The sequence below is a fragment of the Oryctolagus cuniculus genome, chromosome Y (genome assembly GCF_051225735.1).
Source record: "Oryctolagus cuniculus isolate XC-2025 breed Fujian yellow rabbit chromosome Y, ASM5122573v1, whole genome shotgun sequence".
Lineage (NCBI taxonomy): Eukaryota > Metazoa > Chordata > Mammalia > Lagomorpha > Leporidae > Oryctolagus > Oryctolagus cuniculus.
Window position 1 is genome coordinate 10,519,111 of NC_142889.1, and position 144,179 is coordinate 10,663,289.

General features: G+C 39.0%; 4 pseudogenes across 1 annotated transcript; 3 read left to right on the forward strand and 1 right to left on the reverse strand.

Annotated features, from left to right (window-relative positions):
- Positions 1-35,462: 35,462 nt before the first annotated feature.
- LOC100355093 (hsc70-interacting protein pseudogene) lies at positions 35,463-37,162 on the reverse strand (annotated as a pseudogene). The gene has a single exon (XR_016228740.1). The product of XR_016228740.1 is annotated as a hsc70-interacting protein pseudogene (transcript).
- Positions 37,093-62,787, forward strand: LOC149119218 (uncharacterized; annotated as a pseudogene).
- Positions 62,788-76,213: 13,426 nt separating this feature from the next.
- On the forward strand, positions 76,214-77,854 carry LOC149119219 (SRSF protein kinase 2 pseudogene; annotated as a pseudogene).
- A 233-nt stretch (positions 77,855-78,087) lies between these two features.
- On the forward strand, positions 78,088-81,868 carry LOC149119220 (poly(A) RNA polymerase GLD2 pseudogene; annotated as a pseudogene).
- The last annotated feature ends 62,311 nt before the right edge of the window (positions 81,869-144,179 follow it).

Genomic DNA, 144,179 nt, shown 5'->3' on the forward strand with positions numbered 1-144,179 from the left:
AGCTTAGCAGTTGCATTTACCTCACTTCCTTTTTGCATGACATGTGGTCTCCTTGGTTGGTTTATTGTTGTGATTATGTAAATGTTTTGTGATTTTCAGCAGTTAGCTTTGATTGTGGTCTGTTTTCAAATAGTATCATACTTCTTCATATATAATATGTTACTTTTATAGTATCATAGTTTTAGTTATTTCTTTTGATGTTCTATGTCATGTTTAAAATACATTTGACCTCTGCATATTATAAGCTCCTCATCCATTTTTATTGCATTGTTTGAGATGTTCAATGATTTATTAAATAGTTTAAAAAAAAAGAGTGAAGGGACCATCATTGTGATCTCACAAGTAAAACCTCACCTGTGAGGCTGGCACTGCCTATCAGTACTGGTTCATGAATGTACCAGCTGCTTCACAAATCCAGGTCTCTGCTAATGTGCTTAGGAAAGCAAGTGTTGGGCTCTTCACCCATATGGGAGATCCAGAGGAAACTCCTGACTCCTGGCTTCAACATGACCCAACCTCAGCCACTGTGGCTGTTTGGGGAGTAAATCAGCAGATGGGAGATCTCTTGGTCTCTTCTTCTGGGTAACCATGACTTCCAAATCAATCTTTTAAATACAAGAGTAAAAAATGTTCCATTCCCAAATTTATCATTTCCAGTGTTTGTATCTACGTAGATGCCTGGTATTTTTTGTGTTTTTGAGTTTTTGGAATATTGATCACAGTAAACCATGATATAATTATCATTTCCTTTTTTGCTGTGTGAAATTAGAGTATCTCCAGTGTCATGATTATTCTGATACTAAGTGTATTCTCAGATCCCTAACCTTACTCTCACGTCCAGTGATGTCAAAGAAAATTATAGAATTCAGAAAATGCTTCATACTCACCTTCCAATTGACTACTATAAAAGAAACCACTAAAATGAACCAAGGAATTTGGTACATAAGGCAGGGCCATGATGTGTTTAGCAGAAGCTTCTAATTGTTTTTTTTCCCACCATGCAGTCCTATTGTCATTACACAGTTCTTCTATTTACAATACTCAGAAGACCTTGGCAGTCCTCTGTACATGTGTTTAGAGTTCTTTATGAAGTTTGGTCTCATAGACATGATTGAGCAACTGTATCCTGCCTTTAGTCTCCAGCATAGCCAGATTGAGCTGATAACCCATGACCAAAAACTTGTCACTAAAACATTGGAAGAGCAGCCTATGCAGGATGTACAAACTTCAAGATAAATGAGGATGTTTATATGAGGTGAGACTTTCTAAGTGTTAAAAGAAAAACCTCCAGGGTCTGGGTAAATGCCAACCTTCCTTTAGGAAATACTCATTGTTTCCTATATGTGCTGTGATTTGCAGCCTGAGCATCTTTGATCAGTAGGATTATAATTAAATCAGGTTTTGGTTTTCATTTCTTTAAATACTTTTCTGACCCCACACCCAGTGAGATCTGCAGTTACCTGTGTGTCTTATCACCTGATACTATCCACACATTGCAGAATATCCAGTCCTTCACCAGAAACATCATACAAATGGGGTCCCTTCCCCTGGCAAATGTTGGTATGATTGAGAAAATTAGAAGGGATGTGTTTTACTTTTTTTTTTTTTGGCTTTGGATTTAAACTACACAGCACATCTTCAGAATCTGACAGATGTCATGACAGGAAAAATGTGTTGAATTTCCTCAAGTTTCTAATTTTGTCATTCCTTCTCCATATAACTACTATACAGTCTTCTAGATTTTATATCCTTATCAACTTTCCCAAGAAAGACTTGAAGTTGGAAATTAAGATATTTTTGTAGTCACTAAGGTAAAAGTTATGGTGGTTTATAAAGAGTAGCTACAATTGTACTGATAAGGATTGGTCCAATATGAGATATGTTTTGAGAACATATCCATTAAATGCATCCCGTTTACATGTTTTATTACAAAGCAAGGTATAAAACTGTCATATATTAAGTGAAACAATGTATTACAGCACAATTTTAATTTGTATTTTTCAGTGTTTTTACAATTTATTCATATTGAAACACTATTTGGAGAACAGAGTGCAAGTTATAATCTTCGCCCATTTTCCCTTTTGATACCAATTCTTTTCATAGTTTATCATATGAATGTCAGGTAACTTTTATTATTAGGAAGATAAGTTTTCTATGGTGTGACTTTAATTTTTCTTTTATCATGTTTTGAGCTTCTTCAATTATTGTCATTAGAAGTTTTGATGTATGAATAATTAGATTTCTCCTCTTGGGCTCATGTAGCTTTTGTATAGTGTGTTTCATTAAGAATTGGCTTTTCTAATGACAAGTTTAATAAATCAAACACTTCATTTAGTTTTCAAGCTGTTAAGCACTGCATGTGAATGGTGGAATCACTTTTTACTTTATTCTATATCTGTTTTCAAAGCTATTTATTATTGTAGGGCTACCACATATACTTACAGTGGCTTCTACCTAGGAAGATGAACCACTCTAACAAGTGCTTACTGGTTTTCTTACTCTCTCAGAATCTCAGGGACAGTGAATTTGGTTATGATTAGGCAAAAAGTAACTCCCAGCCTCTATAAGGCTTCAGAACTCAAGAAGTATTTAAGGCTCCTATTTTCCTCAGTCTAGTAGAATGGCCTTTAGAAGAACATTTTCTGTCTATATCTGGAAGTAAAAGAGGGCATTGAACCAAATAGTGCTCTTCCCAGAACTGATGCAATTCATTTCTGCTGACATCTCCTTTGCCAGACCCTCTGGCCTGCATGGGGTTTTCTGAACTGGAAGAAGCTATATGCTCCTCCCATAACAAATTATAGTGAATAGGAGTGGACACTGGTTACTACAGAGTAGGATTCCTCTTCTCCCATCTGTCTCTTAACTTTACCCAATCTTCAGAGGGCAATCATGAAGCTTCATCTGTTCATCATTTTGCACTCAAAACCAAGATTTATGAATGATACCAGCAGTTTATTCCATGTCCAGATTTGGTACCTCTTAAAGGATAGATCTGTGTCCTACATCAGACAAGGTATCTGACTTGCCTTTATCCAATGCAAATGGATCCTTTTTGAAAAGGAAATAATTATGGAATATGGAAGATAGGAGCATCATTGCATGACAATCTATTCATCATTGGAGAAGGTGCTATGAGTGGCCTCTAATGTTTAGATGGTACACACTCTCTAAATGCCTTGATTCTGTACTCTATTAGCCCCTCAGTCTTTTTCTTTCCAAGGCTGTACTGTATGTTTTTGAAATGCCCTCATTTTCTTTCTTTTTTAAAGATTTATTTATTTATTTGAAAGGCTGAGATACAAAAGGAGAATGAAAGAAAGGATAAGATATATAGCTCCCTTCCACTGGTTCACTTCCCAAATTGCTGCTGCAGCTGGTCCAGGTTGAAGCCAAGAGCCAGGAACTTCTTCTGGTTTCCCATATGGGTGCAGAGGCCCACGTACTTCAGCCATCTTCCACTGCTTTCCTGGGTGCATTATCAGGGATCTGGATCAGAAGTGAAGCAACCAAAACTTGAACTGGCATCCTTATGGAATGCCAGCACTGTAGGTGGAGGCTTAACCTTCTATGCCACAGAACTGGCCCCATGCTTTTCTTTTCTGCATCAAGAAACCCAAGCAGGCTTGGAAGGAGCTGTGTCTACAAGAGAAAGCTGGTGTTGATTGCTGACCAAACTCTTCCTTCCACAGTTCAATGCTGAGATTGCATGCATATTTAGAAGAGTATGGCTATTGCAACAGCATTCATGGGTCCAGGAAAGAATAGAAATAAGGAGTGTACAATGGGATCCATGATAGAAACATAATAGTGAATGGAGATATAGTTGGGGCATACTGATGGGCAGAGAGGTTACTTATTCCATATCACACAGATTTCTCAATAGCAGGAGAAGCATGCCAGAGTACCCTTTTCCTGTCCCTTTGCACTCTTTTGATTTCTTCATAATATCTGTTTTGCTAATAGTTTTCCCAGATTTGTCTGCTTGCCTAAGTTAAAAGATTTCCTTATTTATTTCTAATATGTCTTCTTTTAAAAATATATTTGAGGGCTAACATTGTGGCATAGCAGGCTAAGCTACCACTTGCAATGCCAGTATCCCATATGAGTGCTGGTTCCAGACTTGGATGCTCCACTACTGATCCATCCCCCTGCTAAAGTGTGTAAGAAACCAGTGGAAGTTGACCCATGTGCTTTTTCCCATGCATTCATGTAGAAAACTTTGAAGAAGCTCTGGACTCATAGCTTTGTCCTAGATCAGCCCAGGCCATTACAGGCATCTGGGGGAGTGAACCAATGGGCAGATAATCTCTCTCTCTCTTTCTAGCTCTCTCAAAAGAAATAAACCTTTAAAAATATATTTGTAGCTCTTTGTTTACATCTCTCTCATTTTAGATACATGAGTTTTTTAATATTGTATCTTCATTGTTCTAATTTCTGTTGTGATTTATTGTATAACCTACTGGTCGAAGTATGTTACTTGTTTTATGTATTGCTTTAACTTCTCATATATTCTGTGTTTTGATTTCAGAGGTTTTTTTTTAAGATGTACTGATTTATTTATGTGAAAATCAGAGACAAAGGAGGAAGGGGGAGGGGAGGAGGGAGGGAGGGAGAGAATGAATTATACCATCCCTTGAATCACTCCCCAGATGGACATAATAGCCAGAGCTGGGTCAAGCCAAAGCCAGGAGCTAGGAGCTTCATCCAGGTCTACCACTTGAATAAATGGGGAAGATGTCCTTGGTCCATTTTGTGCTACTTTTCCCAGGCTGTTATTAGGAAATTGAATTGCCAATGGAGCAGCTAGTATTTGAGTTGTTGTCCATATCAGATGCCAGCTTCACATGCCACAGCTTTACCCTCTATGCCACAATGCTGGTCATAGTTTTTAGTTCTGTATTTCTTTTTTATTTGAGAACCAGAGAGATTACTCCTCTGTTGGGGTTCCCCTCCTCCCCCCCAATACCCACAAAAGTTGGAACTGGGTCAACCAAGAGATGGAAACTAGAAAGTCAAGAGAAAGTGAGAGATTCACAGAGTGAAAACTAGCATTTTATCCACTGATTCACCCTGCAAATGACTATAACAGAGAGAAGACAGGACCAGAAACTTAATATTGGGCTCCCAGATGAGTGGAAGCAATCCAGTTATCTGTGCTAGCCCTGCTGCTTGCCAGAGCTTTCTTTTATGGGAATTGGAGTCCAGAGTCACAGTCAGATATCATATCCAGACATTCTAACATGGGGCAGGAGTCAGGTATTTTAACTATTTAGCCAAACACAAACCAGTTTTTACCAATTTTTAAACGATCATCCTATATGGCCAAAATAAAAAATATTAGTATTTTATATTTCAGAAAATGGAATTGAAAGATGTTTATTTGGATGGAAAATTCTCTGATATGCATTCAAAAAATTTTTATAATTTACATTTTAAGTAAACTTTTTTGAAGAATTTCATTATGCTATGCTTTTTCTAGGGACATATGTCAACCATGTGAATTTTAAGATGTGGTTGTACATATCTCTCTTACATCATGGCAGTACTTCAAATGCTTTGTTACTCTATAATCACATAAGCATTTCCATTTTACTTTTTTTTTTTTTTGACAGGCAGAGTGGACAGTGAGAGAGAGAGACAGAGAGAAAGGTCTTCCTTTGCCGTTGGTTCACCCTCCAATGGCCGCCGCGGCTGGCACGCTGTGGCCGGTGCACCGCGCTGATCCGATGGCAGGAGCCAGGAGCCAGGTGCTTTTCCTGGTCTCCATGGAGTGCAAGCACCTGGGCCATCCTCCACTGCACTCCCTGGCCACAGCTCTGGGCCAGCACCTGGGCCCATCCTCCACTGCACTCCCTGGCCACAGCAGAGGGCTGGCCTGGAAGAGGGGCAACCGGGACAGAATCCGGTGCCCCAACTGGGACTAGAACCCGGTGTGCCGGCGCTGCAAGGCGGAGGATTAGCCTAGTGAGAGGTGGCGCCAGCTATTTTACTTTTTAAAATTTTAAGATTAAATTTAATGATTTATTTATTTATTCATAGAAAGGACAGGTTAGAAAGAGGGAAAGGCAGAAGTATGGTTCACTCCCTAAATGGCTAAAATGGCCAGGTTGGGCCAGGCTGAAGCCACGATATCCATCTGGGTCTCCCACAGTGGTGCAGGGGCCCAAGTACTTGGGCCATCTTCTGTTGCTTTACTGGGCATATTAGCAAGGAGGTGGATTGGAAGTGGAGCTGTAGGGACTCAAACCATTGCTCATATAGTATTCACATTCTGCAGGCATTGGCGTAACACACTGCACAGAGCCCTGGCCCCTTAATTTTAATTTTTAAAAAAGAGACATGTCATAACATTTTGGATTTTTACTATAGTATTAAATATTTCCATTAAATAAAAATTTAAAATCATAATATTCCAGATATAAATATTTATGTTTATAATGAAAGTATATCTTATGTCCAAATGTTGATGTGTGTGATTTAAGAATTTGATTCATGTATTTTTTAAAAGTTTTTTATTCATTTATTTGACAGGTAGAGTTACAGACAGAGGGAGGGAGAGACAGAAATGTCTTCTTCCATTGGTTCACTCCCCAAATGGCCACTATGGCCAGCACGCTGTGCTGATCTGAAGCCAGGAGCCAGGCACTTCTTCCTGTTCTCCCATGTAGGTGCAGGGCCCAAGCACTTGGGCCATCCTGCACTGCCCTCCCAGGCCACAGCAGAGAGCTGGACTGGAAGAGGAGCAACCAGGACTAGAACCTGGTGCTCATATGGGATGCCTGAGCTGCAGGTGGAGGATTAGCTGAGTGACCCATGGAGCCAGGGCCTGGATTCATGTATTTTAAGAATTGAATTTAAAAGTTGAATATCATGTTTTCCCATCTCTACTACATACTTAATATTACTGTGGTCCTCATTATTTATTATATCCAATTAGATACTTAACAAACATTTATCTTTTTTATATATTCTTTTCCTGAGTATGGCCATTTCTTAATCCAATTATATTTATCTAGATTTGTCTTCTAATTCCTCTAGTATCTCAACTCATATATGTCACATCCTGATGACATTAACATTATTGCAAATTGGCCTTAATGAAAAGTATTTTTCATGATGTAACCCAACTGCTTATAGAGTTGACTGCAATTTAATGATGGGGAAGTTTCATTCTTCAATAGCTCATGTCTTTTATTGATTGGCTCTGACTTTGCCACTTATCATTCTGTCCCTTTTCTCTTGTTGTTTTAGCACATGACTTTGGTAGCCGTCCATTACCCTGTTGTTTATCAGCTCATATTTTCCCTCATGCTTCTCTTTTTAGAATGGCTTTCTCAAACTCCCTTTACACTTGGCCTAAATTTCAAAATTTCTGAATTACATTGCAGCATTTTCAGGGCTCCACAGATTAATATACTGTTCTCTCCCCCATCTGTAATTTATTCGCTTCATTTCTAGAGCTGTGACTTCACTGCTCTGACATATTTATATATATCTCCACCTTCACTTAAAGAAAGGAGAAACTCTATATTTTTGAATTCTCTTAGGATTAGACATGTAAATAAATGTATTCTGGAGTTATCTTTATATTTTTTAAAAGCAGAGTTATTTATTTATATGAAAGGCAAAGTTAGGGTCAAAGAGAGAGACTAAGAGATGTGGTTCATCCCCCAAATGCCTGAGATGGCTGAGGCTTAACCATCCCAAAGGACGGAGCCTGGAACTCTTTCTAGGTCTCCATACAGGTAGCAGAATCACAAAAATTTGGGACATCTGCTGCTGCTTTCCTAGGCATTTTAGCAGTTAGCTAGTTCAGAAGCAGAGCTGCTAGGACTTGAATTGGTGCTTATATGCAATGCCAGCATTGCACTGGGTGGTCTAACTTGCTGCACCATGATGCCAGCATCTGTTATTTTCTTTTTATAGAAAGTAGTGGTACAACTAGTAATAAAAATAATGATATTGCTGTTACTGAAAGTGCTGCCCAAGAGTAAATATACTGACATATTGTCTTTTGTTAATGGAGTTCATAAAAACCATGAAAGGAGAAAGTTTGTGTATAAATTGAGATAGTTATCTATGCTTTAATGTTGGAAAAGCTGCAATAGGTACATTTAAATCTTTTTTTAAAAGATTTATTATTTGAAAGGTTGGGGGGGATACCTTCCATTTTCTGTTCACTGTCCAAATGTTTACAATGGCCATGGCTGGGGCAGGCTGAATCAAGAAGCTTCTGGGTCTCCCACCCCACATGGATGGCAGAGGCCCAAGGACTTGAGCCATTTCAGCTTCCCAAAGCTAATTTACAGGGTGCTGTTCAACAAGGAAGGGAACCAGAGCCCATGTGGGATGCCAGAGTCCCAGGCAGCAGCTTAACCTGCCACAGCACAATGTCAGCTCCCAAATAGATCCAAATCTTATATCTATTTCTCTCTGATGTTCTTTTGATATCTTTCTTCATAACACTAATTTTACTATTTTCCCCCAAAATATTTATTTATTTACTTATTTACTTTAAAGGATGAGTTGGAAGAGAGAGAGAAAGTGAAGAGTTCTTCCTTGTAGTGGTTCACTTCCCAAATGGCCAGGCCAAAACCAGTAATCTAGAACTCCAGCCACATGTTCTAAGTGAGTGGCAGTGGCCCAAGTATTTGAGCCATTATCTGCTGATTCCCAACATGTATTAGCAGGGAGATGGATCAGAAGCAGAGCAGCCAGGATTTGAATCACCACTTCACCAATGTGGGAGACTTGGAAGAAGCTCCTGACTCCTTGTTTCAGAGCAGCATAGCTCCAGCCATTGCAGCCAATTGGGGAGTGAACCATCCATGGAAGACCTCTCTCTGTCTACCTCTCCTCTCTCTGTGTAACTCTTGACTTTAAATAAATATTTAAACCTTTTAAAAAAATCTGGACTGCAGAGATGGAGGAGGTCCTTAGAATCCCCATTTAAGACCTTCATCTTAATGAGCTGTACTATGAGAATTAACTGCAAAACTTGTTTTCAAGCTGTACTCTATATGTTTGTGTGGGGGGGGTGCAAACTCTTAAAATTTGTACTTAACATAGAGTTGGTACTCTGTATATAAAATTAAACTAAAAATGAACCATAATGAAGAAGGGGATGGGAGAGGGAGTAGGAGATGAGATGAGAGTGTGGGAGGGTGGGTATGAGGGAAGAATCACTATATTTCTAAAGTTGTACCTATGAAAAATGCATTAATTAAATAAAAGCTTTAAAAATGAAAAATAATAATTTTACATACAAACTATATTAAATCTGTTAATAACAATTTTAAAAATCTGGATGGCATTGTCACAAAAGACGTGGAATAAGTAAGTAATCATTCTTGATAGAGAGATGAAAGTGGCCATAATGGAATAAGTTGAGACACAAATCAGAGTTTATCTTTTGGATCATTGATGGGAACCTCCTCAGGAGAAGAGAAGAAAGTTCCCAAATTATCTGAGTTTATAATCTACTGCAATCCTACACATACATAGGCAGGTACCATGAAGCAGAATACAGTGCCATAAAGGAAATGCCAAATGATTAGGATAGTTCAGGAGAGTTATGAATCATATGTAATAGAGATGTATGTGTGTGTGCTTTTAATCTCATGTCCTAGTAAAGCTTATTTATAACTGAATTGTATATCTGTAAAAAAATAATATGATATATTAAGCTTGTAGACACCTGATTTCCCAATTAGGAGAATACACATCACTGAAATTCCTCAACTGTCAAAGATTCACACAGGATGCCAAAGACACTAGCAGTCTGGGAGAGCAGACATCACTCCAGCACAGACAGGAGAGAGAAATAGAAGCATTGCACGGGAAGCCCCATGTGATATTCCTAGCATCTGTAACTTCTTTCTGCATGACCTTTCCTTATTCAGAACACGTTTCAGTGGCCTCAGAAGGCCTGACTCCTATGCTCCAATGGCAAACCATTTCTTTAATAGAGAACAGGAAAGAGAAAAATAACATGCTGTTGGTCTCTGCTGTAGGTAAAAATATCCTTTTTTCCTACAAATATACCTCTAGGATAAACCAATGACAAGAAATGCACCCTGGGTCCAACATTGTGGTTGCAGTGGGTTGAGTCACAGCACAGTGTCAGCATCAACTATGGGTATCAGTTTGAGTCCTGACTGCACCCTGCTAATACACCTGGTAGGTCAGCAGAGGATGCCCCAAGTGCTTGCACTCCTCCACCCATGTGGGAGACCTGGATGCATGGACTGTCTCCAGGCCATGGCCTGGCACAGTCCCACCACTGTGTTCATTTGTGGGAGGAAACTAGTGGATGAAAGATCTCTCTCTTTGTGTGTGTGTGTGTCTCACACTCTATAATTCTGTGTTTGTGTGTGTCTGTCTCACACTCTTAACTCTGTGTGTGTGTGTGTGTGTGTCACACTCTATAACTCTTTCAAATACAAATTAATGGAACCATTTAAAGAAGGAAATTAGCCCAGTATTCTTTGAATGGGTCTTGTTCCTCCCTGTCTCCCAAGCACCCAGTGTTCGGAGTCTTCCCCTTTGCTTACATTGAAAGCTGTTTCCACAGCAACAGATTTATGAAGCCCAATGCTATAGCCTTACATGGCAGTCATAGTCCTGGAGCCAAACATACCCAAGGCATCCACACTACAAGACCTTCACAGCTGTTCCCAATTATGCTCTCAAAGCAAACACTACACAGTGTAAGATCATAGTGCACATGCCTACCTTCTGCTGTTTCATGCTTCCAGAAGGATTAATTTATAATGTGAAATATCTTTGATGCTAATTGGTCACAAAGGAAAATAAGCTAACAGAATTCCTTTCCTCAAACAAAAATGTACTTATTTAGGTTATCTAGTGCTGTTTAACAAATTATCCAATATTGTTATTTAAAATGTATAAGCTAGTTATTATGGTTTATAGATTTTTTGAGTTGTGAATTTGGAAGTGGATTGGCTTTGTGGTGTGCAATTCTGTAGTTGAAGTCATCTGACAGCTCGACTGTGACTGGTGAACTCACTTGAAGGTCACTCACATGAAGGACAAGTTGCATTGGACTTTTGTTACAGCCCAATTTCCGTATATATATGCTTGTCCATAGGGTTTTCTGCGTGTTCTTTTAGCATGAGGGTTTCTTCCATGAGAATCATAGATGTCAATGGCAGTGGTCTTTTTAACTGATTCTTAGAAATCATACACAGCTCTTCCATGACATACTACTGTTTGTTCAGAGCTGTCTCTGATTCAGTGTGTGGGTTAAGTGTGTGAATAGTGGTAAGTATCACTGCGGTGCCATCTTCAGGTTTGACTGCAATAGCACTTCTTAAAAGAATAAGAAGCATAACAAGAGAATAGAGATGGATGGAAATGAGAGGGAGCATAGGACAGGAGGAAATATTTTTGACTCCCTCAAGCTGAGAGCAGAGGGAAACAATGGACCCAGTTCTTCCCTCAAACCTCTGATACCCACCTTGAGATCTCCTCAACCTACCATGGCTAAAGCTTGTCAGAATTCTAAGACAGAGACTCCAGATGAGTCACAGAAAGCTAAGATTCCATGCAAAATCTCCTCTGTGTCACAGGAAGCAAGGCTGCCCTCTCCCTCCTGGCCCACCCCACCATTGCTGAAGCTATCCTGTGACAGCTGAGGATAAATCTATGGCTTGGAAACAATGTCCTAAAAATCCAGCACTAAAAAGTGGTGATGCTTCTGGGGAGGAAAGGATGCTATTGTCACCATAAATGTGCCAAAGCCATGGTCCTCCATGGAATACCACAGGGAGAAAATAAATGGGAACCTAGTACTTTCCTTGCTCTTCAAATTAAATGTGTGGGGCTGGTGCTGTGGCATGGTAGGCTAAGCTTCCTCCTGCAGCCCAATTTCATGTCCTAGCTGCTTCTCTCTGATTATGGCCTGGGAAATCAGTGGGAAATGTCCCAAATCCCTGGTCCCCTGCACTTATGTGGGAAACCCAGAAGAATCTCCTGGCTCCTGGCCTTGGATTGGCCCAGCCCTGGCCATTGTGGTCATTTAGGGAGTAACCAGTAGTTGGAAGACCTCTCTCTCTGTCTCTTTTTCTCTCTCTCTTTACCTTTGCCTCTTTAATAAATAAATAAGTCTTTAAAAAAGGGAAGTAATGCAAGGAAAAAGAGATGTTCCAGTCTGTAAATATGGGAGAATTTAACATTCAGAAGCAAGTAAAATTGAGGAAAGAAAAATTAAGATAATAAAAAGCCTTGCTACTCCCCTTCCTGCAGTATCCAATAGATCCCTGTTCTAATAAATTTTTGGCAATGTCCATGCAACACCTGACTCTCCTGTGCCTTTGACCCCTTCTTCTGAACCATAGCACTCTTTACTGAAGTTCAAGACCCTCATATCAATAAATTTCCACTCACTGGTATTCCAGACATTGTTTACCCTTCTCAAATAAAGTCCCCAGCCTTCCCAGTAGCAGTGTCCCACTACCTTTCTATCCTCTGGAATCTTAGGGATTTCTGTTTTCTACTGATGTCTTTAGACTCTAGTCATAAGCTCATAGAATACAAGTCTATAGTTTATAACATCAACTGGGACTTTGTGTATCTAGTTGAAAAGAAGAACTGAAAAACAGTTGTATTTTTGTCTATGTGAACCATCTTTAATTTTTAAAAGATTTTATTTAACTTACAAAAGTTTCATGTATTTCATATATACAGATTTGGGAACACAGTGATAATTCCCATCCTAACCTTCCTCCCGCCCATGCTCCAACCCTTCTTCCTCCTCCCTCTCCAATTGCCACTCAATTTATACAAAGATCTCTTTTCAGTTCACTTAATTATTGTGAAGTTAACCCTATAGTAAGTAAAAGATTTCAACGAACAGTATGAAGAAGAAAACAAAACAAAACAAAACAAAATCATTCCTCAACAGAAGATACAAGGGCTGTAAAAAATCACTGAATTTCAAAAATGTCCATTTCCCTCCAATTAATTACATTTTAGGTAATCTATTAGTTTCCCTGGATCAGAGATGTTATCTTATACATCTTTGAGACTGGCTTATTTCAATAAGTCTAATGGTTTCCAGTTCTGTCCATATTGTTTCAAAAGGCAGAATTAATTTTTATAGCTTTATAGTACTCATAATATATATATAACATATATATAATTTCTTTATCTATATTATATATTATCCATATATCAATATATATTGGCTATAATATATATTATATATTATTATATGTTATCTATATATCTATATATATTATTCATAATATATATATATCATATATATATATATAATTTCTTTATCTAGTCAGTAGTTGATTGACATCAGGGTCGATTCCATATCTTATCTATTGTGAATTGTGCTTCAGGGAATATGAGGGTACAGAGAACACTTTCATATGGTGATTTCTTTTGGTTTGTATAAATTCCCAGGAGCAGAATGGTTGGATCACATGGTAGGTCTATATTCTGATTTATGAGACATTTCCATACTGCTTTCCACCAGGGCTGTTTAAGTTTGCAATCCCATGTGTGAACCACCTTTCTAGAGACCAAGGTCCATATATATATATATTTTTTTTACAGACAGAGTGGACAGTGCGAGAGAGAGAGACAGAGAGAAAGGTCTTCCTTTTTGCCGTTGGTTCACCCTCCAAAGGCTGCTGCAGCCAGCGCGCTGTGGCTAGTGCACCACGCTGATCTGAAGGCAGGAGCCAAGTTCTTATCCTGTTCTCCCATGGAGTGCAGGGCCCAAGGACTTGGGCCATCCTCCACTGCACTACAGGGCCATAGCAGAGAGCTGGCCTGGAAGAGGGGCAACCAGGACAGAATCTGGCACCCTGACCGGGACTAGAACCTGGTGGGCCAGCACTGCTAGGTGGAGGATTAGCCTAGTGAGCCGCGGCACTGGCTGGTTCATATATTTTAATTCTCAGTTGTACTATTCCTAGGAAATTAGAATGTAGTGAGTAGCCTATGGAATAGGAGAGAATGCATGATTCTCTTCTTGAAAGAAAGAGGCCAGTCCCCTAGTGAAGACAGGAGGGGTGAGTTAAGACACTCAAAGGGCCAACTGATTTGGAGAAAGAGGTCTGTGCCACAGCTCCTGTGCAGAGCACTTACAAAATGGACATCTGTGGCTCCTTGGCAGGCACTACTTTCTCTCAAATAAGACATGTGTTAAACCACATTCGTAAGAGAACTAATATGCCTTTATGAAACACTCAATATTATTTACATCTAACAGCATCAAATCACCAGATTAGTGGAACCACATAGGGGTTGTTCTGCTTTATTGGACCAAGAGATAATTGATAGGCCTGCACTGTGGCTCACTTGGCTAATCCTCTGCCTGTTGTGCTGGCACCCCAGGTTCTAGTCCCAGTTGGGGCATCGGATTCTGTCCCGATTGCTCTTTTTCCAGGCCAGCTCTCTGCTGTGGCCCAGGAAGGCAGCAAAGTATGGGCCAAGGGCTTGGGCCCTGCACCCACATGGGAGACCAGCAGGAAGTACCTGGCTCCTGGCTTTGGATCAGCACCGGGTGCCTGCTGTAGCAGCCATTTTGGGGGTGAACCAATGGAAAAGTAAGACCTTTCTTTCTGTCTGTCTGTCTGTCTGTCTGTCTGTCTCTCTCTCTCTCTCACTGTCTAACTCTGCCTGTTAAAAAAAAAGAGAGAGAAACAATTGATAGCCTCCATTTCTGGAGGGAGGAAGGAAGCATACTCTGTTAATACATACAGAGGGCAAGGGAGACTCAGGGTTGGGGAAAGAAGAGAATCCCATCATAAAACATGTGTTCTGCTGCCCCTCCATGCTCCCAAGGAGATAGATTTGGAATCTCTGGGATGGCTTGAGTTTATGGGAGGGTACTTCCAAAACCTCTTTTTTTTGTTTCAAAATTCTCATTTTCATTACCATTTTTTGAATTTTCATTCATGGATTTCAAAAGCATTGCAGGAAAATAGATTATTTCAAGTGCACTGTCCCACAACTGTTTGAAGTACCTTCTTACTATCTCTGCATTCAACCCATACCTTTGAAAGCCAGCTGGGAAGGCAAGGACACATTTCATAGAAACTCAAAGGGATCAGCACCCGAGATCACTACTGCTGTAACTTTCTCAGTTTCCAATCTTAGGAAAAGTCCCAATGTTGATTTGATGTGTAGTTTTACAAGTGCCAGGCATCTGAGTCAGAGAAACAACTGACACAGATATACCTACCTGGATCTCAGCCTCAGGCTTTGTCGTAAACAGGTAACAACACCCTGCAGAAATATAAATTTTATGCTATCAAAAATCATCATCATTCCATCTGATGCATCCTTTCTGACAGAGTATTTTCTCTGGAATCACACAGTCAAAGGTGAAATAAAATCTAAAAGGTAATTGCCTAGTCAGGCCAGGAAACTGAGGCTCAGGAAGAGAAGAGCAATGCCCAAAGTTCCCATGGTGAGCCAGAAGGATTATAACCCAGGGCCCTGCTCCAAGATAGCACTAGTGAGAGCTTTTTCAACAGCAGAAGCAGTGGCAAGCCCCAAACTACTCACACAGCTGGGATTGTTCAAGCCCCTCAGAGACACTAAATTCTGATGGCAACATACTGAGCCACAGCAGGCTGGCTTTTGCCTTCATCTGATTTGTTTTAGTAGCTCAAGGTAGCACCTAAAAAGGCATTATTTTCTTGCTGTTTGCTAAACTATCAGCTATGTCCAGAAGCAAGAGTAAACTCCTAAGGAGAAAAGCTGGAAGACACCACTTTTCTACATCCTACAAGTTAGTGGTGATCCCACTGCACATGAGAACTGGCAAAGTCTGATTTCTACAATACAATAAGCAGGCTAGAGATCAAGGGACATCTGATTATGGTATCTTTGTTGCTCTAAACACAGAATCTGTAGAAGAGAGGTATCCAGAATTGTTCAAGGGCCATTTGTAATACTTCCAAGATAGAGACCTGGTAAAGAAACAAGAAGCCCTATATCTAACTTTTATGACATCATTAATGGATATACCTGAATATCTATATCTGAGTACCATATATCTAGCTGTTAAGACAATTTTATTAGATAAAAGTCCTGAATACTGTGCATACTTTTTCTAATAATGTTAATAATACATGTGTCTTTGGGGTTCAACCATGCAATGTATGAAATATTTTTGCACAATGGCAGATGCCCAATAAAGGGGCATTAATATTGTTTTTCTTTTTGACAGGCAGAGTGGACAGTGAGAAGAGACAAGGAGAAAGGTCTTCTTTTCCATTGGTTCACCCTCCAATGGCCGCTGCAGCCAGCGCACTGTGGCCAGCACACTGCACTGATCCGAAACCAGGAGCCAGGTGCTTATCCTGGTCTCCCATGGGGTGCAGGGCCCAAGCACTTGGGCCATCCTCCACTGCACTCCCTGGCCACAGCAGAGAGCTGGCCTGGAAGAGGGGCAACCGGGACAGAATCTGGTGCCCTGACTGGGACTAGAACCCAGTGTGCCAGTGCAGCAGGTGGAGGATTAGCCTGTTGAGCCGCAGCGCTGGCCAATATTGTTAATATATGACAAAGAGGAAAGGAAAATTCCATTTTCTGAAAAGCTCCTGTAAAGCAGTTTATGGCAGCTCTGTATTGGTGATTTACATATTTCATCTCAAATAATCCTCCCCAATATGCACAATGTGTAACAGTGTTTCAATTTTGCACATGAGGAAATGAAGGGTCAGAGGCACTCACCTCCAGGGTGCTTGATCTCCCTCCACCGTGTTTGATGGTCCAATTTTCTTGCTTGATTGATTCCCCTATCAACCATGGGGATAAAGATATACATCCACTGCCAGTTTTCTTTTGAGGTTAGATGTGTCTTTTGCAAAAAGGAAATCAATCTTAAGCCTTGGATGAAAACATTGATAGCTCAAAGCCTCTTGTGAAACAATACCAGAACAGCAAGGCTTCCCATTTAACAGGTTAGAAAATCTGGCAGAAAAAAGGACTACAATCAATTCTTGCTGTTGTCCCAAATGTTAGGTTGTCTTTCCCAACTCTACACCTTGTCAAGTGATCTCCCTCTTCTGTGCACCTCCATTGTTCACCTGGTAAATTATCATCATTTCCTCAAACTTCAGCTCAGGTTTATTCCTTTGTAGTAGCTTTTGCTGATGGCTCCATTATAGTAATGGTTCAAATGTGATTTATTGCTAATTCATAGAGAAATCTACCCAAAGAATATTGCCTGATATAGCAAATACTAGTGTGAAGTGAACAGTTAAAAATTTAAGCATTCCTAATCCAACAACTCTAATCCCATGAACTATAATTGACAGAAGTAATCATAGAATTCCAACTCATCCACTTATCCATTTGCGTTTCTATTTAAAGTACAAACAAAACACATATACCCAAGGGCAAATAATATTTATATGCTATCTTTTTTTCTTTTTTTCTTTTTTTTAACTTTTATTTAATTAATATAAATTTCCAAAGTACAGATTGTGGATTACAATGGCTTCCCCCCCTCATAACTTCCCTCCCACCCGCAACCTTCCCCTTTCCCCTCTCCCTCCCCCCTTCCATTCACATCAAGATTCATTTTCAATTCTCTTTATATCCAGATCAGTTTAGCATATATTAAGTAAAGATTTCAACAGTTTGCACCCAGATCAAAACACAAAGTGAAAAATACTGTTTGAGTACTAGTTATAGCATTAAATCACAATGTACAGCACATTAAGGACAGAGATCCTACATGAGGCGTAAGTGCACAGTGACTCCTGTTGTTGACTTAACAATTGACACTCTTGTTTATGGCCTCAGTAATCACCGTAGGCTCTTGTCATGAGTTGCCAAGGCTATGGAAGCCCCCTGAGTTCACCAACTCTGATCATATTTAGACAAGGTCATAGTCAAAGTGGAAGTTCTCTCCTCCCTTCAGAGAAAGGTACCTCCTTCTTTGATGACCTGTTCTTTTCACTGGGATCTTACTCATGGAGATCTTTCATGTAGGGTTTTTGTTTGTTTGTTTGTTTTTTTCTGTTTTTTTTTTTGTGTGTGTATGTGTGTGTGTGTGTGTGTGTGTGTGTGTGTTTTGTCAGAGTGTTTTGGCTTTCCATGCCTGAAATACTCTCATGGGCTTTTCAGCCAAATCTGCGTGCCTTAAGGGCTGATTTTTAGGCCAGAATGCTGTTTAGGACATCTGCCATTCTATGGGTCTGCTGTGTATCTTGCTTCCCATGTTGGATCATTCTCTCCCTTTTTGATTCTATCAGCTAGCATTTGCAGACACTAGTCTTGTTTATGAGCTCCCTTTGGCTCTTAGTCCTATTATTATGATCAACTGTGAACAGAAATTGACCACTGGGACTGGTGAGATGGCATTGGTACATGCCACCTTGATGGGATTGAATTGGAATCCCCTGGCATGTTTCTAACTCTACTGTTTGAGGTAAGTCAGCTTGAGCATGTCCCAAATTGCACATCTCTTCTCTCTCTTATTCCCACTCTTATATTTAACAGCAATCACTTTTCAGTTAAGTTTCAACACTTGAGAGTAACTGTGTATTGATTACAGTATTCAACCAAAAGTATTAAGTAGAACAAATAAACAAAAAAAAATACTAAGAGGGATAATGTATTAAGTTGTTCATTAACAGTCAGGGATATGCTGATCAAGTCAAAGTTTCTCATAGTGTTCATTTCACTTTAACAGATTCCTTTTTTGGTGCTCAGTTAGTTGTCACCGATCAGGGAGAACATATGGTATTTGTCCCTTTGGGACTGGTTTATTTCACTAGCATAATGCTTTCCAGATTCCTAAGAGGGATCACTTTTCAGTTAAAATTTAAACACCTAAGAAAAATTGTGTGTTAATTACAGAGTTCAACCAATAATCTTGATATTAAACATAAGAAAAATGACATTGGAATAATGGCAATTTTGAATCTCCTTCCCTTTTTAGAAAAAGTGTAATCCTGTGTGGTTCTCTACAGTGTAGATTATTATTGTTGGTGCTCTTTCTCTTTCTCATTTCTTTTCCAGATGAGAAATCTGAGATTCTTGAAACTGAGACAAAGACAAAAGAATGATTTCTTAAACCAGTATAAGATTTTGGTTGGACTTCAAGCTAATGATATTTCCATGGGAAAATTACTAAAGACTTTTCACCTCAGTTTTCTCTTTGTAAACTCCTGACAATACTATCTCCATGACCAGCTCCATGGCTCACTAGGCTAATCCTCCACCTTGTAGTGCTGGCACACCAGGTTCTAGTCACGGTCAGCGTGCCAGATTCTGTCCCAATTGCCCCTCTTCCAGGCCAGCTCTCTGCTGTGGCCAAGGAGTGCAGTGGAGGATGGCCCAAGTGCTTGTGCCCTGCACCCCATGGGAGTCCAGAAGAAGCACCTGGCTTCTGGTTTAGGATCAGCATGGTGTGCCAGCAGCGGCGGCCATTGGAAGGTGAACCAATGGCAAAAGAAAGACCTTTTTCTCTGTCTCTTTTACTCTCACTGTCCACTCTGCCTGTCAAAAAAAAAAACTATCTCCATAATAAACTCAAGATTTAATTAATAGAGTACTAAAAATTTAATGTACTGAAATGAAGTTAACATTTTGAGAATCAATGATTATTTACAGCTATTGTCTCTACTATTGGCAATCAGTGTTTTTTTTTTTTCTTTATACAATTTGTTTGAGCATTTTACTTATTGTAGGGTTAATCTTATGAATATAAGTAAACTGAAAATCGATCTTTATAAAAATTGAGAGTGGAGATAGACGAGGGAGGAGGAAGTAGGGTGGTAGCATGGGCAATAGGAAGGACAGAGTAGGAAGTGTTACTAATTTCTAAATCTATACATATTAAAATAATGGAATTTGTATACCTCAAATATAATTTAAAAAGGTGATATGATGTAAGACTTTTAGTCCCTTAACATGGCTCCTAGGAAATACTCAGCAATGTTCCCCTTTTTATCCTTCTGTAATTGTGAATTAAATTATGGGGTATGATTATTTGAAAAGCAATATAAACACTAGTAAAACACAAATAAAAATCGTACTCCTGGGGCCTTCACTGTGGCTCACGTGGTTGGTGTTCCACCTGCGGTACTGGCATCCCATGTGGGTGCCAGTTCTGGTCCCGGTTGCTCCTCTTCCAGTCCAGCTTGAGGGCAGTCGAGGATGACCCAGGTGCTTGGGCCCCTGCACCCACATGGGAGACCAGGAAGAAGCACCTGGCTCCTGGCTTCACATCTGCACAGCGCTGGCCATGGTGGCCATTTGGGGAGTGAACCAATCAAAGGAAAACTTTATCTCTGTCTCTCTCACTGTCTGTAACCCTATCATATAAAAAAAGAGAGAGAGAGAGAGATGGGAACTTTTAAAAAAACTGTACTCTCAAATCTGAATGCCAACTTATGCTCTGTACACCCCTGATAAAAGTTAAATTGCATTTAAAGCCATTTATTATTATTTGATGGAAGCCTTCCAAGAGCAAAATAACAAGCAAGAATTTTCTTGAAGACAGAATTTATGTAGGAGCCAGGGTTTGGGGATCAGTTAGCAGCTGTGAATGTTAGTGCTTTTCATTCAGGAAACCAAGAACACCAACTGATTCTTGAGATTTTGGGGTGGGAAGGAAGGGAAGGAGGAACAAATGTAAATGCGCCCTGGTTTCCCACCGGTCTCCACTGTCCCCAGACTGCAGCCCTTGGGGAGGGCCAGCTGGGCTCTATAGGAATGCCATGACCTGGGCTCCATTTCCCAGAGTCTCCAGGTGCCTGGACGTGTTCCATATTCCTATGGACATGTGTGTGTGTGTACCTGCCCTTGTGACTCTGAGTAGGGGACAGAGGGAAGTTCATTCAGTTTGACTTTAGAGGCCATGCTACTCCATCTCTGGCATTCACCATGTGGATTGCTCTGCATGTGCAACCCCAGGCAGTTTTCAAGAACACCTGCAGCCTGCAACCCTCTCCTACTTTGCCTCTGCATCTCTGGCCTTTAGGTCTCACTCTGGGATTTGAGGCCATGGTAAGGTAGCTGATGATTTATTTAGCTGCTTTGTAGTTTCTGTCTTAAATTCTCCTGTTAGCAAGGATGCCAACTGTTATCACCTGCTACTGATACCTTTGCAAAGTGAGACGTGAAGTTAATGCAAGTATGCTGAATTGTTCAATAACTATAGCTATTTTAATCTGGATTTGCATAAAGTGGAGAACTCTAAAAACATACATACAGAAAAGTAAATTTTTTAAAAGATTTATTTATTTATTTATTTGAAAAGCAGGGTTACAGAGAGGCAAGCTAGAGAAAGAGAGTGCTTCCATCCATTGGTTTAACTCCCCAGTTGGCCACAGTGGCTGGAGGTGGGCCAATCTAAACCCAGGAAAATCTTCCTCACCTCCCATATGGGTGCAGAGGCCTAAGAACTTGGGCCATCTTCCACTGCTTTCCCAGGCCATAGAGAGTTGGATTAGAGGTGAAGTAGCCGAGACTTGAACTAGTTTCCATATGGGATGCTGGCACTGCAGACTGCAGCTTTACTCACTAGGTCACAGCACTGGTCCCAGAATGTAATATTATCATTCTGCCCAGTTTTTTACAGCCACTCAATGCTTCAAGTTGATTATCTTACAGTACATACTATTGTAACTAAGAGGGCCAATTATTTGTCTTATATTGGGTTCTGTGTTTAAGCCCATGACATTTTTGGTGTGAGAGGATAGAAGTTAATAGATTTTCATAATTACTGTGATTTGTGGAAGCCTCTATACAAGTTGTTAGTGTGAGGAGCGGTAAGAAAGTAAAGCAAAAATGAAAATATAGCCCCTCCCCTTCAAAGATTTGTCCCCATAATGGAGTAGATGATGTGGCCTTGAAAACTATGACTTTCAGTATAATGGATTTTTCACATGTATAACTGTGAGTCACACGTTCTGTCAGAGTGGTGTTGCCACTCTGACAGTTTGTGAATGGACAAGAAGTTTTGTATTTCTGCTAGGAAACACTGCTTCAGACCCATGAAAACTGTAAGACCACTTTCTGAGCAGCTATGTTGAAACATCAAAGAATAGGATTCCTAGACTTGTCAGGCTTACCTGGCTGTCTGGCACATCATTGTACACTGCTATAAGTTTTTGGTAAGTTATTTTAAAATTTCAGCCAGGTAGAAACTAAGAGCTAGAAGCCTCTTCCTGGTGTCCCGCTTCAGTGCAAGGGCCCAAGCACTCAGGCCATTTTCTGTTGCTTTTCCTTGTGCATTAGCAGGGATGTGGATTGAAAATTGAGCAGCCAGGCTTCAAACCAGTACCCACAGAGGATGCCGGCACTATAAGAGTCTGCTTAACCCACTATGCCAGCCCCAGGTGGGGTTCTATTCAAAGAGGGGTAATTTTTTTTCTGAAATGACACTCAATGTAAAGAATATAATTTGTAGTAGATAATTCTTTCGTTATTATTTGAGTTTCATTAAATTTCTATTTAGTGAATATTTTTGAAGTTAATATATATTATATGTATATATTTGAAGCTAATGTGTATATGTATATATATATATTTGAAGTTAATGAGTCTTAGTAGTCTTCTTACATAATTCTTGCTTTGATAAATAAACTTTCTCCCATCTCCCATTTAAAATATTTTTAAAATTTATTTTCTATATTTGAAAGGCAAAGTAGTACACACAGAGAAAGTGACAGAGAGAGAAAGAGAGAGAGAGAGAGAGAGAGAGAGAGAGAGAGAGAGAGAGAGAGAGAGAGAGGTTTCACTCTCTAAATGGCTGCAATCCCAGAGCAGGGTCAAACTGAAGCCATAAACCTGCAACTTCATTTGGTATTCTGATATGGGTGCCTGGGACCCAAGTGTTGGACCATCTTCTGCTGCATTACTCAGGCATATTGATAGGGAAGTGGATTGGGAGTGGAGCAGCTGGCACTTAACCTGTACTCATATGGGATGCTGGCATTGCAGGTGGTACCTTAACCCAGTGTGCCATAATGCTAGCCTATCAATAGATATCTTGAAGTGGAATCAGTGGCTATGAAAATGCACAATCTAAAGTCACAAGGAAAATACAAAGATATTTCTTCTAACTCCTGTTGGTTCCAGGGGTCCTGATGGAACATCAGTTCTGACTGGATCAATAAGCAATGTAAAAGAAATCATAACTTCAGTCAGCATTTTGCTCTAAATCAAGAGTGGAGGAATCCAGCTTGTGGGCCATATTAGGTCCATGGAATCATTTGTTCTGGTTCTCCCAAGGTAAGTGCAGGTGGGGATGGATAATCTACAACATGCTGATTTTTAGTTGCTAGCTTTGTATGGTCCGTGAATGAAATAAATATGTAAATGGTCTTGAGAGAAAGAACATTCCTACTCCTGCAAAATTATAACACCAAATCTAAGGCAGTTTACAAATATGTTTAACAGTGAATGAATAACAATTTACCATCTTGTGAAAGACAGACACTTCTAGACAGCACATACCAAAGACACCAATTATGATTCTGGAAAAAATGACTTTATTCTTTCTCTGAAAACAGAAATGGGAATCTCGTGTTATGAATGAGGCATATGCATCAAAAATAATGTTGCTGCTCTTGGATCATGGAAAGCTTTTCTTAGAAATGGTTTTAAATGGCATGTTGAGATGTATATGTATGGCTACTGTGCATGATGTATCCATGTGTACAATTTGTAACAGCTCATATGTGCAGATGTTCTTTTATAGATGTGCATGACATGGGCATTCTTCAGTGTCTGGTCCTCTTTGGGGGAGTTGAAGAGAAGATGCATCTGTGGGGGAAGTGCATAGCTCAAAACTGATCTCTAAATAGGTCTGCCATGAGTGATGCTTCTTGAAAATATAGATTCCTACCTACTCCTGTGTGATTTGGCTTTACAAAGTTCATTTCCAAGGGCATATTGTATTTGGAGGTTTTTATAAGTCTTTTTCTTTGCTTGACTCAGGTGTATTTCAACTGGAATGTGTACAGACCAAAGTCAGCTAAGTATAGACCACAGGAAGCTGTCGATTTTTCTGAGTTACCATGGTGTGCAGCTGCTGCCAAGTGGCTCATAAAGCATGTGGTGGCTCTTGTCTGAGCATCTGAAAGCCAGGAAGTTGGAGTCTCCACCACTTGTTTCCATTTTTTTCCCTCCTGACTTTCTTCTTCCCCTTTTCTCTTTGTTGTTTCTGCTGGTCTGCAAAGGGGATGATTGCCCAGGAATAATCACTCCATTGATCCTATATGCCACTTGGCCTTTCTGCTTGGTAAGACTGCTTCTTGTGTGACACTGACCATTGAAAGAGACTTTAATGAACTCACATTGGCTGCCTTCAGAGTGGACAACTTGTTCTGCCTTCCAGCCCATTGGCAGTGGAGTGAATGCCACTATATTAGCAGGGGAGGGTTCCTTGGGAATTTGGTGGAGGAGAAGGGCTGAAGAAACTCATCCTTCTCTCATTACATTGCTTTTCTCATTATGTTTTTCTGGTCGTGGTATTATTTTATAGCTTTTATAGTGATTCATATCCTGTAGATAGTGTTTGTGTTTTATAACTCAGGCCTGTCCACATCAGGCTATTTATCAGAGAAGGACAAAGTTATTAGTCACCATAAAGCATTTCAAGTGGCTATGTTTTCCTTGTGACTGTAAGACTGCAAAGCTGATTTCTCTTGGGACTTAACACATTTGCTGGATGCATATTCTGGGGTTTTCACTGAGAAGTAGATGTAGCTGTCCTGTATGACTGCTTTATATTTCATGTTCCTTCTTGTGGAAAAGCTTTTCTCAGGTTCTCTGAGTGCCTGATTGGGCTATACCTGCCCATGTTGGGAAGTGAATCTTTATTTGGCACTTGTAGATTCAGAGAACCAAGTCCTTCAATCCTTTACATGAATTTAACCAAAAAATGCGTTTTGAGACATTTGGGCTGTGGGTAGACACCGCAGTTTTCCTGAATCCTAGTGAGAATTGATGAATTGATAGTGATTTTCTGCCCCATTATGTTCTGAGATTTAGTTCATTTTATTTTCTAATGAAAACATATCTAAGCTTTTCTCACCCCTCTCTGGAATTTTAATGAAAACATATCTGAGCTTCTCTCACCCTTCTCTGGAATTTTAGTGAAAACATATCTGAGCTTTTCTCACCCCTCTCTGGAATTTTAATGTTATCATCCACAGACTTGGGTACACTTTTTTCCTTCTCTTTATGATGCTGCTAAGAGTGATGGAGACATTAAAGCTCTCTCCCCTGTCAGCACATCTTCCTCAGGCTGTCTTGTTGAACTTTGCATTGGATTAACTTGGCTGCACTAAAACATCTGCCTAAACTCTGTGTAATTTCTCAATAAAAGTCATGATAAAACCAACCTGCCTTCTAAACCTTTCATCTTTTATTTTGAAATATGTTGTGAAGTCTTTTATGTCAGTGTCTGTAAGCTGGAGACTTCCTATTTAAGGTAGAAGGCTGTTGGGACAGCACAACTGTAGCCTTGCTCATTTATATGGGTGTAGCTCCTCTTTCACTCTTTACTTTTTTTGGTAATATTTAAAAGTTTTATTTTAAAGGTAAACTTATGGAGAAAGAAGAAGAGACAGAAGGATAAGGATCTTGAATCAGCTGAATCACCTCTCAAATGGCCACAATGGACAGGGCTGGGTGATGATTCATGTCCCTGTTGCTCCACTTATGATCCAGTTCCCTGCTAATGCCCTGGGAAAAACAACAGAGGATGGCTGAAGTTTTTAGTCCCTGCCACCCATGTGGGAGACCTGGATAAATTCCTTGGCTCCTGATTTATGCCTGCCTAAGCCGTGGCTGTTGTGCCCATCTAGGGTATGAAGTAACAGATGGAAGATTCCCTCTTTCTTTCTCTGTCTGTCTCTCTGTGTCAAGATACATTTATTCATTTGCATGGCAGAGTTACAGAGAGAGAGAGAGGGAGAGAGAAAGAGAGAGAGAGGAGAGAGAGAGGGGGAGGGAGAGATAGAGAGCAGAGAGAGATCTTCCATCCACTGGTTCACTCTCCAGATTTCTTCAATAGCCAGAGCTGGGTCCAGCCATGGCTAGGCCTACACCAGGAGCCAAGAGCTTCATCCATGCTTCACATGTGTATGACAAATGTCCAACTACTTGGATCATCTTCTGTTGTTCCAAGGCCATTATCAGGATGCTGGATCAGAAATGGAGCAGCTGGAACATCCAACAGGTGCCTATGTGGGATACCAGCATTGCAGGTGGTAGCTTTACCTGCTAGGCTACAACACTGTCACTTTTCTGTCTTTCCTCCTCTCTCTGTTATGCCAACTTTCAAAGAAATAAATCTCAAACTGGCACACATTGCAAGTGGCAGCTTTACCTACTATGCCACAGCACCAGCCCTCAAAGAATCTTTTATTTAAGGAATACAGACTTCATGCATTTCATAAGTACAATGTTAGGAATATAGTGATTCTTCCCACCATAACCCACCCTTCTACTGACTCTCCCACCCATCCTCCTCCCTCTTCCATTCCCAGTCCTATTCCCCTCTTAGATCCATTTTCAATTCATTTATACATAGAAGACCAACTTTATATTAAGTAAAGAGTTCAACAATTTGCACAGTAAAAAAATCAAAAAACAAAACAAAAAATACAAAAAACACAAGGGCTGTTCAATGTCATTGCATTTTGAAGTTAACTTTAACAAAGCACCCAAGAATGATACATCTTTTGAGAGCACATAGACAGTTATAATAGAACTCTTTGAGAATAGAGAACCTGCATTGGAAGTTAGTATACAGTACTTTTTAATTTTTCAGTTAACACTCATGTATGACATCAGTGATCATCTGAGGTTCAAGGGGGCCCAGAACTGCCCATGACTGACTCTGTTTTCTTGTTCACCAGAGATACTCTTTTCTTTTTTTGACAGGCAGAGTGGACAGTGAGAGAGAGAGAGAGAGAGAAAGGTCTTCCTTTGCCATTGGTTCAGCCTCCAATGGCTGCCATGGCTGGCACACTGCAGCCGGTGCACCATGCTGATCCAATGGCAAGAGCCAGGTACTTCTCCTGGTCTCCCATGGGGTGCAGGGCCCAAGTACTTGGGCCATCCTTCACTGCACTCCCTGGCCACAGCAGAGAGCTGGCCTGGAAGAGGGGCAACCAGGACAGAATCCTGCACCCCAACTGGGACTAGAACCCAGTGTGCCAGCTCTGCAAGGTGGAGGATTAGCCTAGTGAGCCATGGCGCTACCCTGAGATAGACTCTTGAAACCTGTGGGCTGACAGCAGCCTCTGGAATGTTTTACTCTCAACTTCGATATATTTGAGAGTTTTCTTTCAAGTCCCAAAAGCCCTGAGCAGTTGATGTTATTTTGTATTGAGACATTCTTTATAAAGGCAGGCATCACTGAGAACTGTGTATCTTCAGAATCAGTTGAACTTTCCCAGGCCTGGATGGAGTTCCAGGATGCTGGCTTCAGGCTGGCACATGCCCAGCTGTTGTGAGCATTTGTGGATGTACCAGCAAATGAAAGAAATCCTTCTACTTTTCCCTCTCTGTCTCTGACTTTCAAATGAAATAAAAATTAAATAAATAAAAATTGAAGGGGCTGGATCTGTGTGTAACAAGTTAAAGTCCCTGCCTGCAATGTGGCATCACATAGGGGTGCTTGTTCTGGCTCCATTCACCCCATTTCCAACCCAGTTCCCTGCTTGTGTGTGTGGGAAAGCAGTGGAGATTGGCCCAAGTCATTGTACCCTTGAACCCTCATGGGAGACCTGGAGGACATTTCTGACTCCTGGCTTTAAATCGGTTCAGCTCCAGCCATTGTGGCCATTATGAGAAGTGAACTAGCAAATAGAAGAACTCTCTGTGTGTCTACCTCTGTCTGTAACTACATCTTTCAAATAAACAAATAATTTTTTAAAAACATCAAAAAAGCATGTGTTTTTCCTTGTGTCTTTTTTTCCCCTTTTCCACTCCCTCTCCCTTTTCATTCACATCATGATTCATTTTCAATTCTCTTTATATACAGAAGATCAGTTTAGCATACATTAAGTAAAGATTTCAACAGTTTGCTCCCATACAGAAACATAAAGTGAAAAATACTGTTTGAGTACTAGTTATAGCATTAAATCAAAATGTACAGCACACTAAGGACAAAGATCCTATATGAGAGGTAAGTGCACAGTGACTCCTGTTGTTGACTTAACAATTGACACTCTTGTTTATGGCCTCAGTAATCACCGTAGGCTCTTGTCATGAGCTGCCAAGGCTATGGAAGCCCCCTGAGTTCACCGATTCTGATCATATTTAGACAAGGCCATGGTCAAAGTGGAAGTTCTCTCCTCCCTTCAGAGAAAGGTACCTCCTTCTTTGATGACCTGTTCTTTTCACTGGGATCTTACTCGCAGAGATCTTTCATTTAGTTTTTTTTTTTTTTTTTTTCCCAGAGTGTCATGGCTTTCCATGCCTGAAATACTCTCATGGGCTTTTCAGCCAGATCTGAATGCCTTAAGGGCTGATTCTGAGGCCAGAGAGCTGTTTAGGATATCTGCCATTCTATGGGTCTGCTGTGTATCTTGCTTCCCATGTTGGATCGTTCTCTCCCTTTTCTATTCTATCAGCTAGTATTTGCAGACACTAGTCTTGTTTATGTGCTCCCTTTGGTTCTTAGTCCTATCATTATGATCACTTTTGAACAGAAATTGATCACTGGGACTAGTGAGATGGCATTGGTACATGCCACCTTGATGGGATTGAATTGGAATCCCCTGGCATGTTTCTAACTCTACTGTTTGAGGTAACTCAGCTTGAGCCTGTTCCGAACTGCACATCTCTTCCCTCTCTTATCCCCACTCTTGTATTTAACAGCAATCACTTTTCAGTTAAGTTTCAGCACTTAAGAAGAATTGTGTAATGATTACAGTATTCAACCAAAAGTATGAAGTGGAACAAATAAAAAAAAAATACTAAGAGGGATAACATATTAAGTTGCTCATCAACAGTCAGGGCCAAGGCTAATCAAGTCAAAGTTTCTCCTAGTGTTCATTTCACTTTAACAGGTTCCCTTTTTGGTGCTCAGTCAGTTGTCACCTATCAGGGAGAACAAGTGATATGTGTCCCTTTGGGATTGGCTTATTTCACTCAACATAATGTTTTCCAAAATCCTAACAGGGATCACTTTTCAGTTAAAATTCAAACACCTAAGAATAATTGTGTGTTAATTACAGAGTTCAATGGTAATAGAACAAAAATTACTAAAATGGATACAGTATTACATTGTACATCAACCATCAGGAAAAGAGCTGATCAAGTCACTGTTTTCTCATAGTGTCCATTTCACTTCAACAAGTTTCCCCTTTGGTGCTCAGTTAGTTGTCGCTGATCGGGGAGAACATATGATATTTGTCCCTTTGGGACTGGCTTAATTCACTCAGCATGATGTTTTCCAAATATCACCATCTTGTTGCAAATGACCTGGTTTCTTTGTTTTTGACTGCTGTATAGTATTTTATAGACTATATGTCCCATAATTTCTTTATCCAGTCTACCGTTGATGGGCATTTGGGTTGGTTCTAGGTCTTAGCTATTGTGAATTGAGCTGAAATAAACATTAATGTTCAGACAGCTTGTTTGTTTGCCAATTTAAATTCCTTTGGGTAAATTCCAAGGAGTGGGATGGCTGGGTTGAACGGTAGGGTTATATTCAGGTTTCTCAGGAATCTCCAGACTGACTTCCACAGTGGATTAACCAATTTGCATTCCCACCAAAAGTGGGCTAGTGTCCCTTTTTCCCCACATCCTCTCCAGCACATGTTCTCCTTTCCCCACATCCTCTCCTATTGTTGGTAGATTTCTGCATGTGAGCCATTCTAACCGGGGTGAGGTGAAACCTCATTGTGGTTTTGATTTGCATTTCCCTGGTTGCTAGTGATCTTGAACATTTTTTCATGTGCCTGTTGGCCATTTGGATTTCCTCCTTTGAAAAATGTCTATTGAGTTCCTTGGCCCATCTCTTAAGTGGGTTGTTTGTTTTGTTTTTGTGGAGTTTCTTGATGTCTTTGTAGATTCTGGTTATTAACCCTTTATCTGTTGCATAGTTTGCAAATATGTTTTCCCATTCTGTAGGTTGTCCCTTCACTCCTGTTTCTTTTGCAGTACAGAAATTTCTCAATTTGATGCAATCCCAAATGTTAATTTTGGCTTTGACTGCCTGTGCTTCTGGGGTGTTTTCCAAGAAGTCATTGCCAGTACCTATATCTTGGAGGGTTTTTTCAATGCTCTCTAATAATTTGATGGTGTCAGGTCGTAGATTCAAGTCTTTAATCCATGTTTAGTGGATTTTTCTGTAAGGTGAAAGGTAGGGGTCTTTCTTCATGATTCTGCACGTGGAAATCCAGTTTTCACAGCACCATTTATTGAATAGACTGTCCTTACTCCAGCGATTGGTTTTGGATCCTTGGTCAAATATAAGTTGGCTGTAGATGTTTGGATTGATTTTTGGTGTTTTAATTCTGTTCCATTGGTTTATCCATCTGTTTCTGTACCAGTACCATGCTGTTTTGATTACAACTGCCCAGTAGTATGTCCTGCAATCTGGTATTGTGATGCCTCCAGCTTTGTTTTTGTTGTATAAGATTGCTTTAGCTATTTGAGTTCTCCTGTGTCTCCATATGAACTTCTGCACAATTATTCCAGATCTGAGAAGAAGGTCTTTGGTATCTTGCTTGGTATTGCATTGAATCTATATATATTGCTTTTGGGAGAATGGACATTTTGATGATATTCTTATAATCCATGAGCATGGAAGATTTTTCTATTTCTTAGTATCCTCTTCTATTTCTTTCTTTAAGGTTTTGTAATTTTCATCGTAGAGATCTTTAACGTCCTTGGTTAAATTTATTCCAAGGTATTTGTTTTTGTAGCTATTGTGAATGGGATTGATCTTAGCAGTTCTTCCTCAGCTGTGGCATTGCTTGTGTATAGAAAGGCTGTTGATTTTTGTGCATTGATTTTATACCCTGCTACTTTGCCAAAATCTTCTATGAGTTCCATTAGTCTCTTAGTAGAGTTCTTTGGGTCCCCTAAGTAAAGAATCATATCATCTGCTTTACTCACTATGTTGGGCCTAGATTTCAGTTTAACAGTCAATATAGAATTCTTCTAGAAGACTTTTCCTCATGGCTATACAAATAGGAATTTCTTTGTTTTTATTTGACAGATAGAGTTTGTGAGAGAGAGAGAGAGAGAGAGAGAGAGAGAGAGAGAGAGAGAGAAAGTTCTTCCTACCATTGGTTCACCCCCAAAGTGGCCACTACGGCCAGAGCTACACTGATGCAAAACCAGGAGCCAGGTGCTTCCACCTGGTGTACCATGAGGGTGCAAGGGGCCATCCTCCACTGCCTTCCTGGGTCAGAGAGCTGGACTGGAAGAGAAGCAACCAGGACTTCCTCCACTGCTTTCCTGAGCTACAGAGACCTGGACGGGAAGAGGAGCAACAAGGACTAGAATCCAGCACCCTTTTGGGATGTTGGTGCCGCAGGTGGAGGATTAACCAAGTGAGCCACAGCTCTGGCCCAGGGATTTATTTCTTATAATGTAACCCAAATTAACTATTTCCATGTTTCTTGATTATCATTCTCTGTTGGTTCAGGAGACTGACAAATTGGGAGACCAATGGTAGAGCATCTGTTTTCTGTTCAGTTGTGCTGAACTGCAGGGAAGTTATAATGCAAGTTTCAGACCAGGAAAATGAGGTTGTAGGTGTGAGGGAGGACAATATAGGGCAAGTATAAAAATAATAAGTGCAGGACAATTGTCACAGAGAAGTGAAAAGAAGAAAAGAAAACTTGAAGATAGAAGTAGGGCAAAATGGGAAATTGGAAGCATCTAAATGAATTCTGGCTGTGATCATGCATACTTGTTGAAGGTGTGGGGAAACAATCTCTAGCACTCATTGGTAGGAGTGTAATGCAGAGGAGACTTTTTGGAGGATAATTTGATAGATCTCTACAAAATGCAAATGTCCCTTGGTTGGATGCAACTGAGGATTTTACTTTACATAAATTTCATCTAATGCACAAAGACTATGTAAGTTATTTGTAATATTGTTTATTATGGAAATAAAGCAAGCAACCTAATTGTATACTGATAGGGAATTGGTAAAATACATTATGGTGTATCTGTACAATCAAATACAAAATATGTTGTGGTCTGAAAAGTGATTTAGAGATAGGGTGCTTATACATAAAATAAAGCACAGGAAAAATGCCCCTTTGTAAAGCAAAAAATGCATGCATATATGTCACTTTTTCTCATTTTATTTACTTATTTTCATTTCATTCATAAGGCAGAGAGAGTTTTTACATCTGCTGATTCATTCCCCAAATAGATGCAGTGCCAGGCTGAAGCAAGAGCCAAAAGTTTTATCTAGGTCTCCATGTTGATGTAAGAGCCAATGACTTTGACCATCTTTCACTGTTTTCCTAGACACATTAGCAGGAAGTTGGAGCAGAAGCAGAACAGCCAGGATGTGAACTGTTGCCAGTAAGGGATACCAGCATCAGAGGTGTTGGCTTAATTCACTGTGCCACAATGCCAGCCCCATGCATAAATATTCTTATGAAGGCATTTCAAAAGGCTTATGGGAAATGAAGTTAAAAGTAACATCATTTTGGTGTAAAAATTGAAATTCAATAATTTTTTCATAATGCACACTACACAAATGTTTTTAGAACCTTCTTGTATGCATGCCTTTCAAAATTTATTACAATGAAACAGACAATCATTTAATAACAGTTTTTCATTTTGTATATATACATATAGAAGTCTCAGATGATAAGGCAAAAAACTTTTCAGAGTAGTTTATTCAGGGAAGTAGGACTAGTTTAGAAAGAAGGGAGTAATGCTTTTTTTTTTTTTTTACAGGCAGAGTGCACAGAGAGAGAGAGAGAGAAAGGTCTTCCTTTGCCATTGGTTCACCCTCCAATGGCCACCATGGCTGGCGCACTGTGCTGGTCTCCCATGGGGTACAGGGCCCAAGCACTTGGGCCATCCTCCACTGCACTCCCGGGTCATAGCAGAGAGCTGTCCTGGAAGAGGGGCAACCAGGACAGAATCCAACGCCCCGACTGGGACTAGAACCCGGTGTTCCGGCACCGCTAGGTGGAGGATTAGCCTATTGAGCTGCGGCGCTGGCCAAAAGCATTTTTAAAGGTACACTGAGAGAGAGTCAGAGGGAGAGAGAGAGAGAGATCTCCATCTACTGTTTTATTTCCCAAATGGCTGAAATATCTAGGGTGAGCCAGAATGAAGCCAGAAACCAGGAACCCCACCTGGACTCCCACATAGGGTTCCAGGCACATGGGTCATCTTCCTCTGCCTTTCCAGGTGCATTACAAGGAGCCTGAATATCAGGAAGCTGGAGTAGAAGAGCATCCATGACTTATATTAGGCTGTTATGGGATGCTGGCACTCCAAGCAACAGCTTAACCTATAGAACCACAACACTGCCTACCCCATGTATTATTATAATACAAAGATTTATATTCTGATATTCTGATTTTAAAATGATAATTTAGAGTTAGTAGAACAGAAAAAAGGATATTATGTAATAACTGAGGAAATGCAAATAAAATTTAGTCTTTAGTTGATGATGTATCAGTGTCAAGGCCAGTGTTGTGACACAGTGGGTTAAGCTACTGCTTACAATGTAAGAAATCCCACATGGGTGTTGGTTGAAATCCCAGCTGCTCCACTTCCAATCCAGGTCACTGCTATTGCACCTCATAAAGTAGCATAATGTGACCTAATGTTTGGGTCCCTGCCACTCATGTGGGAATCCAGATAGAGTTTTGGGCTGTTGGCTTTGGCTTGTGACAGCCACACTCATTGATTTGTGGAGTGTGCTAATGGATGCAAGGGCTCTCCATCCCTTCCTCTAAGTAAATCCACCTATCAAATTAAAATAAACCTTTAAAAAAGAAAATAGTATGTAAATAGTACCACATTAGTTGGGATAAGTATATCATGTTAATATGAGAAGGTAGTAAGAGTGGAGAGAGATAGAGAGATATCTTCCATATGTTGTTCTATCTCCAGATGGCTACAACAGTTCAGGCTGGGATACATTGAAGTCAGGAGTCAGGAGCTTCATCTGGGTCTCCCATGTGAGTGACAGGGGCCCAAAAAAATTGAGCCTTTTTCTTTTCTTTTCTCAGTCCATTGTCAGTCAGAGAGATGGATTGGAAGTGGAGAAGCTGGGGCACAAATCTGCACCCATATGGGATGCTGCCATTGCTTATTATGGCTTTACTCATGGCACCATTATGTTGGTCCTTCTATAATTTCTTTTAGCTATTGGAAGCTATAACTATCCAGTTCATTTTTTTGCTTTTATAAAAACTACAAGACATAATAAAAATGCCATAATGTCAGATGGTTTCTTTTTCTTGGCAGAAAAAAATTATATGGATACTTTTTTTTTTCATTTTTCATTCCTCTATGTCCAGAGTTGTAGGTAGGTTATATTATAAGGTCTATCACATCTTCTGAACTAGAAAAACGCCTATGCCATTTTTCTTCTAGCTGTAGCAACAAAGAAAACAGTCTCATGTGCTATGTAAGAGTTCACAAAAGATGATGAAGTAATTTATAAGACAGCAGCAACAGCCTCCCATTTAGGGAGGTGAATAGAATTCGCTGGACACAAAACTTTTGCATTCTTCCAGCATCTTTTAAACTAAATCCAAGCATTCATTTACAGGGTTAGCCACTGCACAACCTGGTCCTTCCTTAGGAAAATGAAAACACATTTTAAAAAACCAAATGTCAACACTTTTGAGAAAAAAAGTCAACAACTTTCTTTTCTTTCTTTTTTTTTTTTTTGAGAGGTAGAGTTAGACTGTGAGAGAGAGAGAGACAGAGAAAAAGGTCTTCCTTCCATTGGTTCACCCCCCAATGGCCACTATAGCTGGCGTGCTGTGCTGATCTGAAGCCAGGAGCCAGGTGCTTCCTCTTAGTCTTCCATGTGGGTGGATCATCCTCCACTGCCTTCCTGGGCCACAGAGAGAGTCGGACTTGAAGAGGAGCAACCAGGACTAATACCTGGTGCCCCAGCTGTGTCTAGAACCTGGAGTACCAGTGCCACAGTGGAGGATTAGCCTAGTGAGCTGTGGCGCCAGCCAACTTTCTTTTACAGGAGAAATACCCCCCTTTTTATCCAAAAGCATGGATTTACACATGTAAAAATGTGTAATTGAAAAGAAACTGTGGTGGTTTATTCACACATAAAATGAACCTTGTAATCCTCTCTTTGTTTCTTTAACAGCAAAATCTATGTCACAGGATGAGCCAGGATTCAAATATATAAATATGTGTCACTTTTTAACATCTCTTTTCATTTCAAATTAGAATGCAGATTTGGGATATACCATCACAGTCTCAAATGGGCTTAACATGTAGTGGCTGAATCTGCAAGACAATTTTATTTTTCTATTGAAATAAATCACTTTATTTTTGAAAAATAAAGCATTTAAGGACAAATCAAAATGCCTCAGTAACCATATATCCAACTAAACCTTCATCTATTTAAATGAGTTATATATGCTGCCAACTACTAACCTTTATTTCACTCACACTAGAGCAATAAATCTTCTGTACTTATGTATCTTCCTCACCCAATTATTCAAAGGAAAAAAACTCAAAATGATTAGCAAAGAAAAATGGAGGAATTAACACCCTTTTTAATTTGTTTTAAACATTTTTAAGGTTTAAAAAGTTTAAAGTTTGTAATTCCTAGTAGTAAAACATTATCTGAATGAATACCCTAATGACAAACCACTGTCAAATGCTTCAGCTGCATTTGGTGCAGATGGGTAGGGATTATCTTCAAAGCACCCCAGCTCTCTGATGAGAAGGTCAGAGGTACACTGGTTTGTATTATTGCGACATCCATTAGGTGATCTGGGCTGCTTTTCCTTCAGCAAGGGCTTTGTCAGAAGGGCATTATGCTTGACCTCCGAATTTGGCTGACCATTTACTGATAAGATTCATAACCTTGGGGTTACTCTGGTATTTCAACATATTTGCAGGGTTCTGGGCCACATCCTGGAAAGCCACCATAACTTCTGGATCCTGCATGGCTGCAATAACCTCTGGCTCACTAAGGATTTCATTGAGGCCAGGCATTCCTGCCATTCCAGGCATGGGCCCTCCCATTCCAGGCATTCCTCCAGGAAAATTTCCAGGCATCCCCCCAGGAAAGCCACCTGGAAAAGGGCCATACTGAGCTCCTGATTGTCGTCTGGCTTCTTCCTCCCTCTGGGCGCGCTCATGCTCTTCTCAAGCCTTCTTGACTCTTTCCATTCTTTCTTTGATCTCTCGTTCTTCACGTTTTCACTCATACTTTCTCCGATGTTCTGCAATTTTCTGGGCCCTGGGTTGAACTTCCTTCAGCACTGCACTGGCATCTTCACCATAATCCAGTTTGCAGGCAAGGGCCAGATCATGGGCGACTTCTTCCCAGTGGCCCAGAAGTCTGTGTGCTTTCCCTCGCCACTTGTAAGGCTTAGCTGAATCAGGATTTATGTCAATGGCTCTGTCACAGTTTCGGATGGCGGCATTTGGCTTCTGTAATTTGACGGAGACACTTGCTCTCTTGGCGTACAGAATGGCCAAACAAGGATTTAGCTTGATGGCATCTGTGAACAGGTCTATGGCTTTCTGCAGTTCACCATCATTTAGGGCTTCAATGGCAGCCCCTTTCTTCTCATTTGCCTGGTCCATCATCTCCTCAGTTATCTCTACGTTTTCATCTCCCATTTCCTGAGGCACATCAGTGTTGGTTCAATTACATCTTCATTGTCAATTTCTAGATCACTTTCCTCACTTGACGGCTTGTCTGTCTGTATGGTCTCCTCCGCCTTCTTACTATCTGTTTTTTCTTCCTTGATATTTTCTTCTGATTTAGCTTTATGGGTAGCAGGTGGTACTTTACCCCCCATGCTCTCCACCCACTCTTTCAGGAAGCGCATCTCTTCCGTGTGCAGGACGCTCGGGTCCTGCTTACATAACTTCACGAAGGCCCGGAGCTCGTTCACTTTGCGGGGATCCATGGTCGGCGGGCGGCGGCTGGTGGCCCCGATTCCAGGCCCGGGCGCTGGCTCAAAGTGACCGCATTAGTAGGGGCTGCAAGACAATTTTAAAAGCCCTTCAGTCACCCATACTTGTATGTAGTCTTTTTGTTTGGAACAAACAAAGCACCTGTTTGAAATTAAACATCAACCTTCAGTGTGTAAAGTAATTTCTTTATAATTAGGCAAACTGCAACAGAAGATTCCTATCAGTTGCTTCTTTATTTCTGGGGAAGTCAGCAGGCCAGCTGAATGCCAAGGGATTCTCTGTTGAATCAAAGAGGTGAAACAAAAGAAAAGCAGTCTTTTCTATCCCAAATCATGAAGGTAATGTACAAAGAAATATCCATACTTCAAGAATGGGGAAAGTGACTGGACAAAGGAAGCAGGACTACCCACTCTAGGAGTCAACACAGAAGCATTTGCCAAATCCCGAGTTCAGCACCTTGTTTTTTATATGAATAAAAAGCACCTAAATGTCAAGGAAAATGTTCTTCCTGTGATAAGGAACTGCCTGCTCGCCCCTTATTATCATCTTTCTTCCCTCCCCTTACAGGACCCAACTGCTATACTTCGCCTCCTGGAGGCCATGTACCTCCAGCCCAGAGGCCATCAAGCCACAGTGTGCCTCACTCCCATCTTTGCTCTCCAGGTCATTTTATTTTATCATTTTGAATAAACGTTTATGCACTAGATTAGGAGAAAACACAGTAAATATTTTATTTTACTTTCATTTAACTCTTATCACATTCCATTTTGTGACCTGCCATCTAAATATGTTTCTTTTTCTTTGATAAATTCCTTTCTTGTTAATTTGTCTAAGAGACAAAGTATTCCTGTCCACTGATTTACTACCCAAATGCCCACAGATGCCATGGTAAGAACCATGGCAAAAGCTGGTTGTTGAAAACTCCATACCAGTTTTCCATGTGAATTTCATGAACCCAATCACTTGGGCCATCATCACTGTTTGCCAGAATCTGAATTAACAGGAAGCTGGAGTCAGAAATAATATTTATCCAGGAATGAAGCTCAGATACTCCAATAAGGGATACAGGCTTTTTTACTCTTAGGCAAAATGACCTATATTTTAAGTGAGACACAGATACAAAGTTGATGAAGCTGTATATAATTTGATAGCAGTATTTGTTAGATTTGGAATAGCTCAGGGTCTGTCCTTTCTTACTGCCAGAAAGGAGAGATGGGAAAAGGAGATAGAGGCCAATGTTAACAGAGACGATTTGCTTTATTGAAGCAAAGAGGTGATGACAGTCTCCAGAGATGGCACCGTAGGATGGACACAGGTCTGGGCTTTTATCTGTTCTGGTTGTTGAAGAAACTTGGCACCAGGAGCTCTCCAGAAGCCTTCAAGACCTTTCATTTACCTAGTTTTGTGAGCCATTTTGCCAATGACTAGAGAGACCATGAGCAGATCTCCCACCATGTATGGGGGGAGAGAAAGTAGGGAAAGGGCAACATGTCCTTTATTCTGGCTTTTGTAATTTCATTGATTATTCTCCAGAGCGAAGTCAATGCATGTTCCCTAGAGCAAGACAGGGTTGACCAGATGTCTGGTTGTTGAGTAAAGAAAGCTTAGGTGAAGTTATCCAGAGATCTTCCTAAAGGACCGTGAGAAAGATGTAGAGTTGGGTTTGAGTAAAGGCCATTAGGGTGGAAGGTGGCTGTGAGGCAGGTCCTGCTCAAGTAGGGTGGTTAATTTCGTTAGTCTGAGTGAGGTGAGACCGTTGGGGTGGCCATATGTCATGAGTGGGTTAGCACTGGAGTAGGCATTGTGGGAGGGGCTTTTTAAGTCTGGACAGGTGGACCCAAATGGGGCCATTATCTAGTTTAGCTGTGGGGGGAATAAGGAAGAGAACCTTGTGAGGTCCCATCAACTTTGAAGTTAGTGGGGAGTGGGATGGGTCTGAGAAGTAGACCATATCTCCTATAGCCAAAGCTGGCAGGAGGGCACTGTCAGTATATTGCCATAGGCACTATCTGAAAGCTAAAAGGAGGGGAAAGGGCAAATTTGAGGGAAGGGGGGAGAGAGGAAGCTCAAGTCCTGGGACAGCAATGGGTCTGCCAAACATAACTTCAAGGGGACTGAGCTGTAGGGTTTTTTGTTTGTTTGTTTTTTTGTTTGTTTTTTGTTTGTTTGTTTGGCAGAGTTCTAAGCTTTAGGAGGGCGAAGGATAAAAGTTTTGTCCAATCTAAATGAAGTTTAATACAGAGTTTGGAGAGGGTTTCTTTTAAGGCTCTATTGGTCTTTCAACATTTCCTAATGATAAAGACTATAAGAAATATGAAATTTCCAAGGTGACCTGTTGAGACACCTAGGTGTCTCAAGTCACTGTTGAGTGATTTGTTGGGACACCTGGGTGGTGAATTTGGGTCCATTGAGGTAAGCCAAAATTGATAGCAGTAACAGTGAATAGACAGGTATAAGGATCCTTCCATCTGAGATCAATTCAATTTCCTACCAGTGGCATTTTCAGAATACCAGTTAAATCTGGTTGTAAATCAGGTACAGGTTGATCAGAAAGTTCAAGTGGAAAGACCATCTTGATTTATTCATTGTTGGGCTGTGTATTTCATTAATCACTGACAGTGCTGGAGGATTTTGTTTCCTTTTTCTTTTTTTTAAAGATTTATTTACTTATTTGAAAGTCAGAGTTACACAGAAAGAGGAGAAGCAGAGAGAGAGAGAGGTCTTCCACCTGATGGTTCACTCCCGAGATGGCCACAATGGCTGGAACTGTGCCGATCTGAAGCCAGGAGCCAGGAGCCAGGAGCCTCTTCCCAGTCTCCCACATGGTTACAGGGGCCCAAGAACTCGGGCCATCTTCTACTGCTTTCCTGGGCAATAGCAGAGAGCTGGACAGGAAGTGGAGCAGCCAGGTCTTGAACGAGCACCCATATGAGATGCCGGCACTTCAGGCCAGGGCTTTAACCCACTGTGCCACAGTGCCAGCCCCAAGGATATTGTTTTCTAGCTGGTTTTTATGCTGTTACACATGGAAGTGTTTTTCTAATTTCATTTTTAAATAGTTCATTATTAGCATATATATGTGCTTCTGATTTTTAAAATTATTTTAAAATAATTTTTGATTAATGTATACCAGTCATGCATTATTTTGGGTATAGTACAATGTTTGAACACATGTACGCAGTAGAAGCTGATTAAACTAGACAACTAATGTTTCCATTTTCTCTTCATGATTTGAGCCTACCAGTTCCTCTCCTCCAGTTCTTTACATAGTACCTGACATGGTCCACTGTAGTTATCAAACTCTATTATGGAGCAGCAGAAGTTACTTCTGTCTCCCTGTCTTTTTGTAACTGTTATCCAATACTCCTTTATTCCTAGCCTCCTTCCTTCTCAGCCTCTAATAATCACAATTCTATGTTCGGATCCATTATTTTTGTTCACTTCCATATATGACAAGGAATATGTGACATTTATGTCTCTGTTCCTGGCTTATTTCAATTGATTTAATAATTTTGCAGGACATAACAATATTTTAATTTTTTATCTAAATGATGTTTCCTTGTCCACTGTTTCATTGACAGCTAGATTGGTTCCAAATCATGGCTGCTGTTGAACTGTGTGGTAGTGACTATAGGAAATTTGCTCTTTGATATTCTGATTTCATTTCCTTTTACTATATCACCAGGAGTAAGATAACTATGTCATGTACATACTATTTTCCATAACATATGCACTAATTTACATTTTCACCTGTAGTGTATGAGTGTTTTCTTTTCCTACAACTTCTCTAGAATTTATTTTTTTTATTTTTTGGTGTAAGATGATTAATATTGTGTCTTTTGTGTTTTTTTCTTTCTCTGTTTGTTTATTAAATATTTGTAAATCTTTGTTTATTTGAAAGACAGAATTATTGAGAGAGGGATAGGCAAAGAGATCTTTCATCAGTTGGCTTGCTGCCCAAAGAGTTGCAATAGCTGGGGCTGGGCCAGCCTGAAGTCAGGAGCTTCATGCAGGTTGCTCACATTACAAGAAGTGTCCCAAGTCCTTGGTCCATCTTATGCTGCATTTTGAGGTGCATTATCAGGTTGCTGAATTGGAAGTGGAGTAACCCAGACTCAAACTGGCACTCATATGGGATGCTGGCATCACAGGTGGCAGCTTAAGTCACTGTGCCACAGTGCCAACCCCTCTTCCTATCAGTTATATTCCTCAATAAAGTCATTAATGTTGGCATCCACTTAATTTAATTTTATTATTCAGTATATTGAAGTTTTTTTATTCCCACTATTCCTCTCATATTGCTCTTCCCAAAGTCATTAGTGATCAATGTGTTGCAATTTATGCTTTGAATTCCTCATTTAACAGTACATGCCATTCACATAGCACTTCATTAAAGTTCAACTGTGTGCCAAACCCTCTTCTAGGCACAGAATATAGGCCCTTTTTTCTTCATAGTTAATATGACAACATGCAAATAAGAAGATATGAAATACAATTTCATTAAGAACAAATTGTATTATGGAAGTGAACCATAGTAATGGGATAGAGAACTAGTGAGAGCAAAGAAGCACATTAGAAAGAAGCCTCTGACACATTTCCTAGCTCCCTCCTCAAGCACTACCTCCCTCAGCACACATCAATTCTCATCTCCTTGGCTTTCCTCTGAACTTCTGATTACTCCTTTTCAGTTCACTTTCAGCCTCTTCTGAAATATTGATATTACTCAGATATTTACCATTGCAGTGGTTGTCTTCACACTTTACAAATATGTGTAGTGCCTGGGTAAAGTCGTCTACTCATGACTTCACACTTATTAAATAAAGTTGCATTTCTCCTGAGCGTAGAACTCATATATGCAACTCTGATCTTTACAGGTTCCTCAAAATCAATATGAGCAAAATTAAAAGTAAAACTTGATTCCCTTTGATAAGCTTTATCTCAGAGTATGTCACTAACATTCACCCTCCTACAAAATGCAAATATTTGGGAGTAATCAGTTCTTTACATTTTTCATTCACTTATCTATCACCAGATGATCCTATGCCTTATCTGTCTTCATATATCTTCATTTTACCTTCCAACTCCCTGGTCCCACCTTGCTTATATCTGCTTTCTCCTACACATATGAAATTGCAATAGTTATCGAATGTGGCTCCCACTCTTGCTCTCAGCTTCAATTGATTCCCCAAGCAGAGTAAAAAACACAATAGCTGTCACCTGATTTCATCTTCACACCTTCACCTAAGCCATTTGACTCCTCCACATCCCGTGTCTGCCTACTTCTCTATCTTCACCTTTGTCAGTGGCTCCTGACCCCTACTCTGCTTTAACCACTGTGAACTTTGCTCAATTTTTGGCCTATGACTTTGCCCTGGCTCATGAAAACCAGACTGCATAAATGAATGAAGCTTCTGAGGTCATGATTCCTTGGAGGAATATAATAAAAGACAGAAGGAATAAAACCAAACCAAACAAAAAAATCCTCAGTATATATCAGGTATACTATTTTTGCAAGCCACAGAGAAGTGACTAAATAGCAGTTTAGCAGAAGGAAAGTAGTGAGACCTACAAGTTTGTGACAAGCTAACAGGCACTGGTCACGATTCTAACAAACCTATTAGAAAGAGTGAGATTTTCTTTTTTTTTTTTTTTTTTTTTTTTGACAGGCAGAGTGGACAGTGAGAGAGAGAGACAGAGAGAGAAAGGTCTTCCTTTGCCGTTGGTTCACCCTCCAATGGCCGCCGCTGCAGCCGGCGCACCGCACTGATCCTGGCAGGAGCCAGGAGCCAGGTGCTTTTCCTGGTCTCCCATGGGGTGCAGGGCCCAAGCACCTGGGCCATCCTCCACTGCACTCCCTGGCCATAGCAGAGAGCTGGCCTGGAAGAGGGGCAACCGGGACAGAATCCGGCGCCCCAACCGGGACTAGAACCCGGTGTGCCGGCGCCGCAAGGTGGAGGATTAGCCTATTGAGCCACGGCGCCGGCTGAAAGAGTGAGATTTTCTTTAACTCCATGTCGACTCTTCTCTCTGGAGGTGAACAGGGTCTTCTAAACCCACTTGTTGCAACATTAAAAACCTGACCATTGTGTTCTCTCACAGGTTTTGGTACCTCATATTGTGGTTGGATTCACATTTTCCTAATGGCTTGTGACATTCAGCATATACACATATGTTTTGATCATTTATGTTTCTTCTTCTGAGAAATGTCTATTCTAACTTTTTGCCCATTTCTTAACTGTAGTATTTTTTTTCTGAAGTTTCTCCAGTCTATATATATTCTGGATATCAATCTTTTGTTATATTCTTAGTTTTTAAATGTTTTTTGCCATTCTGTTCATTGTATCTTAACTCTGATGAATACTTTGCTTTAATGAAGTGTCTTAGCTTAATAACATCAAATTTGTTTTTATATTTGTCACTTGTGATTTTGGAATCTTATCCAAAAACTGTTGCCTATTCCAATGTTTTATAGTTTGCCTGTGTTTACTTAGTTTTTGGTCTTTATGATTTTTGATAAACTGTGAGTTGACTTGTACATAGTGTGAGAAGTGTTGGGGTTTGTTTTCAGTCTTCTACATATGGATAATCAATTTCCTCTGGACCATTTGATAAAGAGGTAATTTTCCTGTGTGTTTTGGTTTCTTTGTGAAAGATGAATTGCTTGTGGAAATGTGGGATTCTTTCTGGGCTGTCTTCTGTTCCGTTGAACTATGTGTCTGTTTTTATGTCAGTGCTTACACTGTTTTTGTAATATGTTTTGAAATCAGGTATTGTGTTGCCTTTAAATTTGTTATATTTCTCATGATGGCTTTGACTATTTGGGAGTTTTCTGATGTCAAATAACTTTTAGTTGTTTTTTTTTTTTTTTGTAGTCCTGTGAAGAATTTGTTTTCTCTTGAAGAAGATTTATTTATTTGAAAGGCAAAGTAACAGAGTGAGTCAGAGAGTGAAAGAGCTTTGTCAACTATTGGTTCACTTCTCCAGTGGCAAAAACAGTTGGACTGAGCCAAGTCAAATCCAGAGTCTGGAACACCATCTAGATCTCTCACATTGGTGACAATGATGCAGGAACGTGCATCTTCTGCTTTCCCAAAAAAACTAGCAGGGAACTGGATCAAAAGTAGAGCTATCAAGACTTGTACAATTGTCCTGAAATGGGTTACAGGCATTGTAGGTGGCAACTTAGCCAGTTTTTCCACAGTGCTATTTTCTCTGTAAAGAATTCCATTGGTGTTTTGATGCAAATGGCATTAAATGTGCACATTACTTTGGACTATATATAAATTTCAATTATATAAATTATTTCAATCTAAGACCATGAGACATCTTCCCAATTTTTGTATATTTAATTTCTTTCATCATTTTTATGTGTTTTTATTGTAGAGGGCTTTCATATCCTGGGATAAACTTATTGCATGGTATCTGATTTTCTTATGACAATTGTAAATATCTTTGTTATACTTTGTTTCCCACTGAGTTCATTATATACAAAAGTGCTACTTATTTCATTTTGTAGTTTCAATTTTACTAAGTTCATTTGTCAGTTCCATATTTCTCATGATGATGTTCTTGGGTTTATTTACATATAGAACCATGTTATCTGCAAACAGAAATATTAATTTGAGTTTTTACTTTCTTATTTGAACATATATATTATTTCTTATCTTCTTTGATTGCATTCATTTGAATCATTTCCTCTTTTTCTTAGTCTAGCTAGAAAATTATTTTTCACAAAGAATCTGCTCTTCATTTTATTAATTTGAATATTGTTTAAGATTCTTTCTTATTTATTCTGCTGTGATCTTATTTTTTAACTTTTATTTAATGAATATAAATTTCCAAAGTACGACTTATGGATTACAATGGCTTCCCCCCCATACCGTCCCTCCCACCCACAACCCTCCCCTTTCCCACTCCCTCTCCCCTTCGATTCACATCAAGATTCATTTTCAATTATCTTAATATACAGAAAATCAGCTTAGTATACATTAAGTAAGGATTTCAACACTTTGCTCCCACACAGAAACATAAAGTGAAAAATAATAGATGATTTTTTTAAATGATGATGAAATCAGATCAGACCTATTGTCATTTTTAATCCCAGTGAGAGTCAAGTTGGGAATTGATAATTTCTTTTTTTTTTTACAGTAGATCAGTTTAGTATACATTAAGTAAAGATTTCAACAGTTTGCACCCCCATAGAAACTCAAAGTGAAATATACTGTTTGAATACTCGTTATAGCATTAAATCTCAATGTACAGCACATTAAGGACAGAGATCCTACATGAGGAGTAAGTGCACAGTGACTCCTGTTGTTGACTTTACCAATTGACACTCCTGTCTATGGCATCAGTAATCTCCCTATGCACCAGTCATGAGTTTCCAAGGCTATGGACCCCTCTGAGTTCTCCGACTCTTATCATGTTTAGACAAGGTCATAGTCAACGTGGAGGTTCTCTCCTCCCTTCAGAGAAAGGTACCTCCTTCTTTGAAGACCTATTCTTTCCACTGGGATCTCACTCACAGAGATTTTTTTGCCAGAGTGTCTTGGCTTTCCATGCCTGAAATACTCTCATGGGCTTTTCAGCCAGATCCGAATGGCTTTAGGGCTGATTCTGAGGCCAGAGTGCTATTTAGGACATCTACCATTCTATGAGTCTGCTGAGTATCTCGCTTCCCATGTTGGATCACTCTCGCCTTTATTTATTCTATCAGTTAGTGTTAGCAGGTACTAGACTTGTTTATGTGCTCCCTTTGACTCTTAGTCCTTTCACTATGATCAATTGTGAACTGAAATTGATCACTTGGACTAGCGATATGGCATTGGTACATGCCACCTTGATGGGGTTGAATTGGAATTCCCTGATATGTTTCTAACTCTACAATTTGAGGCAGGTCAGCTTGAGCATGTCCCAAATTATACATCTCTTCCCTCTCTTATTCCCACTCTTATGTTTAACAGGGATCACATTTCAGTTAATTTTCAACACTTAAGAATAAATGTGTGATAATTACAGAATTAAACCAGTCATATTAAGTAGACAGACAAAAAAATACTAAGAGGGATAATGTATTAAGTTGTTCATTAACAATCAGGGATATGCTGATCAAGTCACCATTTCTCATAGTGTCGATTTCACTTCAACAGGTTTCCTTTTTGGTGTCAGTCAGTTGTCACCGATCAGGGAGAACTTATGGTATTTGTCCCTTTGGGACTGGCTTACTTCACTCAGCAGGCTGTATTCCAGATTCCTCCATTTTGTTGCAAATGACTGGATTTCGTTGTTTCTTACTGTGGTATAGTATTCTAAAGAATATATATCCCATAATTTCTTTATCCATTCTACCGTTGATGGGCATTTAGGTTGGTTCCAGGTCTTGGCTATTGTGAATTGCACTGTGATAAACATTAGGGTGCAGACCACTTTTTGTTTGCCAATTTAAATTCCTTTGGGTAAATTCCAAGGAGTGGGATGGCTGGGTCGAACGGTAGGGTTATATTCAGGTTTCTGAGGAATCTCCAGACTGACTTCATAGTGGCTTCACCAGTTTGCATTCCCAGCAACAGTGGGTTAGTGTCCCTTTTTCCCCACATCCTCGCCAGCATCTGTTGTTGGTAGATTTCTGTATGTGAGCCATTCTAACCGGGGTGAGGTGAAACCTCATTGTGGTTTTGATTTGCATTTCCCTGGTTGCTAGTGATCTTGAACATTTTTTCATGTGCCTGTTGGCCATTTGGATTTCCTCTTTTGAAAAATGTGTATTGAGGTCCTTGGGCCATCTCTTAAGTGGGTTGTTTGTTTTGTTTTTGTGGAGTTTCTTGATCTCTTTGTAGATTCTGGTTATTAACCCTTTATCTGTTGCATAGTTTGCAAATATTTTTTACCATTCTGTCAGTTGTCTCTTCACTCTCCTGATGTTCTTTTGCAGTACAGAAACTTCTCAATTTGATGCAATCCCAATAGTTGATTTTGGCTTTGACTGCCTGTGCCTCCCGGGTCTTTTCCAGAAATTCTTTGACTGTGTCAATATCTTGAAGGGTTTCTCTAATGTCCTCAAATAACTTGATGGTGTCAGGTCATAGATTTAGTTCTTTAATCCACGTTGAGTGCATTTTTGTGTAAGGAGTAAGGTAGGGGTCTTGCTTCATGCTTCTGCACGTGGAAATCCAGTTTTCCCAGCACCATTTATTGAATAGACTGTCCTTGCTCCAGGAATTGGTTTTAGATCCTTGATCAAATATTGGTTGGCTGTAGATGTTTGGTTGATTTCTGGTGTTTCAATTCTGTTCCATTGGTCTATCCATCTGTTTCTTTACCAGTACCATGCTGTTTTGATTACAACTGCCCTGTAGTATGTCCTGAAATCTGGTATTGTGATGCCTCCGGCTTTGTTTTTGTTATACAAGATTGTTTTAGCTATTCGAAGTCTCTTGTACCTCCATATGAATTTCAGCATCATTTTGTCTAGATCTGAGAAGAAGGTCTTTGGTATCTAGATTGGGATTGCATTGAATCTATAAATTGCTTTTGGGAGAATGGACATTTTGATGTTGATTCTTCCAATCCATGAGCATGGATGATTTTTCCATTTTTTGGTATCCTCTTTTACTTCTTTCTTTAAGATTTTGTAATTCTCATCGTAGAGATCTTTAACGTCCTTGGTTAAGTTTATTCCAATGTATTTGATTGTTTTTGTAGCTATTGTGAATGGGATTGATCTTAGCAGTTCTTTCTCAGTCATGGCGTTGCATGTGTATACAAAGGCTGTTGATTTTTGTGCATTGATTTTATACCCTGCTACTTTGCCAAAATCTTCTATGAGTTCCTATAGTCTCTTAGTAGAGTTATTTGGATCCTCTAAGTAAAGAATCATATCATCTGCAAAGAGGGATAGTTTGAGTTCTTCCTTCTCAACTGGTTTTCGTTTAATTTCTTTTTCTTGTCTGATGGCTCTGGCTAAAACTTCCAGAACTATGTTAAATAGCAGTGGTGAGAGTGGGCATCCCTGCCTGGTGCCAGATCTCAGTGGAAATCCTTCCAACTTTTCTCCATTCAATAGGATGCTGGCTGTGGGTTTTTTTATAAATTGCTTTCATTATATTGAGGATTGTTCCTTCTATACCCAATTTGCTTAGAGTTTTCATCATGAAATGGTGTTGACTCTTATCGAATTCTTTCTTCGCATCAATTGAGATAATCATATGGTTTTTCTTCTGCAGTCTGTTAATGTGGTGAATCACATTGATTGATTTGCGAATGTTGAACCATCCCTGCATACCAGGGATGAATCCCACTTGGTCTGGGTGGATGTTTTCACTGATCTGTTGTTGTACTCTATTGGCCAGAATTTTATTGAGGATTTTTGCATCTATGTTCATCAGGGATATTGGTCTGTAAGTTTCTTTCAGTGCTGCATCTTTCCCTGGCTTAGGGATTAAGGTGATGCTGGCTTCATAGAAAGAATTTGGGAGGATTCTTTCTTTTTCGAGTGTGCTGAAGAGTTTGAGAAGAAATGGGGTTAGTTCTTCTTGAAATGTGTGGTAGAATTCAGCAGTGAATCCATCTGGTCCTGGGCTTTTCTTTGTTGGGAGGGCCTTTATTACTGTTTCAATTTCTGTTTCAGTTATGGGTCTATTTAGCTTTTCTAAGTCTTCATGGTTCAATTTAGGTAGATTGCATGTGTCCAGGAATCTATCCATTTCTGATAGATTTTCCTGTTTCCTAGCATACAAGTCCTTGTAGTAATTTCTGATGATTCTTTATATTTCTGTGGTGTCTGTTACATTTCCTTTTTCATCTCTGAATTTATTGATTTGGGTCTTTCCTCTTCTTTTTTAGTTAGTTGGGCCAATGGGGTGTCAATTTTGTTTATTTTTTCAAAAAAACAGCTTCTCGCTTGGCTGATTTTTTGTAGTGTGTTTTTTTTTTTGGATTCAATCCTGTTAATTTCTTCTCTGATTTTAATTATTTCTCTTCTCCTACTAGATTTGGGTTTGGTTTGCTGCAGTTTTTCTAGGTGCTTGAGATGCACTGAAAGCTCATTTATTTGGTGCCTTTCCAATTTCTTGATATAGGCACCTATTGCTATAAATTTGCCTCTCAATACTGCTTTTGCTGTATCCCATAAGTTTTGATATGTTGTGTTGTTGTCTTCATTTACTTCCAGAAAGTTTTTGATTTCTCTTTTGATTTCTTGAATGACCCAGTGTTCATTCAGGAGCATGTTGTTCAGTCTCCATGTGTTTGCATACTTTCTGGGGTTACCTGAGTTGCTAATTTCCAGCTTCATTCCGCTGTGGTCTGAGAAGCTGCAGGGTATGATTCTAATTCTTTTAAATTTGCTGAGACTTGCTTTAAGGCCTAGTATGTGATCAATCCTAGAGAAGGTTCCATGCACTGCTGAGATAATGTGAAGTCTTTAGATGTAGGATTGGAAGTTCTGTAGATATCTGTTAGATCCATTTGGGCAATAGTGTCAATTAAATCTGCTGTTTCCTTGTTGATCTTCTGTCTGGATAATCTGTCTATTTCTGAGAGTGGATTATTGAAGTCCCCCAGTACTATTGTATTGGAATCTAAATCTCCCTTTAAGTCCCTTAACATATCTTTTAAATAGCCCAGTGTCCTGCAATTAGGTGCATATACATTTATAATAGTTACATCTTCCTGTTGAATTGAACCCTTAATCATTATATAGTGTCCCTCTTTGACTCTTAACAGTTTTCTTATTAAAGTTTATTTTGTCTGATATTAAGATGGCTACACCTGCTTTTTTTTGGTTTCTGTTGGCATGGAATATCTTTTTCCAATCTTTCACTTTCAGTCTGCTTGCATCTATGTTAGAAAGATGTGTTTCTTGTAGGCAACAAATAGTTGGGTTGTGTTCTTTGAGCCAATCAGCCAAACGGTGTCTTTTAACTGAAGAATTCAGACCATTAATGTTTAATGTGACTATGGATACGTAGTGACTTTGCCCTGCCATTTTCCCGGAGATATTTTCTAGTATATGCTTGGAGATTCCCATGCTCTTTTACTGGTAGGTGTTCTTCCTTTACCTTTTTTCATATTGATGGCCATGTTTCTGTGTTTCTCAGTGTTGCACATCTGTAAGTATCTTTTGCAGTGCCAGACGAGTGGCCACAAAGTCTTTCGTTCCGGATGAGCGGCCACAAAGTCTTTCAATTTCTGTTTGCTATGAAAGGTCTTTATTTCACCTTCATTCACAATGAGAGCTTAGCAGGATATAATATTTTGGGCTGGCAATTTTTCTCTCTTAGCACCTGTGCTATGTCTCGCCATTCCCTCCTAGCCTGTAGTGTTTCTGATGAGAAGTCTGCTGTGAGTCTAATTGGAGATCCTCTGAGAGTAATCTGACGTTTCTCTCTTGCACATTTTAGGATCTTTTCTTCATGTTTCACTGTGGTAAGTTTAATTACCACGTGTCATGGTGAGGATCTCTTTTGGTCATGTTTATTAGGGGTTCTATCAGCTTCCTGTACTAGGATGTCTCTGTCCTTCTGCAAACCTGGAAAGTTCTCTGCTAGTATCTCACTTTTTAAAAAGGCCTTCTAATCCTTTCTCTCTCTCCATGCCTTCAGGAACTCCTAGAACTCGAATGTTGGCTTTTTTAATAGTATCCTGTAGATTCCCAACAATATTTTTAGATTTCTAATTTCCTCTTCTTTTCTTTGGTTTGACTGTATGTTTTCCTGTGCTCTATCTTCTAAGTCCGATATTCTCGTGCTTCACCCATTCTGTTTTTAAGGCTTTCTAATGTGTTTGTCATTTGATCTATTGAGCTCTTCATTTCATTTTGATTTCTCTTCACTATCACACTTTCCTGTTCTACTAGTTTCTGAGTTTCATTTTGATTCTTCCTTAAAATTTCATTTTCACGAGAGAGATTTTCAATCCTATCCAATAAGGATTTCTGTAGTTCAAGGATTTTCTTTTGAAAACTTCTAAATGTTCTTATCATAAATTTTTTGAAATCCGTATCTTGCATTTTTTCTATCTCATAATCTTCATAGTCTTGGTTTGGGTTGTTTTGTTTATTTAGAGGCATCATAGTGTCATCGTTGATCTTGTTCCCTCGATTTCTGTGTTTGTTACTTGGCATAGTTAATTCTTCTTGCGTCACTGTGCTTTTTTTATTTATTTTTTATTTTATACTATGTCCATGTTATGTGGACTGCCTGCTGTTGGAGGAGCCTTGGAGGCTTGAGATGGTTGTGGCCTGAGAGATCTGCTTGGTTCTTCCTGATTACAGGTGTGCAACGGTGACACCCTCAGTTTATGCATGGTAAATCTCTATTTATTTATTTATTTATTTATTTATTTATTTATTTTATTTATTTAGGGGGTAAGTTATACTGCACGGCATGGCTGTGCAGAATTGATGGTATTTAGCTTCCAGTCTCTGGCTTCTACCCAAAGAGTCTGTGTAGGCTGCTCTGGACTCCCACGGGGTTGCCTAGGCTACTGAATTGTAATGACTCAGTTCCTTAGCTCTCCCCTATTGATATGTAAATCCAGAGAGGAGGCCTGCTCTTTGTCTCTTGCAAATTCTTCAATGCTTGCAGCCTTGCAACCTTTGCAAGGTTGGGGGAGAGAGAACCCCCAAGCTTTTTTGTTTTCCTTCTTTCCGGTAGTGTGTCTGCTGTTCTTTCCGGCCCCCCTCTAGATTCTGACCCCTGTTTCCCCACCAATGTCTCGGGTTATTGAGCTCACCTCCCCTTCCAGCGCTGATGTGTGTACTCGGAGCCCTGGACGTCCCAATTCTCCCCGCTGGTGTCTGTGTGACATGCACTCCCCTTCCTGCACTGGCGCGCAGACCCTGCAGCTCTCGCGGCACCCGCAGCTCCCGTGGCTCGGCTTCCATGCCATGGGAGACCTTGTTCTCCCAGTAGGTCCTCCGATTCACAGCCACTCGATCCAGAAGAGTTTCCTCTGCAATATTTTCCTGGTTCTTTTTTCTGAGGCTACCGTAACTCCCCTTATATTAAACTAAATTTTCCCGGACTATTGGTGCGCACCCTCACTCTCTGCTGTGATCTTTATTATTCAGTTTTTCTACTGTCCTTGGATTTGATTCTTTTTTTTCTGGGTCCTTGAGAAGGATAGTAACTTGCTTATGTGTTATCTTTCTTGAGTTTCTAGATGTTTGGCCATCTGAAGTTATAATTTTCATTTCTATATTTCTCTGATAACTGTTGCAACCTTCTAGTTGACTGCAGGAAATGCTGGAAGAAATGAAACTGTATTAATTTGCTAACAAAATTCCACAGATGATATGACTTATATGATTAAAAGTTACTTCTCAGGGTTGTGGAGGTTGAAAATACCAGATCAAATTCATAACAGGTTTGATGTTATCAGGGGTTTTTCTCCCAATGGACCTCACCCATATGATATCATTTGACCTGCTTAAATGTACTTTCTCTAGGATGAGTCAGATTGGTGGTTAACAATTCAAGCTATGAGTTTTAGGGAGACACATTTCAATCCATAACACTTAAAGGGTCTTACTCATAGACAGCCATGTCCGGGGAAGACAAAGAATTTGCAATTAGTGTTAGAATTTTTCACAGTATTACTCTCAGAACTATTGTCATTACAAGTTGTGCATGCATACACACATACAGACACAAAAATGCTTGTATACATAAACACATACTACAATGGAAATGCCTGATGGTTGTGTACAGGTAACATCAATATAATTATCCATAAGATGGCATGATAGCAGATATTAAAAATAGAATTAAAAAGAATGACAACAAAATTTGCAGTTACAAAAATAGTTATGTATATAAACATACATATATATGATATTAAATATTTATGGTTGCTAAAAGATGTGTTGGAAATAAAACTTAAACCATACCTTACAATATTACAGACTATTCTACATGAAGGATGTCTTTGTAAAACTGTTCACTGGACTGATGCTGTGGCATAGTAGGTTAAGTCTTCACCTGTAGCACCAGCATCCCATATGGGCACCAATTAGAGTCCCTGCTGCTTCACCTCTGTTTCAGCTCATTGGTAATGGCAGTGAAAGATGGTCAGTTGCTTTGGACTCTGCAACCATGTGGCAGACCCAGAAAAAGCTTCTGGCTCTGGCTTTGGATCAGCCCCGCTCCAGCTGTTGTGGCCATTTGAGGAGTGAACCAGTGGTAGAGACCTCTCTTCTCTCCCTCTCTATGTAACTTTGGCTCTCAAATTAAAAACATCTTTAAAAAATGAAGAAAAACCTTTCACAGTTTAAATCTCTGGTATTTAAAACTAGCACAGGGAGCCGGCGCCGTGGCTCAATAGGCTAATCCTCCACCTTGCGGCGCCGGCACACCGGGTTCTAGTCCCGGTTGGGGCACCGGATTCTGTCCCGGTTGCCCCTCTTCCAGGCCAGCTCTCTGCTATGGCCAGGGAGTGCAGTGGAGGATGGCCCAGGTGCTTGGGCCCTGCACCCCATGGGAGACCAGGAAAAGCACCTGGCTCCTGGCTCCTGCCAGGATCAGCGCGGTGCGCCGGCTGCAGCGGCGGCCATTGGAGGGTGAACCAGCGGCAAAGGAAGACCTTTCTCTCTCTGTCTCTCTCTCTCACTGTCCACTCTGCCTGTCAAAAAAAAAAATAAAATAAAACTAGCACAGGGATATATTATATACAGGAAAGATACATTCTCAAAAATCCTAAATCTAGTGCAGTGTAGCAAAACTTTCACAAATACTTCTGATTTTCTCAGCATTAGATACAGTGAGTCATTTTGGCTTTTCAGTTTTTTGACATCCACTTTTTTTTCTGTTTTTTTTTTTTAATTTTTTTTTAATTTTATTTTTTGACAGGCAGAGTGGACAGTGAGAGAGAGAGACAGAGAGAAAGGTCTTCCTTTGCCATTGGTTCACCCTCCAATGGCCGCCGTGGCCGGCACGCTGTGGCCGGCGCACCGTGCTGATCTGATGGCAGGAGCCAGGAGCCAGGTGCTTTTCCTGGTCTCCTATGGGGTGCAGGGCCCAAGCACCTGGGCCATCCTCCACTGCACTCCCTGGCCATAGCAGAGAGCTGGCCTGGAAGAGGGGCAACCGGGACAGAATCCGGCGCCCCAACCGGGACTAGAACCCGGTGTGCCAGTGCCTCTAGGCGGAGGATTAGCCTAGTGATCCGTGGCGCCGGCCCTTTTTTTTTTTTAACTTTTATTTAATGAATATAAATTTCCAAAGTACAGCTTATGGATTACAATGGCTTCCCCCCCATAATGTCCCTCCCACCCACAACCCTTCCCTTTCCCACTCCCTCTCCCCTTCCATTCACTTCAAGATTCATTTTCATTTCTCTTTATATACAGAATATCCGTTTACCATATATTAAGTAAAGATTTCAACAGTTTGCTCCCACACAGAAACATAAAGTGAAAAATACTGTTTGAGTACTAGTTATAGCATTAAATCTCAATGTACAGCACACTAAGGACATCCACTTTTAAAACCTAACACCTTTTCCAAATTTATCACCATGTGTGCTTTTCAAAACATGTGCTGAATTTTACCAGTTTAATGAACATGGAGTGACCTATTACAGGATTTTTAAAAATTGCATTTTAACAGAACATGTAATAAACATCAGCAAAGCCTCCACTACCCATAAATAATACCACAAATCAGTTCTGGGACTGACTTTTTAGTCAGTTTAATTTTTAGGTAATTTGTCACTAGATCTGGTAATTACAAATACAATTATTAAGTATATAAGCATTAAAATTTAATGATGTATAGAATTTGGGCATGACAGTGTGTAGCAGTGGGGATACTTTTTTCAGTAAAGTTTATGAGGATTCCTTAATATCTAAACAAGAAGCTATTATAATAAAATCTTAAAGATATATAAGAAGTAAATAAATACCACACAAAGTTTAAGATTCAGTAAGAGCAGAGACTTCGTGCTATTTGAGTCTAGGTCTGCTTTCTTCTCCCCTGTCCTGACACAGTGAAATGGAAACACCAAGATCTCTTTCTTGGCTGCTGCCAATGGGGTGGGGAGCAATGAATCTTCATTTGTTCTTTCCCTAGTTACCTGTTGTCTAGAATATATTTTGAGTGAGTATGGTGGAGAGGTAAGGCCCCATCCTATCTGAATAATGGAGGCTCTGTATTTGTCAGGAGAATACATATCTCATCTTCCATTACATGTCATGTCCACAGTAAACATACTGATAAACACAGACCACATTTGTGGTGACTTTTGTTTGGAAGATTTAAGGGTAGAAAAGATGTTTCTCATTCTCTCTGTCTCTCTCTGTTTTTCAAATAATTAATTTTATTTAAAAATAACTCAATCCAAGTCTCTAACATGGCTCAAAGGACCCCACCTACTTAAGGCATTGCTTCCCAGGTGTGCTTTTGTAGGAAATTGGAAATGAATTAGGAGTGGAGCAGTCAGTCAAGTGATGATTTGTGGTGAATCTTGGCAAGATCCTATCTCTTCCACAGGTAGACCCCAGGGTTTTCCAGAAGGTTACTCTGTCATGGAAAATCTGAGAGGGTAAATACTTTACAGTGTATCTGCTTCATTCATTTCTTGATATATTATAAGTAAAGCAAGTAAAATGATGAAATCCAGTTTTTTGTGAAGGATGAAGGATGAAGAATGGTGTTATTTGGAATCTTTATTGGAAAGTGTACTACATTAAATATAAATTATGTACATTAGTTTCATTTTAATTTTGGCCAAAAATTTGAAGCTGTAAGTTGCATACTTTCTATAGAATGTCAGGTCTAAAAATACAAGAATTGTTCTAGTGTACACACCTATATGGAATCCTGTGTGATGCTATTGCATTAATAGAAAAATAGCAACTTCAGAATAACTTTCTTGAGTGTAAATATTATTAACAACATAATGTTTATCTCTTTAATGACTTCATTTTTGAATAATCACCTGTAAAGTTTTAGTTTTTTTACTTTTGCCTTATTATTTTACAAACTTTGTAGAAAATGCTTTCATTAAACCAATGATAACTTTTATTAACCCTCTGCCACTTAATAGAATGTTTCCCTGTATTACCATATTTAAATTATTGCTAACCCACAGTGAAGTGAAGTTATCTCACTAGTGTATTCATGATTCTTTATTCATCCTATCTTGCTCCTCTGCATATTTCCAAGAACAAAGAAAATAAATAAATCACCTGTAAGTGGTTTCCTTAATTATTACTCAGCTTGTTGTCAGTTTCCATTTTAGAAGATTTATGTTAGTTTATTATTTAAAATGGAATATAAACATAATTTTATACACAGGGAATATACACAAACAAGATGAATGATAATTGTTGCAGGATTATGAAACATTACAGCCATCGAAGATAAGGCAATTTGATCTGTGGTGGCAATTTGATCTGTGGTCCTTCTGTTGCCATGACAAAATATATATTTGTTATATGTTTTGAGTTGAAACTTCAAGTAAAATATGCTAATTTTTTGGGTCATAATGTCAGAAATAATCTTTATTACATAGATGACATTGGGCAGTGTTTTAGTGCCACTCTGGATATAAACAGTTACTATTATGCAAGGATAAGTGTTACCTAGTGCTAAAATGCAAATCAGTTGTTTGTTTTTGAATTGTTAGAGTAATGCAGTCCTTAATAGTTTTTAGGAGCTTAATTTCATTAAGGGATAGGATCAGGAATGTGAGGAAAAGAATCTGTTGCAAGTTCTTTTATTTTTTAAGATGTATATTTATTAATTTGAAAGGCAGAGTGATAGATTTGGAAAGATGAGGAGAAATAGAGATCCCTTCCATCTACTGGTTTAATCCCCAATTGCCACAATGACTGGAACTGGGACAGGCCAAACCAGGCACCTGGGACTCCATCTTGGTCTTCCATATTGGGGAAAGGGCACAAATACTCCAGCCATCTTTTACTGCTCTTTCAGGAACATTTGCACAGGAGCTGGATTGGAAGTAGAGAGGCAGGGCTCAAATGATCTGTTCACATTGGATGTCACCATTGCAGGTGGAGGCCTAATCTGCTGCACCACATGGCTAGTGCCTACTGCAGTTTCTTAAACAAATTATGCATTTTTCTCAGTCACAAATGCAGATCATAGTGCAGACTTCCCCAAGTTCTGTTTTGGGCAAATAATTTCATTGTTTTCACTGAAATTGGGGTAATATTGTTTCAATTCTTCAAATGATCACCAGTAGAATAATCAGACAAAGCCAAAAGCTATTTTCTATTATCTGTCTTTAATCTTCTCCCTTATTTAAAAATATTTTTGAGTTGATAAAGGACATAGAGAGCTTCATGCACTATTTACTCCCTAAATAATCATACCAAGACTGAAACCAGAAGTCAGGAATGAAGTCTAGGCCTCCCTCAATGGTAGCATCATCACTGCTTTTCCAGGTCTACATTAGCTGGGAGCTGGAAACTGGAGCTGGTATTGGAAATCCAACTTGGGCAGGCTGAGTAGAAGTAGGGTATACTAGCTGGCACCATAACACTGAGCTAAATGCCTGCCTTTTCTTTTGAAATATTTTTTCTCTGCAATATTTGACATGACTGCATGATGTTTTCCTGGAAATTCTTCTTTGTTCTTTCCCATCATAGCTTCACTGATAGGATCTAATATTGTTCCTAAGTACTTCTTAACATTGCTCATTCAAGTGCCAATTTTGTCCCCTTTTCAGGCTGTTGTGTAATTCCTTTTGGCAGATGTGGCCCTTTGTGATTCCCTCCATGGTGGGCATTTTTCACAGCTTATAGAAAATAGCTTTGACTCCCTGTTGAATACTTCTGTGTGGCTGTTCAAATGCTCAACAAGTCTAAAATTAAACCACATCCTTCCTTATTTCTTCATACCCACATACAAGATACACAATTGCTAGTGTTTGTTTTGTGGCAGAGTTGATATGTTGAACAGAAATGTTGTATTGCAGGTGATGATAGGATTTAAAGACCTGGCTGTATATTTCACATGGAAGGAATGGCAGGAGATGAACAGTGCTCAGAAAATCCTGTACAGGGTCGTGATGGTAGAGACTTATAGCATCCTGTTCTCCTTGGGTAAGTGACATCTGTCAGATGCTCAATGGTAACATTTATTGCTATTTGACAAATAATAAATATTTTATAAAGTTTAATGATGGGCAGGAATAGAATTTGAGAATGTGAATAATCTGAATGCTGAATGTATACCATCTAGGAAAGGATTCAAATTAGGACATTTATTACATAGCACTAGGACCAAGCTATAGTCCTTTAAATAACCCAATATAGTGATTTCACAAAGTCTTACATTGTTTCCATTAATAGGACACTGCATGACCAAACCTGACTTGATCTTTAAGTTGGAGCAAAGGGCTGAGCCATGGATGGTGAAAGAATGCATAAATAAGAGCCTTCCAGGTCAGTCTATGAATAATGGGCAGGAAAGCCAAGGCAGGAAGTGTGCAATGGATGTTTACTGGTGCTCTTTCTATGCATTTTTTGGTCTTAATTCTGAAGCACCTAGATTTGTATATCAGACACAGGCATTCTAGAGTATCTAGGAATACTGGTGTTTTTCTAACTCTTATTAAGAACATCTTGGTGAAGATCTTCTTTGATTTAAAAAAAATTCCAATACTTTTTTGATGTTACTAAGCCTTTTTTTCTAGGTTATATTCACTCACCAAAATCTAACTTGTCATTCTCTACACTTTCAAACCTTTTCCTTCATTCATTTATTAATTCCTTCAGTACTTGTTAATGTGGCAATTATTTAAACTTGTTTCTTATTTCTCAGCTAGAGTTCCCACTCATGGTTTTGGCCAGGCACAGAAATTTTAAACATCATGCGACTGAAGCACTAAATGTGAACTTTGTCTCTTTATTTTATTCAATTCTTTTCTCTGGGCCTCTCAAGAAAATGATAGGTTGTTGGAAACATTTGAGGAGTGAGCTTATGGCTGGCAATCCTCTGTTTCATTCTCTCTTTGTGCCTCATTCTTTATCTCTGTGACTCTCAAGCAAGTAAATAAATGAGTAAATGCCAAAAGATGCTCAGGAGTAAGCCTCTCTGCTGTGGCATCAGAAATCATAAAGCTAAGCATGAACTTGTATGGGAACATGGAAACAAGCGATCCTAGGCTCACCAAGGAAGTCATAAGATTCTCAGTCCCAAGGTCAAGTAACCTCATAGGTTCATGTTGAATGGCTCAAGATTACTTAAGAGAAGTGTTTGAATTATAAATTCTTATGTTTCAGTATCATTGAAAAACAACAAAATGACAAAATGGCATAGGGAATGAAGTTTTCTGTGAAAACAGGACACAACTGATGAAAAGCATCCAGAAACTCAAATTATCACAGAGGAGTGTTCACAGAAATAATTCAGAGGAGTTAATTCAGAGGAGTTATTCTGTTGTTTTCAAAATGAGATAGAGAGCACTATTCAAAGAAAGTGAAAACATTCTGGGTTGCAGAAACAAATTATTTAAAATGGTAGGAAGTTTATACTCATGGAGGTATATTTTGACTTTTATGTACCTGTTGCAGATATGAGACACTGAAGATGTCAAATTTCCTTAGTAATATGTGGAAGGTGTCATAGAGTGCAGGTAAAAGCAAACTTTTTCACTTGAAAATTCCCACAAATGCTGTTTCCTTGGGTAGACTTAACATGAGACAACCATACATTCAAACCCTGTTCCTTAAATGTGGTCCTGTTTAGATTACAGACACATTTCATTCTTCTTCACTTGCAAGTAAATGATCCAGTAAAATTTTTCTCATATCTATGATTGAAATATAGGAAAAGCACAAAGAATACAATTTTTATAGAAGCAAACTGGAGAAAAACAACAGGGAAAAATGTTTGTTAGACAGTGGGTGAAAATTTTAACAAATATTTGTCCATTCTTTAAAATCTTACATAGTTGTGTCATCTGTATGAAAGGCAGAGTGACTGAGAAGAGAGAAAGATATCCATTAATTCATTCCCCAAATGCCTGCAAGAGTTAGGTCTGATTAGTCTGATTCCAAAATCCAGGAATTTTATCTAGCCTTCTCTGGTGTATCACCAAGTCGCAAGCACATGAACCTTCACCTGCTGCCTCACAGTTTATAGAAGCATAGAGCTGTATTGAAAGCAGAGTAGCCAAGGCACAAATTGGCACTTCTTTTTGGATGTGGGCATCCCAAGCAGTGAGTCAACAGATTTTATCACAAAAGTCATTTTGCCATACCTGCAACAATTCAGGTAGTGACAAGATCATGATTGAACAGCAGGAAATCTATTGGGAGAATTTAATATATTAATGTATTAAAGATAAAGCATATTATGATCATAAATATCTTGTATTGATTTCATTAATCTGTTACACCACTTGAATAATAAGTAACTTCATTCCATGTACATGAGTATACCAGGAGAAAGTTATATTAGATTCAATGACATGTGTTTTGTTGTTGTTGTTGTTGTTCTTGTTCTTGTTCAGCTGCCATGAGAATGACCTAATTAGAACCAGCCAAGAAAGTCATGACAATAATCTGAATCATGATGTTATGAAAAATAAAAAGATATCAACTCCCAAGTGAGTTGAATTAATAAAAACACTTAATTTAAGTTCAAGCCATATTCCAAAACTAATTAACATGAAGAGAATCATTCAGGAATGAAACCTGAAGAAAGCAATGCATCACAATATGTAGCCCCTCAATGTGCCTTATCAAGTACAAGCTAAGAGAAAGTTGATGCCAGTAAGGTACCTGGGAACTCTCTCCAGTTCTTTGATGCTCTTAGTACCACAAGATTCAGACTTTGAAGCAGCCATTTAAACATATTGGACAAGGGAAAATCTTCACAAGGAAGAAGATATTCTGTATATCTGAGAGGGTTCATATGAAAAAAAAACCATATAAGAGTCGATTTTCACTGTTGGTAAGAGAACTCAAATAGAAAAACTTTCCATAAAAGCTCTAACCGCAGTGTGCAACAACAAACCCACACAAGAGAGAAATTTCATGAACATATTAGGTATTTGGAACCTGTTATTTACCAATCACATCTCACCATAAATCTGATATCACATTTAGGAAAAAAACTCTGTGTGAGTAAACCTTGTGAAACATTATTCAGTTATAAGTCCTGCCAAACCATTCATTACAGTACTCTCAAACAAGAAATCCGCCATGTGTGTATTGAATGTGAAGAAACCACTTACCAGAAGTCAGATCTCATTAGACATTAGAAAATTTACATATAGATGGAAACTCATGGATTTCTTGATTGTAGAAAAGCAATCTCATCAGAAGTCAAACCTCATCAGACAGAAATGTTCCAGAGGGGAGAAGCCATATGAATTCAGTGACTGTGGAAAAGCCCTTGGGCACAAATCAAGCATTATAATGCATCAGAGAATTCACACAGGGTAGAAATTATATGAATGTAGTGACTGTGGAAAAGCCTTTGTCACGAAGTCAAAGCTCATAATCTACCAGAGAGCTCACACAGGTGAGAAACTTTATGGATGTAGTAACTACAGAAAAGCCTTTGTGTAAAAGACAAACCTAACAATTCATCAGAGAATTCACACAGGTGAGAAACCTTATGAATGCAATGACTGTGGAAAAGCCTTTTGGCAGAAGACAAGTTTAGCAATTCATCAGAGAATTCACACAGGCAAGAAACCTTATGAATGTAATGACTGTGGAAAAACCTTTGGCAAGAGTCAAACCTCATCAGACATCAGAGAATTCACACAGACAAGAATCCTTATGAATGTAATGATTGTAGAAAAGCATTTGGGAAGAAGTCAAACCTCAGGCTCCATCAGAGGACTCACACAGGAAAGAAACCATATGACTGCAATAATTGTGGGAAAGCCTTTGGCCAGAAGTCAAGCCTCTTAATGCATCAGAGAATTCACACAGAAGAGAAACTGTATGAATGTAGTGACTGTAGAAAAGCCTTTGGCCACAAGTCAAGCCTTATGATGTATCAGAAAATTCACACAGGCAACAAGCCTTATGAATGCAATATTGTGGAAAAGCATTTGCAAGTCAAACCTCATAATGCATGAGAGAATTCAGAGGAGAAACGTTATAAGTGTAGTGACTGGAAAAGCTGCATGTCAAAGCTCATGATCCATCAGAGAACTCACACAGCTGCAAAACCTTATCAATATAATGACTGGAAAAGCTTTTGGCCACAACTCAAGCCTTATAATGTATCTGAGAATAGACAAATGGTAGAAACCTTATTAATTGAAAGACTGTGGGAAAGCCTTTGGTAACAAATCAAGCTTCATAATGCATCAGAGAATTCACACAGTGGAGAAACCTTATGAATGTAATGACTGTGGAAAATCCTTTGTAGAGAAGGCAAGCCTAATCTTTCATCAGAGAATCACACAGATGAGAAACCTTACAAATGTAATGACTGTGGAAAAGCCTTTGGCCATATGCCAAACCTCATAATCTGTCAGAGAACTCACACAGGTGAGAAATCTTATGAATGTAATGACTGTGGAAAAGCCTTTTTCCAGAAGGCAAGCCTAAGAGTTCATCAGAGAACTTACACAGGTGAGAAACCTTTTGAGGGTAATGACTATGGGAAAGCCTTTGGTAATCAGCCAGACCTCATCAGGCATCAGAGAATTCACACAAGCGAGAAATCTTATGATTTCTCATTACATTCATAAGGCTTCTTGCCTGTGTGAATTCTCTGATGTCTGATCAGGTTTGACTTCTTGCCAAAGGCTTTTTTTGGTGGCCTTTGGCCACAAGCCCAGCCTGGTTGTCTGAATGAACCAAAAAAAAAAATCCAACTATATTCTGCCTACAAGAAACTCATTAAAAATTAAAGAAATACATGGACTAAAATGTGAAGGGCTGGGGAATGATATACTAGACAAATGGAAACAAAAAATGAGTAATAGGAGCAAGAGTCATATTAGATAAAAATATCATAGTAAATCAAAATAACATTAAATCAAAAGTTATATTAAGTAAAAATAGCTATAGAAGGAGACAAAGAATGATAATATATACTGGTAAAATGATCAATTCAGCAAGAAGATATAATGATCATAAATACATATCCACCCAACACAATACCTCTAAAAATATTCAGTAAGTATTGTTAGAACTAAAGAGTTGAGACAGATTCTAATTTGTAATAATGAAGGATTTCAATGCCACTCCATAATCATTGGACAGGTTATCCAGATGAAAAATAAACAAAAATACATCAAAGTTGAACCACAATATTCAGCACATGGACTAAACATTTACAGAACACTTCATCCAACAGCTACAGAATACACATTCTTCTCCTTGGCACATGGAGAATTTTCTACTTTCAGTTCATATATCAGTCCTCAAATCAACTCTCACTAAAATTTAAAAGATTAAAATCATCCCATGTAGCTTCACAAACCAAAAAGCAATAAAACAAGAAATCAACAAGAACAATGGAACATTTACAAATATTTGGAAATTAAACAACTGAATGACCAGAGTCACTGAAGGACTTAAAAAGAAAATAAAAATGGTCTTGAAATAAATGGAAATGAAAACATAACATATGAAAACCTTTGGGATATAGCAAATGAAACACTGAGTGGAAAGTACATAACAGTAAGTGCTCACATTGAAGAACTAGAAAGATCACAATTAAATAACAATCATGCATTCTAAGAGCTTAAGAAAACAACACAAAAAGGCCAGCACCACGGCTCACTAGGCTAATCCTCTGCCTTGCGGCACCGGCACCCTGGGTTCTAGTCCCAGTTGGGGTGCTGGATTCTGTCCCGGTTGCCCCTCTTCCAGGCCAGCTCTCTGCTGTGGCCAGGAAGTGCAGTGGAAGATGGCCCAAGTGCTTGGGCCCTGCACCCCATGGAAGACCAGGATAAGTACCTGGCTCCTGCCATTGGATCTGTGCAGTGCGGCAGCCATTGGAGGGTGAACCAATGGCAAAAGGAAGACCTTTCTCTCTGTCTCTCTCTCTCTCTCTCACTGTCCACTCTGCCTGTTAAAAAATTTAAAAAAGAAACAACACAAAAGCAATGGAAGGTGAGAAATAATAAGAATCATAACATAAACAAATAAAATTGAAACCAGACTAACAATATAAAGGATAAAAAAACAAAATTTTTACAGAAGATAACCATATTACATAAACTTTTAGAGAAACTAAAAAGGAAAATAGAGAAAATTCAAATAAATAAAATCAGAGATGGTAAAGGAGATATTATAAACAATATCACAGAAATATAAAATATCATCAGACATTACTATAAATAACTGCATGCTAACAAACATTAAGATCTCAAAGAAATGGATAAATAACTCAACTGTTGTCATTGCTATAATATATGCAGATAAGTGACAGTTGTGCTTCTAAAAAGCTTTTTAAAATGTATTTGAAAAGCAGAATGACAGAGTGAGGGAGAGACAACAGAGAAAGTGATCATTGATCTGCTGGTTGATTCTCCAAATGATCTCCATGGTTGGGAATGAGATGGGCAAAACCCAATAGCCTGGAATTCTACCTAGTTCTCCCACATGGATGGCAGGGGCTCAACTACTTTGGCCATCATTCTGCATTCCCAGGTGCACAAGCCTGGAGCTGGATTGGGAACAGAACAATGGTGAATTGAACAGGCATGCTGATGTAAAATAACAGCCTCACAAACAGTGGTTTAACCTGCTTGACAACAATGCTGGCACACATAGCTGGTTTTAACCCAAGAGGTAACATCATCAGATCTAAATTTTTGAAAATATATAACATCTTCAGGTCTGACCAAGCTTTCAGAGGAAGGGTTGCAGGTAACACACTTCAAAGACTACAGCATTATTCATGGAGGTACATGGTAATAACCTGAAAATGGCAAAGAGAAGCAGAATCAACAGAAAAGACAGAGGATATCATTCACTCTAAGAAATGTACACTGGGAATAATGCTAACTCCTTGGGTGAGAGATACATTATAAAACAATTCTCATTCAATTTAAATACAAAGTATATTTCTGAGATAGACAGCACTATACTATATCAGTGCTTGATGCACAATGCTAAGCAGTGTATGCAGATATGATCAGAACTACAGCATATGTGCAATGTTGTATATATCCCTGCACTGATCTTACGTTTACAATGAATTTCAAGTAGAGTAACACCACTCACAATTTTCTCAGATTGTTTCTTCATACCCATATACAAGATACACAATTATTGTGACCATGGATTTCTCTCTCTGACAAGATTCACCAGAGGTCTATGGGCCACTGCAGGCTCCACTCACTATATTCTCATATTGGCCTTAGAGTGAAACAAAACCAAGTGCCAGAGCTGTGACATGCATTTAAAGCAGCCCCTTAGGAGCAGAGGAAGCCTTAGGATACATCACTGGGACATTTCTTCCACCCAAGGCTGATTTCAAGGTGCCCATGTGATCTCTAAGAGTGCATTTGCAAGCTGTGACTCCAAATCTACTATGGATAGCCAAGATGAGCCAGGTTCAGCCACTATTGAGTAGGTACAGTAAGGAATAAAACTAAGACATATGACATGTCATCTGTCATAATCAATTTTGATGTTTAAACAACCATTATTATGTGATCAATTTTGATATAATTCCATTGTGATGTCATAAACAAATATCATCATAATTGTAAAAGCCATTGTGTTGGTATAAAGATACCATTGTCATTTCATAATTGTGATGTGAACATCCTTATGATATTATAATGATGATAAACCACCAATGTTGTCACAAAAACCTAATGTTATAGTGTCATAATCAACTGAAAACATAAAATACATTGTGATACCATAAATGTATCATTATGAAGTCATAGCAGTGATTTCATGAACCTCTATTGTTATATCAAACCAAATTATTATGTCAAATCAATCATTGTGATTTCATAACTGATATTTTGACACCATAAGCCAACCATTGTGATGTCATAAACCTACTGTTACAATGTCATAATCAAATAATCACAAGTGGGACAGAGCCAAGATGGCGGAATAGTGAGGGCGTGCTCTGACAGTCTGGGAAAATTTACTTTAATAAAAGTGGAGTTATGGTAGCCTCAGAAAAAGGATCAGGAAAAAATTGCAGAGGAAACTCTTCTGGATCAAGTGGCTGTGACTCGGAGGAACTACTGGGAGAACAAGGTTGCCCACTGCATGGAAGCCAAGCCGCGGGAGCAGCAGGGTCTGCGCGCCAGTGCAGGAAGGGGAGTGGATGTCACACAGACACCAGCGGGGAGAGTTGGGACACCCAGGGCTCCGAGTCCACACATCAGCGCTGGAAAGGGAGGTGAGCTCAATAACCAGAGACATTGGCAAGGAAACGGGGGTCAGAATCTAGAGGGGAGTGGGAAAGTGCACCAGACTGACTCCAGAAGAGAAGGAAAAAAAGGTGGGGGTTTCTCTCTCCACCAACCTTGCAAAGGGTGCAAGGCTGCAAGGCTTGCAAGAGTTTGCAAGAGTTTGTAAGAGTTTGCAAGAGACAAAGAGCAGGCCATCTCTCTGGATTTACATAACAAAAGGGGAGAGCTAAGGAACTGAGTCACTACAATTCAGTAGCCTAGGCAACCTAGTGGGAGTCCAGAGGAGAAAAAGAGCCTGCACAGACTCTTTGGGTAGAAGCCAGAGATCAGAATCTAAATACCATCAATTCTGCACAGCCGTGCAGTGCGGTATTACTTATCCCCTGAATAAATTAAATAAATAAATAAATAAATAAATAAATAAATAAATAAATAAATAAATAAATAGAGAGATTTACCACCCATAACCTGTGGGTGTCACCTTTGCACATGAGTAACCCAGAAGAACCAAGCAGAGCTCTCAGGCCACTACCATCTCAAGCCTCCAAGGCTTCTCCAACAGCAGGCAATCCACTTAACAAAGACACAGTATAAAATAAAAAATAAATAAATAAAAAAAACACACAGTGACGAAAGAAGAATTAACTATGCCAAGCAACAAACACAAAATCGAGGGAACAAGATCAACGATGACACTATGATGCCTCTAAATAAACAAAACAACCCAAACCAAGACTATGAAGATGATGAGATAATATTGCAGGATACAGAATTCAAAAAAATTATGATAAGAACATTTAGAAGTTTTCATAAACAAATGCTGGAACTACGGAAATCCTTACTGGACAGGATAGAAAATCTCTCTCGTGAAAATGAAATTTTAAGGAAGAATCAAAATGAAATGCAGAAACTAGTAGAACAGGAAAGTGTGATAGTGAAGAGAAATCAAAATGAAATGAAGAGCTCAATAGATCAAATGACAAACACATTAGAAAGCCTTAAAAACAGAATGGGTGAAGCACGAGAATATCGGACTTAGAAGATAGAGCACAGGAAAACATACAGTCAAACCAAAGAAAAGAAGAGGAAATTAGAAATCTAAAAAATATTGTTGGGAATCTACAGGATACTATTAAAAAAACCAACATTCGAGTTCTAGGAGTTCCTGAAGGCATGGAGAGAGAGAAAGGATTAGAAGGCCTTTTTAAAAAGTGAGATACTAGCAGAGAACTTTCCAGGTTTGCAGAAGGACAGAGACATCCTAGTACAGGAAGCTGATAGAACCCCTAATAAACATGACCAAAAGAGATCCTCACCATGACACGTGGTAATTAAACTTACCACAGTGAAACATGAAGAAAAGATCCTAAAATGTGCAAGAGAGAAACGTCAGATTACTCTCAGAGGATCTCCAATTAGACTCACAGCAGACTTCTCATCAGAAACACTACAGGCTAGGAGGGAATGGCGAGACATAGCACAGGTGCTAAGAGAGAAAAATTGCCAGCCCAAAATATTATATCCTGCTAAGCTCTCATTGTGAATGAAGGTGAAATAAAGACCTTTCATAGCAAACAGAAATTGAAAGACTTTGTGGCCGCTCATCTGGAACGAAAGACTTTGTGGCCACTCGTCCGGCACTGCAAAAGATACTTAAAGATGTGCTACACTCAGAAACACAGAAACAAGGCCATCAATATGAAAGAAGGTAAAGGAAGAACACCTACCAGTAAAAGAGCATGGGAAGCTCCAAGCATATACTAGAAAATATCTCCGGGAAAATGGCAGGGCAACGTCACTACGTATCCATAATCACATTACACATTAATGGTCTGAATTCTTCAGTTAAAAGACACCGATTGGCTGCTTGGTTCAAGGAACACAGCCCATTTGTTGCCTACAAGAAACACATCTCTCTAACATAGATGCAAGCAGACTGAAAGTGAAAGGTTGGAAAAAGATATTCCATGCCAACAGAAACCAAAAAAAAAAAAGCAGGTGTAGCCATCTTAATATCAGACAAAATAAACTTTAATAAGAAAACTGTTAAGAGAGTCAAAGAGGGACACTATATAATGATTAAGGGTTCAATTCAACAGGAAGATGTAATATTATAAATGTATATGCAGCTAATTACAGGACACTGGGCTATTTAAAAGATATGTTAAGGGACTTAAAGGGAGATTTAGATTCCAATACAATAGTACTGGGGGACTTCAATAATCCACTCTCAGAAATAGATAGATCATCCTGACAGAAGATCAACAACAGCAGATTTAATCGACACTATTGCCCAAATGGATCTAACAGATATCTACAGAACTTCCAATCCTACATCTAAAGACTTCACATTCTTCTCAGCAGTGCATGGAACCTACTCTAGGATTGATCACATACTAGGCCTTAAAGCAAGTCTCAGCAAATTTAAAACAATTAGAATCATACCATGCAGCTTCTCAGACCACAGCAGAATGAAGCTGGAAATTAGCAACTCAGGAAACCCCAGAAAGTATGCAAACACATGGAGACTGAACAACATGCACCTGAATGAACACTGGATCATTCAAGAAATCAAAAGAGAAATCAAAAACGTTCTGGAAGTAAATTAGGATAACAACACAACATATCAAAACTTATGGGATACAGCAAAAGCAGCATTGAGAGGCAAGTTTATAGCAATAGGTGCCTATATCAAGAAATTGGAAAGGCACCAAATAAATGAGCTTTCACCACATCTCAAGGGCCTAGAAAAACTGCAGCAAACCAAACCCAAATCTAGTAGGAGAAGAGAAATAATTAAAATCAGAGAAGAAATTAACAGGATTGAATCAAAAAATACACTACAAGAAATCAGCCAAGCAAGAAACTGTTTTTTTGCAAAAAATAAACAAAATTGACACCCCATTGGCCCAACTAACTAAAAAAAGAAGAGGAAAGACCCAAATCAATAAATTCAGAGATGAAAAAGGAAATGTAACAACAGACACCACGGAAATGAAAAGAATCATCAGAAATTACTACAAGGACTTGTATGCCAGCAAACAGGAAAATCTATCAGAAATAGATAGATTCCTTGACACATGCAATCTACCTAAATTGAACCAGGAAGACATAGAAAAGCTAAATAGACCCATAACTGAAACAGAAATTGAAACAGTAATAAAGGCCCTCCCAACAAAGAAAAGCCCAGGACCAGATGGATTCACTGCTGAATTCTACCAGACATTTAAAGAAGAACTAACCCCATTTCTTTTCAAACTATTCAGAACACTCGAAAAAGAGGGAATCCTCCCAAATTCTTTCTATGAAGCCAGCATCACCTTAATCCCTAAGCCAGAGGAAGATGCAGCACTGAAAGAAAATTACAGACCAATATCCCTGATGAACATAGACGCAAAAATCCTCAATAAAATTCTGGCCAATAGAATACAACAACACATCAGAAAAATCATCCAACCAGACCAAGTGGGATTCATCCCTGGTATGCAGGGATGGTTCAACATTCGCAAATCAATCAATGTGATTCACCACATTAACAGACTGCAGAAGAAAAACCATATGATTATCTCAATTGATGCGAAGAAAGAATTCGATAAGAGTCAACACCATTTCATGATGAAAACTCTAAGCAAATTGTGTATAGAAGGAACATTCCTCAATATAATCAAAGCATTTATGAAAAACCCACATCAGCATCCTATTGAATGGGAAAAGTTGGAAGGATTTCCACTGAGATCTGGCACCAGGCAGGGATGCCCACTCTCACCACTGCTATTTAACATAGTTCTGGAAGTTTTAGCCAGAGCCATCAGACAAGAAAAAGAAATCAAAGGAATACAAATCAAGAAGGAAGAAGTCAAACTATCCCTCTTTGCAGACGATATGATTCTGTACTTAGAGGATCCAAAGAACTCTACTAAGAGACTATTGGAACTCATAGAGGAGTTTGGCAAAGTGGCAGGATATAAAATCAATGCACAAAAATCAACAGACTTTGTATACACAAGCAATGCCACAGCTGAGAACGAACTGCTAAGATCAATCCCATTCACAATAGCTACAAAAACAATCCAATACCTTGGAATAAACTTAACCAAGGACGTTAAAGATCTCTACGATGAGAATTACAAAATCTTAAAGAAAGAAATAGAAGAGGATACCAAAAAATGGAAAAATCTTCCATGCTCATGGATTGGAAGAATCAACATCATCAAAATGTCCATTCTCCCAAAAGCAATTTATAGATTCAATGCAATCCCAATCTAGATACCAAAGACATTCTTCTCAGATCTAGAAAAAATGATGCTGAAATTCATATGGAGGCACAAGAGACTTCGAATAGCTAAAGAAATCTTGTACAACAAAAACAAAGCCGGAGGCATCACAATACCAGATTTCAGGACATACTACAGGGCAGTTGTAATCAAAACAGCATTGTACTGGTACAGAAACAGATGGATAGACCAATGGAACAGCATTGAAACACCAAACATCTACAGCCAACTTATATTTGATCAAGGATCTAAAACCAATTCCTGGAGCAAGGACAGTCTATTCAATAAATGGTGCTGGGAAAACTGGATTTCCATGTGCGGAAGCATGAAGCAAGACCCTTACCTTACACCTTACACAAAAATCCACTCAATATGGATTAAAGACCTAAATCTATGACCTGACACCATCAAGTTATTTGAGGACATTAGAGAAACCCTTCAAGATATTGGCACAGGCAAAGAGTTTCTGGAAAAGACCTGGGAGGCACAGGCAGTCAAAGCCAAAATGAACTATTGGGATTGTATCAAATTGAGAAGTTTCTGTACTGCAAAAGAAAGTCAGGAGAGTGAAGAGACAACTGACAGAATGGGAAAAAATATTTGCAAACTATGCAACAGATAAAGGGTTAATAAACAGAATCTACAAAGACATCAAGAAACTCCACAAAAACAAAACCAACAACCCACTTAAGAGATGGGCCAAGGACCTCAATACACATTTTTCAAAAAAGAACATCCAAATGGCCAACAGGCACATGAAAAAATGTTCAAGATCACTAGTAACCAGGGAAATGCAAATCAAAACCACAATGAGGTTTCACCTCACCCCGGTTAGAATGGCTCACATACAGAAATCTACCAACAACAGATGCTGCCAAGGATGTGGGGAAAAAGGGACACTAACCCACTGTTGGTGGGAATGCAAACTGGTCAAGCCACTATGGATGTCAGTCTGGAGATTCCTCAGAAACCTGAATATAACCCTACCGTTCGACCCAGCCGTCCCATTCCTTGGAATTTACCCAAAGGAATTTAAATTGGCAAACAAAAAAGTGGTCTGTACCCTAATGTTGATTGCAGCACAATTCACAATAGCCAAGACCTGGAACCAACCTAAATGCTCATCAATGGTAGACTGGATAAAGAAATTATGGGATATGTACTCTTTAGAATACTATACCTCAGTAAGAAACAACGAAATCCAGTCATTTGCAACAAAATGGAGGAATCTGGAACACAGCCTGCTGAGTGAAGTAAGCCAGTCCCAAAGGGACAAATACCATATGTTCTCCCTGATCAGTGACAACTGACTGAACACCAAAAAGGAAACCTGTTGAAGTGAAATGCACACTGTGAGAAACGGTGACTTGATATGCATAGCCCTGACTGTTAATGAACAACTTAATACATTATCCCTCTTAGTATTTTTTTGTCTGTTCTACTTAATATGACTGGTTTAATTCTGTAATTAATACACAGTTATTCTTTAATGTTGAAATTTAACTGAAATGTGATCCCTGTTAAACATAAGAGTGGGAACCAGAGAGGGAAGAGATGTACAATTTGGGACATGCTCAAGCTGACTTGCCCCAAATGGTAGAGTTAGAAACATACCATGGGACTCAATTCAATCCCATCAAGGTGGCATGTACCAATGCCATCTCACTAGTCCAAGTGATCAATCTCAGTTCAAAATTGATCATAATGAAAGGACTAAGAGTCAAAGGGAGCACATAAACAAGTCTAGTACCTGCTAACACTAACTGATAGAATAAATAAAGGCGAGAGTGATCCAACATGGGAAGCGAGATACTCAGCAGACTCATAGAATGGCAGATTTCCTAAACAGCACTCTGGCCTCAGAATCAGCCCTAAAGGCATTCCGATCTGGCTGAAAAGCCCATGAGAGTATTTCAGGCGTGGTAAGCCAAGACACTGGCAAAAAAAAAAAAAAAAAAAAAAAAAAAAAAAAAACACCTAAATGAAAGATCTCTGTGAGTGAGATCCCAGTAGAAAGAACAGTTCTTCAAAGAAGGAGGTACCTTTCTCTGAAGGGAGGAGAGAACCTGCACTTTGACTATGACCTTGTATAAAGAAGATAAGAATCGGGGAACTCAAAAGGCTTCCATAGCCTTGGAAACTCATGACTGGAGCATAGGGAGATTACTGATGCCATAAACAGGAGTGTCGATTTGTAAAGTCAACAACAGGAGTCACTGTGCACTTACTCCTCATGTAGGATCTTTGTCCTTAATGTGCTGTACATTGAGATTTAATGCTATAACGAGTATTCAAACAGTATATTTCACTTTGCGTTTCTATGGGGGTGCAAACTGTTGAAATCTTTTCTTAATGTATACTAAACTGATCTTCTGAAAAAAAAAAAAGAAAAGAAAAAAAATTATCAATTCCCAACTTGACTCTCACTGGGATTAAACATGAAAATAGGTCTGATCTGATTTCAGCATCATTTAAAAAATCATCTATTATTTTTCACTTTATGTTTCTGTGTGTGAGCAAACTGTTGAAATCTTTACTTAATGTATACTAAACTGATTTTCTGTATATTAAGTGAATCGAAAATGAATCTTGATGTGAATTGAAGGGGAGGTGCAGTGGGAAATGGTAGGGTTGCGGGTTGGAGGTACGTTATGGGGGGGAAGCCATTGTAATCCATATGCTGTACTTTGGAAATTTATATTCATTAAAAAAAATAAAATAAATAGAAAAATTAAAAAAAAAACGAGCAAAATGCAAAAAGACCCTAGTTTAGTGGGAATATAGTGAATGGCTCTAAAAAAAATTCACAAGTAAAATTATAAATACACTGTGGCATCATGAACCCACAATTGTGACATCAGAATCAGTTGTCAATTTACTAGTGTGAAGAAATAACTACATTCTAATGAAAATCAAGTTTGATACATTGGTTTTGAAAGTAGTATTGGGGGAGTTGTTGTGAATTTTTTTATTTTTATTTTTTGCATCAATAGCACTGGTTACTTCTAACAGATAAAAGCTTTCTGTAGTTGCTTCCTTTATCAGAAAAGAACATTTGCTTTTCTGAATATTGGGGACAGTTGTCATAGTCAGTTCTTCTATCAGAACTTGATTTTAACTGATACTAAAGGACCATTCTGGGTTGTTGTATGTGTATACTTTTATAAATGGTTTTCTTTTTTGTTTTTAAATTTTACCAAAAGAAAAACCATGGGAAGACCCATGTTTCTGAGGTTCCATCATTCTGAGCAACCTAAGAAATAAGTCCCTTCAAGTTAAACTGAAGATTTTCATGAAGCCATAACCTTTTAAATTAAATAGTTTGTAAGTCATTTGGACAAGTTAAATTAGATAATTTAAAAGAAGCCATATCAGAACCTGTATCTAAATCTATAGTCATAAATGCAATGGCTTATAAAAACTTTATTGGTACTAGTAGTCATCCCTCCCGAGATCAGAAAATAGACATCCTGGTGTGCTATAATAAACTAAGCAAGGTAAATGGACATTTGAATATTTGTTCTAGCGAGCCATTACTTTACAAATGCCAAAATCCCTATGCTGTATCGACTAAAAGGCCATGATTCATGGAATGACTAAGACTTGGCTCTTGAAAACCTGATCAGATTGTTAGAGACATTGGCATTTTAGGACCTGATGGCATAAGTGGGTAAACAAGTGGTTGTAATCTAAATTATTGACCTGCATGTTTTGTCTTTGTCCTGTCTCATTCCTTACATGTAGGCTCAATCTTCGCGGTATTTGGGTTACTGGTTCAGCAGATGCCAGGAAAAATAACTTTGTAGTAATCAGAATGTTATCCAACTGTATATTGTTTACTTTATTGTAAATACTGGTGAACAGTGGTCAATAAATAGTTTTATATTCCTTTAAAAAAAAAGAAAAAAGAATCAGTTGTCATGTATAAACTGACATTGTGATATCATAATTGGTTGTCTTGCCATATATCACCATGTGAGTTTATAATCAATTGTGATTCCATAAAATCCATTATGACATCATATAGCAGTATTGTGAAGTTATTAATGTACTACTGTGAAATCATAACCCAATGATTGTGCTGTAATAAAACTAGCACTATGAAGTTATAATTTTGACGAAAAAAACATTGTGATTTGAAAATATATTTTGATGTCGTAAAACATTGTGATAAGATATTGTTCTTATGTCCTAATCAATTGTGATGCAAACACCCTTCAGATATCATAACCAATTGAAATGTAATATATCATGATCATGTTAAAAGTCTGCCATTGTGATTTCTTTTTTTTTTCTTTTTTTTCTTTTTTTCTTTTTTGACAGGCAGAGTGGACAGTGAGAGAGAGAGACTGAGAGAAAGGTCTTCCTTTGCCGTTGGTTCACCCTCCAATGGCTGCCACGGCTTGTGCACTGCAGCCGGCGCACCGTGTTGATCCAATGGCAGGAGCCAGGTACTTATACTGATCTCCCATGCAGTGCAAGGCCCAAGCACTTGGGCCATCCTCCACTGCACTGGCTACAGCAGAGAGCTGGCCTGGAAGAGGGGCAACCGGGACAGAATCTGGCACCCCACCTGGGACTAGAACTGGGTTGCTGGCGCCGCAAGGCAGAGGATTAGCCTAGTGAGCCACAGTGCCAGCTTGCCATTGTGATTTCATAATCACTGTGAAATCACTCAAAGCACTGTGGCATCATAAACACACTACTGAGTCATGATAATCATTTGTTATGCAATGAACTGTAATTATGATGTTATAGTAAGTTGTGGTGTCATAAACAGCATATGATGTAATAAACAAATATTTGTGACATAAAAGGCCACTGTGGTGTTTAGTTATATCATCAGGTAATAATCAATTGTGATATCATAAAATTCCTTTTGATTTATTATCACCTGGTATATCATAAACCACCATTGCCATAAACCTATCACTGAATTCATAAAATCTACATGAGGTAATAAATTTATCATTGGACATCATACTTAATTATATCATAACCAGCAGTATATGTCATAAGCAATTGTGAATCATAAAGCAGCATTATGATATAATAATCAATTGTGATGTCAGGAAACCTTTATGCTGCCATGCAAATATTCTGATCTCATAAAGTACTAAATGATGTTATAAACTAATCATTGTTCTGTCATAATGAACTATAGTTATAAAACTATTATGACAACATAAACCAACAATTCTGAAACCACAATAAATTGTGATGACATAGCCAATTGTGATATCATAGATTTCCATTGTGATTTCATAAAGCTGCCATTATGATTTTATGATCAAATGCATTGTGAAAAGAATTGAGAGGGCTGGAACAGCAGCAGCAGTGGTAGCCATGGTGGTGACAGTGGTGCAGGCGCAGTTCTGCCTTCTTCACTGGCAGAACGAGGGGAGGCTACAGCCTGGCTTGACTTGGCTTGGCTCACCTCAACCTCCACATGGCCTCTGCAGCTGCCACCAATGTGAAGCCCGCTGCCCCGCTTGCACTGCATAGCAATGAGTTCTGGGAAAGTGCTAGCCAATCAGGCCTGAAAATGAAAGCAAAAGAGAGAAACACCCCAAAAAGCTGGAGCATCAACAGACAGCTCCTTTATTTCCTCAACCACTGCCACTGCTACCACCTTCGCCACCTCTGCCAGACCCCACACCCCCAAAGCCAGAGGAAGAGATCAAATGATGAGGAGCAAGAGGACCCTGTGGACTATTGCAAAGCTACCAATCATCCAGTGAAAATTGGAGACTTCTTCAATGCCCGTTATCATGTTATTAGGAAGCCTGGAGGGAAGCGCTTCTCTACTATCTGGCTGTCTTGCAATATGCATTGGAAAAGATCTGTTGCTATGAAACTTGTAAAAGTGCCCAATGTTATATAGAAACAGCCTTGGATGAAATAAAATTCCTCAAATGTGTTCAAGAAAGTGATCCCAATGACCCAAAGACATGGTAGTCCAGCTCAATGATGACTTAAAGATTTCAGATATGAATGGAATGCATGTCTACACAGTATCTGAAGTGCTTGACCACCATTTCCTCCAATGGATTGTCAAGTCCAACTATCAAGGCCTCCTAGTGCACTGTGTAAGTATATCATTCGACAGGTCCTTCAAGGGTTAGTTCATCTGCACAGTAAATGCAAGATCATTCACACCGACATAAAGCCAGAAAACATACTGATGTATGTGGATGATGCCTATGTAAGAATGGCTGCTGAGGCCACTGAAAGCAGACAGCAGGTGCTCCTCCTTCTTCAGGGTGTGCAGTAAGTATGTCTCCACAGCAAAAACCTATAGGAAAAATAACTAAAACAAACAGAAAAAGCTGAAAAAGAAACAGAAGAGGCAAGTAGAATTATTGGAGAAATGCCTTCAGGAGATAGAAAAACTGGAGTGTGGAGCCAAAAGGAAAATAATAGAAGAAAACATCACCTCAGCTGTGCCTTCCAATGAGCAAGATGGTGAATACTGCCCAGAAGTGCAACTAAAAGATGCAGAATTGGAGGAGGCCACCAAGGACAGCCGTGAAGCTGAGGACCAAGGTGAGAAAGAAGATGCTCAGAAAGAAAACATTCAGGAATGTAACGACATTGTCAAACAGGAACTTGCGAACCTAGATCCCTCATGGATAGAATCCCTGAAAACCAACGTCCATATAGAGTATGGCCTCTACTCCCTGGAGCAGCAGCTGGAGGAGGAAGAAGATGATGAAGTTGACTGCCCAAATCTCAAGGAGTATAACCCTGATGAGCCAAATGCAGAAAGTGATTACACATATAGCAGCTCTCACAAAGAGTTCAATGGTGAATTGCCAAATGGACAATATAAAATTCCAGAGTCACAGCTTCCAGAGTTTCCTACTTCCCTGTTCTCAGGGTCCTAAGAACCTATGGTCTGTGGCTCTCTGCTGTCAGAGGGATCACCACTGACCAAGCAAGAGGAAAGCAGTCCATCCCATATCAGAAGCAGGACCGTTTCAGCCTCCAGTACTGGGGAGTTACCAAAAATAAAAACCCTGGCAGCTGACTTGTTGGTGAACCCCCTGGATCCTCAGAAAGCAGATAAAATTAGACTAAAAATTGGTAATCTGGGAAATGCTTGTTGGGTGTATAAACACTTTGTAGAAGACATCAAGACATGGTAGTCAAAAATCTACTGTGATGCCATAAATGATCACAGTGACTTCAAAATCAATTGTGAAATGAAAAAAGAATCAGTGTATCATAAGCCACAATTTGTAGTAGATTTGCAAGTCAAAATTGTATTGTCATAAACCACTATTTTGGCCCAGTGCTGTGGCTCAATAGGCTAATCCTCCGCATGCACCATTGTGACATGATCAATTGTGGTTTCATAAACAACCCTCATATTGCCATAATGATGATTGTGATCTCAAAAAACTACCATTACAGTCACATAATCAATTGTGAAGTCATTGAAAAATAGCTGGGATATCATAAACTTACCATTTTGTCATCATAATTAATACATCTTAGTCAATTACTATGTCATGAACCACCATTGTGATGGCATAATCAAATGTGATGTCATAGAACACATTATTGAAGTTATAACAAATTCTAATATGAAAACCATTTTCATGTCATATACTAATATTGACATGCCATAAATATATATAGACCCAACATAAAGTGTTCATGATGAAATGAATATCTCTGTTATCATAAAACTATCATTGTGAGGTAATAATCAATTGGAATATCATAAATGACCACTGGGTGGACATGACATGAATTTCATTTGAGATGTTCTATTAATCTATTCATCTGTTTTTGTGCCAGTACCAGGCTATTTTGATTATCCTGTAGTTTTGTCTTGAAATCCAGGATTGTAATGCCTCTAGCTTTGTTTTTGTTGTACAAGATTGCTTTAACTATCCAGGGTCTCTTGTGTTCCATATGAATTCTAGCATCATTTTTTTCTGGATATGAAAAGAATGTCATTGAAATTTTGATTGATATCATATGAAATGTCTAAATTGATTTTGTATGTATGGATATCTTGGTGATGTTTATTCTTCCAGTCCATGAATGTGGGAGATTTTTCCATTTTTAATGTCTTCTTTTATTTCTTTGTTTAGTGTTTTATAATTTTCATGATAGTAATCTTTGAATTCCTTGGTTAACCTTATTCCAAGATATTTGATGAATTTTATTCTCTTTGGAGCTACTGTGAATAGTGCTGATCTTACAAGTTCTTTTTCAGCCATGGCATTGTCTGTGCATACAAAGGCTCTTGATTTTTCTGTGTTGATTTTATATAGTGCCACTTTACCAACTCTTTTATGAGTTCCAATAGTGTCTCAGTGGAGTTTTTTGCATCTCTTATGATCATGTCATCTGCAAATAGGGATAATTTGAGTTCCTTTTTTTCTAATTTTCACCCATTTGATTTTGTTCTTGCCTAATGGCTTTCATTAAAACTTCCATAATTATATTGAATAACAATGGTGAGAGTGAACATCTTTTTTTGGTTTTCAGATTTTAGTGGGGGTGTTGACAGCTTTTCACCAATCAGTGTGTTGCTTATCATGGGTTTGTCTTATATTGCCTTGATTGTGCTGAAAAAATGTTCCTTCTATATGCATTTGCCTTAAGATTTCCATCATAAAAGGATGTTGTATGTTGGGGCTGGCACTGTGGTGCAGCAGATTAACAACCTGGCCTGAAGCACCAGCATTCCATATGGTCCCTGGTTTGAGACCTGGCTGCTCTACTTTTGATCCAACTCTCTGCTTTGGCCTGGGAAAGCAGTAGAAGATGGAGCAAGTCCTTGGGCCCCTGCACCCACATAAGAGACCTGGAAGAAGCTCCAGGCTTCAGATCAGCACAGCTCTGGCCATTGCAGCCATCTAGGGAGTGAACCATCAGATGGAAGACCTCGTCTTCCAAGCTGATTGAGTGACTCCATTTTTCTGCATTCTCTGGCTGCATGTTAACACATTATCACTCACTATGCAAGTTCAAGCCATTACCCTTCTTTTTTTTTGACAGGCTGATAGAGACAGACAGAGAGAAAGGTCTTCCTTTTCCATTGGTTCACCCCCAATGGCTGCTGCGGTCAGCGCACTGTGGCCGGTGCACCACGCTGATCCATAGCCAGGAGCCAGGTGCTTCTCCCAATCTCCCATGTGGGTGCAGGACCCAAGCACTTGGGCCATCCTCCAATGCACTCCTGGGCCACAGCAGAGAGCTGGACTGGAAGAGGAGCAATCAGGACAAAATCCAGCACCCCAACCAGGACTAGAACCCGGGGTGCCGGCGCCACAGGTGGAGGATTAGCCTATTGAGCTGTGGCGCTGGCCGAAGCCATTACCCTTCTTAAATGAGGCTTCCCACGCAGTTTTCTCTCCACTTTTCCACCAAGTGTTTACCACCTATACTATTCTCCTCACTGTTTTTTCCTCGCCCTGCAACCATGTCACTCCCTAATCTTCTATAATATACACTTGTATTGTCATAAGCTATGATTGTCATGTCATAATCAATTGTGATGTCATAAAAATCCTTGTGATGACATGATCAACTGGGATATCACAATCATTGTGATGTCATAATCCAACAGTTGATATCATGATCAATATGAACTCTTAAAAGTTACTGTAATGCTATGAAACTATCATTGTGACATTATAATCAATTCTTACATCAATAACATATTGTGATGTTATAAAGCTACCATTGTGATGTCATAGTCAGTTTTGAACTCATAGAATCTATTGTGATGTCATAAATCTATCTTTAGGTAGTCATAATAAATTGTGATGTTATAAACCATCATTGTGATATAATAATCAATTGCAATATCATAAAAATCATTGTTTTGCCATCATTATTATGATGCAATAAACCAACTGTCATGTCACAAACCAACCATTTTGGTATCATAATCTATTATGAAGTAATAAATACTATTGTGACATAAGAAATCTATGATATCAAATTGTGATATCATAAAACGTTATTGTGATATCATAATAAATTTCAATGCCATGAAAACCACTGTTATGATATATACCAATATTGTGAACTATATTGTGATGGTTAGAACATTGTGATTTCATAAACCAGCTACAATGTTGTCATTATTAATTGAAATTTGAATCTACTCCTGGCTTTGGATCAGTGTAGCTCCAGCCTTGCAGCCATGTGGGCAGTGAACCAGCAAATTGAAGAACTCTCCATATTTCTCTGTGTGTGCCCCTGCCTCTCTGTAACTCTGCATTTCAAAAAACTTAATAAATATTTTAAAAAGAAAGCAATGTGTCAAACACAGTTGCACAGAGAAACCCAGCTCTTATTTCCACAATGCATACTTTTTGTTTAGATCTTCTTTAAATGGATTTGCCATTTGGAGCAAAGATGGTGCTTTATGCCCAGTTGTCAAAGAAGAACCAGTAAATCAGAATACTTAAGCATGACAAATACTTAACTTAGTCCCATAAACACTTCTGTACAAGACTCTGTGGCTACACAGAGATTTTAGCTGATTCATGGCAAAGTTCAAGTGTGAAGTTCAGAGATAACATCAGTTGTGTGGAATTTGATTTGAATGTAAACAATATTACTAGAATAAGAAAAATATTCCTTCTCAGAACTTACATACACATTGAAAGTCTAGAACATCGTTTAGTGCTGGTGATTAAGAAATGGGCAAGTCACCATATATAAATGATGACAGATGTGGTAATATAAATAGTTATAGTCTCATATTGGTAGTTTTTCACTACTTACAGCCTTTAACCAAACCCATCCTTCCATCTCTCCAAATAATTTAGCCAAAGTATATTAGTTCTGCTATACATTGTACTTTGTACATCTAAATCCTTACTTCTGAAAAATGAATCAAATCTTGATTACCTCTTTTTGGAATTTCTTCAATATTATGCACAGAATTTAACTCAAGTTATTTCTGCCCATGAACAAAGCCATGTGAAGTCTGATGGTATTGAGTGCAGAATTAAGCACATCTGTGTGGATGAATTTCAGGAAGTAAGGAACACAGCCAGAGCTGTCCATGAAAAACAGAAATTTGACATGATCAAAGAAAAGTTTTTAAAGTCATGACACATATTGATAAACATGAGAGAGACATGGACAGTATACTCCCCTTAAGAGCTGATGTATAGAAAAGGTAACTGGTCTTTCTCTTGATGAGGTCTTCAACAAATGAAGAACAGTGGCTTTGTCATTTACATTTTTTTTTACCTCCATAATGGTTTACTTTGTGTTCTTTTGGTTTTCATGTTTTGTTTTAAAATGGTATATTACATAAATATTGCAGATTCTATTATAACATTTCCTAATAAAACCATTTGATTTAAGATATTTTTGAAATGTTTGCATTAATGATTACTTATATTATGGCATGAATTTTCAGGATATGAGATAAAATATATTTTGGGAAATTACCTGAACAAATAAAGGTTTTGTTATAAATTCAGTTCATTGTACTACATGCTAATACTGACACAATGCATAAAATTTTGAAGAGGGTCTAATTGATAAGTGCTTACAATATAACCTCCAAAAGACAGTCTGCTCTTTTATTCCACTCTAGTGAAGTTAAGAGTTAAGTCAGGTATCAGGTACTTGAAGCAAAATGAAATATTTTACTTCAGTGAAATCACTCCAGAGTCATGAAATACTAGACAATTCTTTTAAGTTTTCATTTGACTCATTGAAACTGACCTGAAGCTTCAAGAGTTTGTGTTAAAATTTTATTAGTACCTCATATATTTTCAATGAAATTGAAATTATTTAAATTTCTGTAGAAACAATACATTTTTCACTGTAGTTCTGTAAGCACTAACACAGAAGATAGCTGTTTCCCAGCATCCATTTCAGTATAGATGTTTTGAAAAGATTAAGTTCCCAAAGCTGGCCGGTGCCGTGGTTCACTAAGCTAATCCTCCACCTTGCGGCTCCGGCACACCGGGTTCTAGTCCTGGTCGGGGCGCCGGATTCTGTCCTGGTTGCACCTCTTCCAGCCCAGCTCTCTGTTGTGGCCAGGGAGTGCAGTGAAGGATGGCCCAAGTGCTTGGGCCCTGCACCTCACGGGAGACCAGGAGAAGCACCTGGCTCCTTGCTTTGGATCAGCGCAGTGCACCAGTTGTGGCAGCCATTGGAGGGTGAACCAACAGCAAAGGAAGACCTTTCTCTGTCTCTCTCTCTCTCACTGTCCACTCTGCCTGTCAAAGAAAAAGTTCCCAAAGCTTTGTAGCAGTGTAGCACAGTGAGCACACCTATTACTTTCCCATTTTCCTGCTATTATTCTCCCTGTGACATGAAACAACAGGAACAAAAAGTTCAAAGTTAAGGTTGTTTTCTATTTCAGTCTCAGATTTTGTTTCTGGGGGGCAATGGAAGGATTATCATGTGAATTGGAATTTTTAGGCAATAAGCCAAAATAAAATGTTTTAGTTAAGACATAACAATTATTATAAATAACAGCTTACTGTTTGTAAAAATGTCTTTTTTAGTATTTCTTTCACACGAGGAAGAAATAGTGTGGCTGCTAAAGCAAGTTACAGTGTTTATTATTGTGGCTGGCGTTGCAGCTCAATAGACTAATCCTCCACCTGCAGCGCCGGCACACCAGGATCTAGTCCTGGTCGGAGCACCGAATTCTGTCCCAGTTGCCCCTCTTCCACACCAGCTCTTTGCTGTGGCCCAGGAGTGCAGTGGAGGATGGCCCAAGTGCTTGGGCCCTGCACCCCATGGGAGGCCAGGAGAAGCACCTGGCTCCTGCCTTTGGATCAGCGTGGTGCGCTGGCCACAGCATGCTGGCCGCGGCAACCATTGCAGGGTGAACCAATGGCAAAGGAAGACTTTTCTCTCTGTCTCTCTCACTGTCCACTCTGCCTGTCAAAAAAAGAGATTACTTTATTGTATAAATAGCTATGAATTTAAATGTAAAAAGTGTTCTTGAGGGGCTGGTGCTGTCACATAGCAGGTAGAGCCACCACCTGTAGTGACAGCATCCCATATGGGTGCTGCTTCAAGTCGTAGCTACTCCACTTCTGATATAGATCTCTCCTGTGGCCTGGAAAAGCAGTGGAGGGTGGCTCCTGCATCCATATGGGAAACCTTGTGCAAGGTCATGGCTCTTGGCTTCAGATCTGTGCATCTCTAATCATTGTGGCCAATTGAGTACTGAATCAGCTGATGGAAGTCCTCTGTCTCTCTGCCTCTCCTCTCTCTGTGTAACTTTGACTTTCAGATAAATAAAGTAAATCTTTAAAAAACACTCTTGAAAACAGGTTTAAGTTTTCAACTTCTTTTAGACCTACTATTGCACAGTTTGCCTATCTAATGTAGTTTTTTGCAGATCAATTCAAATGCTGAAATTTTTGCTTATCTCACACTTGTAAAATGTACATGTATTCACTTTATTCTTTGAGTTTAAATGTTTGTATGATGTTAAATGGAATATAAGTTTACATATGCATGAAATAAAATAAAATACAGATGTTGCTGAGAAGGGCATCAGCAAACAGATCAGTAATGCCAAAGCAATGGGCAGACAGAAAAGGACTAAGATAAAGAGTTGATATGGATTTTTAAAGCTGTTCAAATGCTTCAAATTAAGGTTTTAAATAATGGCTAGTGGTTGTATTTTTATTGGAAACACATTACTCAGATATGGATATTAGATAGATGGAGTGTGATGAATTATAAAACTACAGTGGAAAATAAGGACAATACAGGCCTCAACTAAAGAAATATATCCAGAAATATTTAGAGTCCAAAATGTCAATACCTGTTATAGAATGATTTTTATTAAATCATACATAAGGGGAATAAACTCAAAAGTAAATTTTGCCACAAAATGTTTTTTTTTTAAATCCCACAATTCTCATATTATGAAGCCATGCAAAGGTGCTCTATAGTTGGCTTCTCAATGCTTCTATAAATCTTTAATGTTATCTTGGTTTTCTAATACATTCCCCTAATAAACACACAGTTGTAATATTTAAATCTTCTCAAAATGTCAAGCCCATTTGTCCAAATTTTGGGGATGTTATCTGATTTTGGTCATGCTTTTGGCATACAAATAGATATTTTTGGACTTTCAAAATGCCATATCTTAGATAAGTCTTCATATTGAAGCTCATTTTGTCAGCATTGTAAACTAAAATTTTTGACGTAAGTTTTCAGTTATCAGCTAATAAACAACATAAATCTGAGTATATGCATTTAATAAGAAAAGCAATCCCATGTCTTCTCTTTCTCAACATATAATTGATGAATGGCTTATAATATTTTAGATATTCTATGCTTATCATTCATCCATTTTCTCATTTTATGTGAATTTTTATTGTTTATTATTACTTTGATTAGCTCAGGAATCTCTACCACATAATTCATTTTAAATAAAAAATAATTAAAATTTCAAATTAAATAAAATTCTTAATGAATACATAGCCTTTAAATAATAAAATTTGTATCATCTTTACATACACTTCACAGTAGTATGTTTTAGACATGAGCTTCAATACAATTTTTAATGACTATGTTACTTTAAAAACTTATTATGAGATTTCTTTTCCTAAATGAACCAATATCTTCATAATACACTTTTTAAGCATTAAACAACCATGACAAGTTTAAATCAATAAAAATAGCCTTAAATAAAACAATTGCTTCCATGTAATAATAGGATAACTCTAGATCTATGCAGCTTCAAAGAGAAAATAATACTATGAGACAGAAAATGGATATAAAACAAAAATATTTTCCTTTATGAGCAAAATTATAATATGCGAGCTTTTTAAGGACAAATGAATAAAAACATTAAATAGAAATAAAAAATTAAAAATAATGTCATAATCAAAGGTTTCTTTTTTTTCTGGCACCCTCAAACCTTATACAGGCTCCAAAATGATCAACCTAAGTTCTGATCTCAGAATCTCAAGAGTTCAAGTTATAGCTACCATTGCTAAATGTTTGCTGCATATTTACTGTAATTCTCTTGAAAATGTCTAGCACAGTTTTTCAAAGACATGACTTTTCATAACACCATTAACTCTATTCATAAATGGTGGTTTTTCTAATTGTTATTGAAATGCATAGCTATGTATGGTTGCATTTAACATATTCAGTTCTAATATTTATAAAATATAAACAAAATAATGCATTTAAACAAGCTCATTGGTATTTGTAATAATTGTTAACTGTATAAAATGATCATAAAGACAGAAATTTTCAAAATCATTGTGTTAATTATTAATTAGCTTTTAAGGAATTCAAATTATATATGTACGACTTTGGGAATATAGTTGTTCTTCCCTCAACATCTGCCTCTCCCATCCACATTCCCACCTCTACTCCTCCTCTTTGTCCACTTCCTAGTCCCTTTCTCCATTAAGAATTATTTTCAGTTGACATTATACACAGAAGATCAACTCTATACTAAATAAAGATTTAATAATTTTCACAGAAACCCCCACACATACACACACACAAACTGAAAACAAGTATCCCAGTCAACTCTCATAATACAAGTCTTTGAAGACAGAGGTCCTGCATGAAGTTAGTGCTCAGTGACTCTTGCTGTTAATTTAACAATTAACACCCTTATGTATGATGTTATTGACCATCTGAGGCTCTTGACATGAGCTGCATAGGCTACAGAAGCCTTTTTAATCTACAAATACCACCAGTATTTAAACAAGGCCATAAGCAAAGTGGAAGTTCTCTCCTCCCTTTAGAGAAAAGTACATTCTTCTTTGATGGCTACTTCTTTGCAATTGGAACTCACTCACAGAAACTCTTCATGTAGAATAATTTTTGCCACAGTGCCTTGACTTTCCATGCCTGAAAGGCTATCACAGGCTCTTCAGTCAGATCAGGAAGACTTGAGGGCTGATTCTGAGGTTAGAGTGTTACTTAAAGCAATTGTCATTGTATGAATCTGCTAAGTCAATATTTTCCCATGTTGGAGCATTTCCTCACTTTTAATTCTATTATAATTTAAAAAATGAGTCTAGAGCCTGTCCCATGCAGGTATTTGAGCCATGCACCATGGCTCACTCCTGAGGCAGTGGGGGCCAGAGCCTGAGCCTGAGCATGAGCTGGAGGACAAGCCAGAGTTGGGATGAGCAGAACTTGTTCTGACTCAGTGGCAGTAAAGCAGCCATAAAACAGTGTACAAGCCTGGACCCAGCGTGAGCCATGGCCATGACCAGCATTGAGAGGGCTATAAGTCATAGCTGGACCAGAAATGCATAGTGGATGAGCCCAAGAGCAAGCTGGATCTGACCTTTTTTAGAGAATCCAATTCTCCCATCTCAGTTGGTAGGCAGCATTGTAGGCAAGGGTCCTCGGGAACTGCAATTGGACATGATGGGGTGGGGCCAGGATTCATGCCAAGGCTAAGGCTGAGGAGGAGGTGGTGGTTCATCTTAGGAACAAGGCCTTACTCCACATGGGAACAGAGCACCTCATTTTGCATTTTCAAAATATCTTTGACCTACCCAAATGGAGAACTCTTTCACCTCATACTATGAACTCTGTTTAACTTTTTCAGGCAGTTTGAGTTGCTCCTCACTCTCCAAATAATATCCAATTGTGCATTAATGAGATCTTATCATGAGATAGGCTATCATTCATCTACCCTTAATTCATTATAAAAATTAATCATATATTTGGAATTAGGCATATAATACAAAGCAGTTTCTATTTAAGATTTTTGAAATGCTAAGATATATTTTCTTTAGTCATGTTATTGTGCAGGCCAAATTTTGCCATAATTCCAGTTTAATGAAACTCCCCTCAGGTACCATGATCCCTCACATATACATAAAATATGCTGGCCCTTCATTAATAAACATCCTTTTAATAGAGCAATTTTGTTCCTGAAAACAGGAATAATGTAGCTTCCTAAGGAATCAAGAAGCCAGCTCAATCGTGACAGGTTTTCTCTGTAACTATCTGTGATAATCTGTTACTTGAAATTATTCTCACTCATTGGCAACTAAGACAGACAATATTCAGGAGTGAAGAAGACCTATTGAAACACAATGAGTGTGGCTAATTAGAATACGTATACAATATAAAAGGAATAGCAGCTATCTAGCTACAGTCAATTGTTGCTCCCTGTGGTTATGCATCCAGCATGGTCAGACTTTCAAAGATGTATTCATTAGAAAGGCAGTTATGGATTTAGAAGGAGAAACAGGAATAAAAATGTCTATCCACCACTTCTCTCCACAAATGTCCCTAATAGCCTGGGCAGGGCCTGCCCAATGCTAGGAACAAAGAACTCCATTTGGGTCTCTCGCTTGGATGGTAGTGACCCAAGTACTCGGTGCTTAATTGCTGCCTCCCAGGGTACACAGTAGTAGGAAGCTGGATCAGAAGTAGAGGCAGGCCAACACCATGGCTCACTTGGTTAATCCTCTGCCTGTGGTGCCAGCATCCCATATGGGTGCTGATTTCCAATCCCAGTTGCTGCTCTTCCAGTCCAGCTCTCTGCTGTGGCCTGAGAAGGTATTGAAGGGTGGCCCAAGTGCTTGGGCCCCTGCACTCCCATGGGAGACTGGGAGGAAGCACCTGGCTCCTGGCTTTGGATCAGTGTAGCTACAGCCGTAGCGGCCATTTGGAGGGTGAACCAATGGAAGGAAGACCTTTCTCTCTCTCTCTCTCTCTCTCTCTCTCTCTCTCTCTAACACTATCTGTGAAATAGAAAAAAAAAAGAAGAGGCAAGATTCCAAACCAAGCACTCTGAGATGGGATGTGGATATCTCAAATAACCACTTAACCCACCATCACAATATCTATCCCAAGACCCAATTTCTAAAATGTGTAATATGATATGAAAGGTCCAGTTTCTTAAGGTGCAGGCAAAACTCAATATATCTGCAAGAAAAAAAATTTATGGCTCATGGCTCAATTATTTAACTTATTACTATTTTATTTAATATAAGACAGCTGGGGCAGTCGCTGCAGATAACCAGGCTAATCCTCCACCTGCAGTGCTGGCACCCTGCGTTCTAGTACCAGTTGGGGCACCAGATTCTGTCCCAGTTGCTCCTCTTCCAGTCCAGCTCTCTGCTGTGGCCCAGGAAGGCAGTGGAGGATGGCCCAAGTGTTTGGGCCCTGCACCTGCTTGGGAGACCAGGAGGAAGCACCTGGCTCCTGGCTTCGAATTGGCGCAGCGCACCGGCTGTATTGGCCATTTTGGGGGTGAACCAATGGAAGGAGGACCTTTATCTCTGTCTCTCTCTCTCACTGTCTAACTCTGTCTGTCAAAAAAAAGACTCAACTGGGTATATGCTCAAAAGAAATCAATAATTATATTTCAAAGATACTTCACTCTAATGTTTATTGTAGTGCTGTCCACAATAGCAAGATATGGAATAAACCAAGATGTTTATCACAAGATGATTAAAGAAAATGTAGTATATGTTCACAATGGAATATTTTCAGCCATAAAAAGAATGAAATTGTGTAGTTTTCAACAAAATGGATGGACTTGGAGAACATGATGTCAATTGAAATATGCACACCACACAAAGATAAACACTATGCTTTCTTCTACATGTGTTGAAGCTAAAAAAGTCATTCTGAACACAAACTAGTGATGACTATAGGATGGTAAGTGTGTAGGAGGTAAGAGGGAGGTTGAATAATGGGTACCAAATCACCATTTGGAAGAAGTTCCTAATGTTACACAACAGAGTGGAGTGACTATAGTTCACAATAACCTATTAGGTATTATCTGAGCAAACAGAAGAGTTTTAATAAGCATCAATCTTCAAGTAAAGGCAAAGATAAGAAAATGTTCATGACCTGATTTTACCAGTGCACATGATATACCTTTGCTGAAATATCACATTACACCTCATAAATGTATACAGTTATTATTGAAGTCATTTTAATATTTACAATGGAAATACTAACTTGATGTGCCCAATTATTCTGCCATGCCCAATAAATATGAAAAATTACAACAATTTTAAGAAAATATTATCCTAAAAACATTTTACAAACAGTTATTTATTTATTTGAGAGGTAGAGTTACAAACGGGTGAGGGAGAGATAGAGGGAAAGGTTTTATTTTTTATTTTATTTTATTTTTTTTTAATTTTTTTTAATTTTTTTTATTTTTTTGACAGGCAGAGTGGACAGTGAGAGAGAGAGACAGTCGTTGGTTCACCCTCCAATGGCTGCCGCTGCAGCCGGCGCACCGCGCTGATCCGATGGCAGGAGCCAGGATCCAGGTGCTTTTCCTGGTCTCCCATGGGGTGCAGGGCCCAAGCACCTGGGCCATCCTCCACTGCACTCCCTGGCCATAGCAGAGAGCTGGCCTGGAAGAGGGGCAACTGGGACAGAATCCGGCGCCCCAACCGGGACTAGAACCCGGTGTGCCGGCGCCGCAAGGTGGAGGATTAGCCTATTGAGCCACGGCGCCGGCCAGGGGGAAAGGTTTTAAATCCATGGTTCACTTCCCAAAAGGCTGCAGTGGCTAGAGATTGGCCAATTCAAAACCAGGGGCTTCTTTGGCACCTCCCACACTAGTGCAGGCATAGGGAAACATTTGCATCATCTTCTACTGCTTTCCCAGGCATAAGTGAGAGCTGGATCAGAGAACAGCAGCCAGAACATGAAACAGCACCTACATGGGATGCCGGTGCCAGAGGAGCAGACTTAGACTATTATACCACAGCACTGGCCCTTCAGAAGCATTTTTAAAAGGACTTTCCAGTTGGATAATTAACCAAAATAAGGTAAAATTTAAGAAATGGGCATTTGTCCTAGCAGTTGATGTGCCTGCATTCCATGGTGGGATGCTAAGTTTGATTCCTAACTCTAGCCCCGATTTCATTTTCCTGCTAAGGTGCACTCTTACAGGCAGTAAGTGATGACTCGAGTAGGATACCTGGACTGACTTCTCATCAGGACCCAGTCTCACTTGAGTTATTGTAGGCGTTTGAGGAGTCAATATGTTTGTGTGTGATGTCTCTCCTTTTGTATCTATCAGTTTGTCTTTCTCTCTGTCTCTCCCTCTTGTACAAAAAATAATTGATGAAATGCTAACAAAATTTACTATGATACCAAAATAAAAATTTTGTGCCAATGTTTTTAGATGCACAGATCATTTTTTAAAAATGAAAATAATTGAAGGAATTATATAGAAACTAATTTCTCTACATAAAATAAAAAAAACTGCATGATAAAAATCATGCAGAAACTACAAAAGAAATATTAAAGCAGGAATAACCTTTCCCAGTGACAATGAACACTCATATAATACCAATTGAAATATTCATTTCTTTCACATTTTTATACACAAAACATATGAAAAGGTTACAAATGATAATACTTTCAGGATAAGCACTTGTTCTAGCAACTATCACATGGGTTGGGATGCTTGAGTTCCATCATAGTGCCTGGGTTTGAGTCTCAGCTCCACTTTGAACTATAGCTTCCTGCTAATGTGTGCCATGGGAACTGGCAGGAGATGGCTCAAAATCTGGATTCCTGCAACCAAACAGGAGACCTGGATTGTGTTCTAAGCTCCCAGTTTAGTCCTGGTCCAGTTCTGACCACTGTGGGCATTTTGTAAGAGAACCAGCAGATGGTGCTCTTTCTGATTATCTGTATCTATCTCTCAAAATATAAATTTAAAAATAATATGATCGTTAACCTGTTAAAACAATAGGCCTTTTCCTAACCAAGTTATTTGACATAGTATTAGATACATTTAAATTCAGTTGTCTGAGTGATTATTCTAGAATATTTATCATATCAAGTATACTTAATCACATTATTACACCACATATTAGAAACGCAAGAAACATGTGGAGACTAATTCATTTCTCTATTTTTTAAAAATAAGTCTGTGTAGATCATGAGTTATGGAGGGGCATACCCAAGCATCACTAGATCCAGTACTGAGAGAGAAAGTCATGGAATGCTGCATGGAAGAGAGCCCACCTGAATCCAAGGAAACACCACTGAGGGGGTTGTGATGATCACCTTCCCCTCCACCATGGGGTCTTCTAACACCCTTTACTGGAGTTTCATGGGGACCTGATAAAGGACTTGTTGCACCTTCCCCTCCTCTCTTTCTTCCTTCTCCCCCACTCCCCATCCTAACTTCCTCCCTTTAGTGGGGATCCTTCATTCCTAACCAGACCCTTCTTAACTACTTGCAGTGCAAATGGCAAAGCACATGAGCTGCACAGAGAAGATGTGAAACAAATAAGAGGAAAGTTTTCTGAGACTTCAAAGGCTTCCCTACACTTCTGCAAGCTGCCTTCTATCTCCACCTCTCAGTGGTAAATTCTCTCATTAACTGGATGAAACCCTGAATCCCAAATGGGCCCAGAGGGCAGTCTCTTTGTAAGAAAAATATTCCATACTTAATACCTGACATGAGATGTGATCACCAAGCTTGTTCATGTCATCTCAAGGCCAAAAGAATCCAAATCAAGGTTCCATCTGGGAAAGACCTGCAGGGTTGTTGTGGACTAGTCAGAGATGAGGAAAGGGCTGAATCAAAAAGAATGTGGGAACCTGGGGCCTGCAGACCAACCCTCAACAGCTGCTGTGGGGGCAATCTGTGAGGGAGGCCTTTCGGTGCTCAGAGGACTTGTAGCTTCTGGATGCAATCCATTCAATTCACTTTAGAGGTGCCCCAGCTCCAATATGTGGTTACTGATGGCACGCCATCTGGGCCATGGTTCTCAATCGCTGCTATGTGAAGTTTAATGAAATGGCACAACTAGTACAGACCCATTTGTGCAGATGCTTAGATGCACATACACTGGCTCTAGAGGGTAGCGAGCAGAGTGGCATGATGTCATCCACTTGGACCCCTAAAGGAACTCTACACCCTTCCTGGATGTAGCCTTGCAGGCTTTGAGCAAAGCAGCATTGCTGCGATTGATCTGAACTGGCATGGTGGTGCTGGCAGGCAGCAACTTATAGACCTGTTGTAGCAAATACATTGCCATGGTTTGAGTGCCAAGTTTGCTACAAAATGGCCCTAAGTATCATGCTGCACAGCCTGAACCTCCAGGCCAGCTGCTGTCAGTGTTCCATGGTGCCATTCATGTAAGGGCCACTTCTATGAATGAGTGTTGAGTTTTCACTAGCAAGGCCAAGGTCATGGCCTCAACCTGGAGGTAGGCACTAGTGTCTTAGTGTTTGGGCTTTGGACCTAGAACCTTCAATGCCTTGGCAAGGAAACAGCAGCCCCTGACAGCTGGACAATGTTCTATGCAGCCTGTAATCTCCCTGTGACCCCTGAGTGCAATCAATTTGGGCAGCAGCACAAACTCAGGGGTCTCCTTTTGGCAGAGCCCATCTGTGTGGGCTGTGTCCTAAATACTGTGAACATCAATTTCTGCCACTTCCACACCTGGGAGTGGATCCGTAGCATCCTGGACATTGTTACTGTGGAGCTCCCAGAGGATGCTCTCCACTACACACTGCACGGCCTAAGCTCAACCACCTGTGGCAGCATACCCAGCCTCATGCAGCTGTGCTTTGCCCTCCATGTGGGCTTCCAGTCTCACTCTCACAGGATGTAAGAGCCCAACCAGGATGGCTGCCCATTTCTTGACTCTCTGGAACATTCTGGGAGGAGTGTACTGGAAAATGGGGGTGCCTATTGGAGACCAGCCCCATGCTGTACATTCTCATCCTAGAGCCCAAGGTGCAGGCCAATTTTGCAATCTTAGCTGAGCTCCCAACAGTGAGGACTCCAGGCCAACCCAGAGGCCAATTGGGGTACACAGCCAACAGCCAGGTCAGGGGGCAGGCAGTTGTAGAAACTATGGAGGAGAGGCACAGGCTGCACCAGAATAAACAGAAGGAGGACCTGGTCAACTGGACAGCATGGCTCAAAATATTTACTCCACAAGGGTGTTAAGCAAAACACCTGTCCACTGGCAACCAATGCTGCTATTCCTTCAGCCCCCAGTGTGCAGCTTCCATTGATGTTGTCTCCACTGACTTTCCAGAGAATCCCTGCCAGTAACCTCCAGGGTCTGGGTCTGACTGTGCTAATAGAGAGATGAGGCCTTATATATTAGAAACAAGTGAAATGTTGAGGAATAATTAAATAGCACTATTACCAATTCAATAAAAAGTCTTATGTTCTTCATAACACACTGGTTTTAACTAACTTTTTCAAGTTGTAATGAAAATGCTTCTGTTTAAATTAGACCCACTTAACACCAGGAAAATGGTCTCAAAGTCCACCACAATTTTCTAGTGACTGCTAACATATTAAGAATGCATTTTTCCAGAGTTTTTCCTAATTGCCTATCTGCAAGGTTCAGGAATTTGTATGTGTGAACAATCATTTCCTCCTCCATCCATCCCTTCCTCCCTGCCTTTCTTTCTTTCATTAGAGGTTAAACAATGCAGCATCATTTCATCAATGTTTCATTGCAGTTTTAAATGAATATATGACAATCCTTTGTAAAATGAATACAACATAAACTGTTCCCCTGTTGATTCACTTTATTTTTTTTAATTTTCTTCAACTTTTATTTAATTAATATAAATTTCCAAAGTACAAATTTTGGATTATAGTGGCTTTTTCCCCCATAACCTCCCTCCCAACCTCAACTATCCCATCTCCTACTCCCTCTCCCATCTCATTCTTCACCAAGCTTCATTTTCAATTATCTTTATATACAGAAGATCAACTTAGCATTTACTAAGTAAAGATTTCAACAGTTTGCACCCACACAGACACACAAAGTATAAAGTACTGTACTGTGCGAGTAGTAGTTTTACTGTTAAATCACATAGTACAACACATTAAGGATGGAGAAAATTCCTGTTTTTTCTGAAAAAAATACAATTCTTTGCTGAATTCCTCAACAGTTTACTATTTAATGTTATCCCTTTCATTCTGGAAAGTAGCAAATAATGAAGGACAAAAGTAGTATATTGTGATAGTCACTTATGGTTTTCTTCTTACTTGTATGGGGGAATGAGAGTCAGGACTAAATGCAGGAAAAACTATATTACTGCACCTCCCTGAAAAATAACATGACATTAAAAATAAAACACTAGATGAAGTGAGTACTCAAAGAGTGAAGTGTGTTTTTGAATTAAAAATTAGGTAAATAACTGACTTTCAAAGTTCACAAAATGAAATATTTTACTTAACACTGTTAAATTATATTCATATTGATTATATTTATATTGATTAATATGATTATTTAACAGTGATTTTATTGAGCCATGTAATATATTTTCCCTTATTTTGAACCAATTCTTCTTGACACTTTTTAATTTAATAATAATTTTAAAATACAGATTTCTCTAGTTACCAGAGATATACTTTTATCCTTTCTATACCATGACTAATAAAAAATTTGAATCAATAATCTAGTTAAGGGGCCAGCATTTCAGTGCTGCAAGTCAAGCTGCCACCAGTGACACTGGCATCCCATATGAACACTGGTTTGAGTCCTGGCTGCCCCACTTTTCATCCAGTTCCCTGCTAATGCAGGAAGAAAATCAAACGAAGACAGATCAAGTGCTTGGGACCCTTACACCCATGTGGGAGACCTGGTAGGTGTTTGAAGCTCCTGGCCTGGTCCCAGCCATTGTAGCCATTGCAGCTGACTTGATCAGCCCTCGCCCTGACTGTTGATGAGCAACTTAATATGTTATCCCTCTTAGTATTTTTTTTATTTGTTCTACTTCATACTTTTGGTTGAATACTGTAATCAATACACAATTATTCTTAAGTGCTGAAACTTAACTGAAAAGTGATTGCTGTTAAATATAAGAGTGGGGATAAGAGAGGGAAGAGATGTGCAATTCGGGACATGCTCAAGCTGACTTACCTCAAACGGTAGAGTTAGAAACATACCAGGGGATTCCAATTCAATCCCATCAAGGTGGCATGTACCAATGCCATCTCACTAGTCCCGGTGATCAATTTCTGTTCACAATTGATCATAATGGTAGGACTAAGAGCCAAAGGGATCACATAAACAAGACTAGTGTCTGCAAATACTAGCTGATAGAATAAAAAGGGAGAGAACGATCCAACATGGGAAGTGAGACACACAGCAGACCCATAGAATGGCAGATGTCCTAAACAGCACTCTGGCCTCAGAATCAGCCCTAAAGGCATGCGGATATGGCTGAAAAGCCCATGAGAGTATTTCAGGCATGGAAAGCCAAGACACTCTGGAAAAAAAAAAAAACACCTAAATGAAAGATCTCCGTGAGTTAGATCCCAGTGGAAAGAACAGGTCATCAAAGAAGGAGGTACCTTTCTCTGAAGGGAGGAGAGAACTTCCACTTTGACCATGGCCTTGTCTAAATATGATCAGAGTCAGTGAACTCAGGGGGCTTCCATAGCCTTGGCAGCTCATGACAAGAGTCTAGGGTGATTACTGAGGCCATAAACAAGAGTATCAATTTGTTAAGTCAACAACAGGAGTCACTGTGCACTTACTCCTCATGTAGGATCTTTGTCTTAGTGTGCTGTACATTTTGATTTAATGCTATAACTAGTACTCAAACAGTATTTTTCAGTTTATGTTTCTGTGTGGGAGCAAACTGTTGAAATCTTTACTTAATGTATGCTAAACTGATCTTCTGTATATAAAGAGAATCGAAAATGAATCTTGATGTGAATGGAAGGGGGGAGGGAGTGGGAAAGGGGAGGGTTGTGGGTGGGAGGGACGTTATGGGGGGGAAAGCCATTGTAATCCATAAGTCGTACTTTGGAAATTTATATTCATTAAATAAAAGTTAAAAAAAAGAAAGTCAATCAGTGAATGAAATCTCTCTCTCTTTCTGTCTCTCTCTCATTCTAAATCCCTCTATCTCTCTCCCTTCCCCCCTTCCTTCCTCCCTTTCTCTTTCATTCCTCTCTTTAAATTTGCCTTTCAAAAAATCACATCTTTTTTGAAAGCAAAGTAGCAAGACTTAATGAGGTAGGACATCCATCATAACAGACGGGACAGAATCTGAGGGAGAGTGCTCAGCCATTTAGACTGGGGAATTTCACATGGTTTAATGAAGAAAATGCACATGATAGGCAAGGGGGAAAACTATTCAGCAATGTCTTAAACTTCTGGAGTTGATATTAAAGCTTTTATCACTCCACCTAAGTTATTTTTAAAAATGATGGTTAGGATTTCAAAAAAGTATACACAAAAGGCATTTCTATATTCCTATTTCTTTTTTCACTAACAACTTGGAACTTAATTATAATACAAAATCCCATAAAGAATGACAAAAAATGTCTAGTTTTTGTCTTTGGCGATAATTGTTTATGACTAAAAATAGTCAAAAATATATTTTAAGAAACCAACACAATTTAATTTACTATTTTACTGAATTTTAGTTTCATTAGTATTTTCCCATATACAACATCACATCAACTATTTCCTGAATGATTTTTTTACATAAAAAGGTGTGGATATTAACAACAAATAGAAGGTGCAGTATGTTAATATTGTGTAAGAGATTACAAAAAACAATAATGAAAAATTATAGCACAAAGAAATAATTTATTTATTTCCATCTTTACTGTGATGTTTAAAGAATGAACATTGTAGTACTGCCTAATATGTATTCAGTGTCATATATAAAAACACATTTTGAGCCGGCGCCGTGGCTCAATAGGCTAATCCTCCACCTTGCGGCGCCGGCACACCGGGTTCTAGTCCCGGTTGGGGCGCCGGATTCTGTCCCGGTTGCCCCTCTTCCAGGCCAGCTCTCTGCTATGGCCAGGGAGTGCAGTGGAGGATGGCCCAGGTGCTTGGGCCCTGCACCCCATGGGAGACCAGGAAAAGCACCTGGCTCCTGGCTCCTGCCAGGATCAGCGCGGTGCGCCGGCTGCAGCGGCGGCCATTGGAGGGTGAACCAACGGCAAAAGGAAGACCTTTCTCTCTCTGTCTCTCTCTCTCACTGTCCACTCTGCCTGTCAAAAAAAAAAAAAAAAAAAACACATTTTTCTATTGGGTTTTTAAATAACATTTTATAGAATTTAAAAAGTCAATTTTAATTGGCAATTTCAATAAGTACATATAACTTTTTTTTCAGAAAATATTTATCATGTTTTTATATGTCAAGGCCTTTTATCCTGGGGCTGGTGCTGTGGTGTAACAGGTTAAGCCATTAAATTAAATGTTTGATTAAATGGTTAAACTTTATATTAAATATTTAAAACTGTTTAATAAATTCTGGCATGTACTTATTAAAAAACAACTATTATGTGATCAAGATTGCCTACAACAAACATGATACACAAACATGATATACAGTAATACAGAATCATTGAAAGCTTTTTTTCTGCAGAGTGGACTCAGACAAGGTTGCCACTGCTCACTACCTGTCTACCATTGCACTGTTGGTGTAGTCCTGGAAACACAAGGTATAAGCATCTACTTTTATACAACATATGTCAGTCACAATATCATATAGGTAACCCAACATAATCTAAGCCCAAATACAAAAATTCAAACAATTGCTGGATCTGAAATCAATAAATAAAATTGATAGAATTACTATGGACCACCAAAAAACAAATAAAAAAATTAAACGACAAAAGCAGATTAATATGCCAAAGCTTAAAAGAAAAATTAACCTCCTGTGAGAGGATTCTCATTGGCTGCATCTTTTGTGACGTCTTGCATACTCAGGTTGCTCAAACTATCTAATCATCAGGCACCCATGTCACAGTAACACCATTTGGGGAGCAGCGGTGGTTCCAGATGGACTTGGCTGATAGGAAGAGAAAGGCGATGAGTCACTCAGGCTTTGCTTTCTGTGGCTTTATTGTCACAGCAGGACCTGACTAAGAGGACGTCCCAACCCCTCAGAAGCTGGAAATGGTGAGTGTAGGGAGTTGGGCATCACATGGGAGACTAGTAGGTAGCTGGCAGAAATCTACTAGAAATGACTGTAGTCAACTCCACTCTTCCCAGTGGTCAGTTCTAGGATTTACAGACCCGAGCTCCCTGCTCTGGAATCTCCTCATTAAATGCCTCCTCTACCCTCCAAAGTCCAGGGGGTGTGGGCTTGGCCAAGATCCAGACCTCAGGCATCCCATCCGTACCTACAAACAGTGACTTCAGCTAGGTCCCTGAGCCCTCTCTGGGCAGCTCCACACCTGCAGTCCTGTGTCTTCCCCATTGTGTGCTGAGGACTGGAGACCCATTTATGAGAACTGGGACTGCATGTGTGGGGTTCATGTGGGGAGGAAGTGTGAACTGTGTTGTCCTGGGTCACTCCTATCTCCCTAGGGATTATCTAAATCCCTTGAATTTTCTGTTCTTGAGCCAAACAGCATGGTGCTTCCTAGAGGTTGAGTCCATACTTTGCCTAAAAACACAGTGCCACAGACGGAGTAAATTGGAAAGAAAACAGTTTTATTTTAGCTGCAAGTTATGGTCTAAGATTCAAAGGCAGTAAGTTCCGAATGGCAGAGTGATGATGCTGTGCAGAGTACAAAGTGGACTCAGAAAGAGCCTCTAAAAGATGACAACTCAGCTTGACTTTCATAGTAGATCCCCTGGAGAGAACTCACTTATGTGTGTCTTCAGCCATTCTTGAGGGAGAGACCTAACGACCCCTGGAATGAACCCCCTTTTAATTATTGAAAATGGCAGCTAAATTTTCACAAGAGATTCAGATGGGATGAAGCAGGTGTCTTCTCTAAGCTGACCCCCTTTTACATCTCGTGTAGTCTTAATGTCATACAATTCCTTTTAAACTACCAAATTAGGAATTAGTTTTATGATTTGTGTATAAGTTTCATTTTCTTGGATTTAACCTGGTTAGATAGAATGATAACATCTGTGGAAAAGGAAGGATAATTATTGAAGTGTTTACTTCCTGCGAAGTTGAAATAGGAACAGAGGCACCCATGGACTGACCACCCAGGTGGATCAAAGGGCCTTGGTCAGTTCAAATGTCTTTCTGATCTCATTCACCTCTGAACCCAGAAGTGACAAAGTCTTGGTTTTTGTTTGTTTGTTTGTTTGTTTGTTTTCTATTTGGTTTTGTTTTGTTTTATTTTCTTTTTTCCTTTTTTTTTTGAGATTTATACTGTACCATTTCTACCAAAGAGGAACTTTGTTTGGATTTTACTCTATTGCAATTTTGAAGGAGTTGTTATGGACAATTGATATACTGAAAATATTTTGACTTTTGTGCATGCATTCTGCTGTCTGAAGCTGTGCTTTAGAAATGCACTCATTCAACTGCTTAGGGGACTTGGCTTCTTTCAAGTTTATTTTTGAAGGTGTTGTCCATGTCATTCTTGTTCATGACAATGCAAGGTGATTTTTTTATGTGATGGGAAATATTGGGTTATAGGTTGTGGATAAATTTAAATTTAGTAGGAAGTGTTGGCGGTATATGAATTTACTGATCATTTTATGCAGGTATATTTACTTATTCTTATGATTTGCCAATGTTTGGAGTGATAGAATTTACCTTTCCCCTCTAATATTAAGTAGCATCTTTCTATGATTATATACTTCTAAGTACTCATTACCACATTTGAATTTATACTTTGCTATTTATTTATGCTAATTATCATTAATACATATACTTTTCCTTGTAATTCTGTAATCTTTGCCTCATGTAATTTGGTGCACTTTTAAGTTCATACACATAAGGAAAACTGCCTCCTTTATCATTATGTAATTTCAGTAGCCATGGTAATTTTCTCTGACCTACGGCCTGATTAGTCAATAGGACTGTAATTAATCTGTTCTTTTAAATGGTGTTGCAATGGTCTTTCTATGTAACTTTAACCCATTTGAATCTTTTTTATCTTTTAAAATACCTGATTTTATATCTCAAACTAGCCAGATTGAATATAGTTGTCAGTTAAAGATGGTTTTAAGAAATATATATGCGGAATATATAAGCCAATATGAAATAGCTAAGTCAAGCTGATTTCTCAGTGCATTATATTATACATGTATTCTTTATCAGAACAATCTATAATATTTAATCTCTCAGTGACTTTTACAGTGAATATAGTGCCATTAAATAGTGCCACAATGTTGTACAATAGATCACTTTAACTTATTCCAATATAAATGAAATTTGCTGTACTTTGACAAACTTGGCCTCAGATTCATCTGCTCCATATGTCTTTATGTTTAAAATGTATCTTTGGAGGCAACAGTATGTTAGGTCTTGCTTTTCATGTACTGTGTCCATCTCTGTCATTGAATTATTTTCTTTTTTGTCTTATAGCTCTAAAATTCCTCTAAGTTGTGTTCATTCATATATTATCAGTAAATGTGTTCAAGTATCTTCTAGTTTTAGACTTTTATTCTCAATCTCTTTAGAGTAACTAAGAAAGAATACACAATATTATCATAGTTGTATTTATGATTTATCTCAAATTATGTTTCTTAAGTATTTTCTTAACCAGGTGGCACATACATTTTTTTTTTGACAGGCAGAGTGGACAGTGAGAGAGAGAGAGACAGCTATAGCATTTGCAATTAATAGTAAAAGAATTTGGAAAGGGACTGCCTCTAAAGCATAACCCTTATAAGATTTTTATTTATTTATTTGAGAGAGTTACAGACAGGGAAAGGCAGTGACAGAGACAAAGGTTTTCTATCCACTGGTTCACTCCTTCTCTGGTTGTTACAGCTGGAGCTGAGCTGATCCAAACCCAGGAGCAAGAAGCCAGAGCTTCTTCCAGGTCTCATATGTTGGTCCAGGGGCCCAAGCATTTGGGCCTTCTTCAACTGCTTTCCAAGGCCATAGCAGAGAGCTGGGTTGGAAGAGGAGCAGTTGGGAGTTGAACCAGTGCCCATATGGGATTCTGGCACCACAGGTAGAGGCTTACAGTGCCAGCCCCTACAAAACTTCTTAAGGTAGCATCTATAATAAATGGTAATTTCTTCTAATTGTAACTAATTATAGGAGAATCTAGTGTGTAACAAGATGCCAAAATCTCCAAATGGGAAAACTCTAGAAAGACTTTTATTTAGTAACAAAATTGTCATTAGCATAACATATTTTTACTTAAATTCCCATTGAATATTTTTTTTAAATTTGTGCTTTTTGTCAAAATAGATGCTAACACTTTAAGACTGAGTTATAGCCACTAAGTAAAGAGCTCCTTTTCATGACTAGAGAAAACATTTCCTAGACATTGACATAAAAAAGTATAGAGAGTGGGAGGAAGCACCTTAAATATAAGAATAGATTCACTTAGTTTTTTTTATTTCTTATGACCACATATATGTTAGAAAAATATAGTGACATATCGACAATATCCTGTATATGACAGATGCAAATTGAGTCACCAGTTTTAAATCAGAAAGTGAGAGTTAATAATTAGAAGAATATTAACACTGAGAAACTCTGCAAAGTTTTGGATATGAGCACCAGGAAGGTTTATTTTCATTTGGACTTTAATGGGATAATTCCCTACATATTGACAATAACCTAGTTTTTATATTTTATTTCTCTTATATACCTACCTCCTAGGAAAAACAGCAGAAATTACTTTTGTCTTGGAAAACTTCAAAGTATAGGGCTAATGAAAGATGAGAAATATCATCACACTGCATTTCCCAGTGATTTATCACAGCTGTAAAAATTGATCTCAGGCTTTTATTATATGCACAACTCTTGCTATTCGATTTCTGAAAAGCATCAAGGATCTAAATACAAACCAAAGCAAAAAAAATTAAACCTACTTTTTAGAAGGTAGAATATCAATCAGGCAACTTGTTATTTTATTCTTAGTCCTCTTAATGACACTTTGGTATTACATATCCAGCCTAACCAAAATATTTTCAATCAAGAGAGTAGAGTCTTGTTTTTCCTCCTTTCTACACTTGTCAGTTTCTTTTGTTAATTTGGAGTTCTGTTTCCTCTTGCATCATTAGCTGATTCCCTATCTCAGGGCTACTGGTAGTGTTGATCAAGAACAATTCATTGTGTAGAGATAGGCTGTGATCCAGTTTCTTTATATATGTGAGGACCATAGAAGTTGCTTGGAGCCCAGTTCCTGCTGTAAAAATCCTTTGTTGCACTTTAGTATGTGCCTTTTGCAAGGTCTGCCTTTTAGAATCTCCCTTAATTCTATCAGTTCCTCACTAGTTTCCATGTACTAAACATTCCCTGAAATGTATTGGAAGGTTTCATTTGAGTTGATTCAAGATCTTAAATGAATAATCCAGTTCCTATCAGATAGTTGCAGAAAAAAGAATATCTTAATAACAGATACAATGCGACCGGCGCCGCGGCTCACTGGGCTAATCCTCCGCCTAGCGGCGCCGGCACACCGGGTTCTAGTCCCGGTCGGGGCGCCGGATTCTGTCCCGGTTGCCCCTCTTCCAGGCCAGCTCTCTGCTGTGGCCAGGGAGTGCAGTGGAGGATGGCCCAAGTGCTTGGGCCCTGCACCCCATGGGAGACCAGGAAAAGCACCTGGCTCCTGGCTCCTGCCATCGAATCAGCGCGGTGCGCCGGCCGCAGCGCGCCCGCCGCGGCGGCCATTGGAGGGTGAACCAACGGCAAAGGAAGACCTTTCTCTCTGTCTCTCTCTCTCACTGTCCACTCTGCCTGTCAAAAAATAAAAAAAAAAAATAACAGATACAATGCATTTTGATAATAACTAATACAGAAAATGTCCTATATATGCAGAACTATCTTGATGTCATTGTTTTATGGCATTATTTATGGTGAGAATTATATGGGGAACCACATAGAATAATTCATTTGAGTTTGAAGAAATGTAACCTAATTCTAATACTTTAGTTTTAGGATTCGAATGTACATTTAGTCTCTTTAATTTGTAAAAAATAAAGAGCATGAATACTTGTTGGCATTCATATTTCCAGCTTTTCTCAGTAACTAAGGACATATATAATTATAGACAATAAGAAAAACTCACTTTTCACATAATGAAAGTGGTTTTCATTCAAATAAATCACAATGGGAAATAAATAGGGATTCATCTCATACATCATGTCATCACATAGTTATGAATGGCACAGTTTTGAAATGTCTCAAATGTACTTCTAATAGTGACATTTAAAAATTTTTTCCGTTCCAAGTTTTATTTAAAATAAAACTTTTTAAAATGTATTACTCCTTTTTGTAATTAAATATTTTTTAGATTTTTAATATAATTTTTATTTTTTTATTTTTTTAACTTTTATTTAATGAATATAAATTTCCAAAGTACAGCTTATGGATTACAATGGCTTCCCCCCCCATAAAGTCCTCCCACCCACAACCCTCCCCTTTACCACTCCCTCTCCCCTTCCATTCACATCAAGATTCATTTTCGATTCTCTTTATATACAGAAGATCAGTTTAGCATACATTAAGTAAAGATTTCAACAGTTTGCTCCCACACAGAAACATAAACTGAAAAATACTGTTTGAGTACTAGTTATAGCATTAAATCAAAATGTACAGCACACTAAGGACAAAGATCCTACATGAGGGGTAAGTGCACAGTGACTCCCATTGTTGACTTAACAAATTGATACTCTTGTTTATGGCATCAGTAATCACTCTAGGCTTTTGTCATGAGCTGCCAAGTCTATGGAAGCCCCCTGAGTTCACTGACTCTGATCATATTTAGACAAGGCCATGGTCAAAGTGGAAGTTCTCTCCTCCCTTCAGAGTAAGGTACCTCCTTCTTTGATGACCCATTCTTTCCACTGCAATCTCACTCGTGGAGATTTTAGGTTTTTTTTTTAACCCCAGAGTGTCTTGGCTTTGCATGCCTGAAATACTCTCATGGGCTTTTCAGCCATATCCGCATGCCTTTAGGGCTGATTCTGAGGCCAGAGTGCTGTTTAGGACATCTGCCATTCTATGGGTCTGCTGTGTGTCTCACTTCCCATGTTGGATCGTTCTCTCCCTTTTGATTCTATCAGCTAGTATTTGCAGACACTAGTCTTGTTTATGTGATCCCTTTGGCTCTTAGTCCTACCATTATGATCAATTGTGAATAGAAATTGATCACCGGGACTAGTGAGATGGCATTGGTACATGCCACCTTGATGGGATTGAATTGGAATCCCCTGGTATATTTCTAACTCTACCATTTGAGGTAACTCAGCTTGAGCATGTCCCGAATTGCACATCTCTTCCCTCTCTTATCCCCACTCTTATATTTAACAGCAATCACTTTTTAGTTAAGTTTCAGCACTTAAGAATAATTGTGTATTGATTACAGTATTCAACCAAAAGTATGAAGTAGAACAAATAAAAAAAATACTAAGAGGGATAACATATTAAGTTGCTCATCAACAGTCAGGGTGAGGGCTGATCAAGTCACCATTTCTCATAGTGTTCATTTCACTTTAACAGGTTTCCTTTTTGGTGCTCAGTTAGTTGTCACCTATCAGGGAGAACATAGGGTATTTGTCCCTTTGGGATTGGCTTATTTCACTCAGCATAATGTTTTCCAAATTTTGACAGACAGAGTGGACAGTGAGAGACAGAGAGAAAGGTCTTCCTTTGCCATTGGTTCACCCTCCAATGCCCGCTGCGGCTGGTGTGCTGTGGCCAGCCAACCGTGCTGATCCAAAGGCAGGAGCCAGGTGCTTCTCCTGGTCTCCCATGGGGTGCAGGGCCCAAGCACATGGGCCATCCTCCACTGCACTCCCTTGCCACAGCAGGGAGCTGGTCTGGAAGAGGGGCAACCGGGACAGAATCTGGTGCCCCGACCGGGACTAGAACCTGGTGTGCTGGTGCCACAAGGTGGAGGATTAGCCTATTGTGCCATGTGCCGGCCTGTAATTAAATATTTTAAAGTGAGTAAATTTTATGTACTTTATATATACAGATTTAGGAGCATATTTACACTTTCCACCCTAATCTTTCTCCTGATCATGATTCCACCCTCCATTCCCCTCCCTTCCTTTTACTTTCTTTTTCTTTCTTTTCATTATTATGATGGTCTACTTTCCATTTACTTTAAACTTGTAAAATTAATCCTACATTAAGTAAATAATTCAACAAATATAAAGAAGAAAAAATAAAATGTAGTTTCTGATATAGTATTTGTATATATACACCACAATATTATTTTTCTTTAACTATTTTCACATTCATAATATATATGAAGAAAACCTTTTTTTGAACTACTCCCACTTCATCCCATTCCCTAGTTTTTGGGATTCATTTCTCATCTCATTACATTTTAACTCTGATTCAGGTCTCTGCTTTGGTCTGAAAAAGCAGTAGAAGATGTCCAAGTCCTTGGGCCCCTGCACCCACATGGGAGACCTGGAAGAAACTCCTGGCTCCTGGCTCCTGGCTTCAGGTTATCCAAACTCTGGGTGCTGTGAACAGGAGATGGAAGACCTTTCTCTGCCTTTGCCTCTCTGTAACTCTATCTTTGATATAAATAATAAATCTTCAAAAAGCATATAGAAATCAAAATAAGTCAATGAATGCATAATTTTCTACTTAACATATTTTAAGATTTATTTATATATTTGAAATTACAATTACACAGAGAATGAGAATCAGAGAGAATCTCCCATCTACTTGTTCACTTCCCAATTGGCCACAATATCCTCAGCTGAGTTGATCCAAAGCAAAAAGCCAGGAGCGTCTTCTGAGTCTCCCACATGGGGGGCAGGGACCCAATGCCTTGAGCCATCTTCTATTGCTTTCCCAGGCGATAGCAGAGAGGTGAATCAGAAATGGATCAGTTAGGACTTCTATAAATGCCCATATGGGATTCAGGTACTGCAGGCGGCAGTTTTACCTGCTGTGCCACAGCACTGGCCCATATTTAACATATTCTTTCACAAAGTTTATTTCTTCCCTCTCCTTTAGAGTTAACTATCTTAATACCTGACTATTCTAATTGTTCCCATTAATTGTCAAACCTATAGATGCAGAAATCCAATTCCATCTGATATTTGTTCTTTTTTTATGTGAAATAATTGTTGCAATCACTACTGAACACATGGTATGCAGTGGACATCCATCATCCTCACCTTACTTGATTAATATAAGCTGCTCATAAACACCTAATTGTTTATGAAGCTTTTTTCTGTTTAGCTTCTTTAAATCCATCATTTATCTTTTGTTGTTACCTCTGCCTCTCTTTCTCAAGGTAATATTTTCCTCCAAAATATTAACTGAAATTTCCTCAATGCTGGAATAAAGATTCTTTTCAATTCTCAGTCATTTGTTCCTATGACTTCAACTCTCTACACCAAAGATTTACCAACATGTGTATACCATCCAGCCTTCTATTCAGATGCTTCATTTTATTTATTTTTTTAAGATTTATTTATTTACTTGAAACTTAGAGTTACACAGAGAGAGAAGGAGAGGCAGAAAGAGAGAGAGAGAGGGAGGGAGAGAAAGAGAGAGAGAGAGAGATTTGCTAGTTCAATTCCCAATTGGCTACAAGAGCTGGAGCTTCTCTGACCCGAGATGCCTCATTTTAATTTCATGTGTGAAGGCTTTTCAGCCAGCAGAAGTTTCAAAGTGCATTTTTTAAAGATTTTAGTTATTTGAAAGGTAGAGCTACAGACAGTAAGAGGGAGAAACAGAGAGAAAGGTCTTCTGTCCACTGATTCACTCCCCAAATAGCAACAATGGCTAGAGCTGTGCTGATCTGAAACTAGGAGCCAGGAGCTTCTTCGGGGTCTCTGATGTGGGTGTAGGGCCCCAAGGAGTTGGGCCATCTTCTACTACTTTCCCAGGCTATAACAGAGAGCTGGATGGTTAGAGGAGCAGCCAGGAGTAGAACCAGCTCCTACATAAAATGCTGGTGCCTCAGGCTGAGGATTAACCTACTGTGCCACATCATAATCCCAAAGTGGATATTTTGAAATAACAAGCATCAATTTTGAGTTACATGCACAAAACAATTTTGTGATTTTTTTGTTAAATTTTGAGGTATTTACAGTATCTAAAACTTAAAATATTTGAACTCAAGTCCTTTTATTCTTAGTCATCAGTGCTTTCCCATTGAGCTGGCTTCACAAGTTAAAATCCTTGGACTTACAGTTAGAATTTATCTTAGGACTTATCTCCCTCAATATTCTATACCTAATGCAACAATATTCCTTTTGTTTCACTTGTTAAATATTTTGAAATTTGTCCTGCTCTCATAACTTTGAATTTAGATTATATCATGATGCTTCCTACTCATGCCCAGTTTTATTCATCTTCAAATAAACCATCCATTAGTGTCTCAAAAAAGCACTATTTGCCCTTTATTTGTTGAGCCTTCACTCATCTTCCTCTATCTGTGTATAATAGATCATTTGCTTGTGCTAGTCTCTTTATTCTTCCACTTACCAGAATTTTCTTACCTAGAAAATGATCTTGCCTGATTCACAGCCTAGCTCAAATTTTCTTTTATTAGTTATTCCTATGGAAACCTAAAAGTTTTCTTCAGAGATCTTTTTTTTAAAAGATATTGTTTATTTGAGAGGTAGATTTAGAGAGAGAGAGAGAGAGAGAGAGAGAGAGAGAGAGAGAGAGAGAGAGGGAGAGAGAGATCTTCCTTCATCTGGTTCACTCCTCTTCACTCCTCAGATGGCCACAACAGCCAGAGCTGAGTAGATTCAAAGCCAGGAGTCAAGAGATTGTTCTGGGTCTCCCACATAAGTGCAGGGGCCTGAGCACTGGGGTCATATTCTTTCTTTATTTTTTTTTTCACAGGCAGAGTGTACAGTGAGAGAGAGACAGAGAGAAAGGTCTTCCTTTTGCCGTTGGTTCACCCTCCAATGGCTGCCGTGGCCAGCGTGCTACAGCCGGCGCACCGTGCTGATCCGATGGCAGCAGCCAGGTGCTTCTCCTGGTCTCCCATGGGGTGCAGGGCCCAAGCACTTGGGCCATCCTCCACTACACTCCCTGGCCACAGCAGAGAGCTGGCCTGGAAGAAGGACAACCGGGACAGAATCCAGTGCCCCAACTGGGACTAGAACCCGGTATGCCGGCACTGAAAGGCAGAGGATTAGCCTAGTGAGCCATGGCGCCAACCTGGGGTCATATTCTACTGCTTACCCAGTCCACAAGAAGACAGATGGATCAGAAAAGGAGCAGCCAGGACAGGAACCAGTGCCCATATGGGATGCCAGTGCTGCAGGAAGAGCTTTAGCCATCTACACCTCAGCACCAGCCCCTAGAAATCACAGAATTTATGGCAGTCATCTTCATGGTAGTTTAAGTTCTGAAGATTATTTAGAAACCTCCTTTTGAATCCTTTATGATGGAATTTCCAGTGATTGCCACTGAATATGACAAATACATAGTATTCAACAAGTGGGCACCAAATGAATTAACTTACCAATTTTAGTTGGTACAGAAGGAATTTATATTTACAATAATAATTTAGATTATACTCTAAATATAAACAAAAGATACTTTATTGAGAAATCTATGGCATTATCTATGTACTATTGCCTTTATAGTATTACAGTGAATCTATTCATATAGCCCAAATGTCAGTTGGGATAAATTCTGCCATGACAGATCAATTTTACTTTGTGAATACTTGGCTTCACACTAACAAAACAGGGTTAATAAGTCATAAGAGAAATTATGTGACATATAAACCTTATGGACTCCTTATACAAAAGTATTTCCAATTCCGGTTTGCTCCATCAATACAACAAAGTGTGAATATTTATAAGTGAACCAATTATGTTACAATCCGCAGTGGCCATTGAGATGGTGAACTCTCATGACTAAGATTTTTCAGTGGCTGATTTACCATTCCTCACTAAGGAAGTGACTGTTGTAATAGCCCACATCCCTTACAACTGGACTTTGGAAAAGCAGAAGTTAATCTGTTGTGCAACCATAGCTCCAAACATATACATATTTGCCCCTATTTTATTGCAGTACTTTTCTATTATCAGAAGTGGAGAACATATGGCCCACTGGTTCTATGAGGCCTTTGAAATCATTTGATAAATCATTAGGCAACCATAGACAGAACTCAAAATTCAATAAATCAATAAATCTATACCTGGCTAATTTTTAAGTTAATAAAGTTGTTTGGCCTGTGATAAGATTATAAATATCCAACAACCCAAGGTAGGAAAAAACTTTTCACCACCCATTACATGTTCAGAGTCTTTTACTTTTGCCAGGATAAAGGCTTTTCTTGACACTATGTCTTCTGAGAAAAAGGGAACTCAAAGTGAAATGGCAGCAGCCATACATTAAAATTCATTGAACTCCTACATTCTTCCCTGTAGAAGCATTCCTACATTGGGATTGAGAACATCTAGGCCACATAAATTAAAATTCTGGAGAACAAAAAAAAAAAAACAAAAATGCAATGTGTGAACTGATGATGATAAGCCAATACCCCTTCATGCATTCTTATTTCATGGACCAATTCCTTCTACATAATAACCTGTCAGTACCTTGAAAATCCATTAATTTCAAAGATGTAGAGTGATCCACATGATGATGCCACCTTTCAGTCTCACAGAACCACGCCATCTGAATTCATGCCAATGCTCTCTCAGGATGACAAATTCTTTTTTATTTTTTTATTTTTTTTATTTTTTGACAGGCAGAGTGGACAGTGAGAGAGAGAGACATAAAGAAAGGTCTTCCTTTGCCGTTGGTTCACCCTCCAATGGCCGCCACAGCCGGCGCGCTGCTACCGGCATACTGCGCTGTTCCGATGGCAGGAGCCAGGTGCTTTTCCTGGTCTCCCATGGGGTGCAGGGCCCAAGCACTTGGGCCATCCTCCACTGCACTCCCTGGCCACAGCAGAGAGCTGGCCTGGAAGAAGGACAACCGGGACAGAATCCGGCGCCCCGACCGGGACTAGAACCCAGTGTGCTGGCGCCGCAAGGCAGAGGATTAGCCTATTGAGCCGCGGTGCAGGCCAGGATGACAAATTCTGGGTGGTGTCATGTATGATAGAAAGAGTGGATGCCATTATTTAGTCACCTGCCTCGTGTTATTTGAAGTAAAATGAGCTTTATATTCATAGGAAATTGTATATATAACCTCATTGAATTTATAATCTCATGTCTGGGAATGGAAACTCAGTGAGTCTTCATATAATAGTGATGACTGAGGTACTGCAAGGAAAAAAGGCAAACTTTGATTTAATATATATACAGAGATTCCAATCAAATCGATCAGTTTTCATGAACTACCTTGATGGTCACCTCATGAAATAGTGAAGCATAGAGTATGTGCTAGTCCCTTGAAGGCAGAAACTCCAAACAGCAGTGGCAGCACCTGGGCCAATGTTGTTGAATGTTAGCCTATGCTAATAGATCTATGTTTAATAAGTTTATGATTACTTTCAATTTGAGCCACCATGGTCACTGTGTTTTTGTATCCACTGTGTAATAAATGGGACTGGGCAGTGGCAGAGGCCTGTTGAAACCAATGGCTCACATCATTCTGTCTACATGGGTGCTTACTGTTTCTTCTTTCATACTTGCTATCTAGTCATTATTAGGAATCACTATAAAGGTTACACGTTATAGCCACTCTGGTAGGCACATTTCACGCATCCTTCTCAAAAATCCATGGTACAAATCTACAGTTTTCAATCTTCTGATCAACCAGGTAAACTATTATGTCCTGAGAAACTATAATTATCAATGTTTCTGATCATATTTTCTCCATGTATTAGATCAGGTATACTACTCAGAGATTTACTTATACCACTACCTTATAGGTCCCTTAACAGGGTATTACTATTATCCATATACTTTCAACTGACATTAACTTGCTAAGCCAATGAACAAGATTCAGCTGCTTTTTTTTATTTTCTCTGACAGTCATATGGTAATCTGTAAAATCACTAATACTAAGGGAGGTGAGGCTCACTGTTTGTCAGTTTACTTATGCCTTCTGGGCCTGCAATAGCCTGAGCTATGATACATCTTTCCATTTATTGCTGCTATAGTCACTCTTCTTTAGAACTTTGTAGGTCTTACAGAATACGTCTTTGTCCTCATAGTCCCTGACCAAGCATAGTCATATACCCAGTCCTTATTAGAACCCAGGAACACACCCAGAGCTAGTTTTCAAGTGGTATATATTTACTTCCCTTAGATAATATGTTCTTTCTTGAGAACACGTATATTTTCTGTGTTATGATCATATCAAGGATAGCCATGAAATCCAGAGAGCATTTTCTCACCAGGAATATCTCTGCTACCAGAATATCTTCCTGTTTTTTTAATCCAAGTTGTGATTTTACAACCCACAGCTCAGAACTACTACAAAATCATTTCCATATTTGTATCCATTTTAAAGCTCAGTAGATCTGATTTTTTCCCAAGCAAAATAGTTTGACAGTACAAAATATGCTACGCCTTGAATGCCTACCTACTGTCAGTCTTCTTGCTTTGTAGCCCAATAAGGAGTCTTTTATATGAATGTTTCCCAGCCTAACCCTGTCACTGGATCCCAGTGTAACTACTCATATGGAAGCCATCAATCTTGGTATAGTTTACCTCTCACATTCTTAGATGAATTTAATGAGGTTTACAATGTTTTGCTTAGATCTTATCCATTTGGGGTAACTCACATGTGACAGTAATTGAGTGGAATATTGTGTTTTGTACAATAATTAGAAATGAAGTTTTTCCCATGAGATAAAGAATGACAAGCATTTTTTTGGTCTTAAGTATAGTTATATTTTTGACATGGAAGAAATTTTATTTGATGTTTATATTTGGTTTAAGGATATGTTATGAATTTAGTATTGACAAGTAGACTATTATAATCAACAATTGAAATCAGTCAACTTAGTTGCACTGTTGTGCTGAGTTTAGCCAAACACTGTATTGATGTTGTTATGTAGATAATTTATAGATGTGATTAACATCTAATATCAATTAAATTCTGAAAGGACAGAAAATACATAATCCTGCTTTTTCATTTTAAATCAGATGCTCCTACAATTATTTATTTTTCTTTTCACATTAATTATAATTGTATAATTTTAAAAATAATTTATTTATTTGAAAGGCAGAGTTATAGGGCAAGAGGGAGAAAGAGTGAGAGTGAGAGTAGTGAGGGAGAGAGAGAGAAAGAGAAATAGTGAGTGAGAGAGATATCATTCCACTCAATGCCTGCAATGGTCATGGCCAAACCAGATTGAATCCACAGGACAGGAGACTTTTCCAGGTTTCCCACATGGGTTCAGGGGCCAATAAATTGGTCCTTCATCTAGTGATTCACCAGCAAAGAAAGCTGAATCAGAAGTGGAAAAGCCAGGACTTGAGCTAGTACCCACATGGGATGCCAGCACTACAGACAGTGACTTTAACCACTATGTTTCAATGCCAGCCCCAATAGTCTAGTTTTCAACAGATTCTTTATCTTCTTGGCATTCTATCATTGCTACTGAAAACTATTCATTTTTTTCATTGCAATCATACTATATTTCATAATATCTTTTCTTATTTTCCTTTGCATTTAAGTTTATATCTAACAGTTATATATCTCTTGGACTTGGTACTATATGCCAGTCCTAGCACTATGAGTGCATGGTCATCATGACTGGATATTTCATTATATCATCAACACAATTCTAATACTGTGGTTTTTGCTAGCAACCATCACGGACACATATTTCAGAGACATCCTAGATTCATCTAATAATTCTGAAAATTCATCCTTGCAGGTAGCAAATGTTTACAATTCCTGATTATTTGGAACTTCAATTTTTGAAAGGTTTGATAGAATACTCCTAGATACATGTTTCCTGTAAGGTAATTGTGATTAAGAAAGAAAAAAATAAGATTATTGTGGTAATCTATTTGGTCTTTATCTTTTCTGAAATAAATATTTTTGTTTTCCTTTTGCAATGTACTTGTATTGGTCTGTTTTAGAGTAATGTCTCATATTTCCTTTTCACAAAATTTCTGTTCCAACTAAAATTAATCATTTCTTCTCAGAGTAATTATAAATGAATTTTATTTCTTTTTAAACTTTTATTTATTTAAAGAGAACAGCTTTCATGTAGCTTATTGATACAATTCCAGGAAGATACCCACACTTTTTCCTCTTCCTCAACTCTCCCTCCTTTCTTCCATTTTTTCTTTAATTTTGCAATAACAATTACAATGTACTTTATAATCAAAGACTTAATGTAAGCCGGCGCCGCGGCTCACTAGGCTAATCCTCCACCTACCGGCGCCGGCACACCGGGTTCTAGTCCCGGTCGGGGCGCCGGATTCTATCCCGGTTGCCCCTCTTCCAGGCCAGCTCTCTGCTGTGGCCAGGGAGTGCAGTGGAGGATGGCCCAAGTGCTTGGGCCCTGCACCCCATGGGAGACCAGGAAAAGCACCTGGCTCCTGGCTCCTGCCATCGGATCAGCGCGGTGCGCCGGCCGCAGCGCGCCAGCTGTGGCGGCCATTGGAGGGTGAACCAACGGCAAAGGAAGACCTTTCTCTCTGTCTCTCTCTCTCACTGTCCACTCTGCCTGTCAAAAAATAAAAAAATTAAAAAAAATAAAAAATAAAAAATAAAAAACAAAGACTTAACGCACCACTAACCATAACATTCAACAAGTAAAAAGTAGTAAAAAAAAATTATTCCATAGAACCATAGAGAAAGGCTCTAACATGATGTCAATTTCATTCTTGTGTATTGTGTTTCTTTGTGTGTTCTATATTAACTGCCACATATAAGAGAAAACATTTATTGCCTTTTCTTTCACTGGGATATTTCACTAAGCATAATGGTCATGATCTCAGGTTGATCCATTTTGTTGTAAAAGATGGAATTACATAATTTTCCTGACTGAGAAGTATTCCATTGTGTATATTTGCCATATGTTATTTCATAATGTTTCCAATTCTTGAATTTTGTCTTTGATGTCAGATATTTTATTCATGTATTAATAATATCCTTTTTCAATATCACATCATTACTTATATGAAAACTATAAGTTGTCCTAGCAATCTTCATTTACACAAATCTTAGAGCCATCTTTGGTCCCACCAATTACTTACCTTTCCTTGATGGCAATTTTTTTAAATCTTTTCTCAATTATTGGGGGACTTTGCATTGCCTATGATTTTTAAAATACCCAGTTGAGTTGTCCAATGCACTGTCATATTTCATTTATGAGTATTTCAAAGAAATGTGTTTTTTTACCTTCTCTTTATTTTTCCCATTTTAATGATTTATTTTTCAGCAAATGCCTTTGTAATTAATTGCTTGTGACTTTATTATGACTTACCAGATTACTCATTTCTTTAACAAAATAATGCTAAATCTATCATGCACATAGATTTTTAGTAAAATATTTTTGCTTGTTCTCATTTTTTATGAAACTTTGCCTTTGATTTCTGACAGTTACAATAGAATATGTGTGTTACATTTTCTTTATTGTTATTCAGGTAAGTGGCATCATATATCCTTAATTTATGTTTCCTGGAAAAGATTTAATTTGTTTTACCCTTTTAATTCAATTATAATGAACTGTTTTTAGCAGTTTTTCAGACCTCATTCCTTTTTTTAAAGTTTTATTTTTTGAAAATCAGAGCTACGAGGAGGGAAAGAGGGAGAGACAGAGACAGATCTTCCATCTGCTGGTTCATTTCCTGGATGGCTGCAACAGCCAAGTCTGACCAAGGCTGAAGACTAGGAGTTTCATCTGGGTCTCCCACAAGGGTGGCAAGGGTACAAGCCCTTAGACCATCTGCCACAGCTTTTCCCAGGTCATTAGCAGAGAGTTGGATCAAATGTGGAGCATTTGGTACCCATGTAGGATGCTGGCATCACAGATGGTATCTTGACTCATTAAACCAGAAAGTCAACCCCTACTGTTGCTTACCTAATTGCTTATTTTTCTCACAGTGATCACAATAAATATTTTATTACATCTGCATCATCCTACCATTTTGTATTTCTGCCTTTGACATTTTACCTACCACCTTTGTGTGTCATAACTATATAGAAGTCAGAGCCTTCCATGTTACCTTTTTCATTCTGATGTTATCAACCCTGTGATAAAGATGGAGGAGGAAACTCCATGTTATTTGTTGCTCACCTAATCGCCACAGCAGCTTAGGCCGAGCCAGGCCCAAGTCAGGATCCAGGACTATCTGGACCTCTGATGAGGATGGTATGAAACCAATTACTTAGGCCATTATCTTCTGCCTCCATGGTACATTAGCAGGAAGCTGTATCAGTAGTTCAGAACAGATGGTACTCTAACTCAGCACCACAATGTTTGATGAGGGCATGCCCATTGGTAGCACCAGGACACTTTCCTTGGACATGCTTGTTTTACTTCTGTGATAGATGGTATGTTTGGTATAACTATGTTGGATTTTTTAAAATTTATTTTTAGTGCAATTGAAATGATCTGTGCTTTTGTCATTTGGTCTATATTAGTTTATTTTTATTTTTCCTCCCAAGTTATTCATTTTTTTCTTACAGTGATAATAATAGGCTTTTCATAATTGAATTACTTTTTAAATTATATCTATTAGCTATATATACATATAAACATACATATATATTTAAATGTTTATTTATTTGAAGGTCAGAATTACACAAAGAGAGGAAAGTCAGAGACTGAGAGAGAAAGGTCTTTCATCCACTGGTTCTCTCCACAACTGGCCACAAAGGCTGAGCTGAGCCAGTCCAAAAGCAGGAGTGAAGAGCTTCTTCCGGGTCCCCCATGCAGGTATAGGGGCCCCAAGAACTTGAGCCATCTTCTTCTGCATTCCCAGGCCACAGCAGAGAGCTGGATCAGAAGTGGGACAGCTGAAACATAATCCTGCACCCATATGGAATACTGGCCCTGCAGGCAGCATCTTCACCCACAATGCCACACCTCCAATCCCATCAGCATATATTTTAAATATCTTAATCTGAACCAGCCAAACACTGTGTTTAGCTTGCTTAGCCTTTTGTGAAGGCATCAACATGCTCACATTCTTGAGGTTTTCTAGAACTGTCAGGTACACAGTTTCTTAAAGCATGTTAGTTCATTTAGCAGGTAACATGATTTAATATTTTTTGGATGTTTATGAAACTCTAAATTTTGCCTTTGATTCAACACTGCAATTCAAGATATGCGAGTCTGTCCCTTCATATATTGTAGAATATAACATGATTTTTGTATTATTTAAATTTCTGAGTTTTTTATATTTTCTAATATTAATGTAATTGTGTTGAACTGTTTATCAGATAATTCCCTATTTCTATTTTTCAAACCATTATTTCTCCCTTTCAAATTACTTATTGCTTCTCACAATAATCATGACATACAGTATTACAGAATGTGTATGTCCATTTTTATTTTTGTCAGTAATCATATGTTTTTATAAGAGATGTATCACTTTTTATTTTTATTTTATTTTTAATATATTGCTATAACCTGTGTATCACTAACATACTAGCAACATACTTTTTTTTCACTTCAAAATTAATTGTAATTAGCTATGTTCACCAAATTCCTTCATATCTACTTTTTAATAGAATTTATAGATTGTAAATTGACCTTTGGTTTTAGAAATTTTCTAGAATATAGTTCTAGACCCTAGCATGATTCCTTTAATTTCATTTTGTAAAATGGTTTCATTATTCCTTAATTCAGTGTATTGAGGAATTTATCTTTTTTAAGTGTAGTGGAATATCTTTCTATACCAAATACTACTATTCTGACTTGTCACTGTTATTTATCATATTGCATTACTAAATTTTACTCACAAAATCTATACATTATTTAAAAATTTTATTTCATAGCATGTACATCAACTTTATTTGGTTTTGAAAGGTATTTTGCTCATGTTATTTAGACATAGTATTCTTTCAAAACTTTTTTTTTCAACAAATGAAAAATACATTGACACCACAGAGCCATGAGGTGGGATGGGCATCCCTCTATGAGGCAGAGCCTTTTTTGACCTTCCCTTTTTAAAGTGTTTCAAATAGTTTAAGATGAATTTAGATTAGCTCTTTAAAAGTTTGGTAAAATTTAGCACTGAAGCCATCCAGACCTGAGCTTATCTTTATTGGTAAGGTCTTTAATATTGATTCTGCTTCCATCTTGGTTATTTGTCTATTCCAAATTTCTATGTTTTCATGCCTCAATTTTGGTGGATTGGATGTATCCAGAAATCTATACATTTCTTCTAGATGTTCCAATTTGCTGCCATACAGCTATTTGAAACAATTTCATGATTATTTTATATCAGCACCATCAGTTGAAAGAACTTTTTTACATTTCTACTGTTTATTAAGTTGGGTATTCTGCATTTTTCATTAGTTGGGCCAGTGCTTTATTGATTCTGCTTATTTTTTCCAGAACAATGGCTCTTTATTTTACTGATCTTCTGCATCATTTTGGTTTCCTTTTTTAAAATTTTTTCTCTAATTTTTATTATTTTTTCTCCTACTAATTTGGCATCTGATTTGTGCTTATTTTTCCATGTCCATGAGATTTATTTTTAGCTCATATACTGATATTTCCCCAAATTCTTGATGTAGACAATGATTGCTATAATCTTTCCCCTTAACACTGTTTTTGCTGTATCACAAAGATTTGTTATTCTATTTTATTGGATTTTGTTTCAAGGAATTTAAAAATTTCCCTCTTCATTTTTTTCTATGGCCCTTTATTTATTCAGCAGCTTTTTGTTCAGTCATCATGTGTTAGCATACTCTCTAGAGTGTCTTATTATTTTCTAGCTTCATTCCATTGTGATCAGAAACAATACACGATGTGACTTCATTTAAAAAAATTGAGACTTGCTTTATTTCTTAGCATAGAATTTATCCTATAGAATGTTCCACTTACAGATGAAAATGGTATTCTGTGGCTGCTGGATGAAACATTCTAGATATCAGATCCATTTTGTCTGTGGTGTAGATGACCTCTATTGTTTGTTGATTTTTCACCTAGTTGATCTGTCCATGATGAAACTCGGATGTTGGAGCCCTCCATTCTTATCATCTTGAAGCCTCTATTTCCCTTAAATCTATTAACATTTGTTGTAACTGGGTCCTCTAGCATTGTGTAGATATTCATTTACTATAGTCACATCTTGTTGTTGAGTTGATCTTTTTATCATTACATAAGGAAAATTTTTCCTTTTTTTTTTTTTAATTTTTGACAGGCAGAGTGGACAGTGAGAGAGAGAGACAGAGAGAAAGGTCTTCCTTTGCCGTTGGTTCACCCTCCAATGGCCGCCGCTGCAGCCGGCGCACCTCGCTGATCTGATGGCAGGAGCCAGGATCCAGGTGCTTTTCCTGGTCTCCCATGGGGTGCAGGGCCCAAGCACCTGGGCCATCCTCCACTGCACTCCCTGGCCATAGCAGAGAGCTGGCCTGGAAGAGGGGCAACCAGGACAGAATCTGGCACCCCGACCAGGACTAGAACCCGGTGTGCCGGCGCCGCAAGGTGGAGGATTAGCCTATTGAGCCACGGCGCCGGCTAATTTTTCCTTATTTTAACAGTTACGGTCTTGAATTTTATTTTGTCTCATATTAAAAGAGTTACTCCTGCTAATTTTCAGTTTACAGTTGCATGGAACATCATTTTCCCATCCTTTCACTTTAAGTTTGTGTGTGTGTGTTGGTGAAGTATGATTCTTGTAGGCAGAATATAAATGCATCTGGCTTTTTAATCCAAGCAATCTGTCTGTTTATTTTTTTTAACTTTTATTTAATGAATAAAAATTTCCAAAGTACAGCTTATGGATTACAATGGCTTCCCCCTGATAACATCCCTCCCACCTGCAACTCTCCCCTTTCCCACTCCCTCTCCCCTTCCTTTCACATCAAGATTCATTTTCGATTCTCTTTATATACAGAAGATCAGTTTAGCATATATTAAGTAAAGATTTCAACAGTTTGCTCACACACAGAAACATAAAGTGAAAAATAATAGATGATTTTTTAAATGATGATGAAATCAGAGCAGACCTATTGTCATGTTTAATCCCAGTGAGAGTCAAGTTGGGAATTGATAATTTCTTTTTTCTTTTTTTTTTTACAGAAGGTCAGTTTAGTATACATTAAGTAAAGATTTCAACAGTGTGCACCCCCATAGAAACGCAAAGTGAAATATATTGTTTGAGTACTCGTTATAGCATTAAGTCTCGATGTACAGCACATTAAGGATAGAGATCCTACATGAGGAGTAAGTGCACAGTGACTCCTGTTGTTGACTTTACAAATTGACACTCCTGTCTATGGCATCAGTAATCTCCCTATGCACCAGTCATGAGTTTCCAAGTCTATGGAAGCCCCTTGAGTTCTCTGACTCTTATCTTGTTTAGACAAGGTCATATTCAAAGTGGAGGTTCTCTCCTCCCTTCAGAGAAAGGTACCTCCTTCTTTGAAGACCTGTTCTTTCCACTGGGATCTCACTCACAGAGATCTTTCATTTAGGTGTTTTTTTTTTTTTTTCAGAGTGTCTTGATTTCATGCCTGAAATACTCTCATGGGCTTTTCAGCCAGATCTGAATGCCATAACAGCTGATTCTGAGGCCAGAGTGCTGTTTAGGAAATCTGCCATTCTATGAGTCTGCTGAGTATCTCACTTCCCATGTTGGATCACTCTCCCCTTTATTTATTCTATCGGTTAGTGTTAGCAGATACTAGACTTGTTTATGTGCTCCCTTTGACTCTTAGTCCTTTCATTATGATCAATTGTGAACTGAAATTGATCACTGGGACTAGTGAGATGGCATTGGTACATGCCACCTTGATGGGATTAAATTGGAGTCTCCTGGTATGTTTCTAACTGTACCATTTGGGGCAAGTCAGCTTGAGCATGTCCCAAATTGTACATCTCTTTCCTCTCTGATTCCCACTCTTATGTTTAACAGTGATCACATTTCATTTAAATTTCAACACTTAAGAATAACTATGTAGTAATTACAGAATTAAACCAGTCATATTAAGTAGAACAGACAAAAAAATACTAAGAGGGATAATGTGTTAAGTTGTTCATTAACAGTCAGGGCTATGCTGATCAAGTCACCGTTTCTCATAGTGTCGATTTCACTTCAACAGGTTTCCTTTTTGGTGTTGTTAGTTGTCACCGATCAGGGAGAACATATGGTATTTGTCCCTTTGGGACTGGCTTATTTCACTCAGCATGTGTACCAGATTCTGTTTATTTAAAATGGAGAGGTCAGTCTATTTCCATTCAAGGTGATTATTGATAAGTGATGACTTGGTCGTGTCATTTTTCTGTAAATATTTCTGTTGCTTGCTTTGGATCTCCTTTATACTATTATTCGATTGTGTAGCTTCAAATTCTTCCAAGAAGCTATCTTTCTCTATTTCTCTAAGACAACCTTAACTATCATTTGTAAGTCTGGATCAACCATAACAAATTCAAGTTGTTTGTTCTTGAAAGTCTTTATTTCCTCTTCATTTATAAATGAGAGCTTTTCTGTGTGTAGCATTTTGGGTTGACAATTTCTTCTACTTTTTTTTAGACTTGAACTATCCATTCTCTTCTTACTGTAAAATTTTTGATGAAGATTCTATTGTCAATCTAATGGGAGATCCTTTAAAGATAATCTGGCATTTATCTTGCACATGTTAGGACAATAAAATTTATTTGTGTTTTAATTTTGAAAGTTTGAATATAATGTGTAGTGTTGAAGATCTACTAATATCTGGATGTATGGGATTCTGTGTGCTTCCTGTACTTGGTCGTCCATCTCATTGTCGAAATTAGAGAATTTTTTTTATTTCACTAATATATTTTCTGAGTCATTCTGCCTTTCCACCCCTTCAGGAATACCTAAGATATGTATACTTTGTTGCTTGATGGTGCCCCATAAATCACACTGTTTTGTTTTTCCCAAGTTTTTCATCTGCTTTATTGTCTGATGTATATTTCAAAAACGTTGTCTTCCAGCTCAGCTATTCTTCAGCCTCACTGAGTCTGTTGTTCAGGCTTCCCACTGTGTTTTCTCTTTGACATGTTGAATTATTCATTTCTTCTTTTTTAAAGATTTATTTATTTATTTAATTGAAAGTTAGAGTTACAGACAGTGAGAAGGAGAGAGAGAAAAGTCTTCTTTCCATTGGTTCACTCCCCAAATGGCCTCAATGGCCTTAACTGCACCAATCCAAAGCCAGGAGCCAAGTGCTTCTTCCAGGTCTCCCACATGAGTGCAGGGCCCAGTGACTTGGGCCATTTCTACTGCTTTCTCAGACCATAGCAGAGAGCTGGATTGGAAGAGGAGCAGCTCAGACTAGAACTGGTGCCCATATGGGATGCTGGCACCACAGAGGATTAACCTACTGTGCCACAGCACATTTCTAATATTTCAGTTACACTTTTAACATGTCTTATTAGCACAATTCTTCATCCCTATAATGCACAGATTTAACACATGTTAATTTCTTCTCTGTTTTTGAATTATCTTTCAATCTTTTGACTTCCTTTCCACACATTTTATCAATCTCCTTATGTTCACAGTCTAATACTGAAATCTTATGATGTTCCTTTCTGGAACCAGATTGTATTCCTTATTCATTTTTTTTGTGTTTCTATTCTAATTTTTATGCATCTGGATAAGCAGCTATTGATATTTCCTGTGCAGTCTTTGTTTTTGGAAATATGCCTCTAGGCATAATGGGATGCCAGAAACTTTGGGAGATATCCAGAAGTGTGTACTAGGTGGAGCAGGAGCCCTGGCCAACATTTGTGTTGGGGGCAGAATTCCAGGGTAACCTCCAACTTGTCAGTGATAGCTCTCTGTAGCCAATGAGGTTGAAGGGATCATCATCCTGGCTTATCTGTTCAATGCTTCCACCTTTCTCTGTGCCAAGGTGAACCCCTTAGTGCCTGCACCCCCTGCCATTAAGGCACATGAACTATATAATTTGTGCATTCTGTGGTGTGAATATTGAGCCGTCTTCATTGTCCATTCCCAGTACTGTGTGAATTCTGAACTTCTGAAATTGGACTTGGTAATTGCCCAGAGACCTAGCCACACCCTTTTATCTTATTGATCCCCCCACCTATTGCACAATCAAGCATTCCCACAATCACAGGGTGCAGTATTCCTCAGTCACAGGCTGCATGTAATCCACTCTACCCTGCAAACCTCTCTACCCAGAAAGCCACCCCATTCCTGATCCTGGTCCTTTGGAAGATAGGGGGCTGAAACAACATGGCCTCCGTTCCCAGAGTTAAGTGAGCACATTGTCCTCTGCCAGCTAGTGTTCCTGCACTCAGAATCAGTGTGGATTATGGACTTCTCTCTCTGACAAAAACCACCAGATATGCTTGGGCTGCTGCAGCCTTATTCTGGTAAAATGGTGCTGTCCCCTCTAGCTGATGCACAGCCTGGTTGAGGGGTGGAGAGAAAATTAATATGCCCCCATTCAAAGAATTAAGTGAGCACTTTTCCCCTACCAGCTCCTCTGCCTGGATTCAGTAGGGGCCATGAATCATTTCTTCAGACAAGATCACCAGTGGCCCAGAGCTTCTGCAGATTCCTCTCACCTTGTTCTGGGAAGATAGCCTCCCCTCCAACGCTGTCCATGGAAGTTGCTGTTGGGAACTGCAAGCTGTTGCATGTCTGTGCAATCTTTACTGCTTCACAGATGCCTTCTTCTTTCTACAGGCTTTTCATTAAAAGCTCCATTCCAGTTATCTCCCAGGAACACAGTTCCTCACCTGTTTTCCTGTTATTTTCTTGTGGTCAAAATCAGCATGTCTTTTCCCTATTCAATCATGTTGGTTTGAGCTTTTAGAATTTAACTTTATTTTTGGTTTTATACAATGTAATTATGTTCTGACTTGGCAGAGTGATTTTTTTTAATTTTGTGCTTAAAGTGCAATAAACACTATGGCTTATATTTTTCTCAAGTTTGAAAAATTTGGTGATAATTTCCCCAAATATTCACCTAGCAATTTTTGAGATCCTATTTAAATATGTAATTGTAATGAAGATATGTTCAGCCTTTTAAATATTTTCTTCTCCTTAAATTTTGTTCTGATGATTTATATTGCTGTGTTTTCATGTTCATTATTTATTTTTTTTCTTAAATGTCTCATCTGCACAACTTCCATTTCAGAAATTACTCTTTTCAGACATTTTAATTTTACATCTTAAAGTTTGTCTTAGGTCTTTCTGCATATTTTCCCTGTGTTTACTTCTATATAAAATTGGAATGTGTGTCTAAAAATGTTGCAAATTTTTCATCAGTACTCTTCTCTGCATCTTTGGGATATAAAGGATATCTCTAGCTTTTGTCCCTGTTCCTCAGATTCTTTACTCATACAATTTTCTGAACAACATCATTTCTGCCAGTTACTGTGTCTCACTTGGTTTGATGCAAGGACATGAGGTAACTCCACATGGGAGTCAACTCACCAGAAAGACCATTCAGCTGGGCATTCTTCTTCATATAGGGGGTACTGCTGCACTTTTAAACTCTTTGTCTGACAATAAGGAACTAAATGTGTAGTTAATAACCCATGAATGTCATGGATCTACAAATTGTTTCTATGTAATACTCTGCACCCATATTCAGTGGAGTATGGGTTAATGTTGATGTCTTTAACTCTGATCCAATACATATATCTTTCTGGATGCTTCTCTTGCTTACCTATGAAGTCCCACTCCAATAGTGAAAAGTTTGTCTTTTTCAACTTATTTGTTTCACCTTAGTACATGCCACTTAACCATCTCAAAATTGTGGAGCCACAGCTCTGGTAGTTAGTTACTTGCTGAGCCAAAGAATAGCATTTAGCCTTAGCTTTCCAAACTCCAATCACAATTTTTTTCAGATTTATTGATTTATTGAAAGTCAGAATTACAGGGAGAGGAAAATACAGACAGAGCTACAAACACCCTCACACCCTGAGAAAGAGAGAGGGAGAGGGAGAAAGAGAGATTCTTCCACTTGCTGATTGACTCTCCCAGATGATTGCAATGGCCAGGGCTGAGCAGGCCAAAGCCAGGAACCAGGATCTTCATTAGGGTTTTCAAATAGATGGTAGGGGCACACATAATGGACTTATTTCTATTTTTCCCCAAAGTCATAATCAGAAAGCTGGATTGTAATTGTAGCAGCCAAGACATGAGCCACCACCCAGTTTGGATGCCAGTATCACAGGCAGCAGCTTTACCTGCTTTTCCACAATGCCTGCCCCTCCACACACTTTACAGTTGCTTAATTTAGCACTGTTCCCATATTCTTCAATGAGGTTGTTTCTTATAATAAGAATACATTATTCCTTGTTTCTTCACATTCTGTGTTCAGTTCCTGAATTACTTGAAATTCTTTACCTTTAATTAATAGACAAAAATCTATAGATTTGGACAAACCCAAAGTGTAATATCAACCTCCAGGGAAATGTCAATGTTCTTTCACTGCCTTCTGCTCCACATACACATCTTCTCTAACGTATATGTCACAACGATAATTTTTCCCATCATTTTGGTTTTACCCTTTCAGATAGATCTGGATCTGTGACATGATAGACATTTACTTTATATTGCTGAATGGAATTAACTTGTATGGGTATCCTGTGGTTTATTTTTTTAGAAAAATTATATTTAAAAATATAAATTTCAAAAGTACAATTTTTGATTATAGGGGTTCCCCCCTAACCTCCCTCCCACCTACAAACTATCTCATCTCCTACTCCCTCTTCCATCCATTCTTCATTAAGATTCATTTTTAGCTGGCACTGCAGCTCACTAGGCTAATCCTTTGCATGCGGCTCCAGTACTCGGTTCTAATCTCATTTGGGCGCCGTTTCCAACCTGGTTGCTCCTCTTCCAGTCCAGCTGTCTGCTGTGGCCTGGGAAGGCAGTGGAGGATGGTCCAAGTCCTTTGGGCCCTGCACCCACATGGGAGACCAGGAGGAAGCACCTGGCTCTTGGCTTCGGATCAGTGCAGCGCCAGCCGTGGTGGCCATTTGGGGGGTGAACCAATGGAAAGAAGACCTTTCTCTCTGTCTCTCTCTCACTGTCTAACTCTGCCTGTCAAAAAAAAGGATTCATTTTTAATTATCTTTATATACAGAAGATCAACTTAGTATATACTAAGTAAAGTTTTCAACAGTTTGCACCCACACAGACACACAAAGTACAAAGTATTATTTGAAGAGTATCTTTACCATTAATATTCATAGTACACACATTGAGGACAGAGATCCTACATAAGGAGTAAGTGCAGTGACTCCTGTTGATTTTTTATGCACCTATGAAAATACTCCAATGCCTTATGATTCTTTTTTAAGTGTTGTTCATTTATTTTAAAGGTGGATTTTCATAGTGAGAGGAGACCTAGACATATGCACATTCATACACACACACACACACACAGGGAGAAAGAGAGAGAGAGAGAGAGAGAGAGAGAGAGAGAGAGAGAGAGAAACTTCCATCTGTTAGAGTCTAAACAAGCCCACCACCCGAGGAACGACTCCAAGAGACTTTTCTCTCATGCAACCAGCAAAGGGTTAAAGATTTATTGATTATCCAGCATGCTGGGGCTGCCTGATCATACAAAAGCAGAGCAGCCCCGAATAACCAAAGGTTAGGGTTTATAAAGGCAAAAACTGCAAAACCGGGAAGGGGGGGAATACGTGGTTGCTATGCATGGTTGCTATATACAGTTGCTAAAATCAAAAGAGAGTACATAAAATCAAAAGAGAGTATATGGTTACTGGGGTCAACATAACCTAAAACCTAAGTGAAATTAATATTTATCATAATCTTGACAATACCAGTTACAATATTACAATTAGCAATTAGGACTTGACATTAATGTAAGACACAGACAAATCACATCTTTATTATTAGCCCAGGTAACCCAAGTGCAACCTTTCTACTTTTAAGCTTGAGCAATCGGGGGCGGAGCCAAGATGGCGGAATAGTGAGGGCGCGCACCGATAGTCCGGGAAAATTTAGTTTAATAAAAGGGGAGTTACAGTAACCGCAGAAAAAAGAACCAGGAAAATATTGCAGGGGAAACCCTTCTGGATGAATCAGAGGACCTACTGGGAGAACAAGGTAGCCCACCGCGCGGAAGCCAAGTCGCGGGACCAAGCCGCGGAAGCCCCAGGGTCTGCGCGCCAGTGCTCCAAGGGGAGTGCATGCCACACAGACAACAGCAGGGAGACTTGGGACACTCAGGGCACCGAGTCCACACATTGGCGGTGGAAAGGGAGGTGAGCTCAATAACCTGAGACATTGGTGGGGAAACGGGGGTCAGAATCTAGAGGGGGGCCGGAAAGTGCAGCAAACTCACTACCGGAAAGAAGGAAAAAAAAAAGCTTCGGGGTTTCTCTTCCCCCTAACCTTGCAAAGGTTACAAGGCTGCAAGGCTTGAAGAATTCCCAAGAGACAAAGAGCAGGCCTCCTCTCTGGATTTACATATCAATGGGGTAGAGCTAAACTGAGTCACTACAATTCAGAAGCCTAGGCAACCCAGTGGGAGTCCAGAGGAGCCAAAGACTGGAAGCAAAATACCATCAATTCTGCAAGGCCTTGCCATGTGGTGTTACTTACCCCCTGAATAAATAAAATACATAAATAAATAAAAAGAGAGAGATTTACCACACATAACCTGAGGGTGTCACCTTTGCACACCCTTAACCAGGAAGAACCAGGCAGAGCTCTCAGGCCGCACCCATCTCAAGCCTCCAAGGCTCCTCCAACAGCAGGCAGTCCACTTAACATGGACGCAGTATAAAAAAAAAAAAACGCACAGTGATGCAAGAAGAATTAACTATGCCGAGTAACAAACACAGAAATAGAGGGAGCAAGATCAATGATGACACTATGATGCCTCCAAATAAACAAAACACCCAAAGCCAAGATTATGAAGATGATGAGATAGAAGAAATGCAAGATATGGATTTCAAAAAATTTATGATAAGAACATTTAGAAGTTTTCAAAAGCAAATCCTTGAACTACAGAAATCCTTAATGGACAAGATTGAAAATCTCTCTCGTGAAAATGAAATTTTAAGGAAGAGTCAAAATGAAACTCAGAAACTAGTAGAACAGGAAAGTGTGATAGTGAAGAGAAATCAAAATGAAATGAAGAGCTCAATAGATCAAATGACAAACACATTAGAAAGCCTTAAAAACAGAATGGGGGAAGCAGAAGAGAGAATATCAGACTTAGAAGATAGAGCACAGGAAAACATACAGTCAAACCAAAGAAAAGAAGAGGAAATTAGAAATCTAAAAAATATTGTTGGGAACCTACAGGATACTATTAAAAAAACCAACATTCGAGTTCTAGGAGTTTCTGAAGGCATGGAGAAAGAGAAAGGATTGGAAGGCCTTTTTAGTGAGATACTAGAAGAGAACTTTCCAGGTTTGGAGAAGGACAGAGATATCCTAGTACAGGAAGCTCATAGAACCCCCAATAAACATGACCAAAAGAGATCCTCACCACGACACGTGGTAATTAAACTTACCACAGTGAAACATAAAGAAAAGATCCTAAAATGTGCAAGAGAGAAACGTCAGATTACTCTCAGAGGATCTCCAATCAGACTCACAGCTGACTTCTCATCAGAAACACTACAGGCTAGGAGGGAATGGCGAGACATAGCACAGGTGCTAAGAGAGAAAAATTGCCAGCCCAGAATATTAATCCTGCCAAGCTCTCATTTGTGAATGAAGGTGAAATAAAGACCTTTCATAGCAAACAGAAATTGAAAGACTTTGTGGCCACTCGTCCGGCCCTGCAAAAGATACTTAAAGATGTGCTACACTCAGAAACACAGAAACACGGCCATCAATATGAAAGAAGGGAAAGGAAGAACACCTACCAGTAAAAGAGCATGGGAAGCTCAAAGCATATACTAGAAAATATTTCCGGGAAAATGGCAGGGCAAAGTCACTACGTATCAATAGTCACATTGAACATTAATGGTCTGAATTCTTCAGTTAAAAGACACCGTTTGGCTGACTGGCTCACAGAACACAACCCAACTATTTGTTGCCTACAAGAAACACATCTCTCTAACAAAGAGGCAAGCAGACTGAAAGTGAAAGGTTGGAAAAAGATATTCCATGCCAACAGAAACCAAAAAAAAGCAGGTGTAGCCATCTTAATATCAGACAAAATAAACTTTAATAAGAAAACTGTTAAGAGAGACAAAGAGGAACACGATATAATGATTAAGGGTTCAATTCAACAGGAAGATGTAACTATTATAAATGTATATGCACCTAATTACAGGGCACCGGTCTATTTAAAAGATATGTTAAGGGACTTAAAGGGAGATTTAGATTCCAATATAATAGTACTGGGGGACTTCAATACTCCACTCTCAGAAATAGACATATCATCCGGACAGAAGATCAACAAGGAAACAGCAGATTTAATCGACACTATTGCCCAAATGGATCTAACAGATATCTACAGAACTTTCAACCCTACATCTACAGACTTCACATTCTTCTCAGCAGCGCATGGAACCTTCTCTAGGATTGATCACATACTAGGCCATAAAGCAAGTCTCAGCAAATTTAAAACAATTAGAATCATACCATGCAGCTTCTCAGACCACAGCAGAATGAAGCTGGAAATTAGCAACTCAGGAAACCCCAGAAAGTATGCAAACACATGGAGACTGAACAACATGCTCCTGAATGAACACTGGCTCATTCAAGAAATCAAAAGAGAAATCAAAAACTTTCTGGAAGTAAATGAAGACAACGACACAACATATCAAAACTTATGGGATACAGCAAAAGCAGTATTGAGAGGCAAATTTATAGCAATAGGTGCCTATATCAAGAAATTGGAAAGGCACCAAATAAATGAGCTTTCAGCGCTTCTCAAGGACCTAGAAAAACTGCAGCAAACCAAACCCAAATCTAGTAGGAGAAGAGAAATAATTAAAATCAGAGAAGAAATCAACAGGATTGAATCCAAAAAAACACTACAAGAAATCAGCCAAGCGAGAAGCTGTTTTTTTGAAAAAATAAACAAAATTGACACCCCATTGGCCCAACTAACTAAAAAAAGAAGAGAAAAAACCCAAATCAATAAATTCAGAGATGAAAAAGGAAATGTAACAACAGACACCACGGAAATGAAAAGAATCATCAGAAATTACTACAAGGACCTGTATGCCAGCCATCAGGAAAACCTATCAGAAATGGATAGATTCCTGGACACATGCAATCTACCAAAATTGAACCATGAAGACATAAAAAACCTAAATAGACCCATAACTGAGACAAAAATTGAAACAGTAATAAAGGCCCTCCCAACAAAGAAAAGCCCAGGACCAGATGGATTCACTGCTGAATTCTACCACACATTTCAAGAAGAACTAACCCCATTTCTTCTCAAACTATTCAGAACAATCGAAAAAGATGGAATCCTCCCAAATTCTTTCTATGAAGCCAGCATCACCTTAATCCCTAAGCCAGGGAAAGATGCAGCACTGAAAGAAAATTACAGACCAATATCCCTGATGAACATAGACGCAAAAATACTCAATAAAATTCTGGCTAACAGAGTACAACAACACATCAGGAAAATCATCCACCCAGACCAAGTGGGATTCATCCCTGGTATGCAGGGATGGTTCAACATTCGCAAATCAATCAATGTGATTCACCACATTAACAGACTGCAGAAGAAAAACCATATGATTATCTCAATTGATGCAGAGAAAGCATTTGATAAAATTCAACACCCTTTCATGATGAAAACTCTAAGCAAATTGGGTATAGAAGGAACATTCCTCAATATAATCAAAGCAATTTATAAAAAACCCACAGCCAGCATCCTGTCGAATGGGGAAAAGTTTCAAGGATTTCCACTGAAATCTGGCACCAGGCAGGGATGCCCACTCTCACCACTGCTATTTAACATAGTTCTGGAAGTTTTAGCCAGAGCCATCAGACAAGAAAAAGAAATCAAAGGAATACAAATCAAGAAGGAAGAAGTCAAACTATCCCTCTTTGCAGACGATATGATTCTGTACTTAGAGGATCCAAAGATCCATTGGAACTCATAGAAGAGTTTGGCAAAGTGGCAGGATATAAAATCAATGCACAAAAATCAACAGCCTTTGTATACACAAGCAATGCCATGGCTGAGGAAGAACTGCTAAGATCAATCCCATTCACAATAGCTACAAAAACAATCAAATACCTTGGAATAAACTTAACCAAGGACGTTAGAGATCTCTACGATGAGAATTACAAAATCTTAAAGAAAGAAATAGAAGAGGATACCAAAAAATGGAAAAATCTTCCATGCTCATGGATTGGAAGAATCAACATCATCAAAATGTCCATTCTCCCAAAAGCAATTTATAGATTCAATGCAATCCCAATCAAGATACCAAAGACATTCTTTGCAGATCTAGAAAAAATGATGCTGAAATTCATATGGAGGCACAAGAGACCTCGAATAGCCAAAGAAATCTTGTACAACAAAAACAAAGCTGGAGGCATCACTATACCAGATTTCAGGACATACTACAGGGCAGTTGTAATCAAACCAGCATGGTACTGGTACAGAAACAGATGGATAGACCAATGGAACAGAATTGAAACACCAGGAATCAATCCAAACATTTACAGCCAACTTATATTTGATCAAGGATCTAAAACCAATTCCTGGAGCAAGGACAGTCTATTCAATAAATGGTGCTGGGAAAACTGGATTTCCACATGCAGAAGCATGAAGCAAAACCCCTACCTTACACCTTACACAAAAATCCACTCAACGTGGATTAAAGACCTAAATCTACGTCCTGACACCATTAAGTTATTAGAGAACATTGGAGAAACCCTTGAAGATATTGGCACAGGCAAAGAATTTCTGGAAAAGACCCGGGAGGCACAGGCTGTCAAAGCCAAAATCAACTATTGGGATTGCATCAAATTGAGAAGTTTCTGTACTGTAAAAGAAACAGTCAGGAGAGTGAAGAGACAACCGACAGAATGGGAAAAAATATTTGCAAACTATGCAACAGATAAAGGGTTAATAACCAGAATCCACAAAGAGATCAAGAAACTCCACAAAAACAAAACCAACAACCCACTTAAGAGATGGGCCAAGGACCTCAATACACATTTTTCAAAAGAGGAAATCCAAATGGCCAACAGGCACATGAAAAAATATTCAAGGTCACTAGCAATCAGGGAAATGCAAATCAAAACCACAATGAGGTTTCACCTCACCCCGGTTAGAATGGCTCACATACAGAAATCTACCAACAACAGATGCTGGCGAGGATGTGGGGAAAAAGGGACACTAACCAACTGTTGGTGGGAATGCAAACTGGTCAAGCCACTACGGAAATCAGTCTGGAGATTCCTCAGAAACCTGAATATAACCCTACCGTTCGACCCAGCCATCCCACTCCTTGGAATTTACCCAAAGGAGTTTAAATTGACAAACAAAAATGAGGTCTGCACCCTAATGTTTATTGCAGCAGAATTCACAATAGCCAAGACCTGGAACCAACCTAAATGCCCATCAACGGTAGACTGGATAAAGAAATTATGGGATATGTATTCTTTAGAATACTATACTGCAGTAAGAAACAACGAAATCCAGTCATTTGCAACAAAATGGAGGAATCTGGAACACATCATGCTGAGTGAAGTAAGCCAGTCCCAAAGGGACAAATACCATATGTCCTCCATGATTGGTGACAACTGACTGAACACAAAAAAGGAAACCTCCTGAAGTGAAATGGACACTATGAGAAATGGTGACTTGATCAACATAGTCCTGACTGTTAATGAACAACTTAATACATTATTCCTCTTAGTATTTTTTTGTATGTTCTACTTAATATAACTGGTTTAATTCTGTAATTATCACACAGTTATTCTTAAGTGTTGAAAATTACTGAAAAGTAATCCCTGTTAAACATAAGAGTGGGAATAAGAGAGGGAAGAGATGTATAATTTGGGGCATGCTCGGGCTGACTTGCCCCAAGTGGTAGAGTTGGAAACATACCAGGGGATTCCAGTTCAATCCCATCAAGGTGGCATGTGCCAATGCCATCTCGCTAGTCCAAGTGATCAATTTCAGTTCACAATTGATCATAATGAAAGGACTAAGAGTCAAAGGGAGCACATAAACAAGTCTAGTACCTGCTAACACTAACCGATAGAATAAATAAAGGCAAGAGTGATCCAACATGGGAAGTGAGATACTCAGCAGACTCATAGAATGGCAGATGTCTTAAATAGCACTCTGGCCTCAGAATCAGCCCTAAAGGCACTCGGATCTGGCTGAAAAGCCCATAAGAGTATTTCAGGCATGGAAAGCCAAGACACTCTGGCAAAAAGATCTCTGTGAGTGAGATCCCAGTGGAAAGAAAAGGTCTTCAAAGAGGGAGGTGCCTTTCTCTGAAGGGAGGAGAGAACCTCCACTTTGACTATGACCATGTCTAAACAAGATAAGAGTTGGAGAACTCAAGGGGCTTCCATAGCCTTGGAAACTCATGACTGGTGCATAGGGAGATTACTGATGCTATAAACAGGAGTTTCAATTGGTAATGTCAACAACAGGAGTCACTGTGCACTTACTCCTCATGTAGGATCTCTGTCCTTAATGTGCTGTACATTGAGACTTAATGCTATAATGAGTACTCAAACAGTATATTTCACTTTGCGTTTCTATGGGGGTGCAAACGATTGAAATCTTTACTTAATGTACACTAAACTGATCTTCTGTAAAAAAAAAAAAAAAAGAAAAAAAAAAGAAATTATCAGTTCCCAACTTGACTCTCACTGGGATTAAACATGACAATAGGTCTGATCTGATTTCATCATCATTTAAAAAAAATCATCTATTATTTTTCACTTTATGTTTCTGTGTGGGAGCAAACTGTTGAAATCCTTACTTAAGGTATACTAAGCTGATCTTCTGTATATTAAGATAATCGAAAATGAATCTTGATGTGAATGGAATGAGAGAGGGAGTGGGAAAGGGGAGGGTTGTGGGTGGGAGGGATGTTATGGGGTGGAAGCCATTGTAATTCATGAGTCGTACTTTGGAAATTCATATTCATTAAATAAAAGATAAAAAAAATGAAAAAAAAAAAGCTTGAGCAATCATGCTAGGGGGTTTTTGTGCATTGCCAAGGGTGATGTAGTACACTGCTATTGTCCGACTATTTGAGATCATAGTTTCAGACCAGAGTCTCACGGTGGGGGGGGGGGGTGCTTTCCCAGAATGCAGTCTCAAGTTCTCCAAAATGGAGTCCCTACTGTCAAGGTGCTACTTATCTCTGTTTTATTTTTACAGCTGCACCAGGAAGGTTTAAACCTGTAAGCTTAAGCTTAACTTTTTACACTCGCACATATACAATTTTAACTCTTCACATCCACTGGTTCTGTCCCCCAAAAAACTATAAAGGCCAGGGCTGTGCAAAGGACAAGTCAGAAGTCAGGAAGATTCCCCTGGACCCGCCACATGTTTGCAGGGGTCAAGGGACTTGTTCCACTTTCTAATGCTTTCTTGGGTGCACCAGAAGGGAACTGGATTAGAAATGAAGTAGCCAGAACTCAAACTGGTGACCATATGTGATGCCAGCACTGTAGGCCATGGCTTAATCCATTCAACCACAGCACATACCCTGACTTTTAAAGTTTAATCTTTTTTTATTTATTTTTTGACAGGCAGAGTGGACAGTGAGAGAGAGACAGAGAGAAAGGTCTTCCTTTGCCATTGGCTCATCCTGTAATGGCCGCCGTGGCTGGCGCGCTGTGGCCGGTGCACCACGCTGATCCGAAGGCAGGAGCCAGGTACTTATCCTGGTCTCCCATAGGGTGCAGGGCCCCAGTACTTGGGCCATCCTCCACTGCACTCCCTGGCCACAGTAGAGAGCTGGCCTGGAAGAGGGGCAACCGGGACAGAATCCGGTGCCCCGACTGGAACTAGAACCCGGTGTGCCAGTGCTGCAAGGCAGAGAATTAGCCTAGTGAGCCACGGCGCCGGCCCATATCCTGACTTTTGATTCTTGATGGTTATAACGTGGCATCAGCATTTGCATACCTGCAACATCTAGTGTTGACTCAAGGTTTTGGATCACTGAGGTAACTCACTAGCTATACAATTTCATGATCTGCATTCAAGCCATTTTAAAATCTACATAGGAAGCAGCTCAACTGTGGGGTATTCATTTGGCATACTGGTGGAGACACCACTTTACACAGAGCTCCTGGGTTAAAGTCTTGGCTCCATTTCTGATTCCTCCTTCATTTAATACAGACCATGGTTGGCAGTAGGTGATGACTGAAGTAGCTGAGTCCTTGTCCCAAGTGGCAGATTCTAATTGAATTTCCTGTTCCATTGTTTTCTCTGGCCCAGCCTCGAATGCATATTGGGTGTGAACTAGCAATTGGGCGATATTACTCTGTGTACCTCTGTGTGTGTCTGTATTTCAAATAGATATTCTAAGTAAGTAAAAATATTAAAAATAGAGGCTGGAACTGTGGCATAATGAGCTATGCTGCCATCTGTAAAGTTGTCATCCCATATGGGCACCACTTTTAGTCTCAGATGTTCCACTTCATATACATCTCCTGGATAATGAGCCTGGGAAAGCAGTAGAAGACGGCCCAAGTACTTCAGTTCCTGCACCCATGTGAGAAACTTGGATGAAGCACCTGACTCCTGGGTTCAGTCTTGCCCAGCTCTGGCTGCTGTGGACACTGGGGGAGTGAACTAACAGATGGAAGATCTCATTGTGGCTTCATTTCTTCCTGTAATACTGCCTTTCAAAAGATACTAAAAATGAAAAATATTAGAAACTTCCTGACTGAAATGTGAGTTGCTTTACCATGTTGCACTTCTGGCAGCAGTGAAACATGATTCCTATTACCAATTATTTGTTTTGTCAAATATTTGTATTTATTTGTAATGTAATATTTGTCAAATATTTGTATTTGTTTGTAATGGATATGAACTGATGTCTTCGTGTGGTTTTCATTTGCAATTTCCTAGTGAAATATGATGGTAATCATCTTTGCATGTTTTTATTGCAATCTATTGATGTAATATAATGTGTTTCCTTCTTGGATATTTACCCAGTTTCAGTTAGGATGCATACTTTTGTAGCTTTATTTTAAGGAATATATTTTTATAACAATATGTTAAGAAAATCATATTAATATAAGAACAGATTTCACGCATTTCATAGGTAATGATTCCAAGAATATAACCATAGTATTCTCCCTCAATGCCCTTCCTTTGTTTTTTGTTTTTATATTTTTTGTAAAGACATAATTTCAATATGCTCAATAATCACAGGCTTAATGCACCAATAACCATAACATTCAACAAGTAAAAGTAGTAGGACCACAGCTCCACAAGAGTATAAACAAGAGCTAAAAATAACAATCAAATAAGAATGTGTTCATTTCATCCCTATACCTTTTTTTATCCTAGAGTAACTGTCACATATCAGGGAAAACATATGTCTTTTGGGGACTAGATTATTTTAGTAAGCGTAGTGGTTTCCAGTTACACCCATTCACTGTGAAAGGATTTCACTCATTTTTATGACTACGAAGTACTTCATAGTGTGTTTGTGTGTGTGTGTGTGTGTGCATCATGCTTTATTTTTCCTGTCATCATTTGATGGGTAACTGGATTGATTCCACATCTTATTTCTTGTAAATTGACCTCCAATAAACATGAGGTAAAGAAAAGCTATTTCACATGCTCATTTAATTTCTAGTAAATTCCCAGGAATGCGATGACTATGCTTTATTGTAGATCTATATGTAGATTTTTGAGGTACATTCATATTGGGTTCCATAATGGTTGTACTAGTTTATATTGCCATCAGTAGTAGATTGGGATAATTTACTGTCACAACCTTACCAGCATTATTTTTTTTAATTTTTAAAGATTTATTTATTTAATTGAAAGTGAGAGTTACATAGAGAGAGAAGAAGAGGCAGAGAATGAGAGAGAGGTCTTCCATCCACTGGTTGACTCCCCAGTTGGCTACAATGTCTGGGGATACACCAATGTGAAAGCAGGAACCAGGAGTTTCTTCTGGGTCTCCTGCATGAATGCAGGCGTCAAAGAACTTGGGCCATCCTCTATTGCTTTCCCAGGACATAGCAGAGAGCTGGATCAGTCAGGACTCAAACACACACCCCCCATGGCATACTAGCACTGCAGGAGGCAGCTTTAACCCCTACACCACAGTGCCTGCCCCTGTTTTTTTTTGTGTGTGTGTGTGTGTGTGTTTTTTTTTTTTTTTTTTTTTTTTTTTTTTTTTTTTTGAATGCTAGCCATTCTAACTGAGTTGGGTAGCCATTCTAACTGAGTTGGGGTAAAATCCCATTGTGGTTCTCATTTGCATTTTATTTTTTAAAAATTTATTTGATAGGTAGATTTATAGACAGTGAGAGTGAGAGAAAGAAAGGTCTTCATTCCATTGGTTCACTCCCCAAATGGCAGCTATGGCTGGCACTGTGCTGATCCAAAGCCAGGAGCCAGGTGCTTCCTCCTGGTTCTCCATGTGGGTGTGGGGGCCCAAGCACTTGGACAATCCTCCACTGCCCTCCCAGGCCACAACAGAGATCTGAACTGGAAGAGGAGCAACCAGGACTAGAACCCAGCACCCATATGGGATGCCAGCACCACGGGTGGAGGTTTAGCCAAGTGAGCCATGGCACTAGCAGATTTGCATTTTCTTGATGGCTAGTGATCTTGAACATTTTTTCTTGTGTCTGTTGGCCATTTGCAATTCACCCTTTGAAAAATGCCTATTCATGTCATTTGCCTATTTGCAAACTGCGTTTTTTGTTGTTGAGTTTCTTCAACTTTTCAGATTCTGAATATTAATAATTTATTATTTCCATAGTTTGCTAATATGTTCACTTGTTCTGCTGGTTGCCAATACACTTTGTTAAGTGTTTCCTTTGTTGTGCAGAATATTCTAAAATTGTTGTAAACCCATTTCTCTATTGTTTATTTGGCTGTGCTTTTAGTGTCTTCCAAAAAGTTTTTCCCTATGCCGATGCCTTGCCATGTTTCCACAAATATTTTATCTCAGGTTTGACACAGATGTATTTTCCAGTTGTAATCTCTCATCATTTTTTTAAAAGTGTCTTTCAAAAAATATGTTTAGCTTTCACACAGTTCCTATTTTTTTCTGTTTAGAGACTATGTTATTGGTATGACACTGAAATCTAATTATCAAACACAGGGTCATCCTTTTTGATATAGGAATTCTGTTCTTTCACATTTATAATTTAAGGGTATCATTCATTTTTATTTAAATTGTTTAAAGTCTGTATCTATGATACTTTTTTGCATGTTTGTCCAAATATTTTAGGTGAATACTTTTATGTTCTTTAGGTTTGTTCTGGGAATCACTTAAGTCATTTAAAAACAGTTGCATCCTTTCAAGTTTTAATTTTATTCTTCTGTAGGTGATTATGGATCAGCATTAAATTCTGCATAATTTTTCCCATTATCAAGGCAAATATATTAAAATTCTAGTGCATGCCTCTGGAATGTATGATTCTACCCTGGTTGGAGGGAAGTGGCTCTATGTCCATCTCTGTTAGACTGATATTGTTTGCTGTGATTCTATGGATGATTCCCTTCCAGTGGTCATCTTTCAGGCACGTCCTGACCAGTCCTCAGCTACAAAACTCCAGGGCACCCCTACTCATCTCGGGTCTCAGTGTGCACATATTTCCTTTTTGGGAGCCCATCTTAAACCTGTTTTCATTTTCATTTCATTGATTGTAAAAGTTGATTTTCTAATTTTGGATAATACACATTAGTCTTTATCATAAATGACTTTTATAAATATTTTCTCTCATCTTTACCCATTTTTCTTGACATTTTCTGTCAGAAGAGATGTTTCTCAATTTCATGATGTCCAGTTAGTAATCATTTATTCATGGATTATGCCTTCAGTGTTGTATTAAAAACTCAGCATCACACCCAATATTACCTTAATTTTTCTGCAAAATTATTTTCTGGGAGACTAATAATTTTGTTTTCTTGTGGTTGGATGTATAACCCACTATAATATTTAAGTTAATTTTTGAAAATCTATGCATAGGTTTTCATTGTATTATGTGTTCAATGTTTGTAGCAAGGTTATCTCTAATCCATTATATTGCATTCACTCCTTTGTCAGATATCTACTACCTATACTTGGAAAGATCAATTCTGGCTCTCTATTCGGTTATTTATCTGTTTGCTGGTGTGGGGCACCATGGGATGTGCAGCCATGGAGCCCCCACGTCAAGGTCAGTCTGATAGCTGTTGCTGTGTCTTTATCACAAGGAGAATGTTGCTAGTTTCGGTTAGGGCAATGCTTTCCCACAGTCGGGACTTTCCAGAGGAGTTGAGAATGTTGTAAACAACAAGATGGCACCAAGGACTGCGCGGTGAGCCTGCCTGCTGCATGACACCTCATCTGATTGGCCCGAGGATGCGTGCACACTGCGTGAACAGACAGCGGATTGGAGTGTTCCGTGCATGGACTTGAGCCCGCATGCAATTGGCCAGATTTTATATATAAGCTATGTGCTGAGGAAGGAGGGGGCTTTCCTGTCCACTCTCCTCCTTTCATTCTTTCTCTGTCCCTGTTATTTTCCCATTAAAAGTCTGCTGAAGACCGATAAGCTGTGAACAATGTCATTCCTTTGTGGGCAGGGGAGTGGCAAGTGGTGCCATGACTCGGATCCAGACCACTTTCTACACGCAGGAATAGATAAGGAATAAAAGGTAAGTGTGCGTGTGCACGGAAATCCAGCTGGGGAAAGAATAGAAACCATGGTTCCTTCGAGGAAAGACGGGGAAATTAAGCCCCAGAAAAAAGGGCAAAGGAATCCCTTAAAAGGCGGGAATACAAAGTGTTCAGAAATGCCAGGAAATAGGTGGAAACTTCCTTTTTACCTCCAAATGGACAATACTTGGAAACTTCCTTTTTACCTCCAAATGGACTATTCTCCGTCCACCACTAGGTTGCACATGCTGTTGAGCTGCTTGTTAAAAGCTGTGGGGATGCCTGTTAAGGCGGCCACAGTATGTGCATTCACTAGGGCTGTTGCCAAGACGTCACCATGGTTTGTGGAAGGTGGCCAATTAGATGAGCAACAGTGGTGGAGAGTAGGGAGACAGTTGAGAGCAGCCAGAGAGCCGGTAGAAATACTTAGATTATGGCAACTCATTGAACAGACACTTCAGGACCCCACTGAGAGCATAGGGCTTTTACTTGATGAAGCATGCGAGCTCCTAGAAAAGGTTCAGGAGGAGTCACGGCATGATAGTCAGTCTAGTGACTGTGGTAGTCAGTGGGACAGGAAACAGATGGACAAAGGTCCCTGTAGGGACCAGCCACCAGAGGAGACAGAGGAAAATTCAGTGAAGGACCATCCCCCATCGAGTGTGCCCCTGCGCTCGAGGGGGCATCTCATTTATATCCCAGTTTGACTAGGCTAGCAAATTTGTCCTTAGAGGACGAACTGCTGCCACGGTATCGTCCATTGACTCTCCCTAAATTGGCCCCTAGGAAAAAAAAAAAAAAGCTATAAAGACTCCATTACAGATACAGGGAATAGGGTTAAACAAGGCAAGCCATAGAACGGTTCATTAATGCTATAGGAATAGTCAGTCCTTGGTTCGCAAAAGGAGTCGTGAATAAGCAACATTGGGATTTCCTCAAAAAAAAAACTTAAATGTGCATTTAAAGAAACAAAGCAAGCCGTGACAAAGGCTGTGAAAACTTTGTTGCAGATGTAGAGAATAGGGTTAAAGAAGCAAACCGTAGAGCAGTTTATCAGTGCTGTTGAAACAATTAGTCCTTGGTTTGCTGAAGAGGGTGTTGTGGATAAGAAACACTGGGAGTAAAAAATATAGATCAGTGTACACTGGACAGCCCTCACCTTGCATTTAAATATTTCACTTGAAGTAAATGTTCTCTGTTATAAAGTTAATATTACTATGTGCAATGAGAAATTGTGGTGACAAAGTGTCCGGACTACCCATTTTGTTTTTGTTTTATGTACTAACTCTATCCCTATTATTGATAGGAATGCTTGAGCAGATTATGCTTGGTTTGCTTTAAAAAAAATGTAAGTAAAAATATGCCACAAGTAGTTAAAATTCCACACAGCTGCAGACATGTAATAATTACAGATAATAAGAGGCTAGTTCCCTCAGATATGTTTAAATTTATCCTTAAAACATATTGAATATTATTGTGTTTGATTGCTGGATGTATATTTGTATAGAAAATTTGTATTATATTCGTATGATGTATTAATAAGCCTATACCTTGGTGCAACTCTAGGGCCAAATGTAAAGACAGATTTTTGGGATGGAGAGGCTTGTGTCTTTGTTTGGCTCTGATAAACAAGTAACTTGTCTGCTGGATGACCTTCTCCTGCTCCTTTGGAGCCTGGCCAGCTCCCGGGGAGGGGGATAAAGGAATGTTTACTGATAAACAGGTGGGCACGCTTCATGTCTCGGCTCTCTGGCCAAGATCCGGGATGGGACGCACTGCTTGCCTAACATCTTGGCAATGAGCCACCCTTGTCCTTGGGGGCTTTAAGGGGGAGCCAGAGCAAGCCTCTGCTGCTGCTGTTCCATCCCAGGGGAACACACAGTCATGCTGGACGTTGAACGTGCGGGTGATGATTACTAATGATGTTTAATTCTCAGTATGAATCCTTTTCTGGTGCTGTGTAAAGATTGCCTAGTACTGCCCATAGTACTGTAAATTCTACAAAACATAAGTACAATGCAGATATGGATTGATTGGCTATTGTGGCTGAGGTGTTCTGTAACAGTCCCTTTAATAAAAAATTAACAAAATAAATTAATTTAAAAAACAGAACATTCAGGACCTGCCACTCTGCTTGGTATGTCATTACAAAAATCAACAAGGAGGACTATGCCTGATAAATGAGGGTGCTGTCAATGTGGGCAACAGGGACATGTACAAATATTGTCCAAAAGTCAAACATCAAAAAAGCACCTCCTCCTGGGATTTGCCCTGGTGCTAAAGGGAAAGGCATTGGACCAATAAATGTCACTCCAAAACTGATAAAAACGATAATTCCTTAAATAAATAAAGTTCAGAAAACTAAAAGCGGGCTGGCCCCAGGCCCCATCCCAACAAATTTTGGGGGCCATGACATTTGTTCCTCAACAGAACACCCTAAATCCGTCAATTTCCTCCATGGAGCCACAGAGGGTAGTGCAGGACTGGACCTCAGTGCCACCTCCTATACAGTATTGACCACTGACATGGGCCCATAAGGCCTCCCTACTGGGATTTTTGGTCCTTTGCCAACTGGGATTTTTGGTCTCCTACTGGGCAAAAGTAGTATAACTATGAAAGGGTTACAGGTTTTTCCTGGAATTATAAACACTGACTTTACTGGTGAGATAAAAATTATGACTCAAGCCAATAATGTAACTTTAACTCCAGGACAATGCATTGCTCACTTGATTCTGTTCCCCTTCTCTTCAATTGGTAAGTCTTTTTTGAATAAAAGAGAAAATAATGGTTTTGGATCTTCTAATGCTTATTGAATACAACCCATAACTAAGGACTGACCCAAATTTTTCTTAAAATTAAATAAAAAGTTATTCAGTGGTCTTTTAGATACTGGAGCTGATGTCTCTGTTATTTCAGCAGCAAGCTGGCCCACAAATTGGAAAAAGAGTTGGAAGCATACCAGGGGATTCCAATTCAATCCCATCGAGGTGGCATGTACCAATGCCATCTCACTGTTCCAGGTGATCAGTTTCAGTTCACAGTTGGTCATGGTGAAGGGACTGGGAGTCAAAGGGAGCACATAGACAAGTCTAGTACCGGCTAACGCTAACTGATGGAGTAAATAAAGGGGAGAGTGATCCAACATGGGAAGTGAGATACTCAGCAGACTCATAGAATGGCAGATGTCCTAAATAGCACTCTGGCCTCAGAATCAGCCCTAAAGGCATTCGGAGCTGGCTGAAAAGCTCATGAGAGTATTTCAGGCATGGAAAGCCAAGACCCTCTGGCAAAAGATCTCTGCGAGTGAGATCCCAGTGGAAAGAACAGGTCATCAAAGAAGGAGGTACCTTTCTCTGAAGGGAGGAGAGAACCTCCACTTTGACTATGACCTTGTCTAAACAAGATAAGAGTCGGAGAACTCAAGGGGCTTCCATAGCCTTGGAAACTCATGACTGGAGCATAGGGAGATTACTGATGCCATAGACAGGAGTGTCAATTGGTAAAGTCAACAACAGGAGTCACTGTGCACTTACTCCTCATGTAGGATCTCTGTCCTTAATGTGCTGTACATTGAGATTTGATGCTATAACGAGTACTCAAACAATATATTTCACTTTGTGTTTCTATGGGGGTGCAAACTGTTGAAATCCTTACTTAATGCATACTAAACTGATCCTCTGTAAAAAAAAAAAAAAAAAGAAATTATCAATTCCCAACTTGACTCTCACTGGGATTGAACATGACAATAGGTCTGCTCTGATTTCATCATCATTTAAAAGAAATCATCTATTATTTTTCACTTTGTGTTTCTGTGTGGGAGCAAACTGTTGAAATCCATACTTGATGTATACTGGGCTGATCTTCTGTATATTAAGATAGTCGAAAATGAATCTTGATGTAAATGGAATGGGAGAGGGAGTGGGAAAGGGGAGGGTTGTGGGTGGGAGGGACGGTATTGGGGGGAAGCCATTGTAATCCATAAGTCGTACTTTGGAAAATTATATGCATTAAATAAAAGTTTAAAAAAAAATTAAAAAAAAATAAATAAATAAGCTTTCTTTTTGAAAAAAAAAAAAGAAAGAAAATTACCATAACTCAATTGCAAGGTATTGCTTGGAGTCAAAATTAACACAAAGTTCTAAATTGCTGCAATGGAGGATGAAGCAGGTAATGCTGGAGCTTGTTACCCCTATATTTTGGCTGCATTACTTGTTAATCTCTGGAGATGTGATATTCTAACTCAAATGGGGGCTTTAATACACAGTCCAAATAAGATTATTACCATTAACATACTTCAACAAGGTCATTTGCCAGGTAAGGGTTTAGACAAACAACAACAAAGCATAGCATTTCCAGTTACTTTAACTGTCAATCATGACCAGAGAGGCTTGGGTTTCCCTTGATGGCTACTGGTCAGCCTGTGCCCCATGCAAAAAATAAAATAAAATAAAAATCAGATAATCCCAGGGGTGGATCAGTGGCCTTTATTGCAGGAAAAGATAAATGCTGCACAGATATTGGTGGAAGAACAATTAACAGCAGGACATATAGTTTCTTCTAATTCTCCTTGGAATAGTCCTATTTTTGTTATCAGAAAGAAATCTGGGAGATAGCAATTGCTTCAAGGCCTTAGGCCTGTTAATGCTACTGTGGAAATTATGGGGGCTTTACAACCAGGTTTACCATTGCCTATTGCAATTCCAAAGGGCTCTTATATTACAATAATAGATTTAAAAGATTATTTTTATACTATACCTTTACATCCAGAAAACTGTCCCTGATTTGCTTTCAGTGTTCCATCAGTAAATTTT